This window comes from Cololabis saira, chromosome 12 (genome assembly GCF_033807715.1).
Source record: "Cololabis saira isolate AMF1-May2022 chromosome 12, fColSai1.1, whole genome shotgun sequence".
NCBI lineage: Eukaryota > Metazoa > Chordata > Actinopteri > Beloniformes > Belonidae > Cololabis > Cololabis saira.
In genome coordinates, this window is record NC_084598.1 from 11,039,220 (window position 1) to 11,179,781 (window position 140,562).

At 39.8% G+C, this 140,562-nt stretch overlaps 11 protein-coding genes across 19 annotated transcripts in view; 7 read left to right on the forward strand and 4 right to left on the reverse strand.

The window, feature by feature from the left end:
- Positions 1–16,800: 16,800 nt before the first annotated feature.
- On the reverse strand, positions 16,801–21,648 carry slc16a7 (solute carrier family 16 member 7). 2 transcript variants are annotated; one of them, XM_061734749.1, is made up of 5 exons: positions 21,605–21,648; positions 21,258–21,485; positions 20,925–21,068; positions 17,709–18,542; positions 16,801–17,605 (listed from the first exon to the last, which is right to left on the reverse strand). In XM_061734749.1, exons 2-5 carry the CDS (start codon positions 21,472–21,474, stop codon positions 17,382–17,384), a joined length of 1,419 nt encoding a protein of 472 aa, XP_061590733.1. In that variant the 5' UTR covers positions 21,475–21,485; positions 21,605–21,648; the 3' UTR covers positions 16,801–17,381. The 2 variants fall into 2 exon arrangements, with proteins under 2 accessions (XP_061590733.1, XP_061590734.1); XM_061734750.1 differs by lacking the exon at positions 21,605–21,648 and having other exon boundaries at positions 21,258–21,307; positions 21,406–21,485.
- A 2,946-nt stretch (positions 21,649–24,594) lies between these two features.
- Positions 24,595–27,985, forward strand: LOC133456286 (uncharacterized). Its single transcript, XM_061734751.1, has 3 exons — positions 24,595–24,814; positions 26,040–26,228; positions 26,316–27,985. The coding sequence occupies exons 1-3, from the start codon at positions 24,683–24,685 to the stop codon at positions 26,532–26,534; spliced, it is 540 nt and encodes a 179-aa protein (XP_061590735.1). The 5' UTR covers positions 24,595–24,682; the 3' UTR covers positions 26,535–27,985.
- Positions 27,986–28,139: 154 nt separating this feature from the next.
- Positions 28,140–35,184, forward strand: LOC133456843 (calcium-independent phospholipase A2-gamma-like). Its single transcript, XM_061735483.1, has 9 exons — positions 28,140–28,259; positions 28,941–30,412; positions 30,516–30,668; positions 30,751–30,908; positions 31,764–31,858; positions 31,935–32,106; positions 32,229–32,286; positions 32,392–32,586; positions 33,853–35,184. The coding sequence occupies exons 2-9, from the start codon at positions 29,015–29,017 to the stop codon at positions 34,309–34,311; spliced, it is 2,688 nt and encodes an 895-aa protein (XP_061591467.1). The 5' UTR covers positions 28,140–28,259; positions 28,941–29,014; the 3' UTR covers positions 34,312–35,184.
- Positions 35,185–35,374: 190 nt separating this feature from the next.
- Positions 35,375–50,791, forward strand: nfascb (neurofascin homolog (chicken) b). 3 transcript variants are annotated; one of them, XM_061735480.1, is made up of 28 exons: positions 35,375–35,565; positions 38,037–38,186; positions 38,788–38,917; positions 39,003–39,108; positions 39,208–39,398; positions 40,504–40,626; positions 40,721–40,939; positions 41,454–41,565; positions 41,730–41,917; positions 41,994–42,125; positions 42,215–42,358; positions 42,442–42,553; positions 42,652–42,815; positions 42,923–43,070; positions 43,193–43,317; positions 43,403–43,504; positions 43,612–43,809; positions 45,403–45,473; positions 45,574–45,796; positions 46,028–46,143; positions 46,826–47,036; positions 47,163–47,285; positions 47,563–47,736; positions 47,847–47,978; positions 48,284–48,353; positions 49,168–49,179; positions 49,391–49,426; positions 49,549–50,791. In XM_061735480.1, the coding sequence occupies exons 3-28, from the start codon at positions 38,842–38,844 to the stop codon at positions 49,778–49,780; spliced, it is 3,540 nt and encodes a 1,179-aa protein (XP_061591464.1). In that variant the 5' UTR covers positions 35,375–35,565; positions 38,037–38,186; positions 38,788–38,841; the 3' UTR covers positions 49,781–50,791. The 3 variants fall into 3 exon arrangements, with proteins under 3 accessions (XP_061591464.1, XP_061591465.1, XP_061591466.1); XM_061735481.1 differs by having other exon boundaries at positions 38,842–38,917; XM_061735482.1 differs by lacking the exon at positions 49,168–49,179.
- An 8,898-nt stretch (positions 50,792–59,689) lies between these two features.
- Positions 59,690–66,295, forward strand: LOC133456850 (acidic mammalian chitinase-like). The gene is made up of 11 exons (XM_061735502.1): positions 59,690–59,730; positions 59,804–59,830; positions 59,933–60,137; positions 60,208–60,264; positions 60,368–60,533; positions 60,620–60,744; positions 60,838–60,961; positions 61,360–61,542; positions 63,998–64,114; positions 64,248–64,380; positions 65,108–66,295. The coding sequence occupies exons 1-11, from the start codon at positions 59,706–59,708 to the stop codon at positions 65,371–65,373; spliced, it is 1,428 nt and encodes a 475-aa protein (XP_061591486.1). The 5' UTR covers positions 59,690–59,705; the 3' UTR covers positions 65,374–66,295.
- Positions 66,296–74,393: 8,098 nt separating this feature from the next.
- On the forward strand, positions 74,394–80,458 carry LOC133456844 (acidic mammalian chitinase-like). 2 transcript variants are annotated; one of them, XM_061735484.1, is made up of 12 exons: positions 74,394–74,435; positions 74,509–74,535; positions 74,635–74,839; positions 74,911–74,967; positions 75,071–75,236; positions 75,323–75,447; positions 75,536–75,659; positions 76,059–76,241; positions 77,569–77,685; positions 77,813–77,945; positions 78,698–78,983; positions 80,120–80,458. In XM_061735484.1, the coding sequence occupies exons 1-11, from the start codon at positions 74,411–74,413 to the stop codon at positions 78,961–78,963; spliced, it is 1,428 nt and encodes a 475-aa protein (XP_061591468.1). In that variant the 5' UTR covers positions 74,394–74,410; the 3' UTR covers positions 78,964–78,983; positions 80,120–80,458. The 2 variants fall into 2 exon arrangements, with proteins under 2 accessions (XP_061591468.1, XP_061591469.1); XM_061735485.1 differs by having other exon boundaries at positions 78,740–78,983.
- Positions 80,459–81,663: 1,205 nt separating this feature from the next.
- On the reverse strand, positions 81,664–92,541 carry pm20d1.2 (peptidase M20 domain containing 1, tandem duplicate 2). The gene is made up of 13 exons (XM_061735501.1): positions 92,297–92,541; positions 92,109–92,195; positions 87,680–87,915; positions 87,503–87,589; positions 86,421–86,554; positions 86,098–86,217; positions 85,880–85,955; positions 85,734–85,795; positions 83,694–83,772; positions 83,534–83,605; positions 83,287–83,452; positions 83,094–83,193; positions 81,664–82,807 (listed from the first exon to the last, which is right to left on the reverse strand). The coding sequence occupies exons 1-13, from the start codon at positions 92,496–92,498 to the stop codon at positions 82,678–82,680; spliced, it is 1,551 nt and encodes a 516-aa protein (XP_061591485.1). The 5' UTR covers positions 92,499–92,541; the 3' UTR covers positions 81,664–82,677.
- A 308-nt stretch (positions 92,542–92,849) lies between these two features.
- Positions 92,850–100,264, reverse strand: LOC133456851 (lamina-associated polypeptide 2, isoforms beta/gamma-like). Of its 2 annotated transcripts, XM_061735503.1 has the most exons (11): positions 99,994–100,264; positions 97,514–97,613; positions 97,235–97,387; positions 97,084–97,145; positions 96,778–96,843; positions 96,515–96,670; positions 96,280–96,366; positions 96,057–96,149; positions 95,823–95,921; positions 93,584–93,648; positions 92,850–93,392 (listed from the first exon to the last, which is right to left on the reverse strand). In XM_061735503.1, exons 1-11 carry the CDS (start codon positions 100,186–100,188, stop codon positions 93,083–93,085), a joined length of 1,386 nt encoding a protein of 461 aa, XP_061591487.1. In that variant the 5' UTR covers positions 100,189–100,264; the 3' UTR covers positions 92,850–93,082. The 2 variants fall into 2 exon arrangements, with proteins under 2 accessions (XP_061591487.1, XP_061591488.1); XM_061735504.1 differs by lacking the exon at positions 96,778–96,843.
- Positions 100,265–116,134: 15,870 nt separating this feature from the next.
- mfsd4ab (major facilitator superfamily domain containing 4Ab) lies at positions 116,135–119,680 on the forward strand. Its single transcript, XM_061734752.1, has 10 exons — positions 116,135–116,487; positions 116,592–116,790; positions 117,036–117,275; positions 117,361–117,523; positions 117,693–117,808; positions 117,954–118,127; positions 118,248–118,395; positions 118,486–118,556; positions 118,694–118,814; positions 118,936–119,680. Exons 1-10 carry the CDS (start codon positions 116,258–116,260, stop codon positions 119,028–119,030), a joined length of 1,557 nt encoding a protein of 518 aa, XP_061590736.1. The 5' UTR covers positions 116,135–116,257; the 3' UTR covers positions 119,031–119,680.
- An 8,681-nt stretch (positions 119,681–128,361) lies between these two features.
- LOC133456846 (cell division control protein 42 homolog) lies at positions 128,362–137,274 on the forward strand. Of its 2 annotated transcripts, none has more exons than XM_061735489.1 (6): positions 128,362–128,459; positions 130,111–130,251; positions 130,996–131,068; positions 132,024–132,133; positions 134,869–135,066; positions 135,927–137,274. In XM_061735489.1, the coding sequence occupies exons 2-6, from the start codon at positions 130,147–130,149 to the stop codon at positions 136,014–136,016; spliced, it is 576 nt and encodes a 191-aa protein (XP_061591473.1). In that variant the 5' UTR covers positions 128,362–128,459; positions 130,111–130,146; the 3' UTR covers positions 136,017–137,274. The 2 variants fall into 2 exon arrangements, with proteins under 2 accessions (XP_061591473.1, XP_061591474.1); XM_061735490.1 differs by lacking the exon at positions 135,927–137,274 and adding an exon at positions 135,242–135,919.
- Positions 137,181–140,562, reverse strand: part of LOC133456845 (F-box only protein 6-like) — a 3,728-nt gene continuing 346 nt past the window's right edge. For 2 of the 3 annotated variants that reach the window (XM_061735487.1, XM_061735486.1), the window contains 6 exons: positions 140,471–140,562; positions 139,464–139,713; positions 139,258–139,372; positions 139,062–139,157; positions 138,669–138,804; positions 137,181–138,586 (listed from right to left, as the gene is read on the reverse strand). The exon at positions 140,471–140,562 is cut by the window's right edge. In XM_061735487.1, the coding sequence (XP_061591471.1) occupies positions 138,440–138,586; positions 138,669–138,804; positions 139,062–139,157; positions 139,258–139,372; positions 139,464–139,713; positions 140,471–140,548 (822 nt within the window). In that variant the 5' untranslated portion in view covers positions 140,549–140,562 and the 3' untranslated portion in view covers positions 137,181–138,439. Of the gene's footprint in view, positions 138,587–138,668; positions 138,805–139,061; positions 139,158–139,257; positions 139,373–139,463; positions 139,714–140,099 lie in introns of all 3 variants that reach the window. The other variant, XM_061735488.1, reaches the window with a different exon arrangement.

The window sequence follows — 140,562 nt, forward strand, 5'->3', positions numbered from 1 at the left end:
TTTGGAGCAACCCCCAGTGGTCAGGAAAGGAACTGCAACTGAATCATCAATAGTGGTGATATCTCCTCTTATTTCCTCGTTCTCTTCAATAGAGGTCAACTGAAATGGAAAAAAGTAATGAAAACTTGTTATTATTTCTTTATTTATTATTACACCTACACATATATATTTTTAAATGAGACATTTTTTGATTATCACACAGTTCCAGGTGCTTTGAGAGAAACTTCCCTAATTGGGTTGTGCAGGACTAATGTGTCACATAGCAAAGAGCATCATATACAAGTGATTAACTGCGGTTTTCTTCTGTTAATGCATGCTGATAAATGGTTGCCATTAGCTACATAATCAGCGGTTACTGGGGAGTAATTAGATTGTCATGTTGTTAAAGGATAATTCCAATCAGCTAGCCTACTTCTAACAAAAGATGTCTTTCCTTGACTCTGCCCTTCACCTGGTCATGAACATGGCTGCTGCTGTTCACAGATAAAGAATATCTAGATCACTTTCATTTTTGCACGTATACATGCACCGAAATTGAAGGAGTTTGGAGAAATGCAGGGATACACACTCCTCAATTACAGAATACTGAACATGTTAATCAGTGATGTTTTATTTGGCACCTCCCACATATACTGCCTCTTACTTTCTCAAGCTCTCCTCATTGAAGGACCCTTCAGCAACAACCATCCTGTTTGGACAGCTAAGAGACCTGCTTTTCAGAAAAAAAAACATTGTGTAATGTTGTCTGTGTTTGCAATCATGCTCTTCACTCTGTAATGATGTCATTTCAAGTTTGTATGTGTATATTTAGCTTACTTGTATGTAAAGAAAAAGACTAACTTCATTTTCAATGTTGGCTTTAGACGTTCTACTGAAATTGTAAATTGACTTGTTGAAATTTGGTTTCATGCCCTTTGGTTGTGAATGTTTATGTACAAACTGACTTTTAGGGAGCTATTGGGTAGTCAAGTTTATAATGTTGTTCTCTGCGTCTGCTAAAATAGCTTCAGGAGGTTTTGTATTCAGAATTTCAGAACCTCTTTTCACTGAATTGCTTTGTTCTGTCTCTTAAGATGTATTAGGACCAAAACAGTTCTCAGTAATACCACTGTTGGTCGATTGTTGTGTGTTTGGTTTAGATTTTTAGGTGCTAATGTTTACACTTTTTTTTAAAAATATTTTTTATTTCTTCGTCTTTTATTTTATTTAATTTTGGTAATGGTGTACATCATCTGGACGGATCAGAGTTCAGTAAATATGTTTGCACCAGTCACTATACTTCTCAAATGACTCCAATTATTTTGGAAAAAGTTCCTACTCTGAAACTTAAAAGAAAAAAGATGACTCTGAAATAAGTAGATTTCTATGATGCTGACATGCACAAACAAAATCCTTCTTCTAGTCGTGTCTTCTGAAAATTATTTCGACTCCCCTACGGCAAGACAATATTAGTTGAATACCTAACAAGTAATCCATCAGATATTAACCAACAGATATTCTATAGCTCATCAGTCTGTGTCCCATAAAGTGTCAGTTCGTGTCAATAATTATGCTTCAAGCACAATCGAGATTAAAAGCTTGATTAGATGATTGAGATGAAGTGATCTTGTCAACCCTCTTAAAAACATCTTAATGATGGCAGACACTTAAAGTCAGACAAGCAACCCGTGACAGCAATCAACACGGACCAGGTGTGAAAAAAGACTGGAGGGAAAGTTAACAGGAAAATAGAAACAGCGCAAATAAGAAAACAAGCTCCAGAGGGAGCTAAGGTGAGTAAGGTGCAGAAGGAAAAAGTCTTCAGGTTAAAAAAGAAAAAAGAAAAAAATAAGAATAAGAAAGAGTAGTCTACAAAACTTGAAAATCCAAGAGAAAAGGTTTTAATCACACTTTTAATCACTTAGAAAAACCATCTTCTTCAGCTCAGCTTTATTTATAGAAAATGTGAACATAAATAAATTAACTTGCTTATTTAAGGCTGGCTTTCACAAAGATACTGAAGGAATACATCCAATTACCAATTATCTCGTAGGGGAAATTTCAACATATGTATCTTGTTATAAATATTATATTGTATGTGTGCCTGTTGAGGGGCCTTTATGTGACACATTGACGCAACAGAATAATGTTAGTTAGATATTTTGAAAGCTTTTTGTGCTGATGTTATTAAAGGCTTGTTACAAACCGTTTAGGTTAATTAGTATGCAACACAAAAACATATTGAAACTCATTAACTTTTTCTATTTTCACAACATAGAGACCGTTTTATTGCTTTTGCCTCACCATTCCTGCAAATACTCACATCATCACCGTTTATATCCGGCTAACGCACAAATATCTTTTACTTGATGAGGGTGCAATGCTGAAATAAAAGCCGGCTCAATGTTAGTTGCACTAAACAGTAGTGTAAACATTTAGACAAGGCAATATTCCATTAAAAGGAAGCTCGTCTCCTAAACCTTTGTTTTCAGACTCCTGGAGTGCATGGTGGCTCTTTTGTTTGCTCTTACGGCCAAACACATTGTGTGTTTTTTGCTCATGGGCTGAGACAGAGTTCGCAAAAGGATAAAGTGAGAAAATAATGGCGGCCCACGAGGCAGCTGTTCATTCTGTCTAGCCTTGTTGGAGGGCAAGTAACAGATGAAAAAGGTCGGACTGCAGGCGAGTTGTTTCTGGCAGTGTTTTCTGTGAGGGAGAATAACTACTTTCAGCGCCATTTTTGTAAGTTAGCCCCACTTTTACATACAACAATTTTCTGCAGCTTCATAACGGAAAAGGAATATTTGCTTTACTAGCGATTCTACAGTGAGAATAATCTGTAACTGGCATAGTTTAAACGGTATGCTGTGATACACCCTGAACTGCATGAGTGAAAGAAAATAAAGACTTTACAAATTTGTCAAACTTTCTGAAGCTCAGCCAATCCATCACTACTGCACAACCTCATGAATACATTACAATACATTAAGGCTGACTGGCTGCACAGGAGTCACTTTGTGAGTTCTGCCGTTTGTCATCTGTTCCTTTATCTCCCCTCAGGTGATGATACTTATTTGTCTTAATTTTAAGGACTACTGCTATTGCCAAAATCTCCCCAAATTTGTGCCGAGATCATTCTTATAAAAGACGTTTTATAGGTGAGAAAAGTAAAAGAATGATTTTAAATCCAAATCGTGAACATTGTTCGATGTATCACTCCTAAATTTGCATCCACCAAAGAAAGGCAACAACATAAATGAAAAGATGCACATGTTCCATCTTGTTTGAAGACAGATAATGATGAATATATTTTCACACTCGTGAAAATAGCAGACAGGGAGGAGGTACAATAAAGCTGCATTCATCACAAAGTATTACTGCAATAAGAGGTTTTAAAAACCTAATCTGTGACTGAAGCTGGGTTGCTCCTAAATGCAGACTATTGTGTTGCTAGAAAGTGCAATAATATGACAGCTTTTTATCGTTCCAACAAATATCAAACGGCTCACCATTTGACACCAATGAATATCATGACAAATGATTTGAAGAAAATAAGTAACTGATAACAAGTTTAGTGAGCAAAAATCGTTAGCATGTATCGGCTTACATCAACGAATAGAGACTATTTTCAGCACGAATCAGGTACGTCAGATCAAAGAAAGAAAACTACTTTAAAATCCACTGAATTTTTCTCTACTTTAGAGTTTATAATCATTAACTGACATTATAATGCCTCCTTTTTTTTAGAAGGTATAAAGAGAGTGAAGTATTAGATTAGATTACATAGTGAAGCACTATTATTACAGTGAAACCTTTTAAAATATAGTTTCCTTCAGAAAGAGCACTATAGGTTAGTTAGATGTTACTTCTGTATGGAGGTTTTCATTTCTGCCTTTTTAAGAGAGAGAAAGATCACATAACAGAAAAAAGTGTGACAACGTACCTCGTCCACACATACTGTGCTTTTTATAAATCTCCTGCAAGGTTTCCCGTGGCTTTATAGAATCTAACTGAACAATAAGGAAATTAAGTGGCCACTTTCTATGTAATCATAGTGTGATTTAAAGACATTATTCATATAATGTACCTGCTTTTCTGTCAATGGGAGACGGAAAAACTACAAAAAATCTTTTTGCAAACACTCATTTAGAGGTCAGTTATGGGCAAAGGAAGAATATACATGGTCTTCTAGCTGGGAATTGTTCTAAGTGGTAAATTAACACCAGTGCCAGTTTATACTTTATATTTTTACTTATACCATTTTTTACTTATACCTCTACAGTCACTCTGCTGTAGATTTTTTTTTGACATTCGTATATTTATATATTTTTTTGTACATAAGGAGACATGCCCTGTTCATTTTTATTCTACTTTATTTCTTGTTCTATTTGAGATTTCCAACGTCTTGCTGCTCAGTTGTCCTGCAATTGCCCCTCGGGGATGAATAAAGTTTTCTGAATCTGAATCTGAAAGTGCTGTCAAAGTTAACAAATATTGATAATGTGGTAACACAGTCTCATTTTAATGGCAATGAAAAAAATCTGAATGCAGGTGTGTGAATTTTTATATTGTATAATTACTGTATTTTCTGGACTATAAGCCGCACCTGTATATAAGCCGCATCCGCTCTATTTTTAAAAAAACAATAAAAAAAAGATATACAAGCCGCACCTGTATATAAGCCGCATCCATTTTATTTAAAAAAAAAGATATGCAAGCCGCAGATATTTATGTTGTTAGATTAGATATGTACTACATGTACAGAACCATTTTGAACTGTAAATGATGTACATGTTTGTACCTAAATAGATCCTTTCCTAAAAGTGTCTTTTAACACGGCAGCAACTTTACTGATTAAAACTGGACAGAACCAAGAGAAAATAACCGGTATTTATTTATCTATTTATAATCTGCTTCTACCTACTTCTATGTGCTAAAGAAGAAGTAGCGTATTCTTTGCATTTATTTTGTCTTAGTTTTTTTTATAATTCCGGTTAGCACTCCCCCTAGTGGTGGAAGAAAAATCCACAGAATAGCCGCACCTTTGTATAAGCTGCATGGTTCAAAACCTATGAAAAAAGTAGCGGCTTATAGTCCAGAAAATACTTAGATCCATAGTCCATTCTGGCTGCTGGTGTTGCTGAAACTCAGTATTGTTTGACAACCATCATGTGAATAGTGAGGAAGAAATTGTTCTATACTCCTTAAATATGTTTACCATACAATAAAATATGTAAACAAAGTGCAAACAACTATAAACAGCCTTATTTTTTGTAATGTGACAGGGCAAACCATTTTGCCAAGTTGGCACAAAATAACAGCAGCATTCCAGTTGTGTCATATTAAAAGGTTTATCCCGTCCTCTGACCAAAGCTTCTGGTCCTGCCTTGACACTTTATGGTTCCTTATGAATAACCTAATCATCTTTTATGGCATTTTTTTCTTAGCTGTAGCCAGATTTTACTCTGCTGTGTCTCTCCACCTCTTACTCAGTCTGTCAACATCACAACTTAGTTTACCTAACTTCTTGACTTAATTTCTTCAAGACAGAGTGAAGTTTTTAATTTGCTTAAAAATTCCAAAAAACTGAAAGATGCTTTTGCATTTGCTATTCAAAAGCATTTTTTTTTGTAGTTATGCGATAGATAGTGATACTTTTTTTTAATTGCATTACACTCCTAACACATGCAGATTGGCTGCTGAATTGGTTGTTTACCACAGAATATGGAATGTTGTATCAAATATTGTTGGGTTCTGGCAAAAAAGAAAATCCATCTATCTTTCATGTAAGAGGAGATTTTTTTCATGTTAGGATGGTATATAATGAGCACTTTTCTCACCTTTTCTCCCCTTCAGAAAAAGAAAAACCTTAGAAATGTAGGAAAAAAGGAAACTCGGTCTTGGTCCTACATACTGTATGCTGCTCACAAAGACATCCTATAATTTCCTCCTGAGAGAACCAATAAGGTCTCCTTTAAAGACATTTTATTGACTTGTCCATATGGTTTATAGGTTTCTAAATGGCTTCACTTCTCTTTAGAAAAAGAATGGGAGTTTAATCACACACCTTTGGCAGGGTACGGCAAAGCAGCTGTGACAGTCAACAACCTCATCAAGTCAGCCAGACTGTCCTTGAAGCACAAAGAACCTCTGAGAACACTGATTCACTTCAGTCAGAGCGCCACTCATTCACAGCTATGAAGGCCAGTGTCCTTAAACCTTTTCAGCAGACAGCATGAACAAAATGGCAATAAAAAAAATAAATAAGTAAAACTGATTATAAAATAAAATTCTTAAATCCTCAGAGAAAGCTGCCATCATCACCGTTCACTGCTCATCAGTAATTTCAGTTCAAGGCAATGACACGTTTCATTTATTTGGATCCCAGCCAGAAATGTGTTAATGACACCATTTGGTAACAGAATCCTGGTATAATCCCGTTCCTTATGCATAATTAGACAGATGCTTTGAATGAATCAGGTACTGTATACAGGTTTGGAGTTGATTTGTGCCATCATGTTTCATCCTGCTTTTCATTTCTGAGGCACGGACAAGTCGATACGCCTCACTTGCTCTTATAATTATTTCTGCTCCACTCTCTTTTCCAAGCCCAGTCTCTCTGTCATGCTTACAGTCTCAGCCCATTCCTGGGTGTCGATCCCTGAGGACACGGTACCAGAATGCTTATTATAGATGGGGATTGGGAACTACCTTAGATTCAATACAATTTTCTGAATCATGTCTAAGGAAGAAAATGAAATCTTACAATGTTATCTCTCAGTTCGAATAGGTCACTCGAGTGTATTGCCCTGATAGACTGATAACACAACCACTTATTTTTTTCATCCACGTGGCATAGATTACATCAGAGCGCTTATGTGCCCAATGTGTAAATGCTACAGTGCTCGCTTGTAGCTTGTATCTGTCCTTTCTTCAGTTCTTCAATCAAATGTGCTTATACAGCAGCGTAATACAGTGGGATAGTCAAAGGATAGATTATAATCCGCATGAAAATCCTTCTGTTCTTGCAGTAATATGCACAAAACAGTACCGCTGTCCCCAGACATACAGGCTTTAGTGGTTGTCTGTGTTCACCAGATAAAGAGGAACAATGGTGCTAATAAGCCGTGGAGAGTCTCCACAAGCAGTCTTTCGGCACGCACATTTGTTCTCACAAAGGCTAAATGTATTTTGAGTGGCAGATTAAGGATATTGGTCAGAGGCTCCGCATTGTCAACTCTGAAAAATGGCGTAAATGTGTGTTTGGATGATAATTCACACATTCTTAGGCTTGACGGCAGACAAAAAAAGCAGCTCTGTTCTAGGTTTTGGGAAATGTGTTTCAGAGATTGTTAATTATGGCTAACATAATCTCATTAAGTCCTGTTGCTTTGCGAATCAATTTCCTTTACAAGCATTAGCCATGATTGAGTAGTTTAGGGGTTTAAGTTCTTCTTTTGGATGAATGCAAAAAAAAAAAAAATGGCCATTTCATAAGAGCTGTGTTTTGTCTCATTTGTATTCCACGAGGCAACCTCATGTCGAGCAGCAGCAGCGGCTCAGCTTGTCTGGCTGATTGTCTGTAATATCAGTCTTTCAGACGTCCAGAAAAAGACATCTGCCAAAAAGTTTGCAAATGCTGGGATGCACATTTAAAGTATGAGATTAGTATTAATCCTTTTTTTTCCTTTCCTTTTTTTACAAGCAACCTTGTATACAAACTCAGCACAAGAGGTGTACTCACTTGATCTTGTAACAAATACCACTGCAAAAACACTGTGACAATGTGAAAGGGGTCACTTGTACTGACAAAACTATATAGAGGCTTATCCTCTGAATCTGGTGATCCCCTCGGCTGTACAGACCCTTATAACAAGTTTCAGCACATTGTGTTGTGGCCTGTCTTTCATCTGTATTGTTTTGTTTACTCTTACTGCATCCTCATGTACCACTTTGGGCCAAAGCAGCTGCTGTTTTTAGACAAAGGGTTATAACATCATCAAGCATCCGACAGGAATACAGACAACTAAACATTGCACAATACAATGATTGGTATTTCTTTGTTGTAATGATGCTTCTTGGCAATGAATCTTATATTGTTGGAAAGCCTGTTTATTTCCCTTTTAAATGGTGCCACATTTATAAGGAACATGCACTTGTGGGATGAGCAGCAGAGTTCAGTATGTGGGTTGCGACCATGAAACATTTGCCAAATCTTCACTGATACTAACAACTTATTTTGCCATTGACTCTTGTTTGGTTGTTGGTGGAATAGGATGATTGAAGTTTGAAGAAACAACACATATTAACGATTAAACAATTTAGAGATTAAACAAACAGGAGCCTCAGTAAAGCTTGGAGTGAAGTCTTGTGGAGTCTTGTGTCTTGAAGTCTTGTGGAGTGAAGATAGTGAAGAACTAAACACGGCCACAACAGCCTGGCACTTCCTGCTCACGCTGGTCACCAGCCTGGTCACACTGTTGGGGGATGGATCCCATTCTTCAACCAGCATTCATCGCACGTCAGTCGACGTGGTTGTGTTGGTCCCTCTGGTACAAACAGCACACCCAAGCTGATCCCACAAGTGTTCAATGGGGTTGAGGTCAGGACTGCTGGCGGGCCGTTCCATCCTCTCCACTCCCAAGTCTCTGATAAACCTGCTCTGTGAGGGCAAGCGTTTGTCATCTTGGAGGATAACGTTTGACTCCAGACTGTGGAGATATGAGATACCTACTGGCTGCAGAATCTCATTTTTCCAGTGAGGGAGATGCCGTCCCACACCATCACACTGCCTCCACCAAAAGATGTTACTCTATTGGTGCAGCAATCAGAATAGCGTTCTCCCCGTCTTCTCCACACTTTGACCCAACTGCCATAGGCAGAATCTGGACTCATCACTGAACATAATGTTCCTCCACAATCGGGTGGCAGCAACTGGGGGCACCAGAAGCTCAAAACAAGTCAATAGCAACAGCAGCTGTTTGGCATCGGCAGAGAAGATTTGGCAAATTCTTTCATGGGCACAACCCACATACTCAGCTCTGCTACTCATCCCACAAATGCATGTTACTTGCAGATGTGGCACAATTTCAAAAGGAAATAAACAGGATTTCCAAGGGTATAAAATTGATCGCCAAGAGGCGTTAAAACAAAGAAATAACCTACCAAACAGAATTTCCTTATTTTTACATGAGCAACCTGTATTGGGCCAGGCTGGCATAAATGCACAACTTGACCTGAAGAAAATTAATAAATAAATAAAAACTATAAAAGGGACATTAAATGCATTTGTTTTTAAGCTGACATCTCAGTCCTTTAGTTGTTGGTAATCAATCATTTTGAATAATGGCAAGAGTTTTATAAGTTTGGACAACTACTTAGTTATGGTTAGCAAAGGCAATAGCCTGGCATAAAGTACAGTTGAAATACACCCTCAAAATACATCTTTGTAACAATAACAGTTTATGTCCTCCTAAACTCTGATATCTTTGGTTCCTGTAAACATAAAAGAAACTGAAAAACCACAGAACCAGAAAACTGACCATAAACTGGGAAACAAACGGTACAGACCAGTAGGAAAGAATGGAAAGACAAGACATATGTACACTCACTGGGGCTGACGAAACACAGGTGAAAACAATGAGAACAGATGGGAACCAGGGAATTCAAACTCAAACTAAACATGCAGACACAGACTTTCAAAATAAAACCGGATATAATCAAAATCAAATCCCCAAACCATGACAAGCTCAGGACTTTCTTCTTGTTGTTGGCAACCACACCCCTCACGTGAGTGGCGTGCTGAATGATGTTACAGTCTTGTCTTGTTTGCTATGAATATGCTTCCCTTTGAGAACATAGTGATAGGTTATTAAGATACAAAAATGAAAATTATATTCAACTAATCATATAATGTATGTGTCAAACTGGACTCATTTCTATTTTTTACATTGTAGTAGAAATTTACAAAAGTTAGTTAATGATTTTATACAACTTATATGGTATTAAGGATTTGTCCTTTAAATCACACATTAAGCAAGTGTATAGAAATGTCTTCTTTCACATAAATAACATTGCAAAAATAAGGAAACTCTTTTAGAAGTGATGCAGAAGAACTAGCCCATGGATGTATTACTCCAGTATTGGATTTTTCCCATTCCTTATTAAAAGACTGTCCTAAAATTACTCTGAATGGCTTTCAGTTCATCCAAGTAGGGAGAGTTCTGATGAGGATTTGCAAGAGAGATCATATTTCTTGAATTGTTTTTGTCTTCATTGATTTTTTGTTAAATCTAAGATAGAATTTAAAAATATTCTATATGAACAGCCTAAAGGCCTAGATGCAGACACCCTCTCTACCTTTAGGATTAGGCTTAAAACCTTTCTTTTTGATAAAGTGTGAAGTTAGAGCGGCTCAGGTCCCCTGAAGGCCTGTGTGGACCAGCTATGTGGGATTCTGCAGCACTTCTTTAACCTTAGACTGACTCTGGAGAGAGTTCCTGTGATCTAGATGGCATCTGGTCTTGTTTCAGTATAAAAGAGATCTCATCCATCTGCCCCTAGCGACTATAGGTCTGTTTCCTTAACATCACGCATCGTGGAATTCCTATAGAGAATTTCATTGGACCACCTGAGTGAGCAAACAAGTACTATTCTGGGCCCACTGCAGTTTGCCTGTGGCCAGGGGGTTTGAGGTCAAGATGCTGTCATACACCTGCTTCAACAGTCCCTCTGTCTGGAAAAAAACAAACAATATGAGGATCCTATTCTTCAATTTTTCATTTAACACAATTCAATCTCCTTTACTATATCAGAAATTCCAGAAGACACAGGTGGATGTCTGCACAATCACCGTAATAACTGAATACCCGACAAACAGACCACAGGTTGTGAGACTGAATGGTTGTGTGTTGTGAAACAATCGTTTAATTTTTAATGTAAACAAGACAAAAGAGATGATTGTGGATTTTAGGAAGAGGAGTAACATGTCAAACACTATTTCCATTCCTCTTCCCAAAAAGAGGAGGAGATGATGGAGGACTAAAAATGCCTTGTGTTCACCCAGACAATAGACTGAACAAGAGATACAGTACAACATTGATGCTGGTAATAAGAAAGGAAAAAGCCAAGTATATTTCTTGAGAAAGCTTTGGTCCTTCCATCTTTGCAGTAAAATATTGCATATCTTGTATAAGTCTGCTGTAGAAAGTGCAATCACATCTGCAGTCATCTGTTAGGAACAGCATCTGCACTAGCGACTTGAAAAAACTGAACAAACTGATGAAGAAGACTGTCGCTGTTCCGGAGCCTCAAGAGCTGATTAGGCAAAAAACTTTGTAAAATGAAGTACAGAAAGGACAACCCTGCTCAGGGTTGCATAACCATAGGTTGTCCCTAAAGTTATGCTGCTGTAGGCCTATGCTGTGGGGGAACGCCCACAATGCACTCAGCTCTCTCCTCACTCTCTGCTCTCTTTGTTCTGAAAGATTGTTCTGTTTTGTGTCTTGTAGGGAGATATTCCTGGACTGATCTGTTTGCATTTGTTGGTTTCCTTTTCCTGTCACCTCAGACACCCTACTGGTTGAGGCTGATGTCCAGCCTCCCTGAGTCTGGTTCGACAGGAGTTTTTTTCTCTTTCTTTTCAACAACCCTGATAATTAGGTGTTCTCCTCTCTATGTTGCCCAATGTTTGTCCAGGGTGGATAATTACGCCAATGTGAAGATTTGATGCACTTTAATGCACTTTTGTTGGATTGCATTTGATTAACTGAATTATAAAAACTGGGCTGAATTGGTATGTGATTGATTGGACTATATTTGGTTTGTTTGCAGTATAAAGATGACAATGAGATGCCTTTTGTTTTGAATTTGCCCAACACAGATATAGGTAAATGTAAAAAAAAATGTTAAGAAAGAAAGCGTAATAACCATAACATAATTACTGACCGGGCATAGACTTCAAAGTAGGCTTTATAGTATTGGATATGTTCTTGTACCTTATTTGGCTGAGAAATACTGTATTGCTTAACTCAATCTGTTTGTTGCTCGAGATGGTAGTAAAATATCTCTTTTTTTAATTCATACCACCTAAACCACCACAACCACCTCCTTTCTAGTCTTCCCAGTCTCAGTCAAGTTCTTCTTGGGATATTTGTGATAACTTCACCAGCTTAGTCATGATCAATGGCTTCCTATTTTAGAGATTCACAGCACCCTCATGTCAGCATGAATCTCTGTGCTCTTCAGATCTGAGTGTGTTGGCTGATCCTTACTCAGGACTTGAAACTAAAGGAGAAGGTTCCTTTGAAGTTATGGTCTCTCCCTCTGGAGGATACTGTGAATACATATTTTAATCTAAATTTATCTCTGTGTGTTTATTATTTTTATACCGTGTGTCCATTTGCTTTGTTTTTTTATCCTCTGTAGCAAGGCGCTTTGTGGAACATTATCAACACACATTAGATGCTAGTGTATATGGTTTACTTAGTGGTTTTGTGTGCTCTCTGTTCTATATAGCTGAAAACAAAATCAATCTCAAAACGTGAACGTATCAGAAATTCCTACCTGTGTACATTACATGAGGATATGTACTGGGAAAAAAAGCTCGCTCTACGTATGTCTGTTTATATCCCCTTCAAGATGAACAGGTATAATCAGCTATCTGAGTGTTTTGTGGAACAGACTTCTTTCATCTGATGCAAGCTGCCCTCGGGGAGTTTGAAGGGTGAACCAAAAGCTAGACTTCCTCTGTTTTATCCTGCTTCTCTTTCTGGCTGCTTGTGTCAGAGAAAAAATACTGTGGAAAAACAGATTATTATTATTATCATTATTATTTTTCCATGTCAATATCAAGGTGACCAATTTTTAGTGTAGTGAGATGCAGTAGCTGTGTGCAGTGATATTGAGTTTGAGAGATGGGTACTCTGAGTTTTGTTTTCAACAAATATTCTCAGTAAATATTGTGTTCTGTCGGCGATGACAGGCACCAGGCATGGTGTCTGTTATCTGAGGAAGGGATGATTGAGTCCTAAAGGGCTCCTCAGCAATTGCTCCTCTGTCTGCTAGAACATATCCTGGCTATCAGTGTTTATTTTCACCCACTGATATGTCATTAATAGCTCCATCCAAAGGGCTTGTGAAAGTCTATAGTGTTCATATGACACTGCCATCCCTGCAAGAGTAAACACTGTGTAGACCGATTAGTTCTGCAGCTGTGGATAAAGAAGATTAGCAGAGATTATTGAGAAACATGTTGAATTAACTAGGCACTATCGTCTTTTTCCCCCAACAAACATCCCAGCTGTTTGGTTAAAAGAGAACATGGGCTGCGACTGCATTAACCAGCGGTGTGGTTTTAACGACATGCTTCAGTCTGGAAGCAACCATCACTGGGATTAGACAACAAGCTGTTTGGATTGAATTTTCTCACCCCAATTAAGGTCAGATGTGCTAACCTCAGTCAGTTCATCATAGTGATTATGCTCAAGCTGTTCAGTGATGAAAAGATACAGTTTATTGGAACCACCACTAAAAAGAGGTTCTCATTCTCCCCTCTCACTTCATGTCATCTTATTAACCTTTCTCTGCCTTTTTCTGCCTCGTCTACATAATCATATGTTTATTGAAAAAAGAAGTTCAAAATGATTAATTCAGGTGTCCACTGAAGTAGTAGTGGTATAATAAATTGTGGACTTCATTAACTCCAGCTTTTGTAAAATGATATAACCATTGATTGCATGTGTATCCTTTCAAAACAATTTTTGGTGTCTGTACAGAAACCAGTTCATGGTACATTATACATACTATGCATATTTTCAAGCAAAATATATTTTACCTTAATTGGGATTCAGTGTAATATATGTAGAAAAACAAAGCAGCATCTTAAGAAAAACGCAGGGCAAGACGACCATCAAATTAGAAACCCATACATCTGGAATACTACTTTGAATGTGTTTCCATCATTCATATAGGATTCAAGCTGCACAAATGTTCACCATCCAAGGCAACAGTCATAGTTTCAAACAAAAAAAATCTCAAACGTCATCAGGGTTTCCATGGCACCTCTGTTCAGTTTAAATGGCTTTTGTCCTGAGTGGACAATGGTGTTTTTACAGAATAGAGCATTAACCTGCATTTCTGAACTGTATTTTGAGGCAGTGATTTCTGGAAGTATTCCCGAGCTCATGCTGTTGACTTCTGTAAGAAGAATAAAGTGTTTTTTTGGTTTGTTTTTCAATGCAGCCAGAGCTAAGGACCTGGAGCTCGCAGGCATCCAGGACTGATTTTTGGCTTTGTCTGAAACAAACAGATCACTCCAGAACAGCAGAATCCGCTCGTGAAATTGTGGACTATAGATGATGAGATAGTCAAAGTCTCCATAATTTAAGCTGATTTTTTTGTTGTTGTGTTTTGTTTTTGTTGTTTGTACAATTTGTAGAAGCATTTTATTTTTTTTTTTTCAAAGAGCATCTCATGTATAACCATGTTTATTGTTTTGGTTGTGTTCCAGTATCTTTTTTATTTTGTTTAGACGTGTTGCTGCCATCAAAATTGAATTGAGCTACTTTTTTTTTCTGAAATAGGAAAATGTCTCATGTTTGATATTCAATGTGTTTTCTATTATTAAAAATGGGTTTGTGAGATTTGGAATTAATTGAATACTGTCTTTACTTACATTTCACAATGCATCACCCTATTCAATTATCGATAAGAATATATGCATTTTTTCCATTTTAATGACACCAAAATGTCTCTGGAATAATTAATTTAGTGTCATGTTTAGCACTGCATTGCATAACTTATTTCCCTAAACAACTTGCTACTAACACTTGAGTATTGCACTTGTAGTTTTGGAAGCTAAATTAACATGTTTCCAGCCATGATGGGTTCTCTCCCAACGCAAACACAGCAGATAGAAGTGTTGGTTTATTTAAATCTTTTTCAAGAGAACAAAAACAGTTGTTGACAAATGCGTTGGTTAGTTGCAGGTACTTCTTCTGTGGGTTTTGGCTCCCTACTGCATACATAGACATAGAAACTAACTAGAGCTCTGCTGCAGCTGTGTCAAAGGAGTTTATCCACTGTTTGCTGCTCTACATCTCCACGGACAGCTCAGCAGAAATCAAACACTAGCACAATAATGTTTTCAAATTCTTCCTTTACATTAAACTTTATTGTGTAATAGTTCAGGGTTTCCTTTGTTTCATAATGTTTCCAAATATTTACAGCGGGTGTCCTGAGGGAAGCCAGTGGAGCAACATGGCTTTGCAACTCTTTTATTGCAAAGCCATGTAACTGGTATCTGCAGCATGGAGTTTGGTGTTGTGGAAAAAAAAAAAAAAATTACTAAACAAAATTAAATTAAAACAAGTAATATCTTACCTGGCCTTTTTATAATGGCCTTTTTAAAATGTACTTTTGATACTTTGATTTTCATTTACACATTTGTATTGTTTATACAAATGTTAGTTTGTGAATTAAATGCATTCATCTTGATTTTAATGGAATAGAGTTTATGAAATTGTTTAGTACAGAAATTATAAATAGAGTTCCAGTAATTAAATATTTTATCATATTCCTCTTTAGGGAGAATATTTAATCTACAAATGAATTTGTGCATCATTTTTTTAATTATTAAAAAGAAGTATAACCCCTGTAAGGTAACACTTGAGCTTGCTCTGTAATACTGATTCGGACTAACAAATGCAGATAAATATTAAGAATATTCAAAAATAAAGCTTACATCAAAAAGCTTGTTCAAATGAATTTGTTGGGTTTCAACCTCTGTGCAAAGTGCCCTGAGATGCCTCTTTGTTGTAAGCTACTGTTATGTAAACAACATTAAATTTAATGGACTTAGAAGAAAAAAATATATTTACAAAAACTGCTATGCCAAGTCACCCCAAAGTGAATCAATTTTCTTTTCTCAGATGTGAGGTCAGTATCAAGAGAAAGGACGAATAATCCTTAAGACATGATGTTGTTTTGCGGGAGTCATTCATCTGAGGGAGTGAATAAACTACTGATGTGCTTGTATGACCAATTTTTCTCCATCTGAAAAGGAAGTTCATAAGAACCTTCCAGGGACATAATAAAAATGGTGTGTATCTGTAATAAAGGGATTATTGCTATTCAAAATGGCACATCTATGAGTGTTGTGCCGCAGCTGCTGGAGGATGGACACAAAGAGACTGCAATCACAGAGGGCTGTAAATGAAAAGGTTAACCTGTGACCACAGGATGTGACTTGGCTTAATTTCACAAATTGTATACGCTGTAAGGTATTTTCTGTAGATGAGTCAGAGTTTCAGCTTCTTCATAGGTCTCATAACAGCAATTACCTGCATGCATTAGGTGTCCATTAAAGATACACAAACCACTAAAATGCATTTGAAATGCCGTAATATCTGGAGGTCAGACCTGCAGCCTTAGTGAATATGAAATGTTCACAATTCGTTTTTTATGTCAGCAGAGTTAAGTAAAGCTTTTAAATGATTCAGCTTCATACGCAAACTTATTATCAAATGTGCATTGAGCCCTTTACACTTACTTGAAAGTTCATTTTTGAAAGAGTTCAATGTATTTATACTGAACTTGTATGACTTTACTGAGGCAAGCGCCAGTGAAACAACCTTTGCACATCCCCATGACACTGAAACTGTGTTTTACTGCAGACTGGAGCATGAAGAATGAATGATTTTTCCTCTCTAACAGCAAGATTTAAATTTATGAGCAGAATGATGTAGGACTGCAGGGGAGATATTTCAAAGTAGAAGGTTTGAAACTTCACTTTTTAAGGAAAAACAAAAGGAGAGACATCAGCTTCACACCAGATGCTTAATTTAATTGTTATTTGTGAAGCTGGGTTTTTTTTATCCTTGATTATGGAAAGCAATGCTGTAAAAACCAAATCCACCAATGAAAACACCAACTGTATAATTTAGTTTTTTTAATTAAAGAGATGCATTCTTTCACTTTAAGCTTTCACATGTCAGCATTCAACGCCATCTAGTGGTCAGAAGGTGATCATAAACGTTGGTTGCTGGATCCGGCGTTGTTCAGTCTTGCGTCTTTTATTTGACCCATTATGCTTTGGCGGTCATGCAGTTTCTTTTCCAGACTGTAGAAACTAAGCATAACCTAAACATGTTGTTAACAAATTACAATAACTGCTCTGGACTGTTCTGAATGAGTTATGAGCAAATGCCAGAGGATATTGCCATATACTGTTCTTTTGGTATACATACAATTAAACAGCATAATGTAAATATGAAGATAAATATTAAAAAAAAGTTTAATTGTTCCTACTTGTTAATTTAATTGATAATTTTTTATTAATACTAAAAGTTGTCTCTGTATTGTAAGCCTGTACGATGTAACGTTTCAGTTCGACTGAAAGAAGTTCATGCATCGGTTTCATTCACTGGTTCATCATCCTTGCTCATTTTCAGTTGCACTGCTTCTTCAGAATCCTTTATTTCCACCGCCAACCTCTGCCTGCGCTCCTCATCCAGTTTCTTATAGTTGTAGTAATGCATGATGAAGAAAAATATGCCAGGCACCACCATAAGCACACCACATGCATAGTACATGTATTTGTAGTCCCCATAAATATCAACCAGAGCTCCTGAAAGAGAAGAAGCACATTCCAATGTCTTAATATTCCCAACATTAATGATAGAGTTTACACCACAATCATAAGAAAAGTTTGTCTGCAAAATTTGACGAACCTGAAATTGGAGGTCCAAGAAGCACTGGGGCGCACTCGACAATGGTGACGAGTCCCACTGCACTGGAGAAGCGATGAGCTCCAACTAGGTCCATCAAGACTTCAAAAAGCAGCGCTGAGACCATCCCAAATGCCAAACCAAAGAAGACGGCATACACAACTAGACCCTTGTATCCAGATGCCAGCGGACACAAAAGGTGACACACGCCATTGTACAAAACTGCAAAGCTGAAAAAGTATTGTATTCTTGGTCGAATCCACTTGCTGTTGCCGACGAAGCCAGTTATTGGTCTGATGAACATGTCCACCAGAGCAAAGATGGAGAGCAAGAATGCTGCTGAATATTCATCAGTCCCTAGATGTTTGGCATATGGAGCCATAAAAACAACCGGAGCAAAAAAGCCAAAAAACATCACCACATTTCCGATGAGATAAATGAGAAAACCCCTGTGTCTGAAAAGCGAGAGGTCAACGAATTTAGGAGCAGGGCGCTGAGCTTTGACCGACTCCGGGATGGTGTCCTCAGCAGCAGCTGTTTCCCCTTTGGGCGGCCCGTTGCACGTCTGCAGGTCTTGGTTGGGCTTGAGCTGAGCCTGCTTATTGACCGGTCTCATCAGAGAACCAGCCACACAGCAGTTCAAAACAATTGACCCCAGAATGAGGAAACTCCCTCTCCAGCCAAAAGAGTCAAAGAGTAATTGGTTTAGAGGAGCCAGCGTGAAAAGAACAACTGGACTTCCTGTCATAGCAAGTCCATTTGCTACTGGCCTTTTGACATGGAAGTAAGTGCCTATGATCGTCAGGGATGGCTGCAGGTTGAAGGCAAGCCCAAACCCTGTTGACGTGAAAACACACTGTAAATAATTCATCTGACTTGATATATGGCAGCTTCATTTTAACTGATGGGGCAGGTTTCTGACCGATTGCCTTTGTTTGCTGCTGTTATGACATTGCAACAGAGAAACGTGAACTTTCCCTGTTTTGGCAGACAGGCATTGTTTATATCTGGAAGTATAAATTATAGTTGATGCCCGGAGCTGTGTATTGACACATAGAGTGGCTTTAAGGTCCCTCTGTGCTGTGGTCTGGTTCCAGGGTCGTTTGGGTTTGGGTCCCTCAATTACACATTGGGTGCCCCTTGGTGGTGGGGCGGGGCGGGGTCAGTGTTCTGGGTGGTCTGGGTGCTCTCAGGGTGGACTGTGCATGTGGGTGTGAATGTGTATCTGAATGTCGATTTACAGCATTAAAATTTACCATTAAAATAATATTAGTTTACTTTCTGTATTACTTTATATGTGCATAATTTTTTTTTTTTTTTCATGAATTCATAAAACTCAGAAAACAGATGGACATTGAGTGTAATTATGGAATATTGGAGAAGCGGAAGGATTAAATAAGATTTATTTCTTCCTAACCCTTTTCAGACATATTAACAGGATTTATGTATTGTTATGCGTGTGCATGTACTGTATATAGGTATGTTCTGTATATAGATAGGTGTGTGCACATTGGGTATAGATTTACTTTATAGATTTATTTATTTTGTGTACATTCAGTTACAATATATTCATTTACATTTATAAATGTATTTACAAATTGATTCTATATGTTCATGCATGTGTCTATATGTGTATGCATATGTATTAATATATAGATACATCAACTCATACTAGTGTTAACATTGTTATGCTCTTCAATGGTTTTGACATGTCTGGAATGAATCAATAAGTGAAATGAAGGTTACTTTTGCTGTGAATTGGCATTATAGAAATAAACTAAACTGAATTGAATTGGATTAAAATAAACGTTGCCATCCATGATGCTATGGTTGAAGATTTAAATGTTGGTTTTCACTCCTGATCCCATGCAGCATGATGGCTTTGTGGTTAGCACTGTTGCCTCACAGCAAGAAGGTCCCTGGTTCAAGCATGTTAGGTTGATTGATGACTCAAAAGTGCCTGTATGTGAATGTGTATGGTTACTTGTCTATATGTGGCTCTGTGATGGACCGGGGAGCCATCCGGGGTGAACCCCTGCCTTTCAACTGTAATGAAGTGGCTCAGGCTCCAGCCGACTGTTGTCACCCTATACATGATTGCAGGTATAGAAAATAAATGTGTGGATTGTATACACTATACCTTGATTTGTACTGCACCCTTTAGAAATTATTTGTATAATCTAAGTGAGAAATGGCAACTTGAAGTAAACAAAAGAGTAAGGGGATAAAAACACACTGCTGCCTTCTGATATTAACAATTTTCCCAAGATCATTCAGCCATGTGTGCACTACCACTCCAACAAAATCATTTTAGGTGCAACCTGGGAATGAAGCAGCTGATGTGACCGAGGAAATTAACCAAATAAGCAAGAGTTACAGAGGTTTATTCCATTACAAACGTCATATGATTTAAAAAGAAATATGTGTCTTCAAGCTTGTTATTTTTTCATTTTGGTTTGTCGGTCATGTGAAGAGTTCAGGTTTTAGGAATTTGTTACAGTCTTTCTTTTTTCTTTTAGTCTAAAGGGAATTTTTGGAATTAAATAAAGATGAATTTGAACAATAAAAGTTTGATACCGGATTAAAGAAAGATGAATTTAAGGGAAAATATTCATCAAGTGAAATAAAAGCTTTTTTTTCTGGCAGTGCTGGTTATTTTTCCTACAACATTCATGGATGTGGTAACACTTTTTTACCCAGAAAGGAAACTTGGCAGCTCTCCCCTGGACAGGTCTTTTCTGGTTTTCTGTGTGTGTGGCGCATCTCTGCTAGGTTGAACATCAGGTTTAAAGTCTGAACAGTTTGTTTGCCCTGTCGGTCATATGATCATCCAGTCAGGAATACACATGCATGTGTGTATAGTTTTCTTGAATATAAAAAGCAATTTAAATCTATGAACTGGATACTAGCAGGGGTACTTTATCAGTTCACACAAATATTAACACATTTAACTGAAAGTGCAACAATGACATCATACAGGGTGATAAACAATCCAAGATGGATGACCCTGATTTAAAAAAAAAAAAACTATGGATGAGTGTTGCAACACAACCTTGTTATTCCCCCACACAGTTAGTCAAAACTATAAAGCAATCTTTATATAAAATAACATCTTTCAATAATAAAACTGTATTTTATCAAAGTAAATTAACTTTTAGGGATAGCAAGATGACTCGAAGAAAAATAAAATTATTACAGCAAAAAATAGAAGATGTTTACCTCCAATTACTCCAACGCAGAGGTATAGATGGATGATATTAGTACCAAAGGAGGCAAGCACCATGGCAGCGCTCACCAGGACCCCCCCAAGCATAACCACTGGTCTGCTGCCGTAGCGGTTAACAAATATGCTGCTGATAGGACCTGCAGGGGGGAAGGAAATGTGCCATCACTTATTGATACTGCTGTGAGGATATAGTAACCTAAAATAAGTGAGTGCAGTATTTTATTGCTTACTCAGACAAGGAAAAGCTTGTGCTGGTGAGAATTTGACATTTTTTTTTAAACTGACTTGGTCAAATCTCTCAAAATTTGTACACATCTGTAACTGACCTCCTGCGTACATCGAAGCCAGCATGACTGAGGACACCCAGGCAATCTCACTGTAGGACACAGAGAAATATTCCTGAATCTCCTTGAAATAGATGGTCAGGGACTTGGGAAAGGCATAAGAGAATCCTATGGAGATGAAAGCACCGACCACGACAGCCCAGCCCCAGCCTCCATCTGGTGGCGTGTAGCCTAGATTGGTTCCTGCTGCAGGGGGCATGTTCAAATGCACTGGGAAGTGGAAACAGGTGAGAGGAGAGAATTACCAACTTCATATCTTCCAGTAATGAGAACTGCTGGTGTTATTTACACATTAATACACATACGGTCTGAGTATCGCAACAGCTCACCTCTGCAAAGTCGTTGAAACAGTATTGACTGGTCTGTGAATCTTTTTGCTCTGCTGCCAGACTTTGGCCGAGTTCCTCAGAAGCCCCGTGCTGCAAGGTCTTTGATCTCATCACGTGTGCTCGCATGAAAAAAAATTGAGCCGCCGTTAATAACAAACCAAAACCCTGTCCAAACCTGTGATCTCAGTGAATATTTCTTATTAGAACATGTCTTATCAGTGGCTGTCTAATTATTCAAATGTAGAAAATGTGTACCGTATGTTTTTATGTATGTGTCTCTGCTGAAGTGTTTGTATTCTGCATCTCTATACACATTACATGCTAGATATGTACACAACAGGGTGGGAATACACTTCAAGTCTTGTTTTACATCAAATAATTCAGTGTTTCTATATGTATTCATTTCAAACACAGAATAATTCAATTGAGAATCTGTTCACAAATAAGAATGCAAAACATTTATGCAAAACGCCAAGAAATTGTAGATGCAGGAACCCTTGCAGCTCACAAAAAACAACAACCTAATAAGAATGATTGGAACAGGCAGAAACCGGAGACAATCAGGAAAACCTTTTTCAGATTAAATTCTCTGAAATGGACTCAGAAATACTTCATTAGTATCTGTTACGCGACTACAGGTGGGGTAATCAGGAGTGGCACCACTCAGTATGAAAGGAATATATCAATACATCAAACAGCAGCAATAATAAAAAAAACTATAATAAAAAGTACAGTGGATTAGAAATCAAAATAAAGAAAAGAATATCTACCCAGTCTGAGTGTGAAGCAGAGAAACGAAAGTGTAAATATTATGCAGATGAAAATGAATAATGGTACATACATACACAGAGTCACATGGGTATAAAGGTTCATTAGCTTGGAGTTGACTGGTTTAATGTCGTCTGGCAGGACATATTTCCTGTGGTGCCTTGTGCCGCATTTTGTTGTAATGTGTTTTTGATGGAACGTGCTTCTGTGTCTGACCATCACATCATGGAGGGAGTGATAGACATTATCCAAGATGACCCCCAGCTTGGACAGCATCCTCCTTTTTGACACTGATGTCAGAGTCCAGCTCAGCTCCCCTGCAGTGTCACTGGCATCGCAGCGAGTTTGTTAAGCCTGTTAGCATCTACGACCCTCTGCTGTCCCAGCACACAGAAGCCTGCAGGATAGCACTTACTGTCACTTACAACATCCTGACTAAGGTCTTTCAGAGAAAACACACACGTTTGGCTCTTCTTGCAGTCCAGTCTTCATCCACTCAAACTCTCCATCATCCCTACATGCAGCTATGGCAGAATCATCTAAAAACTTCTGGAGGTGTCATCACTGTGAAATGTGACGGAAATCTGGATTATACTGAGTGAAATAATAGAGATAAAGCTGCATCTGGGAGCCCCCCTGTGTTGCTGACCACCCATGTCTGACACATAGTGTTACAGGCGCACATGCTCTAGTTTGATCTTTAAGTAATCAATATCCCAGGACACAGTCAACTTCTTACTAAGTAGAGCAGGACAAATGGGGTTTAAGCACACTGGAAAAGTCAAAAACATGTCCGTAATGGCTTGCCAGCTTGTCTGGGTGGGTGCAGACTCAGTTCACTGGTTGGATGATTGAATCTTCAGCTCTCATTCGGGGCTGGTAGTTGAACTGGAGAGGAGCCTGATGTGGTCTCACTATCCCCCTGAGTAGACCAGAACAATTCTCTCTATAGGGTCTTTAGTGAGATGTGGGAGGCCAGTGCCACCTCTTTACAGTCACAGCTTGCATTTTCACTTGGAGGCACACAGCAAGAGGTTGTGGTCTGATCTACCCGGTGGACAGCGTGAAAAGGAGCTGTTTATTTCTTATATGGGAAATCTTCCTTCCCACATGATCGAATAATCTTTAATAAAAAATAACGGTACAACCACTTCAAGTATATATATATAAAGGATACGTCTCTTGCATGGTTTGTTGGTTCTGTCTGTTGTTTCTATGTTCTTTTCTATACTTTGTTAATACCACTCGGTCTGCAAATATATTTTTTTCTTTTAATTTTCTCTTATTTATTGTGAGGTTTTGTGATAGTAAGTGATGGTTTTGGTATTTTGAGTTTGTTTGATTTTTTTTGTGGGAATGTTTGTATGAAATCTGGAAAATTTTGATAATAAAGTATACCAAAAAAAGAAAGAAAAGGAGCTGTTGACATCCAGCATACCTCTCCTTGGATTATATAAGCAACTGTACTAGTTCATACCACAACATCATTTTCAGATTGTGTTTCCATTCAGCCGCTGCATGTTGCTTCAGTATTTAACACACATCCCTGGCAAACCTTGTGAGCCATTTGGTTATTGAATGATGTATGAAAAGTTGTTGTCTTTGTCTTATCCATCTATTATATATACCCGCTTATTCCTATTCAAGGTCACAAGGATCTGCTGGAGCCTATTTTAGCTGCCTTCAGGCAAAAGGAAGGGGTAAACCAGTCAATCACAGGGCTTCATATACAAATAATCACATGCACTTTGCTCGTATCTCACCGTGCTGCACATCTTTAACTTATTTCATCACAATGACTGGAGCTTTGAAAATGGAATCATCTATTCATACTCATCCAGTCAACAACCTGGACACAAAATCCCAGTCTCATATTTTAGTTAAAAAAAAACATGTTTAAATACTGAAAATGCATGACATGGCCTTGGAGCTGGCGAATCTTAGACTTACATAATGGATGATGGGCTAGGGAAAATATTGCAGCTTATGCAAATACGTATGACATTGCTTTAAAAACACTACATACAATTTGTGAAAAATAAATCTGTGAAAAATAAATATAAACATATGTATTTTAAAAGTTGACTTGTAATTTGATAACGGAATCCATCCATTTTCTATTGTATTTTCTATATTTTTGTTTGTTTAATTGCATTCACACTCCATTCCAGATGGTGGCGCTAAAGCGCCGTGGTAATGTTTACATCAGAAAGAAGGAGACTTACATCATGTGCGTTTTGTAATCATCGGTTGGGAGTTGTAGACAGTGAGTTTTAGTAGGTTTAAAAGGGCTGTTTTTGTTCAACAGAGATGTTTTCCAAAGTGCGAGTGGCCGTGGGTTTGATCAGGGCTTCCAGCTGCGTAAACTCAAGGGCTTTAGTGGCTCCTTCTTTCTGCAAACAGCAGCATCAGACCTTCAGCTCCGGCTCTGCAGCTGTCAGGGTGAGACTAGTTCCTCCAGCTGCACCTACACTAAATACTTTCAAAGTTAAACTGCTTCATTGAGATCTTCTTTTTTTCCTTTCTTTTTTCCCGTAATTATACAAACATTAGATTAAATTAGTACCATCAGTTCACTTTAATAGTACTGCCCTGTCTGGCTTACATATGCAACACACTGTTTCTGCAACTCCACATTAATCAAGGTTGGCATGTTATGGTATCAACTTTTATTCTTTTTGTTAAATAATTATTCTTATTTTGACTATTATGTATTGCTGACAGCATGAACAGATAACTTTTCATGTTTTCTCTCATAAACTCAATTTAATTTATTGGTATACATCTATTTCATCCATGATTTGATGCAAGTGCATTATAACATTTTATAACTGCATAATATCAGTCAGCAAGTCAAGGACTCTGCAGGGGCACGAGCCTAAAGTGCAGATATAACCACGAAGGCAAACTTCCTTTGTTGAGCAATATAATAGAGACCTACACTCATAAATGCCATTTAAAATGTTTTGTGCAAAAAAGAAGCCTTGATATCAGCCTTGTCCAGAGGCGGTGTTGACTGCCTCCAGGTGAGCTCAGAGGCATCACAGATGCATCACAAATTCCTCTCAGCTCTTTTTTTTTCCTATTTATTTGTGATCAGATAAACGGGTAGCCCTGCTTTTTTTGGCACACATGAATGGCATGACAAGAACCATCCAGACTGTTATCAGCAAAAAGCCCAACAGCCAGGCTCTGTGATGGTGCGGATGTTGTATCAGCGCCCTTAGCAAAATGAATTTACATTTCCGTGATAACAGTATTAATGCACAAAAGTATCTTGGGATTTTAAAGCACCGACTGTTGCCACCCAGAGCACATCTTTTTCAGGGACGTCTATGTTTTAATCATCAAGATGATGCAAAACCATGTTCTGCACATACAGTATTAGACATGGATAACTTTAGTCTGGTCATTGTTTTAATGTGTTGCAGGCTTCAAATGCAGAACTAGATGTTTGTTGAGTAGATAAAACATGAGTGGTGGGGGGATCATACTGTCTCCAATGAAATTAAAATGTATGTGACTGTTAGAATCAGTGGATTTCCTGTACTGACCGATCTATTTGTTCAGCTCTTCCAGCTAATTTTGCTCCCGTGCTTTCAGATGCATTACATATCCTAAACAGAATTGTCCACACAGCTGTGTTGTCTCTGCTCCTCTGCTCCAGGTTTTGTACGATGGACTCTGTCCCGTATGTGTGACAGAGATCCGGTTCCTCCAGTTTCTGCAGAGAAACCGACCCGGGGAGGTACATTTTATCGATATCGCCAAGCCCGATTATGATGGAGCGCATTACAAGGATGTTACCTACGAGATGGCCATGGAGGAAATGCATGTGATCGATGAGAAAGATGAGGTAATCCGGTAATCCGCTTAGATGGTGTAAATCTGAATGTTAACATGCAGATTATCCCAAATCCATCTTCATGCCGTGTATTGTCAGGTTCACCGTGGCGTTCCGGCGTTTGCAGTCATGTACAGCGCAGTGGGCCTCAGCTGGCTGGGCCGCGTCATGATGTGGTCTCCTGTGAGGCCATTTATGGACAAATCATATGCCATCTTTGCGAGGAACCGCCTGAAGTGGACGGGACGCGAGGAGGAGTGCACCACAGGACGCTGTGAAAAGAAAACGCCTGGACCGTCAAGTGCAGAAAACAAGTGAATTGTCTCTATTTAGAAAAGAGATTAAAAAGAACAGTTTCAACCACACAGCTGTGCAGCTACATATTTATCATGAGCCCTGTTTGAGATGTTTAAGCTTCTTTGTGGAGGGAAATACTGTCAGACTGTGTGATTGGTGATGGGATGTGATTTTCTTACTTTTATTCTGTTTAACAGAGGAAAACAAACTGCTCTAAAAATGACAACAAATGTTAAAAAAAAAATCAAAAATAAACCTTCAGAGGTAAAGTCATAATTTCCTTAAACTAAGAAATATAATGGATGTACTGACAACCTTTGAAATCAACGCAGCTTAAAAAGCTCATTCTGCGTGAGAGCTCTGTTTTGTTTTGCTTCCTGGGTGCTTTGATCAGCAGTTCTGGCTCGTGTTGTCATCTAAAAATCCAAACAAAAGAAACTATAGACGCAGAATAGGACAGCGGATAACAAATAACTGTCAGAGAGAAAAAAAAAACTTGCATTGCACGGCTATTATATTTGGCAAATATAAAGTAGAGCGATAAGACTCAAAATCACTGGAGCAAAATACAATCAATTCCCTGTCATGCACACCATTTCAGATTGAGGTCCTTTCAAAAGCAGATAAAACAACCATATTGTCAGGGAGCTGCCACTAGATGTCATCGTAAGTCTGGAATAATATCAGCAGCTGGAAAGAAATTCTTCCTCAGGATTTGTTGCGAAATGTCAGCAGTGATTGTTTAGACGGCAAACAGTTGCTTTTTGCTTTTGAGACCCTCAGAAATGTGAGCAGGAATGATAAAGCAGAACAGAGATGTTCATTTTTTTGAACCTTTAGAAACCAAATCCAAGAAAGGCCTTTGTATTTTCCTTTTGAAATGAATTTTTGAAAGTGATTTGAACATTGACAACCACTCGAGGATATTTAGGAACACCAACAATGCATTGCGGTGCAGAACAGCACCCGCTTGTCAAAGGTTGCCTGCTATAGGACACTGATGTTTCCAAAACACCGGCTTCTGTAGATCAAAACAGGATCATGCCAGTTTATATGTCCGGTGTAAAGTACTTGTGTGGGAAATGATTAGACAGAAGTGTACTGTAAGTTATAAAGGTGTTAATATTGTTGTGTTTAAAAGTTCAGTCGGACTGTACACTCTCTTTGGACTGGATGTACTATCAAGTAGCTCCATTATAATCTTTTCACTGTAATGAGGACATGGTAACAGAACTGATTGAAGCTTAACTTCTTACATGTTGGTTAGGGTTAGGCCTCTTTGTAAAAATGTCACTACTTGATGACTGTGGATGGATAAAACTGTAATAAAATCAATCAAAAATGGAATGTTATGATAATCCTTCACGTGTGCTGTGTTCCTGTCAGATGATCATGGTCACACTTGCTGTATGTTTTTTTGTGTCACGTGTATCATGTTTTGGACGCACCTGTTGGTGACTCAGAGGCCGGTCTGGGTGGACGGAGGCGTGTGTTTTTCTGAGTCCCACTCTCTAATTATAGACTCGACCTTGCCTCTGTGTGGTCCAGCACAGCGCTCTCTACGCACACGCACTCCCACCCTCAGCCCAGACTGACCAATACGAGCAAAGCCCCACCATGTAGGTGTCCCACTTTAACATTAAAGGAGTATGTCAGACACTCTGTGAGCTATTTTGTTTTGGATTTCGGACATGAAAAAGTTCCTGGAAGAGGACTTGTGACGACAGAAGAGGTGTTGCATTCTAGGTAAATCTTTTCATATGCTTTCAACACACTTGTTGTAAAGTTTGGAAGACTTCATGCCACTTTTGATCACGACTTGGCACAAATACAGAGGGAAGCCAAGTGTTGATGTTTGAGGACTTCATAACAAAGATACTTGCTTATCTTTTATGCTAGAAATATGAAAATAACCAAGGTCATCCACAGACTTGGGCACGTGGGTGTGTATTTGTACTGTACTGTACCTCAAGTGGAACATTTCCAGCACGTGATGCTATGACACATGCACACACTATAAAAGCATGTGTTGCTTTGTTTATAGCAGACACAAAGCTCCCCGGTGTACGTGAGACATACTGCAGGTATGTTTTACACACTGAACTAGTCCCATGCTGGGTTTATTTTGACTTGTTAGTGCTGTAATTTCAGAGGAATTGAAATTTAAATTGTGATAGATTAAATGTGATTTCTGGCTGTAATCAGGTGTCATTTGTGGGAAATCTCTGTTGCTTAGGTGATGACAAGGTCAGCCTGGAGGTTCAGACCTTTTCTAGTTTGTCCTGCTAATCTGAGTTAAAATGGAAAGTAACCTTGCACAGCAACAACTTGACTTTTAATCTTTTCCTGCGTAGGTTGTGATTTTCCAGTACCGACTGATGATAGATTGGCCGTATTCTTATGAATTTATTTTGTGGGCTCTCCTAGGTTCCTGCTGAATTTGCTGTCACCGCCTAACGTCTGATCCACAGCTGAGCACTGCTCACCCCGTTACGTCAAACATGGGGCGCCTCCTTATCACCGCTCTATGTGCAAATCCAAGGAAAAGGACTTTGAAATCATATTGCAGAGTGAGATACACTGTCAGCCTCCTCAGAAGATACCGATCTCTGGCCAGAGCGCCGCTCTGCCGGGACTCATGCAGGCACTCACAGCTGCAGCCACCTCAACGTTTGAGATTTGCAAGCTCCTTGGACAATGCAAAGCACAATAATACAAGTTTTTTTTCTTCTTCCTGCTCCAGAGATTTCACCAAAGAAGCCACACATTTTCACACTGTGCGTTTCTCTTCATCGTCTAACAGAGATGCTTTCAAAGCTGAAGCTCCAGCGGGGATTTCTGATGAGGCTCTGAACATTTTTCAATGGAGGTCACTGGGAGGCCGACTTGGTCAATCGTTTACTCAACTGTCCAGGCACATTAACATGTACTTGAAGAGAAAGAATGTTGTTGGATTTGCTGAAAATGCCCCTTTTGTTGTTGCAGCTCCAGAGTATCTAGGCCAATCACAGGGACCTAGGCCAAGTCAACAGACAGCCACAGATCAAACGCTGTGTGAGAGCAAAGGGAAATCACAGGCCTTGAAATGCAAAGGCAAGCAGGAAACATCAGACATCAGTTCCTCCACCCAGGAAATGTCTGGTCTGCAACTATTTCACATCAGTGCTTTGGCCACCAGATTTGGCGAGAGCTACAGTTACGTTGCTAATAACATCAATTCGATGTTTTCTCAGGGTTATGCAACGGATCAACATCAGGACAATTTTGAAAACCTGTCTTCAGACAGAGGGACAGGCAGGAGGCTCAGAAGGAGAATAGCAAAAAACTCTGTTGAACTGTCAGATGTCAAATTGAATAACAAACAGTCAAGCGTGGAGCCCAAAAATATCCCCAGCAGCTGGGAGGAAGGATACCTTCAGATAGCAAGGCACATCAATAAATACTTTGGTGCCAAAGTCACAGATGAAGCTCAAAATAAGACAGAAGAACTTCCTAGGGAAGCACATAATACCTACGAGAGACACCTGTCAACACAATCTACTTCACAAGCTCACAGCGGCAGGTCACAACAACAGCAGGAAAAGCCTTTCATCCAGGGAAGCGTGGGGCTTTTCCACAGCAGCCCAAATACAACGAAGTTTGGGGAAAACTATTTCCAGACATCCAGTCATATTAATCAGTATTTCAAGAGTGAAAGCCAACTGGATGAGGACAATGATCTTCAAACAGGGATCGTACCCAAACATTTCTCCAATCCATCTCTCATGGACTGTCTTCGCCACCCAACAAGTGCCATTCCAGATCTGCTGGGATCCGTTCTAAGAATGGACTCTTCCTCATCCAGGACCACCAGACCGAAAAAGGCTGGCACCTCACCGCAGGCAATATTGAATAAAAAGGTGAGTTCAGGTTGTATGTTCACGAAGAACTCACTGGCATGAAAAGAATATGACAATTTCATGGATAGCTAAACGTCTAAATTGCTGTTTTTTGTGTTTTCAGCTCGTAATGGGTCGTAGGCAGGCAGAGGAAGCGACGCAGGGGCTGATCTTTGGTCTGGGACTTGCGTCTTCTGCAGAGGATGTGACTGCCTGTGTAAACGTGCTCAACGAACACCTTATCCGCTACCCTTCATGCAAAGCTTTAATCTGGCAGGTCTGTTGGGAAAAAAGTAACACACGTTTAACAAGCTGATTTATATACAAACAATTTTTTAAAGATTCGTTTCTGTCCTCAGGAGAAAGCTGTCGTCACATTGTTGAGACTGAGGCGAACTTACAGGTACGACCAGACTGTTCAGGCAGCACTGAGACAAGCCTTCGCTCTGGTCGGCTTCGTTGGCCCGGTCAAAGGTCAGGGCATAAGAGTGCTCTCAATAGATGGTGGTGGCACAAGGTAATGTACAAAAACGGATTAATGGCTAATAACTGTGTGTTCACAATCCATAGTAAACACTGTACACAAAACCATATTATTGAGTTTTATGTTTTGGAAACTAGATTTAAGAAAATAGTGTAATTTTTTCCCAAGTTCACAGCAGGGATATCTCAAATACTTGTTTCATCTGATACATCTGAGTGGAAACTGGAAGAAATATAGTTTATCAACGATAAGCAGCAAACCATCACACTTGAAGATTTATTTTTCAGAGTATAAAGGATTATTTGGGAGAAAATTGCTCCACCCATCAGTCCAGTAATGACCCATAATAACACTTTAAATGGCAAACGAAAAAGCATGACAACTAAATCAGTATTGTTTCTGTTATTTCTCTTATCCTGCTACAACAAAAATTAATACAATCCCCTCCACTTTGTCTGCAGCAGGTCTTCCTGCTTTCTTTTGTACAATCCGAAATGCAAAAACGTCAAGCATAGTTTAATTTTTTAGGTACATAAAGCACACCTCCCTGAAGATGTCAGATTTCATTCCATGTTCCCATCTATCTGTATAATCCTGCACATAATGGTATCAAACATCTGTTATCACAATCTGACTGTTAGAGGCAAAAACACATTATTGAACTTATTCCAAGCACCTTTGTCCGTCTGAGTCATTAAGACCCTGAAACATGGGAAAATAGAAAAATCAAATTGAATTTGACTCTAAAATTGTCTTTTTTATTGTATTTCTTTTATTGAAGCTTGAGAGACTGCCAAATCAAAATTTTTCATTTGGCTGCACAAAAACCTGGCGAATAAAGTTTATTTCGGATTCATTTTAAATTGTTTTCTGTCTTTTGTTCTCCAGAGGTGTTGTGCCTCTACAGTTGCTGAAGCTCCTGGAAGATGAGACCGGCAAAAAGATCCACCAGCTTTTTGATTACATCTGTGGAGTGAGCACAGGTAACCGACAAACAGCTTTTTGTGTCTGAATTGATCATTCAGCTGACCTTTCAGCCTTTGTTTTTGCTTTCTGAAGGTGCCGTTCTTGCCTTCATGTTGGGTCTGGCCCGTTTTTCCCTGGAGGAGTGTGCTGATATGTATCGTCAGTTCGGCTGTGAAGTCTTTCGGCAAAACCGATTAGTTGGCACTATGAAGATGGGTTGGAGTCACTCCTACTATAACACTGAAACCTGGGAGAAGATACTGCAGTACGCACAGAATTGATTCTAAATTTACAGACATGCTTTGGAGATAAGACTGCATTTAACAAAGTTATTGAAACAGGAAGAGCATCTTACCTGAACATGTATTCTGTTTTTATCTTATTTAGAGAGAAGCTGGGTAAAACAATACTGATTAAAACATCCAGAGATGTGTTGAGCCCGAAGGTAAGAATACTGCATTCTATCATGAAAGATTTGTTCTTCTTCTTTTTTGAAGCACCATCAGCTTGGTTGTGGAGGGTGCAACTAAAAATGTTGACGTCTCCTCAGGTTTCAGCTGTCAGTGCAGTGGTAAACTGGGGAACCAGTCCTAAGGCCTTCGTCTTCCGCAACTATAACCATAAACCCGGCGTCCTCAGCCGCTACGCAGGAGCCTCGGGCTGCCAGATGTGGGAGGCAGTGCGTGCGTCCTCAGCTGCCCCCGGATACTTCCAGGAGTTCCCCTTTCAAAGTGACATTCACCAGGTAGTTGTCAGTGGTTGACATTTCCCCCAGTTTGTGTTTCTGTTCTGCCCCGCCTGTCTTCCATCTGCCCTGATTGTTCACACCTGTGTCTCTTTACCCCCTTGTGTATATCTGGTCTTGTCTTTCCCTTGCTCCTTGTCGGTCCGTCCTGTTTCCTTCCTCCATGTGTCCTTCGGTTTTTGCTCAAGTGTTTTGGATAATCCTGGCCTGCAGCGTTTTTGGTTCTGGCTTTTTATGTTAAAGGAGCTTGAGGCTCCTTTTAAGAAATGAGACTCTCTAGCGCCACCCTTCACCACGACGGCCGTTGGGGGTACTGCAGCCAACAGTGAAGCCTGCACGGGAGAACGGGGAGAACACGCATGCAGCGTCATGTGACGTCGCATCCGCAGCCCAGCGCGGGAAATTCCGGTCACAATTGCAGCACACAGCCTGTTCAAGGCAAAGGAGAGATACACTAGAGGGCTCATTCTTTTTGGTTTGGAACGTTTCATCTGACATTATTACTAGAAAACTTAAAATGTATACGGATTTTTTTCATAAATCTTGCCACAATCCAGCCTCAAGCTCCTTTAATAAACCCTGTTTTTCGGAACTCCTGCCTCTTGCTCTCCTGCATCTGGGTCCTCAACTACACCAGCCAGACAGTAGTGAGCCAGAGTTTTTCCTGAGTCTTTTAGTGAAACAATCCAAATCATACTGAGAAAGCTTTTTTGTTTTGTTTTGAACTTTAAAGCTACTCGATTCACCAAATCAGGTTCCAGCTCATTGATCAGCTATCTGGCCTATGATGCCACTGTAATAGTTCACTGTCAGTTCGATTCAGGAAAGAAAAGATCTAATTCATAAATGCAACAACATGTTCCATTACATGATTAAAGGTGTCAAGGCTGACGGAAACATTTGACAAACTGCTAAAGGAGTTCCTATACAAGAGATCAATGTCTTCTTTTCCTGTCTAGACATATTGTGATTTAGCACCATTTAGATGAGATTAAACTAAAGTGAGCATTTACAGCAGTTGGTAAGCTTTTTTTTTATTCTTATAACCAGTAAAAGAAATCAAGAGAGGGTTTTGACATGCAATTCACCTATAAAATTGTCAACCTGAGTTTAAGTGTTTCAAAACATTTGAGAGAGGATGTTGAAAGGGCTTTTTACTTTTTGGCTGTGGCAAACTCTGTGGTGGGTTGAAGCGGAAGTAGACTGTGGGTGAACTCTGTGGGTTAAAATCCATCTAAATGTTTTGTTTCTGCTGTGTCCCTGTAGGATGGAGGAATTATACTGAACAATCCCTGCGCCTTAGCTGTCCACGAGAGTCGTTTGTTATGGCCCAAGCAGCCCTTCCAGTGTGTGCTGTCGCTTGGCACAGGTCGCTATGACAACGCTAGGCGGGGACCCGCCACCTCCACCAGCCTGAGAGCCAAAATCAGCAATCTGATCAGCAGCGCCACCGACACCGAAGGGGTGCACACCCTCTTGGATGAACTTCTGGCCTCAGACGTCTACTTCCGCTTCAACCCCATGCTGAGCGCCGAGGTTCCACTGGACGAGAACCGACCGGAGGTCCTGGATCAGCTGCAGAGAGACACCCAGAACTACCTGGAGAGAAACCGGCCCAAATTAGCCAAGCTGTGTTTGGTGCTGGGGGCAGAGCGCTCATCTGCGGGGAGAGCAAAGGACTGGATGAGTGAGAAGGTCTGGGAGATGAGGCAGAGACTGACATGAGCCAGTGAGAGTGTTGACACATGGATGCAAATCCCGTGCACAGATGCACACACTTACACACGTGCAGGAAAAAAATATCAGAAAATTGTCAAACAACTTAAATGCAAAAGGGAAAAAAAAGGTTTGGCATCTGCTGATATAATTTTAGAAACCTGTCAGCCTTTCACAGCACCTCATTTTTCTCATCATACTCAGATGAGAGAAAACAATCTTTACCACTTCTCATTGAAGTCATTAAAAAAAGCACCTTCCAAAGAAGCTAACCAGCTGCTGAAGCAGCTGCTCTTCCCTGCAGAGATTAAAGCTGCCAGATATACGATGTTTATGTCACATTGTCCCCTCATTTTTTCATGTTTTGCTTTGACGTCTTGACAAAGATTCACAAGAAAAGCACGTTAATGAAATAGCTTAAGCACTTTATGGGAAAAGCTTCTTTTTTTTTCTAAATACTGTCACACAATTTGATAATAGCTATATATTTTGCTTTTATGAGACATTACAGTTAACATAGTTATATGTACTGCATTATATGAGTAATTGTTCTAAATGAATTATTATTTATTCTATTTTATTTTATTATTTATTCTTCTGTTTGTCTTTCTCTGAAGATACTATTTATTAATAAATCCCTGCAGCTTTTATAAGCTATTGAGTCACTTGAATGTGATGGGTTAACCCCCCCCTACCCACACACCCCCATGTGTCTGGAAGCCGTGCCCTCCCCGTCCACAACAGCTGACTTTGTCACTGACAGAAACACTTTGTGTGGAAGAGTGTGTGCTTGTGCCAGCCAGAGTGAAGCTACAAGGTCGCTGACCCGCCCCCTTTTCCAACACACTGAAAACACAACCAGCAGGCATGAATGAATTAAAAGAATAAACAAATAAATATGTTTTTTTCTTTCAAAATGATATTTGACTCCTTGAAAAAAGGCCTCATTTGGTTTTGCTAGATCCCATGACTCTTGCAACCCTTGCACCCGTCACAACGGAGATGACGTTATGCTTGTGTGTGGATTTCACAATGGGTTCAGTGTCTGGGGCCTCTGTTTGCCAAGCGTGTGTCCCGGGACTGGGACAGTCATGGGACTCTTTTAACCCGCTGTGTCACATGTTTTGAGATGACGGACAGGTAAAGGTGAAGCTCAGTGTGGAGATGCTGCTTTGAAACTTCTGAGGCGGAGGATGAGAGGGAAGTAGGCGTCGACGTTCAGTGCAACGAGTAGGCTATAAAAAGGGAGCGAGGAGTAAAAAGGTGGGATCCCACACATTCATCAACTCTGTCTTGTTTAGAAAATATTTTGTGAATGAAGTCTACTGCATTAGAGCATATAACTTGTAAAGTCTGGTGAGTGAAACTTTGGTCATATGATGGAGTGCTTTACTCACGTCGCGTACATGGAGGATGGTGATTTGATGATGTCATAGTTAGAGAGAAGTGGGACCAATCATCAACGGCATCTGATATGAATAAACAGAATATTTTGCTGCTCCCACAGCTGTTTGATGACTGAACTAAATTAACATTTTCTGTGACGGGACAATATTCACTGTCAGATGATATGTCATTTAACTTTGTATAAACGAGTTATTACAATGTTAATATAGTGTAAACTTGTCAATTTGACTTTACTGTAAGGCTGGGCTTTCATAATGCAAGATATTTCTGGCTCTTAATTTCACCGACGTTCAGGAGATGGCACTTGATATCAGCAAAAAAGTACTTTTTCTGTCCTGTTGCACCACACTTTCTATCAAGAACACTTAAAGTGTTTGAGAATTGAGGTAATCATTAGCTGCAGCTATGAACACTAAAGGTTTTACCTTTGTTGCCTTGGACATTTTCAGATATTGGCATGTTTGGATTTCAGGCAGGGCAGTTAAGCATTACGTATCCGTAGATTTCCAGTGATGTAAATGATGTAGTGATACCTCAGGTGTTAAAATCATCAAATGGGTTCAAGTTTTAAAAAAGGAAAAACAAAATCCTTTATTTCAACATTTGTTAAATCCAATATAGGTTTTGAAAGATTGGAATATCATCACATTTTGTTTTTATTCACGCTTTACATCACATTCAAAGTTTTGGTCGATCTGAGCAAATACCTCAACATCTACATGACAGATTGGCACTAAGACTTTGTAACAGATGAAAAGAGTTCCCAGTTGAAACCTTGACATTTCCTAGACAGCATATCCCACACACTCATAATAACTGTATCGATCGCTTCTGGCTCCATCATAACATTTGCGTTTTATCTTTCTACAGAAGGATTTATATTCTCAAGCAATATTTGTTAAAGGAGCTAATATTTGTACATATGTTCCCATTGTTTTCACAATCCTTTTGAGACAGGCCTTCTTGTGAGACAAATCTTATGAGACAATATTGCTGTGGTTGTGCAGGGGTGATGATGTCATTTAGCCCAGTTCCTCTCCATCCACTTCTCGTGCTCTCCCTGGTGCAGTGACGTCAAAGTGTGAATGAAAGGTGGTGTGGGCCTGAACGAGGAGCTTGTTTGGCTGAACACTCCCTCTCACATGCCATCTGCTCAGACCCGAGCCCATGGGCTCTCGTGCCAGAGGAGACCCACAAACATAGAGAGCTTTTTGTCGTCACTGAGCTGGATCCATCCGCCTCTGCGCCTCTTCACCGTGCAATCTGGTGCATGGCACTGCTCCCTCTCAGGTCTGCCACAGTTCGATGTATGGGCAGAAAATCCCATTCTGAGAGCCAAGAAGCTCAGCATATCCCTTCTGCTTTTGTGTTCAACACGCATCAGCTCAAGTTGTGCTTCACAGGCTGACAGGAACGACAGGATCAGGACCAGTGCGCCGAGAGTGTCAGCTGCAAAACTCATAATTTCAAAGCAGCTGTAAAAAGCTTTTACTTTAAGAATCTCTCATCATACGTTCAATTTCAGCAGTAGGTTGACATGCCTTCTCATTTCACCCTTCCTTCCTACCCAGCCATTGTTTAGCCCAGTAAGTGGCTGTGTGTATCAGCACCATGTGAATGCCTGAAGGCCCACACAGGTCAGGACTCTGTCGACAGCCGTCAGATGGCTTTTGTCCTCCACAAGTACAGCTTCTCCTGAATCTTTGGCGCCGCTTCTAGAAAGAAAGCTGCCTCCTCCCATTAGATTTCCTCAAATGAATGCTAATGACCCCTTTCTCCTCTTTTCCTGTGAATCTGAATGACTGTGCTAAAAAAAAAAAAAAAAAACATCTGCCTCACAAAAGATAGAAAACTCTGATTGTTTTCTTTTTTGTAACTCTGGGAAATTAAAATAACAAAAAAAAGTTATAATATCTGAAAGTTTCCAGCCTTTGTTAAGATTTCACTTGAGATATGCGGCATGTAAAATTCATATGACGGAAACAAACATTGCTTTCATGCAGTGTCCCCAAGATCTCCCCGGCCCACATCTTGATGTCATCAAACCCATCATGTATGCAAACAGAACAGAACGGAGGTTGTTTTGAGCTTTCGTTCGGCCCAAACCCACATATCAAACGGATTCTGCTCAAAAATAACTCATTCAGATCAAACGTCTGAATTTTTACTGGAAATGTTCAGAATGATGAGAGCCTGGACAGCAGGGGGAAGTGGGTGAAGTGTAGGTGGTGTATGGAGCTCATTCATTATTCATGAGATGGGTGGGCAGAGGGTAAGTGGCAGTGACAGACGGAAACTCAATTACTAATGTGTATCAACTCGTCCAGGGTTCTTGACCTGATATTTGAAGGACTGAGGCATTAATTGCTATACTGCACAAACAAGAATAATTTCCTGAGGAGTGATTGGATTATTGACGAACTGACGAGGCCACAGAGATGGGGAGGAGAGCCATGATCTGACTGAACACGAGAGAGGTAGGATCTTGCAGCTTTTAGTTTTTATCAACCGACTTGATGCATGATTCATTACACATTTTGTGCCAGAAATCTTTGAGAGAGGCCTCTAATGAAATCCTTTGTTTAACAAGGTCAATCAAATCTTTTGAAATAATCAAAACACCCTGCTGTATCGGATCCAGCTGGGATATTAATATACAAAGTTCAGTACCCACATGTATCTAAATCCAGCAGTGAAGCCTATGCAGTTTTTATTTGATGCCATTATAAATCCCACACCTCTCCCTCTTACATTTAAATTGGAAACTTCTTTCACTTCCAACTTTTGCAAGGATGTGAAAAACTTTCAACTTTACTGTTAGGTTAACATCTGAGGTTTTTCATTAACTTTATGTTGACCTTTCAGACAGTTAATTTAGCACACAAAGGTGTCAAACTATTTCATAATTTGCCAAAGGAAAGAAAAGGGAGACATGAATTATTTGTTCATTTTTTCCTTTCTAAGTGGATGTTTGTTACACGTCAGTGAATTTCAAACTTCCTTCATCAGTGGTGTGTTCTGAATTTATGACTAAAATAAATTATTAACAAAGTGTATATTTTTGTCACTCTGTTTAAGAGTTGTTTATTTTCTCTGGGGCCAAATTCTTGCTGGACTAAATGACCTGTAAAGATGAGGACACTGGTTGGACCAGAGCTGCTGTTACTGCTGTGGCAGAGTGTTTGGGCTTTGGATGTTCCTCTGGAAAGTGAGTCGGCGACATCAGATCCACGCTTACATTAATGTTTCATCTTGAACATGTTTTACGCTGATTTTACTTTTCCTGTCTGCAGCCAGACAACCCCCGACGATAATAAAGCAGTCCATGCAGGAGCATATAGTGGACCCCAAAGAAACAATGGTGATAGAATGTGAAGCCATAGGGACCCCTCATCCTATGTAAGACCTGCAGCAGCACCGTGATGACATTTATCAAATCTAACATCCATATTGGCATTCTCTTCACTCTTATTTTCTGTCTTTTGTGCCACTGTAAAGTTTCTCATGGAGGCGTAACGGGAAATACTTCAATGTGGCACGTGACTCCCATGTATCGATGCGCAGGCGCTCAGGAACTCTTGATATCTATGCCCCAAACAATCCAGAAAAATATGAAGCGGAATATCAGTGCATTGCCTCCAATGAGTATGGATCTGCTTACACCCACAAGATCAGACTTCAACTGTATAGTAAGTCCAGCACCGGGATTATTGAAAACGTTTGTGAAAAGAGATGCATATGGGAGCAGTGTTTCCAGTGTTCTCATCAACTTGATCTCATTTGTTATCATATATCTGTACTTTCACGTCAGGCCTGCAACACATTCAAAAAAAAGAAAGTGTCAGTAATTCTTTTTTCATGTGGTTATATAAGCAGTTGATGAATGCTGGTTCTTGTTGCAGTGTTGTGTGAGGGACTGGAGCTCACAGGCGACAGGCCGCAGCTTGGGCCTTTGGCCTCATGAAATCCCCCTGGATTCCATAAATTCATTATCATTATACCCCGCAGAAGGAAATATCTAAATCTTTCTTTATGTGATGAATATCTTTTTTTGTAATATTTCAATGACTTTTTATTCTCTCATTTGTTGAGAGACCCTCTGCCCATCATTCCTCAAAAAGCCTTTGATAGAAGCTGATTTTGTATCAAATCATCACAATCATCTGTTTGAAATTAAATCTGGATTTTTTTCCCCTTCTTTTAACTCATTACTTGCACTATGTGGCCCCTCTTCTTCTGTTCTTTCTTTCTTTCTTTCTTTCTTTCTTTCTTTCTTTTTTTCTTTCTTTCTTTCTTTCTTTCTTTCTTTCTTTCTTTCTTTCTTTCTTTCTTTCTTTCTTTTTGAATCTCCTACTGGCAAAATTGAAATATATTAACAAGTAAAATTAAGTAAAACAGCCCATGCTCATGCAATCTGTAGAGAGATAAAAATGGAAGTAAAAATAAAATATTGATTTTCTCTGCTTTCTCTGATTTCTCTCTCTCACATGGCAGAGAAAGGTATGCGCCCTATAAATATCACAAAAGGGGATTTCTAACATTTCTGATTTCTGCCAACATAGTACTTTAATATCACTCACTTCAATATCATGGAAATAACATGTAAAATGCAAGAAGGTAAATTCAGTAAAGGTTTTGGAGCTAACTAGGTATTCATGTAGCCAAACCTGTGGGCCCCAATAACAACAACTCTGTTATTGTTTCAATATTCAATGAATTCAATAAATACTGCAATCAAAGAGAAAAACCTGACTTTGCTGTTCAGAGGAGACATTCAATCCTTTATTTTTGCAGGAGCGCCCGTGTGGCCACGGGAGATTCTGGAGCCTGTGGTGGTCAGTGCTGGCTTGCCTCTGGTCCTGCCCTGTGACCCTCCACGTGGTCCACCTAAACCTGAAACCCACTGGATGTCCAGCTGTAAGTGTCTATTACTGAAGTATGGGGTTAAATCTGAACCAACATACTTGGATGGAGAATATAACCTTGACATTTCAGTTTTGGTTCATTTCAGGTTCATATGCGAGACCTTTCAACTGGCCCATTCAGACAGCGTTCCCCACCATGCAGCCTGTGCGGCTGGACCGCAGGGTTTCCATGGGAATCAACGGAGATCTGTATTTCTCTAATGTGCTGTTTAATGACTCCGCCGTTGATTACTGCTGCAACGCTCGCTTCCCCTACAAGAATGCCATTCAGCAGAAGATGCCTGTGGTTGTGAAGGTACTTACAAGTGAGTAAAACAGTAATCATTGTAAACTGTTATAGTCATCTTTGCGAACAGATGTATTAACATGTCTGGTTCGATCTGGTTCAAACCTCTGTGTGTCACTGTGTCCTTGGGACAAGACACTGAATCCTAGTGCTCATCAGTGTGTGGCTGTAGACAAAGAGCTGCATATACTCGCTATTATGAGGAGTGTTTTTTTCTAAATAGTGTTTCTGTGAATGGGTGGAAGGAAAAAAAATATTGTTAAACAGTTGGTAGCATCCAGAATATAACAGTGCTATTCTTAACGTTTTGGGGCTTCCCAGTTGAACAACTGCTTTGGTTTGGTTTGGTCATACCCTAAAAACCATCAATACAGTTTTGCTCCAAATAAATTTGCAGTCCATGAGATGTTTTTGTCTATTTCACAACTCCTCTCCTGGCTGCTGGACTACTGTTATTTGATGAGCTATCAGGTTTTGTGAGTAGATGAGTGAGTTATGTGTAGCTGATCTTCTCTGACTGACTTCCCCTGCAGCTCGCACCGTGGCTGAGGCTGCCCCCACCTGGTTGTCTCCCAAAGGCTCATCCAGCACTAAACTGGTTCTAATAGGGGAGGAGTTGCTCCTGGAGTGTATAGCTGCCGGAGTGTGAGTGTGAAATAAAAACAAGCTATAACTTTATGACTCCTGTGTAATATATATTCCTTTCCTACCGAAGACATTCAGTATGTATTTATTTTCTTATCAGTAACAACATTAACTTTAATTTTGTGGAAGTCATTCAGTGTAAAGTCTTGTTTATCATCATCAAGGCCAACTCCTTATATCACCTGGAGCAAGGATGGAGAGGACCTGCCGGTAACATCCCGTGTGAAGGTGAAGAACTTCAACAAATTGATTCAAATCCAAAAGGCGTCTTTTGAAGATGCAGGAGAATTCGTCTGCACTGCCACCAACAGGATCAACTACATTACACACACGATAAATGTCAGGGTGAAAGGTGAGATATTAAAAAACATACGGTATTAGTTTTTTTTAATGCTTTCTCAACAACTAACATACTCTGCATCGGACAGCGGCTCCTTTCTGGTTGGAAAAGCCCACGAATCTGATCTTGGCCCCTGAAGAAAATGGTCAGATGGTGTGCCGTTCTGATGGCGCTCCTCGTCCCACGATCAGCTGGTTCATTAACGGGGAACCAGTTGAAGGTGGGTTTTTGAAGAGCAGTCTGGCAGGCATAAATATAAATAATATTCATTCTTAAACTGTCTTTTCTTTCTCCGTGCGATACTGGCAGATGCTACACCACAGCCGAACAGGCAAGTGTCTGGGGATACAATAACCTTCCGCGGTGTGACGGCTGCAAACAACGCTGTCTACCAGTGCAACGCCTCTAATCAGTATGGATACCTACTGGCCAATGCATTTGTCAATGTGTTACGTAAGTTGTTGTTCTGCCAATTTAAATGTCATTCTGTACCATTTTTCTGAGCTGACTGATAACTGTGCTATCTATTTCCCTAGATGCAACTCCGCGCATTCTTGGAACCAGAAATGAATTCTTTAAGGTGATAGAGGGAAGTCGTACCTTCTTAGACTGCCGCTTCTTTGGTTCCCCGGTGCCTGAATTGCGTTGGTAAGATCCAAGTTTAAGGCACTTGAATATACAACGCAAGTACAGACAGCTACTCTCGAGTGTGTGTATCTATATGTCTTCATGGGTTTCTAACACAGGTCCAAATATGGGCAAGGCAATCTAGAGGGAAACCGTTTCAAGACCCACAGAAATGGTACTCTGGAGATCAAACGTATACAGATAGAAGACCAGGGAACCTACCTCTGCGTGATCAGCAACATCGCAGGAAGAGATGAGAATCAAGTCAGAGTGGAGGTCAAAGGTTATGATCAAAGTCATCCATATGGAAAATCTTAAAAGTCGACAACTTTTTCACAAATCGTTTTGTATTTCTGATATTGCAATTCTTTTGTCACCAATTCTTCTCAGAACCCATAGTAATTGTCACCAGACCACAGAGTATGAAAGTCATGCGTGGAAGGGATGTGCGCCTTGATTGCGGCGTAACAGCCGATTCCACCACTCCTGTCACAACCACGTGGATGAAGAACAAAAAGCAAGTCTCTTTCAGCTGGAGGTAGGCATTTTTGTAAAAATACTGATGATTTAAGAAGTATGTCAATCAAATCCCCCGTCTTTGTGTACAACAGCATTTACAAGATGTGGCTGATTAAACCTTTTTTTTTTTTACTTCCTCAGACTTTCTTTGGATGAATCAAATTTGGTCATTACTAACGTAAACAGAGACGATGAGGGCAATTACACATGCATTATTAAGAATGAGCTGGAACAGAAATCTGCTTCTGCACACCTAATGGTGATAGGTAAGGCCAGGTTCAAGTAAAAGATGTTTCATTAGTCATTACGGTGCTTAAGGGTTGAATCATTTGTGTGTTTTTTGGTTGATAGACCGTCCAAGTCCCCCAACTGACTTGGAGCTGTCCGATCCATATGAACGTAATGTGCGATTAAGCTGGGCTCCTGGAGATAGCAATCACAGCCCCATCACAGGTGCAAACCGCACAACTAAATAACCTCACACAAACAAATACTCACATTCTGTTGATTACGGTTTTGGAGTTATTTTCTTCTTGTCTACATGCACTGCTCCCTGACAGAGTATTTAGTCCAGTATGACGATGATGACTGGCTGCCTGGAAAGTGGAGAAACCTATCAACATACCCGGGGAACTTCAATTCAGTCGTTTTGTATCTCTCACCTTTCACCTACTACGAGTTCAGGGTAATCGCTATTAATGAAGTTGGAGCCAGTCGTCCCAGCCGTCCATCCACGCGCTTCCAGACCAGCGGAGCACGTGAGTTTGATGCTAATAAAAATCGATATTTCTTCAAGTCAAGGCCACGGCCTTTATCTGCTACTTATGGCACCAGACGTGTACGGGAGACAGCCAGAGGCAGCTTCACCGTCAGACTAATGCTGAACCATACATTTTTAGTTTACTTCAATGACACCAGCCTGCTAAGCCAAGAAGCAGTTAATCCCTTAACTCCCTGCAAAACTCTGATTTCAGAGTAATATTTAATGGCATTCCAAGATCAAGGAAAACGCATGTCTTCTGGATCAAGCTGCACATTAATTCACTCAAACCATAGCCTCTATAAAAAGATTTGTACAAACCCCTTGTGATGTCAGCCAGAGGTTTGTGGAGTACTTTTGAAGCTTTTTTTTTCTTCCTTGATACTGCATGGTGTCATGATGGCAGTAACGAATGTTTCTTATTCTCAATGAATCCAAATATTAACAAATATGCAGAACCATGAGGCCTGGAAGTTATCACAGTTATCACATTCATGTCTGGCTTGATATAATCTAACCTGATGAGGTACATAGGCAGTACTCGAGTTGAGGGGGGATGAGGGGGGATGGCATCCCCCCTGAAATAAAAACGGTCCAAATCATCCCCCCTGTAAAACTGCCATCCCCCCTTTCCATCCCTTGTGTCATTTCATCAATGAATGTGGTTTTACTGCTATTTCAACATTTAGAGTCATCACCAGAAAAATAACACCAGAAAAATAACTTATTTGACAATTTTCACCTGTTTCAAGTAAATTTTCACTTGAAATAAGTAGAAAAATCTGCCAGTGGGACAAGATTTATCTTCTCATTACAAGCAAAGAAATCTTGTTCCACTGGCAGATTTTTCTACTTATTTTAAGTGAGACTACTTGAAACAAGTGGAAATTGTGGTTTTTTCCAGTGATTGAGTCTTGTTTTAAGTGTAATGAGATTTTTTTTACTAAAATGAGACATTTTAACTAGAAATAAGACAAATATTCTTGTTAAGATTTTGAGTTTTTGCAGTGATCCATTTGACTTATCCTGTGAAGGACAGAGTCATATTGATAATTTCAGAAAACTGTTTTTTATTGTTGTGTTTTGATGTATTTGATGTAAGCCCAGTGGATATTTAAAGCTTACAGAAGGCTGCATTTAACTGCTGCTATGTCATTCCTGCAGTATTTCTGCAGGTGTTTTGGTCAGTGCTAGTATTTTTAATATATTATATTATTTGTAATCAGCACAAATTATCTGTCCCCATATGATAAAATCCACCATCCCCCTGATTTTTTTTTACAACTCGAGTACATAGGTACCTCATTACAGTTGTCATCTCTCTGAACTCTAGCTATGGATTCCAGCCCTTTTTTTCCCTACCTGGCTGTAAATATGTTTATTTTCTGCTGCAGAGCTTGATAATTTAACGTAGGGGTCAACAGAGACTGATTTGCTTTTGGAGCCAGCGCCTAGTATTCAGTCAAAGACCTGCAACTTTGTAGACTGAATCATACGAGCAAGCCTGATGTAGACCCTTTGGCACAAACTACATTTATTTTCCAAAATCAGTATTAAAAAAAAATCTTACCACAGTTTGTTTCCTCAACAGCTCCTGATATCATCCCAAAGAATGTGAAAGGTGTGGGTACATGGAGAAATAACATGGAAATCAGCTGGGAGGTAATTAGGATGTGAATAGAGCCAGACAACTATTTCCTTTTCAGTATCTGCATGGTTGAGAACTTTCTGAATGTGTGATTGGGGACTGCTGTGCTGTCAGCCTCTCACCTACAGACAGTGGAATGGACCACACTTGAAGTATCTGGTGTGGTGGAGAAGGAGAGAGTCCAGAGAAGAGTGGAAGAATGCAACCACAAAGTGGCTGAAATACTACATCTACGATGCAGATACCTTCACCCCTTATGAGATCAAGGTTCAGGCTGTCAATGACTTTGGACTGGGACCAGAATCACCTGTGGTGATCGGTTATTCTGGTGAAGACCGTAAGTATGATGATTCACTTGCTAAAGATTCTCTGCAGACCCATCGTGAGAGTTAAAACTCAATTTTCCACAAACATTTTGCTTCAGTTGTTGTTTTGATGCTAGTGTACAGTACAATATGACTCTGGATAAGACACACATCTAACCTCAACTAAGGAACAAGTTTCCACCACACATGCTTCGTTTCGCTGTCAGTACTATGTATTGGACCTTTCTGTTTTCCCCCCAAAGGTCCAATAGTTGCGCCCCTGAACCTGAGAGTGTCCGACATCGAGAGCACTCAGGTTACTGTACACTGGGACTCGGTGACAAGAGAGTCCATTATGGGAACACTGAAAGAGTACAAGGTGTGTTTACTATGAATTCAGCACATTGATCATATTTATTGACGGACAGTTAAAACTGGTTATAATAAATAACTAGTTTCAGAAACAAAGTTTCATTGGATTTAATGCTGAGAAAAGTGTATAAATGAAAAAATGTCTTCATCTATAGTGTTACTACATTAGACAGTTTGCTTGATCAGCCCATTATTGTTTTTATTACAATTTTTTATTACTATATCGTTTTGACCAGATTGGGTGGAGCTTTAGAAGTATCTGTCCATCCATCCCTTCATTTGTTTGCCACTGATATGATATCTATAGATTATTATCATCAATGTATTTTAACATCATTTTAAAATCATTTATCAGGCGGGAACTTTTAAGTTTTTAATAATATTTATTTCATATAATACTTCTAAAATATTTCTAAGTTGTCCAATATATTTTTCCTGCCAATTAGATTCATATTTATTTAGTTAATTCCCAGTTATGTTTAGTTTATTTTCTATTATGGTCTAACTGCATACCCTTTCTTTTTAAGAAAAATGTCCATCTTTTATTTCATACAACAGTTTCTATAGATTGTTTTGATAAATGTGTCTCAGCTCAGGAGTCACAAAGTGCCGAAGTGCTTCATAGCAGAACAGCCGCTCTGGAAAGATGATTCACTCGGTGATTCGGTGATTCTCTTCTCCTCTCTCAGGTGTACTACTGGAGGGACAGCAGCCAGCTGAGGTGGCTATGGGTCAACAGAGGAATGAAGTCCGAAGTGTTTCCAAACAATGATCCAGAGCCTTCTGGCGTCCTCGAGGGGCTCAGCCCCTACAGCAACTACAAGATGTACATAGTGGTGGCAAACAATCGATATGAAGGGCCGCCCAGTAATAACATACATTTCTCAACACCTGAAGGAGGTAACAAAAGAAGAAGCAAAACATTTTAGAAAAAAAACCTACAATTAACACTTAGCAAGGCACAGATGGATGTTGTATTTCGATCAAGCTTACGTGGAGGGCCTCCTACTGTGTTTTTGTCTGTAGTACCATCTGTACCCAAATCCTTCAGAATTCAACAACGACATCTGGACAGTATTTATGTTGACTGGGACCTGCCAGCAGAGCCCAACGGTATCATCAGTGGGTATACCCTGAAGTACCAGACAGGTAAGCCAACCCACTTTCCTATACACTCTCAAATGAACTCTTGAAGACACAGAATATAACACTAAACTTGTTAAAGGGCCACATCTCAGTAAGAACATAATAGCACCCTTGGACACACACTCAAAGACCAGAAAACCACTGAGAGAGTAATAAACACTCATGTAGCCACTCTCTCAGCAAGTGAGGCCCTTCACAAGTGAGGCACTTAACAGTTCAGTCTACCAGCACGGGCATCAAGAGGTCTCCCACTGATCTGACATTTTCTCTCTCCCCACAGTAAATGCGACCAAAGGAGAGGAGCTGAGAGTAGAGGAGTTCCCACCTAATGTGACAAGCTTCTCAGTCCGCCGTTACGACCGCTACACTCGTTACAGGTTCTCTGTAGCTGCACGAACGCAGATAGGAATAGGGGAGTGGTACACGGAGGAATCGCCCCACTACACCACAGAAAGTAATTTACTATTCCTCAATGCATCAATGCAAACAATGCAACTGGTGCGTGGTGCACCGCATGAATACTTTGAGGTGCTCGGCTGATTGTGTCTGATCCCTGTGCCTCAGCATATGCTCAGGACCAGGTGGACATCTCCACTAAGGGTTGGTTCATTGGGATCATGTGTGCCGTGGCTCTCCTCGTGCTCATCCTTCTCGTGGTCTGCTTCATCAAGAGGAGTCGAGGGGGGAAATACCCAGGTACAAAGCTGCAGAGCAATAACCTGCAACAATTCTGACAACCGCCTAATCACTTTGTTGAAGTTGAGCGTTTTAAATGTTGGATTTGAGCTTAGACAAAAACAAGATAACTAATGCATTATTGAAACTTTTTTGGTTGTAATGTTTTGCTATTTTGTTCTGTTTCATAAGTCAAATGACCAATAAGTCCAAGTAATTGGTGATTAAAAAGAATAACATTTGTTTGCAATCACTATCCAAACGTTAAATCTGCTCTATAATATCCTCCACCTATGATCTAACGAATAAGCTTGTTTCAATTGTAGTACGGGAGAAAAAGGACATTTCATTGGAGCTAGTGGATGACAAAGATCAGGAGGGGTCGTTCGATTACAGGTAAGGTTTACAAGTAGCAGCTGGGGAAAAAATTAACAAATAAAAAGGACAAAATGCAAAAAAAGGTTTGCTGCTACTTTCTGAACTAATAAGTGGTTTTAAAACAGGTTTCATAATCAATTAGCATGTTTCACATTTTATAAATGAAAGTATTTTATGTAAAAATGTTCTATATATAAGTACAGCAAATAAGTGATAATGTCATCCTGTAACACTATAAATTTAGATGATATTTTAATAAAAACATCCATGTGCTTTTGCTTTGTATCCATGCATTCTCATTGTGTTTAAGCCCCCCTGTGGAGTTTTAAAGCCACCGTCCATCCTTATGAAACATTTCAAAATGTAAAATCGGGTAAATAACAACTACAAACCGCATCAATAACTGAATCATGTCACCACGGCTACTAGTTCACAACGTCAAACGAGCGATTGAGACCATGAACTCATTCACTGTGGTGAAAACTCAATTGAAGAGAATAATCTTAGATTTCTAACACATTTATTTGCCAAGTAAAGCACTTATTTACAAAGTAAAGGCAGAAAATGCACAGGAAACTAAGACCTGCTGATAGATTCATTTACTCATATATCAATGGTCTTAAACATTCCACAGGGTATATTTAATGATGATACAACTTTAAGCCACTGCTGCACGGATACAAATCAAATCATTTATGTATTTATTTATGTTTTACCCATTTTAATAACTTTTTGATCAAACTTTAATTAATTGAAGTTTTTTACTCTACTTTTTCTACCCTTTCCCCCTTGAAAACCTCAACTCTGTTCTTTTATCACTGAACCACTCAAGGTCCCTTGAAAGGTATGACAAGACTAAACACTGACACATTGACACTACTGATATACAGTATAAGTTTTATAGTCTAGAACAAGCGCTCCAGATTTTGGAGCTACAAAAAGCTGTTTAGTTAATTACTGGTATCATCATAAACTTGTCGTGGATGGATGATCAATAGAATTTGATGAATTCTGGTACTAAACTCTACCATTATTGTTTTTTTTTTGTATTGTAGAATAGCACGTGTCTCCACTATGCCTTATTCTCGCAGGTATGTACATGTATACTAGACATACGGCAGATGTTCTCTGACCAATGAGAAGCAATAAAATCATCACCTATTTGATATTCTAGCTGTGACATTATACAGTCTTTTTTGATTCATTTGTGCAGAGAGGAAGAACGAGGCATTCAAAGAGCCCAGCCATCTGTGGAAGCCATTATGAAGCGAACAGACAGCGATGACTCTCTGGTGGAATATGGAGAAGGAGGGGAAATACCCTTCAATGAGGACGGCTCATTCATCGGCCAGTACACGGGAACCAGGAGAGACGTCAGGGAGTTGGACTTCGGTCCGAGTCTGGAGCTCCACTCACCTATGAACACTATCTACTCCCTGGCATGAAGCTCACATTTAGAACATCCTCCCTTCTGTGCATCTCAGCTACTTGTTAGGTGACTTCACTGTGCTTGTACCCTCCACGCTGATGATGAAGATCTGTGTGTGTTTGCGAGGGTGAACGGCCGGAGACGGAGCTGCTATTAAACCCCTCCTCCTGCTTGAAGACTCATCAGCTTGAGGAGGAAGACATGGAAGAGTTGGCATCATTTTTCTGCAGACGCGTATGGAAATGCCGATCTAACGAAAATGAAGACTTATCTTTTGTCCTGTAAATCATGTCTGTCGTCACATACATCTAATTGTCATGCCACTGGAGAGACACTGGCTGAGGATCAGTTTATCATGTTGATAAAAGTAGCTGCAAGGCAAACTCGTCAATTTATGGTTGCATTTTTTTTTTCTTTCCCCTAATTCAGTGCCTTGTTTAACACGTTCTGTGGATCCTCATAAGAATTCAACGGGCCTCTCTATTAAGTTGAGCAAAAGGCAGTTCGGCAATTTAAATTTAATCTTGCTGACAAATGACTCCGTTCCCTGCCTTGGTGAGGGAACAACAACCCAAACAATGTTGGGAGTCAGCAAGATGGCACAAAATCAGCTGAGAAATTAGAAAAAGCACATGAACTGGTCTCCAAATGTTGCTCAAGGTGAGGATTATTAATCGTTCTGTAACAGCGTTTATTTGACTCCTAACATCCACTGTCTATTAAGACAACTGTGTCTTCATTTGAATAAAGTCAAAGCATTTATATCCAGATTGCACCATGACTCTGAGAGTTTAATCCAGCTCCTCCGTTTGCTTGAAATCGGTGATGATACCCTCAAACTACCAAACAGGAAATGTGTAACATGTGTGCTTGTGTTTTTGAGCGTGGATGGTCTACTATCAACTGTCATTTGGATTCAGTTCACAAATTAACCACACTGATTTCACATACGAAGTTCTGAATGCATTACTTGGCAGATTGTGCAGCTAAATGTTTCTCCTCAGCTCCTCAAAGGAACTGTCAACATAAAAGGTGGAGTGAGGATGTTTATAAATCTGTCAATGATCTCAAGAAAAATTGAGCTGTTCCCTGATTAATATTAGCCATTGCTTTGGTTTAATAAATACACTTAGGAAACATTCTTGTTGATAGTTATGTTGTGTATTTAGTTCATAGTGCAGACTACATTTTTCCGAGATTTGTCCAGATTATGAAGATGTTTCTTAAGAATTAGGAAGCTGTACACACAAGATACTTATGTTCCAACAAAATGCCCCAAATTAAAATCCAATCTATGAAAAACATGGAAAAGGTTTGATAATTAACACAAAACAGAGATAGTTAAAACAGTTACATTTGTTGTAGGATTAACTGAATACACAACAATAACACTGACAATTACCTTCCCAAATGTACTGTAGGAACTGCTGGCTGCCTTTGAAAAGGAGGCTGCATAGACCAAAAAGCCACGGCTGCTGCTCACAGCTGCAGTGGCAGCTGGGAAGGGAAACGTTAGCAATGGTTATGAGATCGCTGGTGTGTCTAAGTAAGTTGATGGGATGTAGAGGTTTTACTTCACTCCTTTTCTCAGTGGGGAACACGGAGATTCAACTATGTTCAAGGAAGGCTCAGTTTAATAGCAGAGGTCTGAGATTGCCTGAGGCAAAAAAAAAAAAAAAAAACACTCCTTGAGCAGAAGCAGGGTAAACAGTGGATCAATTTGTAGTGTCGATAACAGACCCTTCCGTATTATGCTTAGAGCAAACAGGCAGTAATTCGATGCTGCACACGTATGGGCTCAAATTAATGCCATAAATATTTTGTATCTGTAAATAAACTTTGTACTTGTAGAAATATTTTGTGCGTGTGCAAAAAATATTTGTACTTGCAAAAAATATTTGTACTTGTAGAAATATTTTGTGCGTGTGAAAAAAATATTTGTACTTGTAGAAATATTTTGTGCGTGTGTAAAAAATATTTGTACCTGCAAAAAATATTTGCACTTGCAAAAAAAATTTGTACTTGTAGATACAAAGCTACAAACTTTTTTTACAAAAGCTACAAACGTTTTACAAAGCTACAAACTTTTTTTACAAAAGCTACAAACTTTACAAAGCTACAAACTTTTTTTACAAAGCTACAAACTTTTTTTACAAAGCTACAAACTTTTTTTACAACTACGAGTTTTGGCAGTGTTTTGACGTGCCAAAACTAAGAGCCAATCAGAGATCTTTAGCACGGGTTTCAAAGGGTTTCTGGAGAGCCAATCAGATCATTGCATCGCCTACTTACGTCGCCGCCATATTGGATGTGGCAAGACTGGGCTGCAAAGTAATACAAGTAAATGGACTTATTTTCATAAAGCACCTTTCTACAAAGAAATTTACGTTTTCTCATTTATTCATTCACACATGCACTAATATACTTGGGAAACAATTAGGCACCAAATATAATATATTTAATTTTCTCAGACGGCAAAAATTAAGAACTTTATTGATCCCACATAGGAGTAATTCATGTTATATCAGCTATAGAGAACAAGGTAGTGCCGAAAAACAATATATATCCCCCCTCACAAAAATAAGAAAAATACAGAAACATATTCTCTCATTAACAAAGCATATTTTAGATATTTACACATTACATTACATTTTATGTTATTGTTATTTTATTGTCTGAAAAATGGTTCAAACATGTTATTTTGTTATTTTAATTTTTTTTTATTCGTTTTGTTGATAAAAAAATATGTCTCTATTTTTGTGAGGGGGGATATATATTGTTTTTCGGCACTACCTTGTTCTCTATAGCTGATATAACATGAATTACTCCTGTGTGGGATAAATAAAGTTCTTATTTTTGCCGTCTGAGAAAATTAAATATATTATATTTGGTGCCTAACTGTTTCCCAAGTATATTAGTGCATGTGTAAATGAGACGTAAAACGTAAATTTATTTGTAGAAAGATGCTTTATGAAAATAAGTCCATTTACTTGTATTAGTTTGCAGCCCAGTCTTGCCACATCCAATATGGCGGCCACGTCAGTAGGCGATGCAATGATCTGATTGGCTCTCCAGAAACCCCTTGAAACCCGTGCCAAAGATCGCTGATTGGCTGTTAGTTTTGGCACGTCAAAACACTGCCAAAACTCGTAGTTGTAAAAAAAGTTTGTAGCTTTTGAAAAAAGGTTTGTAGCTTTTGAAAAAAAGTTTGTCGCTTTCGTAAAAAAAGTTTGTAGCTTTGTAAAAAAAGTTTGTAGCTTTGTAAAAAGTTTGTAGCTTTGTATCTAGAAGTACAAATATGTTTTGCAAGTACAAATACTTTTTGCACATGCACAAAATATTTCTACAAGTACAAATATTTTTTTCACACGCACAAAATATTTTTACAAGTACAAATATTTTTTGCAAGTACAAATATTTTTTGCACACGCGCAAAATATTTCTACAAGTACAAAGTTTATTTACAGATACAAAATACTTATGGCATTAATTTGAGCCCATACACACGGTGCAAGTTCTAAATAACCAAGTTGGTTTGCTTGCTAAAAAGTTGGCAAAGTGGAGTGTGATGTCTGCAACTCTCAGGTCAAGAACACCAGACACAAATCCGAAGCCCTTTTTCACAGGAAACAGTAAATGAAGAGGATGATGTCAATAAAATGAAAAAGTATAAACGGTATCCTTGGATCATGTAGTTACTTGAGAAGGTCATGCTCTTATGTAGGCTATTTGAATCCAACTGGAAACAATAACAAAAAAAACTTGGTTGGAAGTCAAACCCTCATAAGTAGCATTTTTTCAATAGACCATTTTTGACAAGGCTTCATACAAGACTTTATTGTACTTGTGTCATACAATGTCTAACTGGTTTTTAGACTTTCTAAACGTCATGACCTATGACCTTCATGGATCCAGCAGACACAACAGACAGACTGCAGCTCCTTTAATCAGGGCGACAACATTTAATCTGGTTAGTGAAATCCTCAACAGTACTCAGTCTTTTTTTTTGTTATGGCACTTTGCATTGAAATATTGCAGAAATCAAGGAGCTCCTCTGGATAAACCTTTGATGGGTTTTCCCACATATGTGCACACAGCTCGCATGTCAACAGCTGTCAGTGGTCTAGGACCCCCGAACCGCAGACCAGCTTCTGCTGGACTGAGAAGCTGCAGTCTTGTCCTACTATGCGGTCACTCAGGACAAAAGCAACACGTGCATAATTTACATCACTGAATCAAACTAAAAGGCTAAATTACGATGAGACATATATCACAAATCACGGTGAGGATGTTTGAGCACGATGTTATTCCACTTCAACAGATCTGCGATTTCCTCCACGGAGGCAATTTATGCTGGATTGATTAACAAAAGGCAACAAGCAGAGCTGTGGAATCAAGGTGACACATGTCATTCTTCACATTTATGTTTAAGAAAATAATAGAAAAAACTAAAACTTGCACATCACTGTAACTACTTTCGTTTGTTTATTTTCAGCCATCAAATAATAGCCTTATTCATAGTAATGCCACTCCCCGGTTAAATTCTTACAGACCCTGGGTCTAGTTGATGTTACATTGCAGACTCGGTACCGTGCAGCTTTTAATAACCTACACTGAGCTGAAGATGGCACTCTTGTTATAACATTTGTGCCTCTGTTCTCTGCTGATTTTTCTTTTTCTCTTTAATAGCGGTTGACTGGATTATAAGTTTTATCAAGCATGGAAATTTAATTTGGCTTAAGTTGTGCTGCAGTTACAATAAAATTAGATTAGATTTTAATCATCAGCAGGGATCCAAATCTCTTACAGTTGTCACCCAGACCCAGACTGAAGATTTTAATAACTTAAGTACAAATATAACTCAAAGATGGAAATGTGTTTAAAAACTTTGGGTGAAGACTTCAACAACATGTATAAATCTGAAGGGACTAAAACGAGTTAGAAAAAGATTAAAACATGTCTTACATATCCTCTTCTGTATTTATTATGACTTGTATGTATTTTAAAATGACCAATCTTACTTTTTAAAATGTAGCATCTGTAGCAAACTTAGGGAAGTGTTTATGTGAACTTTGGATCGGGATGATTTTTACGGACAGTTCTGTGGTCAGGGAAAGTATCCCCTCATCTGTTATCTTCGCTCTCTGCTGGATTCAGGTAAACATCATTCATCATAGTCATCATCTTCACTTTAGAAAAAACTTCCTCCCATTGTCCTTTGAACTTCACAGTACTTAATGAGCTGTGCTGCTAGATTTTCCACCTCCTGTAACTACACTTCCACCAGCCACCACGACCAGCCGTCCGGTCCTCCTGCCACCTACCACCACAACATCTGCTGCACTCCCACTGCCAAAACCACCACAACTGGTGTTTCTGGAAACATTTTCTAGTATTATGTAAAATTAAAGACTTTTTTAGTAGTGGGTTGAGCAATAACCTGTAATCGCTTCATGGTTTTTGAAATTTCATTCTCGATGAAAGATGAATGAATGTGTCAATATTTATGAAGCCAAAAGGCTTTGCGTGTTATGGATGTTTTTCTTGAAAAGGCATATAATTTCGGTTTTATTTCCAATAGTTTTGTGAGCACTAACTATGTAGTTTACATTTCTACATCACATACAGAGTCAACATATATATTCATGCATGCATCTACACGTACATGCAATGTACACACATACACTTCAAACCTAAAATGTAAATTTTCTGTGCTCATAAGCTGCTTTCTGTCATGGTTGAGGAACAACATTTTATTGTATTCATTCATTTTACTGGATTTGATATTTTAAAATTCAATATTTTGCTAAATCTGTTTTAATATTGGAAGCCTACCAGGGACATGGGTTGCACATTATCTTCTGCTAGAAACCTGTATGCATGTCATCTACTTTATATTTTATGAGGCCCCCTGATCAATCAGTCAGCCCTCCTCCATCCCAATTAAGTATATCTAATTTCTAAGTGTTTATTTTGGAATGTGTGCGTCTGAGTCCATTAAAAAAAGAACGATTTGGCGTTCAGGGTGGAAAGTCCCAGCATCCCCAGCTTTCCCTGTAGCTGAAATATGTATTTAGTTTGTTTGTGCTCATTTGATATGTACAGTATGTGTGTGATTCCCCTAAAAGAGAAAGATGTGGCATGCAGGGTGGAAGGTCCCAGCATCCCCAGCTTTCCCTGGAGCTGAATTTATTTATTTTTTATTTTATTTTATTTATTTATTTTATTTGGGATGGACGAGGGAGTCAGGTTAGCGAGGGATGTGCTGGACCCCCACCAGACAGACACCACCCCGGTAGAGGAGAACACAGCCGCCCTGGTGCAATGCTGCCCCCCGGCACCGGTCACCCCCTCCCACCCGGCGCTGCCACCGCCCTGCACACAGGCAGCAGAGAGAAAGCAGCAACAGCCCCAACACCCCAGCACTGGTCGGTGGAAGGCGGTAGGAGTTACCTAAAAAAAATATGTTCAAACAGCTAGTTTTTCCAGAGAGATAAATGTATGATTTCAAGTTCATGAAGATATTTTTCATGGCGATAGTTAGGGCTATGAGGAGAAATTGATTCTCAGTTGTGTCCAGATTGAATTCTGACAAATCTGATTAATCTCCTAATAGTCAAAGCAAGGGAGTTAATGGGATGAGGCAGCCCATGAAATGAGATCAAGTTTCAGTGACTTCTGCCCAAAACTGTTTAATAGCTGTGCAGTTCCAGGTGGCGTGGATATATGTCAGGACAGTTTTGTGAGCAATATGGACAGGTCTCCGATGCAAATCCCATCTTAAATATTCTTTGTCTTGCGAAATGAGTTCTGTAGAGAGTTTTGGACAGTTTTTTTTATACATTAAATAATTTTTTTTACATATTTGAGTCCAGAGGTAAATTTACCTCACATCAAAGGTCATCATCACCCACTGTTTTTAAAAGTGGGATAAGGTTCAGTCCAATTAAATGGACGGCCCCATTGCATTTAGTTTTGTGCAACTGAAGACTGGAGGACTTACAAATGTATTAGTTTTCCTACTTCTGGTAAGGATCTGGTAAGGATTGAGGTTTTTGTAAACACAGTAAAATGTCATCAGCTGGTCTTTTGATGCACTTGAGATGTATAGATTCCTGTGATATGGAGGTTCTGATGGATAGCTGCTGCTAAGGGTTCAATAAATATAATGAATAAAGAAGAGAGTGAAGTAAAGCGGGTTTAGCAATGTAAAGCTTTGTGACGTAAATCCATCGGTGGTCACCCTGGCTGAAGGTGCATTGTATAGGGTCTTGATCCAATTAATAAATGACTCCCCAAAGCTGAATTTTTGCAGTGTAGTGAAAAGAAAATTCCAATCGAATCTACGGAAAACTTTTCTGAATCTAAAGTGGCTATGACAGTATTTTCCTGTTGTAGAGATGAATAATGAACTAAATCAAATAGTCTCTAATTATTGCCAATTGTTACGGGATTGTTGTTAATAGATACGTTTAAGATAATGAAGCATCCTGCAGGCTCAGTGATAATTTTATCGGATTCTTGTGTGTGTGTGTGTGTGTGTGTGTGTGTGTGTGTGTGTGTGTGTGTGTGTGTGTGTGTGTGTGTGTGTGTGTGTGTGTGTGTGTGTGTGTGTGTGTGTGTGTGTGTGTGTGTGTGAGAGAGAAAGAGGGTGTGTCTATATAAGACTATGAGACTTTATTTCTAGAGCACCTTTCATGAATAAAATGCAGCACAAAGTGCTTTACATAAAACAAATACACAAACAGAAACATATCCTGTTTCAGAAACATACTATAATGCCTATGAGGGGTGAGTGAGACAACGGTGCATCGATATAGCAGAGGTGTTAGAAATGAGTTATTTTGACATTGAAATCCATACGTCCATATATTACTGTTGAAGGAAAGTCAGAAAATCCAAGGGGTGATATCCTAATTTTTAAACAGTTGTCCATCAAAGTGTAACTTATCTACCATCTATCATTGGAGCTTTGGAGCAGGGTGGTGTGTGGACTTGTTGCTAGCTGGTGCATCCTGGTATGTGGGCGGATGCCATGTGGCTGTCCTGGTGTTGTCTCTTTTTACAGGTTGTGCCCTCTAGTTTGTCGCCGCCGCTGTGTTGGGGACGGGTGGTGGGTGGCAGGCGGGGGCAACTTGGCCCTTCTGGTGTCGGTCATGTTGCCCCTGTTCTTCCTTTCATCCCCTCCCTGCTGTTTTCTTCTCCTTTCATCTGCTGGCATCTGCCAGGTGGCAGGAGTGGTGCTGCCACTGGGCTGTGTGGGTCAGTTGCTCTTGGCAATGCCAGTCCCGTGCTGGGGAGGCCTGGGGTGGGGCTGCCGGGTCGTGGCCCCAGGCCTTTTGGTTCTGGCCCAGGCCTCCTGTCAGTGCTCAGTGGCCTTCGTGGGAGTGGCTGCCCAGGGGCTGCAGGGGCTACTTCACACAAACTGTGAAGTAGTGAAGAACTGTAAATACTTGTTGTATGAAATATTTGTTGTGGTGTTCTGTTTTTTTTTTATATATATATTACATGTTGCTTATATATTTCACATTTCATTTTTTTAGTAATTGTAACAGGTCTCACTGCTACGGGGGTCACAGACAGAACAGCGGATACCGGGATCGTGCAGAAACGTCTTTATTTTTAACGTTCTTTTATGGTGTTTAGGAGGCAACACGTGCACCAGCACTTCCAGCAGAGCTTTGCTCCCGCTCTGCTCTGCTCTGCTCCGTCCTTCTCCGTCTCCAGGGCCCGCACACCTACTGAAATACACAGAGAGTGATTAGATCCACCTGTGTACCATCAGCTGTTCCAGCCGCGTCACCTGTGCGCCACTCCCCCGCACTCCCTCTCTCCCCTGCCGACCACGCCCCAATCCTGCACCCTGCCACAGTAATATACTGTAGCACTCCAGTTGGAGTCAAACAAAATTTATATATGTGTAAACAATTTCAAAATAAGTCAAAAACACTTGTATTTGGATGGAATGATATATTGATACATCAGTCAAAGATAAATAGTTTTCCAGTCTGGTACCTGAGAAAGATCAAATTGCACATACGGTGCCAAAAAGTGCCCTAATGGCACATTTTGTGGTCCCGTCTGGACATACTTTTTGTTAAAACATCTTTAAACCTGCCCAGTTTCCCTTTTTGAGCATATAGTTTTGCATATTTACTCATCAGATATTAATTTACTAATTGGGAGATCAAATTTCCTACTATTGTATGATTCAAAGGTGGGTTTCCCTCAAAGTAACGTGGGGGTTTTTTTAAGCGGGAGATGAAAAATGTAACTTTTCTACTGAGTTCCAAATGAACTTACTTGTAACAAACATCTGGATTCTGACAAATATGTAGTAATCTTGAATGTGTTAGTTGTTAGTAATGTGTTATTGAGACCAAGATTATACATACAACCCTTTCATTTGTGATGATGTACTCCATCTATTTTAGGTAAGTCATTTCATACAAACAAGAGAATAATCAACAACAAATAACAAAAAAAGAGAGCTGCCTGAAATCCATTGTTTTTTAACTGTCCAGCCCAGATGACCCACCACAGCACACTGGGTCTTTTTTTCTTTCTATTTGTGTATGTGTTTTGCGTGGGAGTAAGAAAAGGGAGATAAAACAGGATGCTTTCAGACATAATTTTAGCAAAAGCTGCTCCAGAAATGTGCACTAAATAGGGCATAGCAATGTGCATACATTTTGCATAACGCATGTCTTTAGTGTTTTAATAGCAAACTTAAGGGTTTGATTTATTTATTTTTATTCACTGTGATGTTGGAGTGAAACTTTTTTTGTGAGGTCTTTTTGACTGACATGGATGATGCAACATTGACATATCCAACACTTTAGGACTTACAATTTGTTCTGAGTTAATGATTATGGTGGTTCGTATATATTTACCCAATACTCGATTTTGTTACTGCAAGAACTTATTCAAGCACCTTTGCAATGAACAAGCTAATTCCGATAGCAGGTAAGGCACAACTAAAATCAAGCATTTGTCTCCACAGCAATAGCATTAAATTCCTAAATCTCGAACTTTACAGGTCTCTTTCTTTCCTTAAGTATTTTGGGTGAGTCTATATTTTACAGCAAGCATGCATTTTGGACATTAATTCCCTTTATAAAAAGCACAGCAATGATTTATAACGACCAACTTTTCTTTAATGTTTTAGCCTCATCCTCCAGACTTGTGTGCTACTTTACTAACTGGGCCCAGTATAGGCCAGGCAATGGGAAGGCTCTACCATCAAATATTGACCCAAACCTCTGCACCCATCTGATCTATGCCTTCTCCGGTATTAATGAGCAAAATGAGCTGGCCACGATAGAATGGAACGACGAGGAACTCTATAAATCTTTTAACGGACTCAAACAGAGGTTTGTAGATTTCTTTCAGGCTTCATCATTGTTAAATTTTACTGCCAACTCAATGTATGTGTTTCTACAGGAATCCAGATCTAAAAACACTGCTGGCAGTTGGAGGCTGGAATTTTGGAACACAAAAGTGAGACATTGTCCATGAAGAATCAGTAACAACTACCGTATCGTACTAAAGTCACCTGCATACCTTCTGTATTGTACCTTTCTTTTATTGAACTACTACCCAGATTCACTAAGATCGTCTCAACACAAGCAAACAGAAACACGTTCATTCAGTCTTCCATCAAATTCCTGAGAAAACATGGCTTTGATGGACTGGACTTGGACTGGGAGTACCCTGCAGCAAGAGGAAGTCCTTTGGAGGATAAGCAGAGATTCACAGTATTATGCAAGGTCACATCCAGAAATATTATTCTTTTTCTCAACTAATGTTTAACAAGAAGCATGAGGTGACTCATACTTATTTCTGTGGTTTATAGGAACTCCTTGAGGCTTATGAAGCTGAGGGACGTTCAACTGGGCAGCCCAGGTTAATGATCTCTGCTAAAGTGTCTGCTGGCAAAGGAACCATTGATGCTGGTTATGAAATCGCAGAGATTGCAAAGTACATTGATGTTTTCATTTCAACATTGTGCATCCACTTGTATGACGGGCTGTATTTGATCTTTTTTTTTTTTTTTCATTTGTGTTTGATCAGGTATCTAGATTTTATTAATGTAATGACATATGACTTCCATGGCACCTGGGAAAGAGTCACAGGACATAACAGCCCCTTATACAAAGGATCCCATGAGACCGGTGACAATGTTTACCTAAACACAGTGAGTACAATAGTTCTCTTTTTTTTCTAAACATATTTTTATTCACCTGGTTTTATTATTAGCATAAAAAAACAAAAAAAAAGCAAAATATGTAAAACTGGAATGAGGTGGACAACTTTGGATATTATATATTACAAACACAGAAGTGGGCCAGAACTAAATATGTTAATCTTAAGGACAAGCTTGTGAGATCCAGTTGGCTGCTTAACATTCAGGCAGAAAACCAAGGCTCAAACACATGATATATAGGAAGCAAAGGAAGATCCAATGATTTAAATACACCGATAACATCATATTATAGTCATTATATAAAAGTTTTTCTTGAAATTTGCATTTTTTTTTTCTATAAAAGATCCATAGTGCATTGATATAATTACACCTGCTAATTTACATTTCAGGACTTTGCTATGAGGTACTGGAAAGACAAAGGTACACCCGTAGAAAAGCTGAATATGGGCTTTGCTACGTACGGACGAACATTTCGACTCTCCACTCAGTCCCACCAAGTTGGAGCACCAGCCAGTGGTCCCGCTGCTGCTGGTGTTTTTACAAGGGAGGCAGGGTTCTGGTCCTTTTATGAGGTAAGAGATAACTTTTTCAACTCCTTATACTTCTACACTGACTCTAAAAAGTATGAAAACGCCTGTTGAAAAGCTAGTTGGTTGTGATGTAAAGAAAAAAAAGGTATCAGATAGAAGAAGGATACAACAATTCCCATCATTCCATTGACACGCTAAGGACGGTCATCACAAAGAGGAACAAATAGGAGAATAGTGACATTACAGAGAATTGGACATGTGGCAGGGTGGAGGGGCTGCAGCCAGTCAGGCTGACGGGACACAGGTGTGGCCCGTCAACCTCTCCACCCTGCCAGCCTTATAAGGGAGAGACAGAGAAGCTGCAAGTCGGACTGAGAAGCTGCTGATGTCGGCTGGTGCTGTGCTTGTGCACGTGTGGCGGTGTGTGTGGTTCAATAAAAGGGTTCTGCACTAAACTCCGTGTCCTTTCTATCCTGTCGGTCGGGCCCCGTAGCACTCGCCGTGCTACACTGGCACCCAACATGGGGCCCGACGGGATGGAGAAGGGAGGCACGGAGCGGGCCCTGGACGCGCTCGCCCATGCCATGGCGGACCTGGCCACCCTGCTCCGTGACCAGGGCGAGCAGCAGCTGGTGAGGCTGGAAGCGCTCGTGGCCACGGAGCGACCCACCCCTGCGCCACGCTGGAGGTTCGCCGCAGCAGCGCGGGAGGGGCTGGCGGCGCCGCAGCTGAGAGGTGGGGAGGCAGAAGCTGCGGGCCGCCAAGCGACTGCTCCCGAGACGCAGGGACCCCCGGAGCGGCCCACCCCAGCACCACGCCTGAGGTTCGCCGCGGCAGCGCTGGCAGGGCTGCAGCCGACCGGCAGGGAGGCAGTGGCTGCAGGTCGCCAGGCGACGGCGTCGGAGGTGGAGTCGGGGGGGCGGAGTCGGAGGGGGCTGCGGAGGTGGAGGCGGACCAGCAGCCGGAGCAGGGCGGCGTTACGGAGGAGGCGGTCCTGGACACACCAGCTCCAGAGCAGGGCTGAGCCGTGGAGGAGGCGGTCCTGGAGGCGGACCAGCGGCCGGCGCGGGGCCGCATCACGGAGGAGGGGATGGTCCTGGACGCACCGCTGGTCAGCCCGGCGCCGAGGGCGGCCTCCCGACAGGTCCCGGCAGCCGTCCGGGCCAGGAAGGCCCGGGGCGCAGCCGCGGTTCCGGGCTCCCTCTCCCGCTCCGAGGGGGCGGGGGGGGGAGTAGGCTCGGCCGGACGGACCCCGGCGCAAGTTTGGCGTTGGGGGTGTGTGGCAGGGTGGAGGAGCTGCAGCCACTCAGGCTGAAAGGACACAGGTGTGGCCCGTCAACCTCTCCACCCTGCCAGCCTTATAAGGGAGAGACAGAGAAGATGCAAGTCGGACTGAGAAGCTGCTGATGTCGGCTGGTGCTGTGCTTGTGCACGTGTGGCGGTGTGTGTGGTTCAATAAAAGGGTTCTGCACTAAACTCCGTGTCCTCTCTATCCTGTTGGTCGGGCCCCGTAGCACTCGTCGTGCTACAGGACATCTCTCAGAATCAGATTTTTTTTTTTAAAGATGGAAATGGAAAGATGTAAATTGGTTGTGGAGGCTGTTGAGGCCCACAGGAACACTGAAGGAATTTCTGCCAAGTACCGGTTGTGTACTGGATGTAACATCAATCTCCAGCCTCCTCTGTTGGTCTGGAGTATAGGGTAGCATTGCAACATGTAATCCTTTTCATACAAAGAAAAACATCCAAGCCCAGATAAACTTTGAAAAGAAAAAAAAAAACATCAAGTCTCCACGCAGCATTTGGAAAAATGTGTTCTGGTCTGATCACATGAAGGCAGATCAAAAACTGCTTTGTGCATGAGCAAAAGAACATCATATCCTCTGAAGCATGGATGCAATGTGATTTGTTGCTTTTCTGTAATTAGAACTGGAGCTTTAGTAAAGGTGGAGGAAATTATGAACATTTCCAAATACAATTTTTTTACTCAAATGATTCCTTTGCAAATGCAAACCCCTCAAACCTTGTCAGCTAAAAGGCTGAAGATGAAGAGGAAGTGCACATTTCAGTATGACAATGGGCCGAAGTATACATCCAAATACGCAAGAAACAATGTCTTCACCAGAAGAACATTAAAGTTTGGGAATGGCACTGCCAGAGCCTACATTTCAATCTAACTGAATATCTGTGGGACAACATGGAGAGGGTTGTGCATAGTAGCTCCCCAGGGAATCTGACAGATTTGGTATGGTTTTCCACTGAGGAGTGGGCAAATGTTGGTGAGTCAAGACGTGTGTGTGTGTGTGTGTGTGTGTGTGTGTGTGTGTGTGTGTGTGTGTGTGGTCTCAATTCTTTATATATATATATATATATATATATATATATATATATATACATATATATATAATGTGTATGTATAAATTAGTGCAAAGTCAATGATACATTGTTAACATAATGCTTTTAAAGGCTTTCTCTTTTCTTTTGATATAATTTTCAGATTTGCACGTTCCTTCAAGGGGCCGTTGTTCAGCTGATTGAAGCTCAAAAAGTTCCTTATGCCATCAAACAAAATGAGTGGGTTGGATACGACAACAAGGAAAGTTTCAATACTAAGGTAATTTTATATTTCTATGAAGGTGTTTAGTAACTGTTATTGAATAAAATGCCTTAACTGTAATTACCAAAGTGTATAATGTTAAAGCGCATACAGTTTTTTTTTTGTTTTTTTTTTATCCTTCCTTATTTAGGTCCGTTACCTAAAAGATAATCGATTTGGAGGAGCCTTTGTTTGGGCTCTGGATCTTGATGACTTTAACGGGGAGTTCTGCGGACAAGGAAACTACCCCCTCATCAGCTACCTTCGCTCTCTGCTGGCGTCAGGTCAGGAGAATAGTACAGATAAAGAAAAAAAATGGTCAGCTTCAATTGTAAGGTTTTATGCATTCAGGGCTGATGAAATAAATAATCCAGTTCTTACTAGGCTTTAAAATGAGCTCCATGTAAACATGGCGCACAGTATTATAGCCAGGGGCTGCAAATGTACTTTTGATCAGTTGGTGTGATCACCTCTATGGAAGCAAATATTTTTGGCAGTTGTCCATCATTCAACAAGGGGAAAGAATATTCACACAGGTGGTTAACAGCCAGAACAGTTTCCAATCTTTAGGAGAGAACATGGCAGGAAGTGCTTCGTAGAAACGCTCAAAAAAATTACAAAGAACATTTTTAGAAATTCATTTCAGACTGTACAGGTCTCAGTTAGCATCTTAAATCTGTTAAATATGCTTCATGACGATGCAATAAGAAAAAGACCGACCAAGTGCTTATTAGTGCTGTGAGGAAAAAGAAGATGGCAGCAGAGTTTACATTTGCTTGCATCGTTGTAGTTGCAGTTTTCATCTATCCATCCCTGCCTAGCCCTACTTAGGCCCTCATGGATCTGCTGGAGCCAATACCAGCATGCCTCAGGCAAAAGCTCTCCAGTCCATCACAGTGGTTCCCGTTTTGTTTTGTTAAATAAAACTATTCATATTCTTTAAATCCTGTTTATTTTAACCGTACTTCATTAATAAATTATATTAATAAAAATTGAATATTACTTCTCCAGATCTTCCTCCACTTCCTACTTCTGAAACCATTCAACCTAAAGTGATTCCAACTCCAAAAGAAGACCCAGTGCCCACCCAACCTCCACCCAGACCGACGGAGGCCGCTTCATCTGGAAACATATGTGCTACGAAGATCGATGGGCTTTATGTCAAGCCTGATGCCCCTGGGTCGTTTTACATTTGTGCCAATGGCATGACCTGGATTCTAAAGTGCCCAGATAATTTAGTCTTTCGAGACAGTTGTAAATGCTGTGGTTGGCCCTAAATGTACATTTGTGGTATATACTTTAAGTAGTCTACATGAATTTCAACTAAACAGGAGTTTTTTACTTTATAGTTCACAATGTAATTGTATTCCGTATTATACTGACAATTGCAAAGACTCATGAAACTGTATGTTTAGTTCAGGTCATTAACACATGTAATTTGATCCCTTTTTGAAAATGATGTCTCATGTTTCTAGAATTTGTGCAATCATTAACAGCTTTAAGGACCATCATCCTCCTATAACTAAAATGACTGACTTTTAGTGAGTTCTACCCGAAGAGTTGAGGTTTCTGTCTTCTGAAAGTCTTATTCATGCAAGCAAACAATATAAAAATGGACAGAATTCAAGAAATTAGTTTCTTTTTTACATACTTATAATAAGGTTTTTTTTAGGGTTTTTTGTATTAGCACATGAGAGTAGTGACCACTTTCACTTCTAAACTTTACAAAATATAAAAATATCTCCAAATTTCAGCATCTTTTTGTTGAAACTACGATCATCTTATATCCACATGTGGCTATTTTTTACACATGGATATAAGATAATTGTATCTTTTTAAAATGACTCTGGCAAAAGTCAAAGTTTTCCCTGCGGGTAAGAAAAAGGTTTTAAATTTTCTCTGCTACAAATGTGTTAGTTTTACTACTTCTGGTAAGGATGATTGAGGTTTTTGTAAACACAGTAAAATGTCATCAGCATATCAGCTGGTCTTTTGATGCACTTGAGATGTATAGATTCCTGTGATATGGAGGTTCTGATAGATAGCTGCTGCTAAGGGTTCAATAAATATAATGAATAAAGAAGAGAGTGATGTCAAGCGGGTTTAGCAATGTAAAGCTTTGTGACGTAAATCCATCGGTGGTCACCATGGCTGAAGGTGCATTGTATAGGGTCTTGATCCAATTAATAAATGACTCCCCAAAGCTGAATTTTTGCAGTTTAGTGAAAAGAAAATTCCAATCGAATCTATGGAAAACTTTTCCGCATCTAAAGTGGCTAGGGCTAAGTATTAAGCTAAATACTTAGCCCTTGCAAAGATCATACAACCGCAACCCCACGGCAGGCGCCCGGTGCACAGATCGGCTCCGGGGCGCATCCTCTGCGCATCGTTGGTTACCGGGGATCAAACCGACAGATTTGGCTGAAAATCTCGGAGGGTGAAGCTGATCCGACCTGGGATGGACCCCCGAGGACCCAGCTCCCAAACCACCCGGGAACCTGGATGATTTAACCCGGATCCGCTCCGCCGCGGCGCCGCGTCCGACTGGCTCAAGGAAGGACAGCTCCAGCCGGCGTAGAGAGCTGGTTGTGGGCGTGGTTTCAGCAGCGGAGGCCAAACCTCTGCGCCTCGGGTGACATCACCCTAGGCGCAGATTTTCATCGGCTCAAAAAAAATCACGTGACACTGGGGGATTCTGTAAGGCGGGGGTCAAAGACCTTGCAGAAATTCATGGTATTTTGTCTCCCCTGTGCTGGCAGGGTGAGGGGAGACCACTTTATATATGTTAAAACAAGAAAAAACGTGTTTTTCATAATATGTCCCCTTTAAGATAATTGTATCGGATTCTTTTGTTTATCAAAATACTGTGCGTGTGTGTGTGTGTGTGTGTGTGTGTGTGTGTGTGTGTGTGTGTGTGTGTGTGTGTGTGTGTGTGTGTGTGTGTGTGTGTGTGTGTGTGTGTGTGTGTGTGAGAGAGAGAGAGAGAAAGAGGGTGTGTCTATATAAGACTATGAGAATGTGTGTGTGTACCTGTAAGAAACAAAAAACAATGAAAGACCAACAAGTCCAAAATCAACAGAACAACACATAAAACAAAGTGAGAAAACAGAAACATAGTATAATGCCTATGAGGGGTGAGTGAGACAACGGTGCATTGATACAGCAGAGGTGTTAGAAATTAGTTATTTGACATTGCGTCCATACTGTTGAAGGAAAGTCAGAAAATCCAAGGGGTGATATCCTAATTTTTAAACAGTTGTCCTTTTTTTTCTCTCCTTTTCCGGCTCTCAACTCAAGGCGGACGCTTTTCTGCTCTCTCCCTTATCTGCCTGCCCTGCTACTGCTTTGTTTTTTCTCGTCTTCAGAGTCTCTTCTTTTCACTCCTCCGAAAACTCTACAACTCTACAATCATGGAAATAATTAACTGGTCTCTCAGCACAATTGACCAAATTTTTGCGACCAGAAGACAGGGGGTAAGGGAGCCCTCTTGCACCGATGGGACATTTTTTTTCTGGATATACAATGGATTCCTACAAATATTGGAAGCCTTTGTGTCTCAAAATTCTGTCCGTCGAGGATGTTGAAGACACCTTCATAATTGGATTTATGATAGCAGGATTTCTCCTGATCATCCTCCTGATAGGAGGAGGGGGATTACTTGTCTACCGACAAACGCGTAAGACGTCGACAGCTGTTTTGGCTCTTTCAGAGCTGCCGGACGTGGCTGAAGGGTCAAGCAAGGCGACCAATGCTCAGACTCTAACGTTGGGGGAGCAGGGCCGTAAGCTGGATGCGATTCTCGAACAGAATCGCAGGCTAGCGGCGGTCTTTGAGCTCATTGGCAAGATTGATAACACCCTGGAGAAGTTGGAAGCTCGGCTTGGTGGGAAGTGATCACAAATTCGTCTGATTGAAGTTGCCATTGCTGAACCAGAAGACTGAAGGCAGACGGAAAATTACTGGGCTGCCTGTTTTCAATATAATTGTTGATTCTATATCTGCCCTTGACAGAGCGGTCTTAGGCCGATCGCTCCTGGTCACAATCTTCCTGGTGGAATGTAAACAAGATGACTCTGCCCCCTCTAACCCTCCCCCTCTCCCACGAACACCTGCGGATCCCTGTTGCAGAACTGTACCGAGCCGCCTGATAACATCAAGGACATTTGGCTGAGAGCAGCTCTGGGCGAAGGTTCACGGACTTATCGCGTCACAGACACTTACTCAGGGTTGGCGTCATGGGGGGTCATCCGCGGGCCATGCCCCCCCAAATGAGTTATTGTGCCCCCCCCACTCGCCCACAAGCAGGCCAAGCCTTTGTGCCAAACTTTGTATTTTAATTATTTATTATTTAATTTTTTTGATTACTTATCTTATTGAACGTGAAATCATCCTTCGTAAATTACATTAAAAAAATACATTTACAAAAAAAAACAATTTTTTTAGTTATATTTGCGTCACATGATGTGGGGATGTATGCTCATTGGTCCGGTTCTTGACGTGACCTACTGGTTTGAATGAGAAAGCCAGAAAGCGCGGCCAGTGAGCACTACGGCGCTAGCATTTTTCACAGTGAGGCTGAGCCCAAGCTATTATCACATTGAAATAACATTTCGAAAAGACAATGGATATAAGAAAGGGCTACACGGTGCTGCGTCTTCTAGGCCTCCTCCAGCTCCATCTACGGAAGAGGGAGCAAATACACCCGGCCCCAGCACCGCTGCCCCTGAAAAGCACGAATCAGAGCCTCCTTGTGTGAGCAGCCATGATGCACCTGCTAGTGCTACCTGTGGAAGAGCAGCAGCCATAGATGACCTCGGGACCGACCAGCCCAACCAAGTTGTTTTACAGCAGTACCATGCCAGCATTTTGAGCGGTAGGAAGCGTTCATTTGTCGCTGCTTGGTATCACAACCGAGACGCTTGAATACAGCATCAAAGCCAATGCAACATTTTGTTTTTGTTGACGACATTTTAGTGGCCATTGCAAGTCTCAGGCAGTGGATGCTTTTGTGAGTGTGGGTTTCCGTAACTGGAAAATTGCAACCGAGGGAAGATAGACGCTTTTGACAACATGTCGAAGGGAGGGAGCGGCCTTTTTCTCTCCTTACTGGACTATACAATTAAAAAGGACCCAGATTTGGCAGCTGTTGTGAAAACAATCCCACGCAACGCCACATACACCTGTCACGACATGCAAAACGAACTCATAAGCACACTGAGCAGTGTGGTGACTGAGGCTATAGTGGAGGAGTTGGGGGACTCCTTTTACACTTTGAAAGTAGATGGAACCCGGGACCCCACAGGATGTGAGAATATATTGATAGTCATCAGATTTGTAAATGAGTCGTATGAAGTCACAGAGCATCTACTAACCATAGCAACTGCTGATAAGGGTGACGCACAGACATTAACAGACACCGTTTTGGCCGAGCTAAATGGAGCCGGACTGAACACATCAAAGATTCTTAGCCAGGTATTTGATGGAGCTGCGCTGATGTCTGGGAAACACGGTGGCGTCCAGAAGCTACTACAACAGAAGCTCGGTTCAGACATACCTTATGTACACTGTCTGAACCACCAGCTACACTTGGTGGTAGTACACGCAATGTCAGCAGAGACAGCTGTAGTGGATTTTTTTCATGTGTGTAATGCCCTTTACAAATTCTGCAAAAAGCCGACCGTTGCTGTGCACTACAAGGGTGTGCACCTTAAACGTCTTCTGGAGCAGAGATGGACAGGACATCTCGCCACTGTGTCAGTCATCCTAAAATCCTTCAATGACCTGACATCCCTATTGACTGAGATTGATACTGAACCAGCCTGTGGAGCAGAGGTACGGATGGAGGCGGTGGGCTTGCTGCGTGAAATGACCGAGGCCAGCTTCTTGTTCATTGCTAAGCTGGTGCACACAGTTCTTGCCCTACTGGATCCACCAAACAAGCTTCTTCAGAGAGAGGACGCAGACTTGATGACGGGTTTAAGTATTGTGGCTAGTGCAACAGTTTGTGTGTGCAAACTCCGCTGTGACGAGGAGTTTAATAAGGTGTGGGATGCGGCTGCGGCTGCGCGCGCTCCACTGAGACCCACGACCCCCAAACGGAGACGCAAAGCGCCCGCCAGTATGGATGAGTATGTCGTTGAGGGAACCACAGGACACAGGGATGGCGATGACAAAACAGAACTGAAGAGACTGTACTACAGCATTATTGATTCAGTACTTGGAGAAATGGACCACAGATTCAGCGAGCGCAACTCGGAGTTGGCCCGGGCGCTTGTTGCACTGAACCCAGAAAGAGACACATTTCTGGACGTGACGGCTGTGAAGCACATTTTGGATTTGTCACAATCGCCTATTGTTGAGACAGAGTACGAGGTTGCTAAACAGTTTTTCAGCTTGCAAAAACAATCGCAGCAAATCGAGGGGGACTGGACCGTACAGCACATCATCTCCAAGTACCGCACGCATCTCACCGCAATGCCCAGTGTACTGACTGCTTTCAAACCTGCTTTGACATTTGGAGCCTCCACAGCCATGTGTGACAACTCATTCTCCACCCTGAGAAACGTATTTTCGGACCACAGACGCGTCATGCTCCACAGAAGAAAGGCCCAGTTGGTTCAGCTGGCGTTTGAAAGGGACTTAACCAGAAAGTGTACAACTGAGTGGAAGGACACTGTTCTCAGGAGGTTCAGCAACAACAGTCGCCGCTTGCAACTCTTCTAAAGGTGAGACATGCATTTAATTGACTTAATGGCGCCAGCCTTGGCGTTTATTATTACGCAAATGTGGAAGGTTTGGGTCTGTCTAATTTCGTCAAATTAGATTTGGAGATTCACCGTTCACGTTTTTATGTGTATGCGTTGTATGAGAGAGAGATGGAGAGGGCGAGGGAGGGAGGGAGGGAGGGAGGGAGGGAGGGAGGGAGGGAGAGACGTGGCCTCTATGTCGTTGTTTTTTGTTTTTTTGCAGTTTGGGTGCACAATACACTTGTGTGTGTGTGTATTAAAAAGAGATTTTGCAGTATGTTGTGTAATTGAAACTGGTTTGCTGTGATCGTTGATGGCAAACTCATATTAAGCATTAACATCATATTGCGTTCTTGAACGGCAGTTTGTGCCCCCCTGCTGGTTATTATGTGCCCCCCTATTAGATCTGTTCTGCCGCCGACTCTGCACTTACTGACAAACACACACACTTCCCTCAACTTCAACGCCTTCCTCGGCTCCTCCCTCATATCAGCCCCCACCAACAGTCTCCGGGTTCGAGCGCCACGACGGCGATCACTTGGATGTACTGTGCGGGGAACCCCCCCCCCAACAGTTTCCGGGTTTGAGCGCCACAACGGCGATCACTTGGATGTACTGTGCGGGGACACCCCCCCCACACACACACACACACACACACCCACACACCCACACACCCACATGCAAGTCTTGTGATGTCTGTTGCTCTGTGTGTGCTGCTGAGGTGTTTTTTGCTCCTTGATACTGTGTAATATACTCAGTGTGAAGAAGAGACCCCCCCCTCCCCACCCGCCCCCTATCCCAGTGTTACCCTTTGGAAAGTAGGCGCACAATACCATCGTGCCGCCGCCAGTGTGTCCGAAGTCAAAAACAGTTTTCTAAGCTGACCTAATAAACCTGATTCTGATTCTGGTCAAAGTGTAACTTATCTACCAATATAACATATCTCTCTCTCTTCTGTCTCATTGGAGCTTTGGAGCAGGGTGGTGTGTGGACTTGTTGCTAGATGGTGCATCCTGGTATGTGGGCGGATGCCATGTGGCTGTCCTGGTGTTGTCTCTTTTTACAGGTTGTGCCCTCTAGTTTGTCTCCGCCGCTGTGTTGGGGACGGGTGGTGGGTGGCAGGCGGGGCAACTTGGCCCTTCTGGTGTCGGTCATGTTGCCCCTGTTCTTCCTTTCATCCCCTCTCTGCTGTTTTATTCTCCTTTCATCTGGCATCTGCCAGGTGGCAGGAGTGGTGCTGCCACTGGGCTGTGTGGGTCAGTTGCTCTTGGCAATGCCAGTCCCGTGCTGGGGAGGCCTGGGGTGGGGCTGCCAGGTCGTGGCCCCAGGCCTTTTGGTTCTGGCCCAGGCCTCCTGTCAGTGCTCAGTGGCCTTCGTGGGAGTTGCCGCCCAGGGGCTGCAGGGGCTACTTCACACAAACTGTGAAGTAGTGAAGAACTGTAAATAGTTCTCAGAAATATTATTTGTGGTCCATCCATCCATCCATCCATCCATTGTCCACCGCATTATCCGAGTCCGGGTCGCGGGGGCAGCAGTCGGAGCAGGGATCCCCAGACTTCCCTCTCCCCGGACACTTCCTCCAGCTCTTCCGAGGGGACCCCAAGGCGTTCCCAGGCCAGCCGAGTGACGAAGTCACTCCAGCGTGTCCTGGGTCTTCCTCGGGGCCTCCTCCCGGTGGGACATGCCCGGAACACCTCACGAGGGAGGCGTCCAGGGGGCATCCTATACAGGTGCCCGAGCCACCTCAGCTGACTCCTCTCGATGTGGAGGAGCAGCGGCTCTACTCCGAGCTCCTCCCGGGTGACAGAGCTCCTCACCCTATCTCTAAGGGAGCGCCCCACCACCCTGCGGAGGAAACTCATTTCGGCCGCTTGTATCCGGGATCCCGTTCTTTCGGTCATGACCCAGAGTTCATGACCATAGGTGAGGGTGGGAACGTAGATCGACCGGTAAATCGAGAGCTTTGCCTTTCGGCTCAGCTCCTTCTTCACCACGACGGACCGATACAATGACCGCATTACTGCGGCCGCCGCACCGATCCACCTGTCGATCTCGCGCTCCGTTCTCCCCTCACTCGTGAACAAGACCCCAAGATACTTAAACTCCTCCACCTGAGGCAGGAACTCTCCCCCGACCTGGAGGGTGCAAGCCACCTTTTTCCGGTCGAGAACCATGGCCTCAGACTTAGAGGTGCTGATTCTCATCCCAGCTGCTTCACACTCGGCTGCAAACCGCCCCAGTGCATGCTGAAGGTCCTGGCTCGAGGGAGCCAACAAGACCACATCATCTGCAAAAAGCAGAGATGAAATCAAGTGGCTCCCGAACCGTACCCCCTCCGGCACTTGGCTGCGCCTAGAAATTCTGTCCATAAAAATATTTTTTTTGTGGTGTTCCGTTTTTTTTTTACCGTATATTACATGTTGCTTATATATTTCACATTTCATTTTTTTAGTAATATACTGTAGCACTCCAGTTGGAGTCAAACTTAATTTTGTTGTGAGGTCTCAATTGAACGGGAAAATCTATTAGGAAAATGTATATATGTGTAAACAATTTCAAAATAAGTCAAAAACACTTGTATTTGGATGGAATGATATATTGATACATCAGTCAAAGATAAATAGTTTTCCAGTCTGGTACCTGAGAAAGATCAAATTGCACATACAGTGCCAAAAAGTGCCCTAATGGCACATTTTGTGGTCTTGTCTGGACATACTTTTTGTTAAAACATCTTTAAACCTGCCCAGTTTCCCTTTTTGAGCATATAGTTTTGCATATTTACTCATCAGATATTAATTTACTAATTCGGAAATCAAATTTCCTACTATTGTATGATTCAAAGGTGGGTTTTGCTCAAAGTAACGTGGGGGTTTTTTAAGCGGGAGATGAAAAATATAACTTTTCTACTGAGTTCCAAATGAACTTACTTGTAACAAACATCTGGATTCTGACAAATATGTAGTAATCTTGAATGTGTTAATTTACTATTGAGACCAAGATTATACATACAACCCTTTCATTTGTGATGATGTACTCCATCTATTTTAGGTAAGTCATTTCATACAAACAAGAGAATAATCAATAATAAACAACAAATAACAAAAAAAGAGAGCTGCCTGAAATCCATTGTTTTTTAACTGTCCAGCCCAGATGACCCACCACAGCACACTGGGTCTTTTTTTCTTTCTGTTTGTGTGTGTGTTTTGCATGGGAGTAAGAAAAGGGAGATAAAACAGGATGCTTTCAGACATAATTTTAGCAAAAGCTGCTCCAGAAATGTGCACTAAATAGGGCATAGCAATGTGCATACATTTTGCATAACGCATGTCTTTAGTGTTTTAATAGCAAACTTTAGGGTTTGATTTATTTATTTTTATTCACTGTGATGTTGGAGTGAAACTTCATTTTTTTGTGAGGTCTTTTTGACTGACATGGATGATGCAACATTGACATATCCAACACTTTAGGACTTACAATTTGTTCTGAGTTAATGATTATCGTGGTTCGTATATATATTTACCCAGTACTCGATTTTGTTACTGCAAGAACTTATTCAAGCACCTTTGCAATGAACAAGCTAATTCCGATAGCAGGTAAGGCACAACTAAAATCAATCATTTGTCTTCACAGCAATAGCATTAAATTCCTAAATCTCGAACTTTACAGGTCTCTTTCTTTCCTTAAGTATTTTGGGTGAGTCTATATTTTACAGCAAGCATGCATTTTGGACATTAATTCCCTTTATAAAAAGCACAGCAATGATTAGCGACCAACTTTTCTTTAATGTTTTAGCGTCATCCTCCAGACTTGTGTGCTACTTTACTAACTGGGCCCAGTATAGGCCAGGCAATGGGAAGGCTCTACCATCAAATATTGACCCAAACCTCTGCACCCATCTGATCTACGCCTTCTCCGGTATTAATGAGCAAAATGAGCTGGCCACGATAGAATGGAACGACGAGGAACTCTATAAATCTTTTAACGGACTCAAACAGAGGTTTGTAGATTTTCTTTCAGGCTTCATCATTGTTAAATTTTACTGCCAACTCAATCTATGTGTTTCTACAGGAATCCAGATCTAAAAACACTGCTGGCAGTTGGAGGCTGGAATTTTGGAACACAAAAGTGAGACATTGTCCATGAAGAATCAGTAACAACTACCGTATTGTACTAAAGTCACCTGCATACCTTCTGTATTGTACCTTTCTTTTATTGAACTACTACCCAGATTCACTAAGATCGTCTCAACACAAGCAAACAGAAACACGTTCATTCAGTCTTCCATCAAATTCCTGAGAAAACATGGCTTTGATGGACTGGACTTGGACTGGGAGTACCCTGCAGCAAGAGGAAGTCCTTTGGAGGATAAGCAGAGATTCACAGTATTATGCAAGGTCACATCCAGAAATATTATTCTTTTTCTCAACTAATGTTTAACAAGAAGCATGAGGTGACTCATACTTATTTCTGTGGTTTATAGGAACTCCTTGAGGCTTATGAAGCTGAGGGACGTTCAACTGGGCAGCCCAGGTTAATTATCTCTGCTGCAGTGTCTGCTGGCAAAGGAACTATTGATGCTGGTTATGAAATCGCAGAGATTGCAAAGTACATTGATGTTTTCATTTCAACATTGTGCATCCACTTGTATGACGGGCTGTATTTGGTCAATTTTTTTTCATTTGTGTTTGATCAGGTATCTAGATTTTATTAATGTAATGACATATGACTTCCATGGCACCTGGGAAAGAGTCACAGGACATAACAGCCCCTTATACAAAGGATCCCATGAGACCGGTGACAATGTTTACCTAAACACAGTGAGTACAATAGTTCCCTTTTTTTTCTAAACATATTTTTATTCACCTGGTTTTATTATTAGCATAAAAAACATTAATGGAAAAGCAAAATATGTAAAACTGGAATGAGGTGGACAACTTTGGATATTAATATATTACAAACACAGAAGTGGGCCAGAACTAAATACATTAATCTTAAGGACAAGCTTGTGAGATCCAGTTGGCTGCTTAACATTCAGGCAGAAAACCAAGGCTCAAACACATGATATATAGGAAGCAAAGCAAGATGCAATGATTTAAATACACAGATAACATCATATTATAGTCATTATATAAAAGTTTTTCTTGAAATTTGCATTTTTTTTCTATAAAAGATCCATAGTGCATTGATATAATTACACCTGTTAATTTACATTGCAGGACTTTGCTATGAGGTACTGGAAGGACAAAGGTACACCCGTAGAAAAGCTGAATATGGGCTTTGCTACGTACGGACGAACATTTCGACTCTCCACTCAGTCCCATCAAGTTGGAGCTCCAGCCAGTGGTCCCGCTGCTGCTGGTGTTTTTACAAGGGAGGCAGGGTTCTGGTCCTATTATGAGGTAAGAGATAACTTTTTCAACTCCTTATACTTCTACACTGGATCTAAAAAGTATGAAGACGCCTGTTGAAAAGCTAGTTGGTTGTGATGTAAAGAAAAAAAAGGTATCAGATAGAAGAAGGATACAACAATTCCCATCATGGCATTGACACGCTAAGGACAGTCATCACAAAGAGGAACAAATAGGAGAATAGTGACATTACAGAGAATTGGACATCTCTCAGAATCTGATTTTTTTTTTTAAAGATGGAAATGGAAAGATGTAAATTGGTTGTGGAGGCTGTTGAGGCCCACAGGAACACTGAAGGAATTTCTGCCAAGTACCGGTTGTGTACTGGATGTAACATCAATCTCCAGCCTCCTCTGTTGGTCTGGAGTATAGGGTAGCATTGCAACATGTAATCCTTTTCATACAAAGAAAAACATCCAAGCCCAGATAAACTTTGAAAAGAAAAAAAAAAACATCAAGTCTCCACGCAGCATTTGGAAAAATGTGTTCTGGTCTGATCACATGAAGGCAGATCAAAAACTGCTTTGTGCATGAGCAAAAGAACATCATATCCTCTGAAGCATGGATGCAATGTGATTTGTTGCTTTTCTGTAATTGGAACTGGAGCTTTAGTAAAGGTGGAGGAAATTATGAACATTTCCAAATACAATTTTTTTACTCAAATGATTCCTTTGCAAATGCAAACCCCTCAAACCTTGTCAGCTAAAAGGCTGAAGATGAAGAGGAAGTGCACATTTCAGTATAACAATGGGCCGAAGTATACATCCAAATACGCAAGAAACAATGTCTTCACCAGAAGAACATTAAAGTTTGGGAATGGCACTGCCAGAGCCTACATTTCAATCTAACTGAATATCTGTGGGACAACATGGAGAGGGTTGTGCATAGTAGCTCCCCAGGGAATCTGACAGATTTGGTATGGTTTTCCACTGAGGAGTGGGCAAATGTTGTTGAGTCAAGACGTAGCAGCTGATAGACTTTTACAATGACTGAATACAGTGAATCAAGCAAAATGTGCTATGCACATTGTGCCATCACTTTATTGTATTTTTGTTTGTTTGTGTGCGTGTGTGTGGTCTCAATTTTTATATATATATATATATGGATTTTTATTTTTTTTTTATAATTGCATCACAACAACCTGGCATTTAAAAGTGGGATACATTTTCATATTTCCACTCTAATTTATTGATCTATATATCTATCATTTATATATACACATATATAATGTGTATGTATAAATTAGTGCAAAGTCAATTATATATTGTTAACATAATGCTTTTAAAGGCTTTCTCTTTTCTTTTTATATAATTTTCAGATTTGCACGTTCCTTCAAGGGGCCGTTGTTCATCTGATTGAAGATCAAAAAGTTCCTTATGCCATCAAACAAAATGAGTGGGTTGGATACGACAACAAGGAAAGTTTCAATACTAAGGTAATTGTATATTTCTATGAAGGTGTTTAGTAACTGTTCTTAAATAAAATGCCTTAACTGTAATTACCAAAGTGTATAATGTTAAAGCGCATACAGTTTTTTTTTTTTTTTATCCTTCCTTATTTAGGTCCGTTACCTAAAAGATAATCGATTTGGAGGAGCCTTTGTTTGGGCTCTGGATCTTGATGACTTTAACGGGGAGTTCTGCGGACAAGGAAACTACCCCCTCATCAGCTACCTTCGCTCTCTGCTGGCGTCAGGTCAGAAAATAAAGAAAAAAAATGGTCACCTTCAATTGTAAGGTTTTATGCATTCAGCATTCAGGGCTGATGAAATAAATAATCCAGTTCTTACTAGGCTTTAAAATGAGCTCCATATAAACAAGACATGGTGCACAGTGTTATAGCCAGGGGCTGCAAATGTGCTTTGAGTGAATTATCAGTTGGTGTGATCACCCCTATGGAAGTAGATATTTTTGGCAGTTGTCCATCATTCAACAAGGGGAAAGAATATTCACACAGGTGGTTAACAGCCAGAACAGTTTCCAATCTTTAGGAGAGAACGTGCCAGGAAGTGCTTCGTAGAAACGCTCAGAAAAATTACAAAGAAAATTTTTAGAAATTCATTTCAGACTGTACAGGTCTCAGTTAGCATCTTAAATCTGTTAAATATGCTTCATGACGATGCGATAAGAAAAAGATCGAACAAGTGCTTATTAGTGCTGTGAGGAGAAAGTCTCTTCTCTAAAAAGAAGATGGCAGCAGAGTTTACATTTGTTTGCATCGTTGTAGTTGCAGTTTTCATCTATCCATCCCTGCCTAGCCCTACTTAGGCCCTCACTGATCTGCTGGAGCCAATACCAGCACGCCTCAGGCATAAGCTCTCCAGTCCATCGCAGTGGTTCCCGTTTTGTTTTGTTAAATAAAACTATTCATATTCTTTAAATCCTGTTTATTTTAACCGTACTTCATTAATAAATTATATTAATAAAAATCGAATATTAATTCTCCAGATCTTCCTCCACTTCCTACTTCTGAAACCATTCAACCCACAGTGATTCCAAATCCAAAAGAAGACCCAGTGCCCACCCAACCTCCACCCAGACCGACGGAGGCCGCTTCATCTGGAAACTTCTGTGCTACGAAGATCGGTGGGCTTTATGTCAAGCCTGATGCCCCTGGGTCGTTTTACAGCTGTGCCAATGGAATGACCTGGATTCAAAATTGCCCATATAATTTAGTCTTTCGAGACAGTTGTAAATGCTGTGGTTGGCCCTAAATGTAAATTTGTGGTATATACTTTAAAGGTATTGTGACATCATTTTTAACATGCTTTTAACACTATTAAAAGTCTTGGCCAACATCCCTCAAATGTGTCTAAAAGAGTGTAACAAGAAAAACTTCACTCTAGTTCTCTTTTCCTGGCTTTTTATTACAGTGTTTTTTTGCGCGGTGAAAAACGGGTCCTTTTTCCCCTTTCCTGTCAATCATTGCTCCGCTCCTCCTCCAAACCTCCTCCAACCAACCGCTACACACTTCTGCCGTCTTCACACACACGCGCGCACACCGACCACAAACACCGACACACAGCCCAGACAGGGCGACTACAGCCCGGGGATGAAGTCCAACCGGGACCAGAGGACCGGGACCGCAGCTCCCCGCGAGCAATACGCTCACAGCGGCGTCGGAGAGTTATGCCGCGTTCCATTTGTCCTCGGAAGTCGGAATTTCCCAGTTCCCAGTCGGAATTTTCAACTGGAACGCCCCTTGAAGTGGGATCTCCTACTGGTAAAGTGGGAGAATCTTCACCACCCCCGAGTTCCCAGTTCCCAGTTCCGATTTCCGAGGTAAATGGAACGCGGCATTAAGCCGGGAGCGACAGGCGAAGCATGCACGGAAAAGCAGCACGGCGAAGCAGACAGTCCACAGCAAACAATCATAAAAATAAAGGCATGCAAGCAGCAGTGTCTCCTTATCTTAAGTCCAGTCAGTGGCCACGGGTCTTCTTAGCAGTTCTCCTCCGGTGATTAGAACAGAAGAGGCTCTAAACTGCTCCGTGTTAAGCCTGATTTATGGTTCCGCGTTAAATCGACGCAGATCCTACGCCGTAGGGTTCAGCGTACGGTGCGCGTCGCCGCGTAACCCTACGCCGTAGGCTCTGCGTCGGTGTAACGCGGAACCATAAATCCGCCTTTATGGTGCGCTGGAGAGGAGAGGCAGGGAGCTGGGTGGAGGGGGCGGTGATTTAGCGGGCCCTGACGTCACGGCCCGCCACCAAACCAGGTGCGCCGTTTTTGCACAGTTATGCGGAAAATCCCAGAAAGCACACAATACACTGAATGTTAAAAGTTTGTTGTTTTTTGGGTGTAATTGATGTCAAGACACCCAACAAAACACAAAAAATCAAGAAAAATTTGTTTTTCATGTCACAATACCTTTAAGTACTTAAAGTCTACATGAATTTCAACTAAACAGTTTTTTTGACTTTATAGTTCACAATGTAATTGTATTCCGTATTATACTGGCAATTGCAAAGACTCATGAAACTGTATGTTTAGTTCAGGTCATTAACACATGTAATTTGATCCCTTTTTGAAAATGATGTCTCATGTTTCTAGAATTTGTGCAATCATTAACAGCTTTAAGGAGCATCATCCTCCTCTAACTAAAATGACTGACTTTTAGTGAGTTCTACCCGAAGAGTTGAGGTTTCTGTCTTCTGAAAGTCTTATTCATGCAAGCAAACAAAATAAAAATGAACAGAATTCAAGAAATTAGTTTCTTTTTTACATACTTATAATAACGTTTTTTTTAGGTTTTTTTTTTTATTAGCGCATGGGAGTAGTGACCACTTTCACTTCTAAACTTTATAAAATATAAAAATATCTCCAAATTTCAGCATCTTTTTGTTGAAACTACAATCATCTTATATCCACATGTGGCTATTTTTTACACATGGATATAAGATAATTGTATCTTTTTAAAATGACTGGCAAGTTTTCCCTGTGGGTAAGAAAAAAGTTTTAAATGCTCTCTGCTTTCTTTCATCATGTCTTATGGGGTGACTGTCTAAAAAGAAAGGTGATTTCTATTCACTTAAAGTGTCAGTTGTTTGCATCATTATAATTAAAAATGTGGTCACAGCCACACCAGAGTCTCTCTGAAAGACCTCCGAGGCAATAAGGCACACCTGAGGTTTCTTCAAAGGGAAGAGTAAATTGCCGTGCCAAACAGCTATTGGATTTTGTAGACATAATAAAACCATAACATTGAACAATGTTGTAGTCAGTATAAATGGATATTGTACAGGAAGTGCTCATATTTTGCCAGAAAACAAATGCAGTTTTGATGACACTGATGAATTAATGTATTTTCAGATTACTAAATATGGGGGACAAAAATGTAAGTAAATGAATCTGCTTTCAATTGCTGGGGCTTTAATATTCACTGGCATCAAGAGAGTGCCACTAAAATAAATACAGGTTAAAGGTACATCCCCTTCCTTTGCAAAGGTCAAAGGTCTCCAACTCAGCACTGCTTTTTAACTTGCACAGATGATGCAACAGTTTTGTGGTCTAAACTTCAGGACATGCAACTTAGTTAATAATTATCAAGATTTATTTTCTTTTTCCCCAAAATGAACAACTCAAGCCAAACAACCATGAAGAAGTTCATTTTTACAGCAGATATGACTCAATGAAAGCAAAAGACTCCCGTCTTCAGAAAAATCTATGAATACTGATCATATCTCCAACTTTACAGGTCCCTGTTTTCGCAGTGTGGGAGAGTCTATAAATGACAAAATAACCAGCAGCATTGGACAACCATTAAGACCTTTTTATCAACTTTTCTATTATTACAATAGTTTGTAGTGAATTATGTCAGAAATGTAATTAAAGGTTAACTTCTGCCTCCTGTCAAAGGACAGGGTGCAAAATCAACTCGCACCGACAAATATGGATTCCTTTTAATGAGACAGTTAGAAATAAAACTTTTTTTTTTATTAAAAAAACTCTTTATCAACCACAATAATCACATTTTTATCCACCACAATAATCACATTTTTATCCATCTCCATGGATGGCAGCATATGTTTCTCTCATCATCTCAGCTGTTCACACCACAGTCATTACAGCAAATAGTACAGCATTTACAGAAGCTCCCAAAATATTTAGCCAGATCATTAAATTGTACCATCGCATATGTTGGTTAAATGATAACAGAAGTTCACCGCAAGTGATCCACGATTATTTCATTGCAATAAGGTCAGTGCATCAACACGTACTGTACTAATTTGAGTCATTGTTTCCAGTTAGTACAGTGAGAAATCGTAGCCAGCCATGATAATTCATTTCCTCTGGCTCCTCTGTATTTTACTTTCCAGGTCAAATACACTTGCCAAGGGGCAGTAACAACTGATGTAAAAGAAGCTGCCTCTTGAAACTATTAAAAAAAGTGCACAACCAATCAGAGAAAGAAAGGCAAAACAACAGCCAAGCTAATCTGGCTAAATGGCACACCCCATTTAATGAATGCTGTTAGTTTTGCAGTAAAAACTTGCTGATACAAGGTGTTATTAGCAATTTTTGCAATTCTTGGCTCTTTTAAATACTTGGCCTTGGACAGTCCTGCGTTAGTTGACACATAAAGCTGGCTCTCGCCCACTGTGATTGGCTCAGTTAGTTCTGTACCAGTGGAAACAGCTGCAAATGGCATTTCACAAGAGAAAACTAACACTAAATGAATGGTGTATGCCCGGCCAGGCAAAAGAACTTGTACCATCTGGCTCAAAACTGCAAAAATCACATGATTTTGAAGCTGAAATGTCACTATAAATTTGAACAAAGTTAAGTGATGAACTTATGTGGAGTTGGTGAAATTGATCAAAATAACAACAAGAAGCTTTTGAATCCACTGCAAATAATTCAAGTGAAGCCAGCACCAAATCTCAACATACATCTCATCAAAGCACCTTTCAGTGCTGGAGGGTTCCTTAGAGCTCATGTACCAAGCTGTGCGGCTCAGGGAGCTTCGCAATATCACAGTTTTGAATCAGATTGAAGTAAAATACAACAAGCTCCTCGTAGTTCTTTTTGGAAATCCTTTCATTGATCCCATGGAATCTGAAAAGAAAGTTAAATACCAAAATAAAAGAGAGAAGAAATGTTTCTTTCATGATTTCCAGCAGGTGTTTCAATGCTAAGGTTTAGAAGTAAAAGCTATACAAAATTATTCTTACTGTATTTGAAAAAAACAAGAACTTGAAAGACTTAAAAAGTGCAAAAGATCACAGTTATACATAAAAGAGATTAGTTTTGTTCTAAAAACAGCTTTCTAACGCTCCACACCATCAGATGACTGCAGTAAACTTGTTCCAACAGTTTAGTGTTACAAATCCTAGGTCCTTACCTCTTAGGATCACCTGGTTTAAACCAAACAGGAGCAAAACGATAAATATTGCTGGTCAAATCCTTGAAGTGTCGACTGTCTGTGTTTCCAATACAGATGCCTGCATATTCAAAAATGATATCAAATCTCTTTTGGATACACTTTTTTTTTTTTAATTGTGAATATGCCAAATGTAAAACAATTAAATGCATACCTGGAGCAACTGTAACCATTGGAAACATGTCTAACACAGTTTTTTTAATGATCTGAAAGCCAAAGGAGCTCTCATCAGAAGAGCTGATAGGCAGAGGGTCAAATCCTTCAACGAACTCAATCTTCACTCGCTCATCCCCCACTATGTAATGGATAGAGTCCAGGACCTGTACCAGACAACAAACACCCCATTCAACTCTGAGCAGTCACAGTGAAGCAAAAAAGGAAAATAATACGTCTGACTTTACCTCTTTTAATGAATGTGCTGAGTGGATTCGTAGATTTACATAAGCTTCAGCAAGTGATGGCATGACATTCAGCTGAAGAAGGCAGAGAATATTTAGTTGTGATAAAGAAAATAAATACTGGATATGTGAAATAAATACTCTTTCAGATTAATTACCGCACCTTAACTCCTGAATTAAACATGGTGACTGCCGTGGTTGTCCTTACAAAAGCATTTGTGTCTGGTTTTCTTTCAAGAACTCTGTAAAATAAAACAAGTCTGGAGAAGACGTCCTGGCTGCATCATTGTATGTGGACCACAAGGCTTGGTACTTGGGCCCCTTCTCTTTGCCATATACACCACTTTTTTATTCATTCACAGCTTCTTACACCACTGTTGTGTATGGAGCCAAATCAAGGCCAAAAGTTTTGCTAATTTGAAAATAAAATTTGAACCTGAAAATTCTTTTTTACAGTTTCAATTTAATTTTTTTCAGTATCAGATCTTTTTTTCAGTTTCAAATCTCTTTATTTAGGTTTCAAATCTTTTTTTCAGTTTCACACCTTTTTTTTTTTCAGTTTCACGTCTTTTTTTTCAGTTTAAAATTTTTTTTCAGGTTCAGACTTTTGGCCCCGATCTGGCGTGGGGGGCGTGGCATCAACTGAGAGGGGCGTGGCATCAACTGAGAGGGGCGTGGCATCATGAGTGACAGCATAAGAGAGAAGGCGGGGGACGTTCCTCAGTCATGTTGCCTTCAGGAAATGTAGGTTGCAGAAGTTATCAGTAGAATTATGATTCTACACTGAAAGCAATAAACTATGCCAGACTGTACAGTTCAACAGCCACACTTTAAAGTTTGACATTTCCCACTTCCACATACTACCAAGTATGGTCTAAAACAGCTTTTTAAACAGAAATGTGTCACTAATATCAGTTTTTTCCACTGCCAATCACGTGAATATGGTGTATATACAGTGTTGAATCATACTTCTACTGATAACTTCTGCAACCTACGTTTCCTGAAGGCAACATGACTGAGGAACGTCCCCCGTGTTCTCTGTTCTGCTGTCACTCATGATGCCACGCCCCTCTCAGTTGATGCCACGCCCCCCACGCCAGATCGGGGCCAAAAGTCTGAACCTGAAAAAAAAATTTGAAACTGAAAAAAAAAAATTTTGAAACTGAAAAAAAAAAAAGTGAAACTGAAAAAAAAAAAGATTTGAAACTGAAATAAAAAGATTTGAAACTGAAATAAAAAGATTTGAAACTGAAAAAAAGATCTGATACTGAAAAAAATAAAATTGAAACTGTAAAAAAGAATTTTCAGGTTCACATTTTATTTTCAAATTAGCAAAACTTTTGGCCTTGATTTGGCTCCATAGTTGTGCAGATGATGCAAAACTCTACCTCTCAGTCCCACCGGACGACCCCACAATCTCTGCATGAATCTTATCTTGCCTCTCTGACCTGTCTGCATGTATGAAGGACCGGGGCCTTCAATGTAGGGCCATCTAATCCTTAAGTCCTGGTTATCCTTGCCCATCATTTGTTCAGCCTCAATATCGACTCTGCTACTGTCACTCCCACATAAATGTTACAAAGGACCTGGGTGTCACGTTGGATGACCAGCTATCTTTCATTGACCATGTTGCCTTGGTGTTCCAGCCGCGCCGCTTTGCTCTCTACAACGTTCAAAAAAATAAGACCATATCTGACTCAATATGCAACTCAACTCCTGGTACAGGCCATGGATATATCCCACCTCAGTTACTGTAATTCCCTCCTAGCCGGCCTTCCAGCTTGAGCGACCAAACTGCTATAAAAAAAGGTCCAGAATGTGGCTTTTATGTGACATAAAAGTCTCTTCACTTGCCTACGAGGTCATCTTGGGGGCCACACCTGCCTATATGGCCTCCATATGGTGGAATAAGTTACCTGTGGCCACAAGAGCAGAGTCGTCCCTTTTATATGTTGATGAAGGTGAAAACTTGAAAACTATTCTCTTCCAAAAACACCTTCTGTCATGAACTGCGCTCCCCCTTTAACATGCCGAGCACTTGAAAGTCATCTACTGGGAATTAGCTGCACATCTTTAAATACTTTTTTTTTTTATCTACACCTATTTTATGATTTCCTACATTCCTGTAGCTTTATTGTATTCCTCTGTTGTAAGTCGCTTTGGATACAAGCATCTGCTAAATGTAATGTAGTGTAATGTTTACCTGCTGAGAAGCGAGGAGAACAACCATAAATTTGACATCACAAACTTAAGTGGGAGCGGAAACTGGAGACAAAGAAATGAGAAGTTGTGTAAAACAGGGGAGGGGTCTTGGATGCTGATAGCGATAAATAACTTGGCTATCCCTACCTTGTGAGCCAGATGCTCAAAAGTCTCACGTTCAGGCCCATAGCCAAAAAATCTTGGCATGGGGTTTTCCTCAAGTCTGAGGAAACACCATTACGAAGTCAGAGTCTTTGTCAAAAATGTACAAAGATACCAATCACACACATGATCAAAGAGATTAATAAGATTTATTCAACTGACTATAATGAATCTGTTTGGGGGGAAAAAAAACTACCTCTCACCTTTTAACTGCTGCAGCTAAAATCCCAATACTGGACTCCCTTGGAGGCATGGAGGAGTGGCCCGGGGCCGTAGACACAGTCAGCTTCACAGTGGCTGAGCCTTTCTCACTTATTCCAATTCTGCAAAATGTATTCACACAATGTGAACATTGATAAATCACCCATGGTTTTCCTCCACTCTCTTCAATACAATTTAACAATCTTGTGAAGCACTTCTGACAGGCTCAGCCGAAAGATTGATTTTTTTTTGTTTTAAAACAGACAAAAGCTGTAAACTAACTATTGTGCTGAGGTGTTGCAGATAGAATGTGGCAGTTTCTTACAGAGCTGCAGGTCCTTCAAGACCACTGATGATTCCGTCTAGCACAGCCAGGCCCTCGTCTAGGACAAATGACAGCTGCACGCCACGCTGCTTCAACGCGCGCACAATGTTCATTGCCCCATTGTAACCACTGACCTTCAAAATAAAATATTTAAGAGCTCTTACATTCAAATCTAAGATTTTAAATCTCAGTTCATTAAACATTTAGGAAACATTGATGAATGCTTAAGGAAAAAGCATGTAAAAATTACAAGGATCTAATCAAAGATTGCATTGCAGACCAAATTCATTATACTATTAAAAATCATGGTTGCAGAATAAATTAAATCGTGTTTTATTGTGAAAAAATTAACCATTTATATGTAAATGTGAAGTGGGTTCTTCTATGGAACGAGTTGCATGCAAAAACTGTGAGACATGCACAGACCTTTGTACATTACTGTTAGCCATTCAGAAGTAGTTTTCTAGTATAGACACGGATTTGGTTTATTTGCACATTAGCTCCTTCAGCTGACACCAGAGAGTCCTCCGGAGAGCCAATCAATGCGGTGCATTTACTCAAATTATCATTCAAGTATTTTTTGCAGTTAAAAGACTTAAATCCATGTTGTTCAAATTGACAAGTATATTGAAACTGTATTTGTTATAAAACATTCTCAAAAACCGCTTTTTTGTACAGCCAGGAGCAGAATTACAGGAAAAAGCCCCCCCGTAACCAACTGATCCGTGTGCTCTTAAGCTTTAAGAGTTTGATGTTACCTGTCTCTACCAAGGTGCCAGCAATAAAACATGGCCTTGGAAACATTTTATCCCCTCACCGGCTGGAGCTTGCAGCTGATTACGGCCAGTTCTCTGTCAGATCTGCCAGCTCAAAGTTTTCCTCGCTGTACTACGACTTATTTGAGGATCTAAAAGCTTCTTTCGGTTTGTGGCTCCTTTCTTCCCCCCTTTAAACCTGGTTGTTTGTTACCATCAAAAGCTACAGCAACACTAGATAGTGGGTTTAAGGCACTGAAAATGGCTGCTATCTCAAAACTTGACCACAAATATCAGCAATTATTGCACACAGTTCCTCTAACATACCTCTTCATCATGACCAAGGCCAATGTAAAAGCCCCTGCGCGGAGTGTAGCCTTTAATCAGCAAGTACTCCAGCGCTTGAAGTATTCCCTAGAAGAAACAAGAGCATCAGTTAAGAGAGCTATGCAAGTGAACGATGATAAATAATAAGCTCACGCACCATATCACTTGTCCTCTTACCATTACAGGGCCCTTATCGTCTATGGTTCCTCTGCCATAGATAAAGCCATCTATCTCTTTGGCAGAAAACGGAGGAGCCTCCCAGCCATCTGACTCTGTGGCAGGTACTACATCAATGTGCGCCAGCAGCATGTACGGCACCAAACCGGGCTGCGATCCTTGCACCCGAAACAGGTGGCTATAATTAGCCACCAACTCATGATGGACCAGGCTCGAAGAGAAAACTGTGGGGAAGGCTGACAGAGAAAAATTAGGGCACAATTAAAGAGGGGAACCTCTCAGTTCCTACTGTGAAGATAATTCCTGAGTTATTTTGTTGTTAACGGATCTATAAAGGCTAAAATATGCCTCTTGTCAGCCTGACTGATTTTGTTATGATTAAGATAAAATATTGCTGGTAATTTGTCCTCCCACTGGAAATTTTACAGAAAATGAAGGAATATCCAATTTAAGAGGTAGGGTAAGCGATTTCTAACCCCTAACACTTTTCGTCACAATCAGTGAATATTTCCTCCTAACCACCCACAAGCTGTTCATCATGTGACTACACTGTTTAAAAAAAATGTTTTCATACAGAAGCAAGGCTCTGGAAAAAGAGTGGAGACAGCTTGCTTCCCAAACCACAACAAACATTGCTCCAGCCAATTACCAAAAGAGGGATGGTTTGTGCGTGTTCGTGTGAACATGGGGGTGCGAGTGGGAGAACTCATGCTGGTGTGTCTGGGAGAGGAAACAGCTACAGCTCTCTGAGTTTTGTTTCAAATTTTAACAGATGGGGCTGGGCGGTATACAGCATATCTGTGTTCTTTAATTATACTGATTTATTTTTGCAAGGGGTTAGGATTATACAATGCCATTAATACCATGCTCACATTTAGGAAGCGGAGTGTCTCTTATCACACACACACACACACACACACACACACACACACACACACACACACACACACACACACACTGGTGGCTGCTCAATTCAAGCGCATGGACAGATTACAACCTCTGGTTGACACAAATGACAACGAAGATTTGGTTGGTAAAAAGAACCATTTTCAATAGTTTTGAGTGGATTGGATTCAGAAGGGCTTAACACCTCCACTGCTTCACTTCAAATCTATAGCATTGGTGTACAGAAGAAAAACTGCACCACGAGTCTGTCTCAAGTTGAGATATAGTTAGAGATATAGTTAAATAATTGTATTACCAACTTATTATTTTATATATGCCAGGCACTTTTATCCAAAGCTACTTACAACACATGAAAACAATCGAGGCACAGTGAACAAAGTAAATTGCAGCATCAGTGCAGTTAAGAGAGCACTCAGGTGTGGGTTAACAACTTAGAGAGGCAAAGCAGTTCAGGATAGGAAGCACTCTTGAACGATGAGCGTTTTCAAGAGCTTCTTGAATGCGGGGAGGGACGCCCTGCTCTTGTAGCAACTTGTACGTTTGAGACTTAATACTCAAGAGCAAATAAGCAGGAATATTGGACTTTAAAGATCTTATAAATGATTTTTGCTACAAGAAGAGATGCCCGTGGTTAGGGTTTAAAGCAGTGATTCTTAACCATAGGGCCGCGGCCCACACTTGGGCCGCGAGCGCCATCTAGTGGGCCGCCAAAAAAAATTCAGTTTTGTACGTGTGGGCCGCGAGGGCCGCGGGACTGCATAGCAACTCCCGACCAAATGAGGAGAAGAAGACACTCAGCTAGCTGTACGTGTAATAGTAAGAGAAATGGTGTGTCTTTACAGAGAAAATCATTCATTTTGCACAGAGTAGGTTTAGATCCGCCAGGATTAGGGATCGATTAATTGGGTCTGCGCCCAGAGCGAGCGAGCGCGGCGTGCTCATTTATCCCGGCGCGTCCCCGCGGCCGGGGAGGTCGGCTGAGGCTGCCGCTCGGGCGGTGGGCTCCGTCGTTACTGCTGAAGGATGGTAGATGTAGATGCGTGGGCTGTCGTGTCTGCTGGACTGGACTGTTCGGGCTTTCGAAAAAGCATCAGAAAGTAACTGCTGCAGCGCGACCAGAGAGCTGCGGTGCGGGCTGTGCCCGTCGCAGCTGATCAGGCTCGGATGAACCCGACACACTGAGTCCTGACAACTTATTAATGTAAATAACTTAAAGTAAAATCAAACTAAGTTTTGTCCTCGCTGTATTTTTAAATATGCAACCCGGAATGGACAAATTCATCCTGTTAAGTCTTCCCACTGGGACAAAACCAGTGTCTCATACGTTCAGAGACCGTGGCGTTCAAAGTGCGAAAGTGAAAGGCCACTGAAACAAAACACAAAGTTTATCATCAAACATATCCACTCAAGTCTGAACTGAAGTCACAGAAAAATAAGCTGAGCATCTTAAAACACCCATGTTTGGGTCCAGATACAGCTGTGAAGCAGCCTTCTCCACAGTGAACATAATTAAAACTAAATATCGTTTCAGGCTCATCAATGAGCACATTCACATGTGTATGAGAACCTGAACCTGAACCTTAAATTGTTAAGATGTGTTTATATTAATTTAGTATAAAAATGTGTTGAGACAATTAACAAAGAAAAGGGGAAATTCAAACTGCTGGTAGAGAAATAAAATAAGATAGCATTTGAAAAATAAAATAAAATCGACTTTATTTTTAAGAGAAAAAAATAAAAAATTGGCAAATATGTACTTTTTTTAATATAACAGTCAGATGCAGATGTTGATACAACTATGAGGCTACTTGAATATATATACACACACACACACACACACACATATATATATATATATATATATATATATATATATATATATATATATATTATGATGTTCTGGACCTTCGCTTGAGTAAATTTTCTCTAAATGGACCTCTTAAAGTTGAATACCCCTGCTATACAGTGTTTATATTTAATGGGCCCCGGGCCACTCTGTACTGAAAAAATTGGGCCCCAAGGTCAGAAAGGTTAAGAACCCCTGGTTTAAAGGACGTACAGTACTTATTCTGTTAATTGTTGTTTCAAAATATATTTCAATGTCAGTCAATGTCATAACTGTCTTTGCATATAGATATTACATTCCATTAATACATTATATGTTAAAAATGTTTAAGTAATTATGACCGTGGCTTTTTTTCCAGTGGAAATATTTGGTATTACAGTAATACAAAAGTCTTACCGCCTCAGCCATCCAAATTCAAATAAATACGAGAAACTTTTGGTCCACAATTTTACAAGAAAAAAAGGTTTTGGGGAAAACTGTAGTTCTGAAGTAGTATGAATTTGGTGTATTTCACATATAAAACTGCAATCCCAGCTCTCCGCCACCACATCGATTAATTGTCCAGGAACAAAAGTATGATACGGCCACAAAGTTCCCGTGAAGGGTTAGCATTGCCCCCCACTCCCACTGCCACCCCACACTGCAGTTTTTGCAAGTTTATTATGAATATATGAATTGTTTTTAAATTTGGAAAATAAAAAAAAAAGAACATAAACCCTACTAGCTTCATTGTGTAAAACAGAGAAACACAGACACACACCCCAACCAATGACAACCAACACTTTTGGCACAGAAAAACCGGGCATCATATTAACTGTGATTATTTAAGCTAAATGTATTATATAAAAAAATAATTATCACACACAGACACTTATAATATATACATACATACATACATACATACATACATACATACACACATACATACACAATTTGAATTATTATTATCATTTGCATTCTCTCTTTTTTTTTTTTGCTGCTGTAATTTGTGAATTTTGTGAGACAAATAAAGTCTTATCTTATCTTATGTGGAAACTCCTGCTTTTAAACTACAATGACAAATGAAAGACTAGAAATACTTGTGTCTTTAGTGGGAACTCCAGATTTACTCCTTGAGTATGGGGAAATTAAGGTTTGCATGAAGAAAAAAATGGCATTCCCCTTTTATTGGCTGACATATAAAATACTTTTTTCTTTACTTGAAGTATTTACTACACAATGAAATAAAAAAATCTCTTTCTTTCTTTAAATGTCGTCTTGTGAATACATTATCGATATAATTTTATTTCTCTGAAATCCAAACATCAGATATGATCCATCGGGCATTAAAGGGTTAAGTTGTAATAAAGCCTGACATGAGCACGTGCTAATGTGTCCGCTTAGCACAGGGAAGTTAAATAAACACGGACTAATGTCTCAAATTGAGACATTGAGACTCAATGAAAGGTACACATAAAACCTGGACGGTGTCAACACAGTTATGGCGTAAACTGAATCTTGCATGATTAATTTGGGTTTTATTCGTGCCATAGTGATGTGAGACGTGCACCGCTGATATCAGTGATAAAGGAGCGTGTGTCATGTAAACAGGTAGTTCATGTTAGCACGGCTTAGCAGCGAGGTGTTAGCAGGAACAAGACTCTTTACCACGTGTTTAGAGCCAGCTTTTATCATTACCTGTCCGGAGGAGCCTGTCAAACTGCAGCAGAGCGCTGGTATTGATCTCCGTCTGGGAGACAGACACCGTGGGGATCCTGATCGCCTCTGGATCAATGACACAAACTGTTACTGCAGCTCCACATACCTCAACCCCGGTAACCAGAAAGCAGCTTAGGTTAACTATTGGGCTTTTAACTTTTCCTTACCCTTAAAATGTCTTATAAGTTGCTCTCTCTGGTGTTGATCAATGACAAGGGAGATATTATTCGTCTTTTCCCACTTTGCAAGCTGAAGCCCGACATTGACGTCCAGTGAAAGCGTCCTGATGGACGCTATGGTGAATAGCACCAATGTTATAATAAACAAGGTGGCGAAAATAATCTTTACGAATTTAAATATCCTGATCATTATAGTGGTCGCTGTGCAGGCTGGTCTGCAGACTGGTTCCGTGTGCGCATGCGCAGCTGTCTACAAACATGCGCCCCCTGCTGGTTAAACAGAAAATCTACTCTCTTTAGTCGGAAGTTGCTTCTTTGCTCCGTTAACTTTATTCATTAATTTGTAAATCAGCTAAAACAGTATTTTACAATGGAAAATTTGATTTAAGATAGCTAAAGATACATTTAAAATTCAAATAATCAAATATATTGAATTGATTAAACTTAAATATTTAAAATGTTAAAGCTAAATAGCTTATTTTCATGCCAAGTGATTCAATTCTATTTATTTACATTTTTAAGAAAAATGACAGAGTCCGAAAGAAAATACTTTATTGACAGTTTAAATATTAAAAACATACAAGTACATACACAAATTCAAAGTACAAACAATGACAATATTCGGGGTAGGAAATTGTTCACTTCCATTTTGAGTAAGCTCTCCCCATCACGATACACACGTTAGCCACTTTTAAAGTGATAAAAGCACAATGGCATCCCGTTTCATCAACAAAGCAGCACTTCAGTCAATATAGAAGGTTAATTGAAATCAAGTTATTCCTCTCCAATTGCTCGCCGGTCCTGCGCCTCATCATGAAACAAAAACCCCAACCAATCCACGCTGTCTGACCACTGAGTTAGAGTGGCCAGCAAGGTCAGAACAATGTTGCTGTCCTCAACATGAATGTAAATTAGGTAAAGGATGCATGCCACAATAAAGAAGACCAAAATCTGTAACTTGATGGGAACAAGACGACGCTCCAACTCTCGTCTCTCCAAGGTCACAGGACTGACAGGAGTGTCCGGGTACAAATACTTAATGGGTCTCTGTGCTGCACCCTTGATGGGTCTCCGACAAGTGGCACTGAAATGCAACAAATTAAAAAGTGAGGAAATACAGTTACTATACTTTTGCAACAGCTGTTCTTGCAGCACCAAACAGTTCAAATTTCCTCACTTTCTTGTTCTTACAAAACTGATATAAAAACAGCACAGATGTGAAAACAGGTTTTCAATACGTGCTCTGAACTGTCTTGGTGTTGGTGCAAGACTTACTAGATCCCTGTTGGTGTAGTTTTGGTATCTGGGAAGATATCCTTTAAAATATCATTTGATGGGTCCTGAGGATAGAAGAAGAAAAAGCCAATAATTACTAGCAAATCAAAAAACAAATTATTTTCAGAAAGGTGGGCCCAGGAAAGGATGAAATCAGGTGATAGGTGTTCAAGATATCCAACTCCTCTTCAAGGATTACTGTTAAGAAAGCTCACCGTTGTGAGAAAGGCTACTTACACCATCAGTGACAGAAGAACCACCCACCTCTTCCAATTTAGTACATTTAAAACGAAAACCAAAGATCTGTAATCTCAAAACTATTACATCTAAAAGAAAAATGTAAATGGTGTTAAAAAAGTACATTTACCTCTGGGAATTATCTACAAGAAGTTGCTTCAATTGCAAACTCACCCTTGTCAAAGTACCTTAAATTTATTGTTAGTGTTTTTTATGGGGAATATGCAGAGTTAGGTTTCTTTAAGTTTCTAAGTCACTAGCTCTGATGCTGCTCGCCCAACAGATGGAATTGCAAACACAACATGCCACAAAACCGTCCACCAGTTCTCTGCACTCAGTCTCTTGTCCATCACTGATACACCCCACAACTGTATAGTCATGCAAGTATTTCTGCAGATGACATGGCAGGAAGGCAGTCTGAGGTGTGCAGCGTGAGGACGAATGGTGAGGGTACATTCTCCTGTGGTACTCTGTGCTGCTGAACACCTGCTCAGACACACAACCAGTCAGTCTCAGAAACTGTGTTCTGCTCGTCAGGTGGTTAGTAATCCACGTGATTGTGGAGGCATCCGCCTGTGTCTCCTGGAGTTTCTTACATAGTAATGCAGGCGGGATGTTGTTAAGATGCACTGGAGAAAAATCAAACATGATGATTCTGACAGAACTGCCTGCTTTGTCCAGATGACTGAGTTTGTTGAAGCAGGTGTATGATGACAGCTTCAAATCCAACCCCAGGATGATATAACTGCAGTGGGTCCTGGAGGGTTCTGTTTGCTTATTCAAAAATGTAATGTTTGAAAAGCTTATCGCATAAGGGCAAACAGAGGGGCTAAAACAACAACAAGAATGAGCCAAATTTATCTGAGGCAATCAGGCAACTGGAGAACTAACCTCATTCTCATTATGACCAGAGACTGATGAAGACACGTGCCCATGTTTTTACAGGTCAATCGTGCCAGTGCTGAAATGTTTTGTCATGTGAACTGGCCACTTTATCTTCCCCATCAAAGAACTCTTGTTGATAAGGGGGTGAAATACTTTTCATGGACAGGGAAAAGTGTGATGAGGACAGAGCCATCTGATGGGCATTTTTATTAACAAAATGTCAGTAAATTAAAATAAATAAATACAAATTCCATGTGATCTAACTTTTATCTTTGAAAGGGGAGATTCCATTTCCATGAGAAATTTCAGTAAAAGATTTCCTTGTTAACAGTTACTTACGGACTACCTGAGTTACATAACTACGAAAGAATATCTGGAATGTCAGCCTATTACACTGACAAAAACTTTGATCGTCATATTAGAGGTGTAATCTGGAGATTTTATTTAAAGATTTAGAGCCCTACCATGACTTGATTACTCCCCACCGTCTTATCTGTTCCCTCTCTTTGTAGTTCTTTTTTTTACATTTTAAGAAACCAACTCTGAGTTCCTAAATGCAACTTCGTTTTGGTTTACAATTATAATATGCTCACTATTTTTTGGTTGTATATTTTCAAACTCGGTTTTATAAAGTAAATCCTTACTTGAAAGTTGACGATGTAGAAGGAATCGTTTTTAAGGAATCCAGTCTTGAAAGAGTTTTGTTCTTTTTTAATTGCTGAAAAGTTGGTGGTGTTAAAGCTTCAAAGCTTACAGCTCCAATTTTCATATTATACACAAACATTTAGTATGTTCTTTGTGGGTGTGATTTGCTTTTTAAATGTATCCATCCAATATATTTAATTTAAATTCAAAACAAGTTTAATCCCCAAAGGGAAATTCAATTTTAATCAATCATTTTCTTTTAAGAAAAAAAAGAAATTAATTTTTTTCCCCTTCCTCACTTAAAGTACTTTTTGAACAGCATTTAAAATTCCCACACACGAGATTACTAGAAATAGCTAATCCACCACCACTTTGTGATCAGCTTTATGAACCACAAAACTTGTAAAAGAACACCGCCGACTCCCATGAAGTGACACTGACAGACAGATTCAAGAGTCAAGGAGGGACATACAGCAGTTGCCTTCACTTCCAGTGCATGAGCGGAAACTTTGGGAGTGTAGTACAGTGACTGGTCCATGGGTCTGTACTGTTCAACAATTTGTGTATCCAACTAAAAAAAAAAAGGAGATAAGAATAACTCAATAGATCTTTAGTGTGACTCATCTTTCATTTCACGTGTGAAGCTGACACTTTAACCAGCACCGGGTTAAGCTCAGTGTGACTGAACAATCTGAGCACTACTGACCCTGTTAGACCGTGAAGCACGTTCCACTGCGTCGGTGCTGATCAGCTCACACTCGTCATTTATGCAAGTGGAGGGTGAGCTCTGACTCTCCATCTGTTGTTTATAGCAAAAACGTACTGAGTAACCACTCCAGCTGAGATTATACACAACAACAATTTTAAATATATATTTTAAAAAAACCCATGTGTGATGTGGGTTCAAAGATCATTTAAGATTAACTTTCCTCCTCAACCATTTGAGTGATGCTGAAGGCCTGAGTGGAAAGTGACGTGCAGTCACTTGGCCCAAATGACTGTGATCCAGATGGCACCTGCAAGGTTAAAGTTCACACCACTTATCACCCAGGCTACACCAGTGAAATACCAATGTTCTGCACTTAAAAAAAAAAAAAAAAGTATACTCAACGAAAGGAAAGCAGAGAACTGAAAAATCCACAAGAGAAGTGAAGGCCAACCTACCCCTGATCCTAATCCTTGTCGTTGACTTATGGAGAAAACTCGACTAATCCCTGCAGGAATCTGGGAGCACTGAGACCAAGTCTGCTCCGATGATTTTAACACATTCCTTGAATTCCACTTGGAACTCGGTTCCTTGTTTCTTGAAGGACAAGCACGCTAAACAAGCCCAAGTACATTATTAAAAAAAAAAAAAAAAAAAAAGTGCCACTTGACATCAATTTGAATTTTGTCCAGAATGTAAGTAGAAAAGCTACAGGATTTACCAGCCTTGTTGACAGTGAAAAGCACTGCGGGTAAGTAATATCACCCCTCTGAAAATGAAGCTCTGCCTGTGAAAAGTTGCACATTTCACAACATAACGCCTCATTCATTTCACAAGGCAGAACCCCTACAGTTGCAAGCTGTAACCATTAGGTGCCACTATGGGGAGGACTCACTCATGCTGGGTTAGTGTTTAAAGAGCAGAGGACGGGAAAAATAGGGCAGTGCAAAGTCAGTTTGGACCAAAAAATAAATAAAGGCATTATTAAGATGGAAACTCGGTGTGTATCCATATATGTGAAACTCACCTCTCTGCTCCGTTTCTGGGACTGGTTGGACTCAACTATTTCTTGCTGTTCTTGTTCTGCACCTGTGCAAGAAAGAAAAAGAAACACAAAGACATCATTATCTGAGAACAACCAGGTCTGTACTGATTACCGAAAACTATTCTGGTCATACCCGATTCGTTCTCTCCTTCCTCCTCATTTGCACCGTTACCCTCTTCTTCACTGTCTGAGTACAGTGCTGTTTTCTCTGCTCCATTTAACCTGTCATGTCCACCTGACTGAAGCAGTTTCCTGAGCTTCCTTTCATACAGGGCCCTGGTGGAGGCTGACAGACAAATTTATTCAACAACATTTTTATTCGTGAGGCCTTAAGAAAACTAGTTATTTCTTAACATGATAAGCTGCAATACTGATAAGATTCCTATTTCTATAATACTTATAGCAATCTCACCTACTATGGGCCCAGCTTTAACCCCATATTTGAGTAGTGAGGCCCTGAGGTCATCATCCGTCAAACTATGTGGGCCAGGCAACCCTGCATCTTTTCGATCCTTGTTGTGAAAAAGAAAAAATGAATAACAGTGCTACAGAAGAGGTAAAAACTGCAGCTTGAAAGAGCCATTTCAAGATGTGGTACAGGCCTACATAAGGAGAGAGAGGAAAAAAAAAAAAAGCAGCTAAAAGATGAACTTGAAGATCCATTCAATATTCAACAAATGTTTGTGCAAACATTCTGCTTTCACAGAGTGTAAATGCAAATCAAAAGGGGAAACACTACTGGTGTGCATACACCTGTAACTATGATGTGTGGACGATAAAAACGCGGCAATCAAAATAAAAAAATCTGGATGGAAATCCAATCAGAACCTATAGCGTACAAAAAACCAGACCAGCGATGATGCGACTGACGTTCAAATATACCGATGGTTTATTTCCAACACATGGTGTTTAGCAACATCTAGACGAGAGCTCAAGTGCTGCATGAATGGCTGGCTTCCATGAGACAGGCAGCATGTCTGATTTTGAGAAAACGGTTGTATAGACAACAAATCATGTCTAACTGGTGCCACATAATGATACGCAAAAGCACAGACATTATGAAGACAGTTCTGTCAACAAATGATGGAAAGACATTTCAGTAAAACTAAGCTCAAGTCTTATCTTTGTTGCAGCTCCTAGAGTGTAAATGAGAGGATTTTGTTTTTACTCAAGTATCAACTAGGTATGACAAGCAAGTAATGTATATCACTGGTCCCTGGTCACCCCACCCCCCCCATATAGATCTATGTCTACATCTACAGGTAATATTGGAAGATGAGGGCAATTTAGGGTTACTAATATACGCATCTCTTTATCTTCCTGACACCGAGTCGAGTGTTTTCAACAGGTGATTGTAATCATGTGATCCCACAAAAGCAGTATTCATGAAAGGCTGAGTCTTTCAAGAGGCTGTAATGGGCAGATCACTCATTTGCCAAAAAAATAAGAGGGAAAAAAACTACAATTTTTAGAGAGACACACACTTCAGAGAAATACTGGAAAGGACTGAACTTTTTCTTCTTTTACATTAACAATTGAATTAATCTGGAGGAATTTCAGAGCCAGGATCTGAGCCTCAACTGAACATCCAAGAACAACATTATGTTAGAAAACACTTCAAACTTGGCTGTGCAAAACAAAAACAAAAAGACGCTTTATAACGTTTCAAGGCAGTGACAACTCTTGCATCTGAAGCATTGTAGGGACCATCACACAGACTACAAAATTGCAGTCACTTTTTTTCCCCTCTTTTTGGAAGAAATAGATGCTGTTTGCTCCGGACCAAAATATGAGACCATCCACACTTAGCAGCAGCATCAGTGCCCTTAGCAGTGGTCATTTACACTTCTGTGACAGTACAGCAACACACTCCATACACACCATTTTTTTTTCAACAAAGCAGAAGGCAAAACACAAAGGCATGGCTGCAAATAAAAATAGTAACTGGATTAGTCTGCCTTCAATCCTGACCTCTCTCTCCAACAGAATATGGAGGAGAAATGTTTAAACAAACAAAATAATATGCCCAAAATAATCCCACACTGTTGTACCCAGTAAGATTTGTCTGCAGGAAGAATGGAGCAAAATAAAAACCTTACTGCATCACTTAGTACAGAATGCCTTTCAGGTGTAGTAAAAAGGGATGGCAACATAAATTGTTAAAAGCTTTACTGTCAAAACTATTTTAGAAAGTGTTGCAAGACTGGAATGAAAATGAATAAAGTCAACGTGACATTTCATACCTTCATTAAATCACAAAAAAATAAAACAAAGTTAAATGTTTTTTTAATTTGTATATTTCTATTTTGACTTTTTTCTAATGCAGTTTCTTGACAGATCAGTTTTAGCGAAGTACTTTTAAATATCAGAACCCAAATACCCATTTACTACCGTTTGCGTCAACAGACACGTGAGAGAAACCAGCTCCACACTTGAAGCACAAGTGTGTCTCCTGTTACTGGCAGGAATAACTGCGGGTGACAGGTGTGCACGCGTCTATACCGACAGGCGTCATGTAAACCTACTGATGCAGCTACAGCTGCTGCTCTGGTGCTGGAGACGCACTGCAAGTGTCTGCTGCAGCGGGACTGTCTGCAAGCACTCACCCACAACTCTACTCCAAACGCGTGCTTCAATCAAAAACCATATATTGGAGAGTTAGAATTGTGGATCTTTTGATGTACAGTATTTTATTTCATGTTTTTCTTCCAGGCTATGTATCGTACCAGAGAATATATGGCATTAATAAGTATGTGGAGGGAGGTGAATTTCGGGTCTGAAAGCTTCTTGTTTCATCCACACAAAGAAAAAGGAAAAAGAAAAGAAAAAAAAGCAGACCGATGTTTAAATTTGAAGAAAATAAAAAGGCCCATATTTTCTTGAGCAACTCACTGTCACGTCTTGTACTTCTTGATCGTCGTCATCGCTGGAAAAATCCGCAGCGTATTTGTGGTCGATATGTTTCAGGTGCAGCTCCAGGTAGGCGCGCTTGCTGCTGCCTGCGGGCGGCAGCTGCACATGGTGGGCCACCAGGTCCGACTTCAGCCGACTCTTGGACAGATGAGCGGGGTCTTCGACGAATGGCATGGCACGAGGAGACGGCGTGAGCACGGTGTGTGCTCGGCGTGGTGGTGGTGGGGGTTTCTGAGGTGTGGCGGGTCTGAGGCTGAACCTGAACTCAGGCTGGATTGAGAACAGCTGCGAGGGCCGCTTGATTGACAGGAGGTAAGCCATAGCTTCCTTTAACAGAGACCACGTTTACAGGGTCTTGGGATTGTCTTGTTGAGTTCTATTTAAATATCAGATTTACTAAAACTTATAATAACCCTAATAAAGAAATTGCAAGATTTTTTTTCACCCAATATTTATCCAACCATTGGCTAATGTTAATGTTGCTAATTGTCAAGCTGAATTTATATATGTTAATGTTAGAATTAATTAAAAAAAAGCATGCCTGTGCATATATTAGGGCTGCGATTAATTTTTTTAATCGCGATTAATCGCATGTTGTCCACTTAACTCACGATTAATCGCAGATTTATTCACACATTTTTTTGCTGTTCTAAATTACCTTAAGGTATTTTTTAAATGTTTTTAATACTCTTAACAACATGAGAAAGGGCAAATATGCTTGCTTTATGTCAATGTTTATTCCACAAAAAAGCTTTTCACCTCGACAGTACATGCAAAGAACTTTAGTCCAACGAACCATCTGGGCATCTTTTTGAAAGTGAACTAGCCGTTCAAAAGTCCCTTTTCATTCTCCATATTTCAGTTCACCACACTTTTCCTCCGTCAAAGGCCAGAACTTATATAATGCGCTTTTTTTTTCATCCTGCGTGTTAATCGCGCGTTAAAAAAGTTGTCGGTGTTAAGAGGACGTACAGCCCTAATATATATATATATATATATATATATGTATGTATGCATTGTGTGTGTGTGTGTGTGTGTGTGTGTGTGTGTGTGTGTGTGTGTGTGTGTGTGTGTGTGTGTGTGTGTGTGTGTGTGTTTACAGGGTTAACATTATGGACATAACAGAACCAGTGCAAACATCACATAACACCAGTAACAGCACCACAAGAAGGATGAGAGTGTCTAAGCAATGGCAGTTTTTCTGTCACAGTGCATCCAGATGAGTATTTGAACAGGCCCTCTTCTAGTGTGCTACATCACGACAAAGTTGAGCTAAACCCTTGCAAATTCAAGTTGAGAAGAACCGGCTCCAAAGATGCTTTTGAATTAGTGTGGTGCTGGAATCGAGGTCAGGATGTGCTCCCAGACAGAGAAGACAGTCTGCATCCAGAGCTTTTTGCTTTGCCTTTCGGCTCATGCTGCAGAGCTCGTCACACATTTGTTTAATCACCACTTTGCTCTCTCTGCAATCAACAGTTACTTTGTTGGAATTTTGAAGTTCTGAATTGTTCCGTCACCCAGGCCTTCAGTGTGGTGCCGATGCATACAGTGCATGTTTTACTCAGGAATCTGATCATTCTTGAAACCACAAATCGCATTATTAGTTGTTTCACCTGGATCCAGTTACCCAAGTGGGATCTTAATAAAGACCGACTTCTTGCACAAACTGACTTAAATCACTAAGATGTTCCAACAGAATCAAATTATCTGAATGCCAATAATACCAGTCAAATTATCTCCACATGAAAGAAAACTGATCCTTTAAACCAAAGATGGGTTGTTTAATTCCTCTTCATAAATGATACAGAACAACTCAAACTATTCACTACCATTGTTCTCTGTGACAGCAAACAGAAAATAACAAAACAGCAGGTGTTTGCATCACATAGCAGCAAAATTTGAGTTTTATTCGAACAGATTTCATCCCCTGCTGAGTTGTTTACTTCCTTGAACTTGCACCAGTTTGGATCAGTAATTTGTGACGTGAGAAAAACAACATTTGCTGTCAGCAGGGATTAAATAACTTGTAAGGAATTGATCTGCTGTGAGCACATTTTATTAGTTAGAAAATAACATCGGCCTATGTGGTTTTCCTATTGATCCACGCGGTAGAACTTGATGAAGTGCTTTTGTGACTGATACAAAGCAGGGAGCAGCTTCTTGGTTTATAGGAGTTCTCCAGCAAATCAGTCATCAAAAATGTGTGATATACTGTTTATTGTTAATGATGATGATTTCTTTGTTTAAAGGATCACTGTAGTTTTAAAGACATCCAGCCAAAATATTGAATACATTTAAAAAGAAAAATCTGTAAAAACACTTTTTCTGCAGAGGATTCAAGTGGCCTGTTACGAGTACATCTTAGTTCAAAGTCGAGAGGTAATCAGCAGGGAGTTTTGACAGTTGAAAGGATAATTCTCCTTGAATTCTTTTGAAATCTAGTCAACAGTGGCCGAGAGTGAGACCTCACTCTGAAGCACTTTGTATGAGTGATGTAGCAGCTCGGTTGTCTTCGTTTGGGGAATGTTCTAACCAGTGACATTGTAGTTAGGAAAATCTCAGTGTTAATACTATTAGAAACAGACAAAAACTACTGCTATTAAAGAAAATCATCTCTAAACTAAGGTGAAAATAATAAAATGATTGTATCAATTTAAATTCCAATTTCTGAATTAAACATTACTATCTATTTTACTGTTGAAAAGAGTCAAGAAAAAAAGCAAAAAAATGTCTTCTTTTTTCAGTCGCTATGAGCTGAATAAAATTCAAGGTTCAGGGCTTTTATTTGCCAAAACTACAGTCCAGGCTTCTTGTGCAGAGTTTTCTGCACCAATTAGAAGGCCACTCATCGTGCAAGTCTACGTGCCAGCTAAGTTATGAAGAGGAGTTCTTTGTTTGAGCAGCTGAGAGCCAAGTTGATGAAAACCATCTTTTTTTTTTAACTTGTAAGTATGACTTTTATCCTATCATCACTACATCCAGTGCAATGGGAGCTTTTCATGCTCTTTAACCCCCCCTTGTGTGTTGTAACACCAAATTACGATGTACAGTTGATCCATGTAATTTTGTTGACTAACTTTTTGTATCAAAAGCAAGTTTAATCAAGTAGAACTAAATGGGTTTTATTTTCTGAGGAGGCGTTCTGAAAAACAGTCTAATGAGGTCACATTTCACACTGTAAAACAGAAGGTGGCAAAGAAAACCCCACAGTCACTAAACGAAACACGTCTGTCATGAGTCATGACTTCTGTTGTTCCCTTCGACTGGCTCTGCAGTATACATGCTCTGGGCTACAGCTTTTGCTCATGATCTCAGGTGTGACAAATGTCTGCACAAAGGAAAAAAAGCTAATATAAATGAGACCAAATCGTTAATATTTGGATTCTGCTACTCATTCACTTTTTTGTCAATGTTTAAATTGACATGTGCAAATGGGTTAAAAAACAAAAAGACATCATAATACAGAAACCTTTTAAACCAAACAAATCCTTCAAACTGTTTCTCAGTTGATTGTCCACTGTGTATCCAATGGCTTTAAACCCTACATGATGTGTTAGAAGGAACTCACATAGGAATAGAAAGCCATAAGATGCATGTGTGGTTATATACGGAGGGGAAAAAATGTCAAAATTGTGGACTCAAATGTGGTTAGAGAAATTGTGCATTTAAGGCTGAGAGCTTGAAAACAAAAAGGAAAAACAGGGGCTGGTTGCAGACAGCATTCAGGATTTAGAACTCACATAAATAATTAACCAAAGGAACTGGAAGTATTCACTGGAAGCCCAGGGGAGTAAAGTGAAACTGCGTTGTGAGTCTTTCAACAGTGAAGATTGTATTTATTTCACAGTACAGGCTTCGCATGCATTGACCTTTTCTCTCCGCTTGAGTCTTATAGCAACATCCCTCAAGCTGTTGACTTCCTGAGGAGTTTGTGGATTAAATCTTTGATTAAAAAGGCTGTTTTAAATCAATGCCTACAGGGAAAAGGTGCAATGGTAATCAAAGGGATTTTTTTACTGAGTTCAAAACACATTACGTAAACTCTTTCTATATTCTGCAGCAACCCCCTGCTTGACTTCCTCAAGCACAAAGAAGATCATTACTCCAGCATTTCAATTCAACCACTGGGAACAGAAAGCCAAGCAGTTTTTTTTGTTGTTTTTTTTTAATCCCCAAAACATTTTCTCAGATACAAAATGAACATTTCCATGCAGCTGCAATTGTTTTCTCTTAGATAAAACCTATCATGCCAGAAATTTCGGCATGATCAATTCACAGAAATGTGACTAATTTACTTGGCAGATTTCACATGATTCATTTGCTACTCATTAATATGCTCCTAATTAATTCATTTTTAAAAGGCAAATAAAAGTTTAAACTTGAATCCATTCAGAATATTTCTTTTCTTTCACAGAACATGAAGAACACTGTCATGTTTTTAAGTGCTTGTAACTGTTAAAGGTGCTTTGGGCCATGTTTTAATCCCTCTGTGAGAAGAGACTCAGCATTCAAGCTATGCAGGCCAAATCTGCTCACCCAGATGTCTGCTCTGAAAACAGTAGCCTTTATAAAAACATGAAGAAAAAAAAGAATCTTGTGGATAGAGAGGAAGCGGGCTAGTATGGAGGACAGAGGAGGCATTTGTTGACATTGTATCAAGTGCAATGCTGAGGTATTTGAGGCTCAGAGAGGCCAGGTATTTGTCAGTCAGTTTTTCTTGTGCTTTTGCTGTCTCCAACTCAAACAACAAAAGCCCCATTGAGAGCCTTCTTTTTTCTTTTTTTTCCCTCTGAACAAGCACACAAAGCTTCCTGTACTAGGCTGCAACTGTCCAATACTGAGAGGGCCCCGTCTCATGGTGTGGTCATGCACCTGTTTCAAGTTCTATGAGCAGTGCAAGGATGAGAAATACTTTGTTAGATATTTAAATCTTAACTTTTACACAGTATACCTACTGTACATGTAGCTTTTTTTTTATTTCCAAACCACACATAGTTTAGACGTGAAACGTCCATCATGAGACATAAATGAGACAAGTGCAGCATTGTTTAAAGCACTTAGATCAATATCTCATTGGCTTTCATATGCTGGATATTCTCATGACCTTTGACACAGTGCGTTGCCTGTTTATTTACTCAGTCAGCCGATTCCAGGTTCAAAGGAGACCACTACCACTGAGCTTCACAGGGTCTGTGCTCATGCATGTCTCAGCATAAATTAGTAAAGCCCCTGTATCAGACGCTGTCCAGACAAGAAGGTGAATCTCAGCCACAGGCAGGATCAGCTTTAATCCCTAAACATCGTACATGGTTCCTCACAGCTGGGAGCCAATTCAAGCAATCATCAGTGGCCAGATGTTTTTAAAGGCTTTAGATTAGAGCCACAATTCAATACTGAATACATTCCATTGTTCTTTTTGTAGCTGGATATGAAGATTGTGCACATTTTTCTCAAAAAAAGAAAGAAAAAGAAAAATGTGTAGCAGTACAGCAACTGACTGCAAATTCCCTTTTAGACACTGATTTTGACTTGCAGATTAAAGACTGGGGTGGAACCCATTTTTTCCTTTTTTTTTAAATCCTAGACAGAACTCTACATAAATTAATCAAAAACATTCCTAAGCAATCCTTGAATGGCACATCAGAAAACTAAAAGATATATAAATACTGCAGAGAACACACAAAAGCTACAGAGCATCATTGAAGCTGCTTCTTTGCCTCACTGTCAGTCTCGATTTAAAAAAAAGACAAAAAAAAACAACAATTTTGACCAACACGGTCTCCACCAGACAAAGTGATGGTGCCATGCATTAAATGCTGGGTGCATTCCTCTGCTACAAATATGACTCTTACCTATTTCTCCCCTCCTGCGTCCCTCGCTGGACCGATTATGGCATCCCCTCAGCCCAATACTGTATGGAGAGACAATGGGCAGAGAGGGGGAGGAGTTACTATGTGAGCGGGATTGAGAGTGGGGAGACGGAGAGAGCAGAGGCAGAATGAAAACTGGAAGAAAAAAAGAGAGAGTGTGAGAGGGAGAAGGGGCTCAGGAGTGAGATCTCTCACTCACAATACTCTCAAAACACGGCTCTGACGAAACGTTACATGAATTGCAATTCCAGTCCCCCTCCTGAGATGCAGTGTCAGAGAAAACGGCGACCAGAAAATCCTCTTCACGTGGGAAATGTAAGGAAAAACAAGAGTCTGTAAGAGAATGGGTCCTGGTTTTAGCAAGTCTCTTTCTTTGGTTTTCTTTGAGTAAGTTCTTAAGATTCCAAGTTGGCAGAGTGCCCATGGGTCCTGGATGGAAAAGGATAAAAGAGGGGCTGAGTTAGGGGGGCTGTCTATTGTGCTTGTTCCCTTCCTTTCAGTCTTGGCACTCTGGTTGGTCTTTGCAGCCAGTTGCTGAATATTCCAGTCATTTGTCCCTCAGTGTTATACAGAAGTACTCATTTTTATCAGGATGTTCTTCTTTTCTCCCAGTGACTGAAGCTCAAAGCAAACTCTGACCTGAGCATATTTGCATCTTTAGTTTCCTGCTCTGTGTTTGTTTGTTTTTTCCAAATTATATTGGCCCATAGCTTTTCATTTCAGACGGAGAATGTTATTTTGCTTGCTGAGTGTGAGTTGAGGACAGCAGGTGTTGCGGTCCCTCTCTGAGCTACATTCACTCACAGCATTCTTCCTATCCATCCATTTCCCCCACTAATAAACCCTCCTCCTCCTTACTATTTGAGGCATGGGGGTGAGGAGGTTGTAATGGGGAGAATAAGCCACTGTACTATGAATCACAAGAACCACACCCAGAAAAAAAGATACTGCTTGTCTCAGAGTGCCGTCACATTGGTTTCTGAAGAGATGTGCGAGAGAAACAGTGAAAATATGAATGCAACTGTATATGTGGTCCGTCACTTCTTTGCTCGCTTGTGCTGCATCAGTGCTGCAAAGAAGACCAGTTTTCACTCACATTCAACCCCCTCCTCCTCCTCCTGCTTCCATCCACAAACCCTTCCCATACCCTCTCTGTCTTCCTTTTGCGTTCTCTCAAATAGGCACACAGGCTCGGTTCATTACTATTCACCAGGTTTCACTAAGGCACGCATCATTGCTTTGCACTCTACAACTGTGTCGGCGGAGGTGGGGGAGAGGAGGGCAGGCAGAAGGAGAAGAAGGGAAACAAAAAAAAATGTTGTACGATAGGAAAAAGATAAATCACCATTGTGTGTTTTCTTTTTATTTCCAGATGAGTGTGCAAACATAAATTGCCAAACAACTGCATGAATAAGTTCTTCTTTCTTTAGGAAAGAGACTGAAAATCAAGGGGGGTTCAGTCCTTCATACAGGAACCTCTTACTCTTTATGCATACTTTAAATCAGTCACCGACCTTTCATTAAACTCATTAAGGTGTACATTGAACTGCAGCATTAAAATTACTATCTGCTCTGATATAGTAACAAAGCATGCCATCATGGGCTCAATGCTGTATGTCCTGCTCCTGTATCAGCTCAATCTCAGCCTTGTACGCTCTAAATCACTCTTTCATATCCATTTCTGCAAGATCCCTTCACTAAAACAGTCATCCTTTGTTGTGTTGCTTTGATTTTTTTTCTCTTTAGTCTGCTGCTCTTAGTAGATTGCAACTATACCCACAACCACAAAAAACCTATGCTTTGTTAAGTTAAAAAGAACAGCTGCCACAATTACCCCATGGAAACAGAAGCTGCTGCAATTTTGAAAATCATTTGAGTCATATCAAGATGAAAATGACAGAAAATGGAGTGCGTCAAGCTTATAACATATTTAGATATATTTTTAATTCTCTATTGTAAAGTTAAATAAGTAGAGCTAAACTAAATGTCTTCATAATGTTAAATAATCAAATATATTAGTAGTTGAATCATTGTCACTTGAAACCTTACTGTGCCATAAATAATGTAATAATTTACTAATGTAAAATTCAGTATTGAAATAAAAATATTATTATTATTTTCAAAATAAAAGGTTGAGTGAACAGCATAATTATTTTTAAGATGATCAATTATCAATCTATCATCAGCCAAATAAAAGCCTTGAATGTGGCATCCCTCCGTGCAGAGACGGGTGCATAAAAAATTAATCTTCTCAAAATTAGTCCTCTTTTGTACATGAACATGGAGATCATACTAGTGTCTCTTAAACAACGTGCATCATTGCAACAAGCTGCAAAGTCTGTTCCAGTTCAACATCAGTCCATGAACTTTGTTTTAAGTTTTATTTTCACTCTCTGGTCAGGTTTTAGTACTTAAACTACTTAGTTTCAATCAAGAAAAGGTCATGGTTTCAGTGTAAAATACATTCTTCGATAACCTTTATGGATTATCAGAACAAAACATTTTCCGGGCTATCTCTATGAGGCATCCGCTGATTATTTCACACAGACTTAATCAAACAAAGTTTTAATAGCAGCTTTTGTGTTGTTTCACAGTTGAAGCGCAATCTTCTTCATAGGGATTCAGATGCGATGAGCAGCTGTGCTTCAGAAGTTATCCGTAGGAAATCCTGATTGAAGTCTTTGGATGAGCATAAATGCTCCACTGAACTTAAACATAATATTAGAAGCTGGCAAAAGTGAAAGAAGGAAAGCGTTTGTACTCAGTCCAGGACACTACAAAGCCCAACTGGTCCTCTGAAGAAAACAGAAACATTTGAGAATCATCCACAAGAAAAGCCTTCCCTGGAGAATCAAGATATACTGCATTCATGTGAAAAGAAACCTCTCACTTCTGGTGTAATCATTCAGTATTTTAATATCTGCCATCCAGATCCCCACCGTACATTCAGACTGAGACCTTGATCTAGATACAATGCATGAAAAAGAATCGCTGGAGCTAAAAATAGACATATTAATGAGTTGTCCTTCAGTAACTTAGTCCAATGTATATATCTTTTATTTTGTTCAGGAATTACACTGTTAAAAAAAAAGAAAACAAGTCTTTAAACATTGTACTGGACACAGCTGTTTATTTTTTGCACCCAAATGGAGCCATCATTTTTAACTGAGTCAATCACTCTTATTTAATTCTGGTATGTGCTAGTTTATAACTAGTCTTAAATGGAAATAACACTGCCAGTAAACATCATCCAGGCAGCAATTGGGTTTGCTATGCAACTGTCAATGTAGCAAAAATAGATCAATAAATAAATGAGCAGAAGTCTTATGGCGCTTTTGCACTAGTCCCGCCTCCGCCCGGCTCGTCTTGCGCTTTTGCACTAGGGGCTGAGACGGGTAGAGCCGCTCCAAGCCGATACTATTTCTGTAACCATTCTGGCGAGGTTCTATCCGGGCTGAGCCGGGACTATTTCTGAGGTCATCACCCTCCGTGCCACTGATTGGTCGGGGGGCGGGGCCGTCAGATGTTTGAATCAGGAAGCGGGAGTCAGCGCGAGGCGACTCGCGGCGGCGCGAGGCGACTCGCGACTCGCAGCGATTTTATTATACAGCACAAACGTCTGTTTGGTGATCCATCTCTGAGGTGCAGATGTTCATAAACCTGGTGGCTGACGATAGAATTAAAAAAGGGATGTAGACGGGCTGTTTTTTTCTCAGCCGCTAGTGGCTCCAGCTGATTTCTCATCTGCGCCGACACAAACAAAGGTGTTGCGCAATCGAGTACGTCACAGCAGCTTCACCCCAACCCCCCCACTTCTCACCTGGGGGTGGAAAAACTAACGGGGACAAAACGGGTGGAGCCGCGACGAGCCGGGCGGAGGCGGGACTAGTGCAAAAGCGCCATAAGTGTACCTTCTAGGGTACAGTGTCAACCTGTCCTAAACAGAGGTGGACAGAGTACTCGACCCCAGTACTTGAGTAAGAGTACAAATACTACTGGTCAAAATTTACTCCGTTACAAGTAAAAGTAGCTCAGTCAAAATATTACTCGAGTAAGAGTAGAAAAGTACTTGCTTTTAAAGGTACTTAAGTATCCAAAAGTAAATGCTTTTAAATTTACTTTAAGTAAAAGTAAGTAAGAGTAAGAGTAAATTTCCTATTTTCCACATCAGTAAATTACTATATTTTTTCTAAATTAATTTAAGGATCTTTTAACTCTTGTTTCGGAGAATTAACTCTTTGAAGTTAGCTACGAGTCCGGCTCATTATCCGACTCAGACGACTCAGCGGATTGTCTTTCTTCTCCTGACGCAGGCGTAGCCGTTGTTGCGGCTATGTCTTGACTTGTTGCGGCTCTGTCTTGACAAACGCAGGCTACTTTGGCGGTATCGTTTTGAGGAGGCTTGACGTATTTCCGCTTTACGTACATCCCAGTGGAGAGCGTGCACTGTGATAGGTCTCCTCCTTTGACAAAAACAGCTTGTGTCCAATAGGATTTTAGGGAAGAAGAAAAAAAGAGCAGACCTGAAAGTAACGAGTACTTTTCAGCCTTCCTAGAAATTTACTCGAGTAAAAGTAAAAATATTTGTCTTGGAAATGTATTCAAGTAAGAGTAATAAGTACCAAAGAAATCTAATACTCAAGTAAAGTACAAATCCCCTGGATATGTACTTAAGTACAGTACTCAAGTAAATTTACTCCGATACTGTCCACCACTGGTCCTAAATAATAATGTACTTTCAAGATCATGTTCATACCTGCTTTTAGCATCCTCTGTTTGAACTCCTTCTTACGTGACAAATAGTTTTGTCCAAATCAAGCTTTCCTTCATCAGATTTACAGTATGGACATGTCTCTGTTGAAAGTCGCACTGTCATTTTCTTTGAATAGCTTTTGTAGTCAAAGATGTTTTGCTATATTCATGATCTGCAGTTACCTTCGGTTTTACCTGCCACTCCAGCAGCTGGTTTAAGCTCACAGAGCTTCAATAGCACTGTTTTGCCCTGCAGACATGTCTTTGCGTACCTCATATCTCTGTCTCTATTTTGGGCCTGAGGGACTGTGAAGGGGGTGCTCTGTTGGGCCATTTTCATCCAGAGCTTCAGGGACTGACTTAAGGTTTAGCTGACAGAAACCTCTCTTATTGTTCTACAAGAATGCTGTGTCATGTCTGCTTTGGCTAATCCCTTCACTTGTGTTACTAATAGTTGAACTGGCTGAGTTAAATAGCATGAAAACTCCTTTTGATTTTCTCCTTCTTGTTGAAAATATTCAGATATTCACAAATGCAAGGGTAATCTTGGAGTCAATATAATTAATTCAAGGGTTTTATCTTGAATCCCAATATGAGTTTGGCTTTCCGAGTTCGATGGGGCCTAAAGGAAACAAGGATAAGAAAGGCAGCATCGTTTTGGATCATTTATGTGTCTATCAGTGAACTGAAACATGCCCACTGTTGTTCTTGTCAACACTGAGAGGTCAGTATAATCATTAATAGTTAACAAAGTTTCAGCATCCTGTATTTATCCAAGTTATCCCCTCTTAAGAGCTGCTGACACATTTTGAGACTGATGTTATGAAGGCAATGCTTTTACACCATCTAGTGTTGAAGAAAAAAATCCACAATTAGGAGCTACTCTTATCAACAATTCTCCTGTCAGTCACATGAACGTTTGACTATCAGTGTGAAGAGTAATGCAGAGTTTGACACTACAAGCCTGTGTTTCACATTCATTATGCAGAAAAAATTAGCACAGCATCTATTTTAAATCAACTAACTAGTTAAGATGCTAGTTATTGCCCGATATGCAATTTAAATTTGGGCAATATTTAGTACCTTGAGGACAAAGTTGACTTATTCCTAGGGTTGCTTGAAATACGGAATTGTTACGTAATTGGTAATTAAAAGTTGCATTCCATATTGAACAAATACGGACATATCTTATGCTCTTATTTATTGATGTCATAATATACAGGTGAAGGTCGAAAAATTTGAATATATTGCAAAACTTCATTCGTAGTAAATTCAACTAAAGGTGAAACAAATATATTATTTCCCACTACATTCAAAGTGAGATATTTCAAGCATTTATTTGTTATAATTTTGGTGATTATGGCTCACAGTTTATGAAAGCCCCAAATAAAAACAATCTCAAAAAATGTGAATGTTTTATGAAATCAATAAACAATTCAATCATCAAAATTGTAACAAATAAAGGTTTAACATATCTTGCTTTGCATGTAAAACTGTGAGACTATGTAATATATTAGTTTCACCTTTTAAGTTGAATTATTGAAATAAATTAACTTTTACACCATATTCTAATTTTCCGACCTTCACCTGTAGGTTATATTTATATTTACCATAGGAGCAAAGGCTATTTCAGTTGCTACATGGTTGGCTGTCTGTACAGTCATGCAAGTTAAATTCTATTAAAGCACTTTAAACTTTAAATCAAAGCATTTGGTTTTTTCATAAAAAAATAAATAGATTTCTATGCAGTTCAGAAGTTTTGGGGATGTCCCTTTTTTTTAGCGCGTACGCTGCTGAAATCGGGGCGTCCCTTATTTCTATTTCTGAAAGGTGGCAACCCTACTTATTCCAGCGCTACACACAAGCATATTGTATTTAGACAGCACTTAGTCTGTTATTCATCAACACTTTTAAAACAAATGTACTCTTCAAACAGCTTATTTTATGACTAATAATAAAAGGTGATATATGAATATATCTTATAAACAAAAATATAATAAACTAATGTATTTTATCAGTCATTTCAAAAACAGAATTGAATAAACAGTGTGGAAAATTGTTCAATTCGGAGAAAAACTGAAATGCATAAGCAGTCTGTAGGCCTACCTGTCAAATTACAGAAAAATACATAGACCACTTGAGCAAATATGAATGGAAGAATAAAATGACACTTCAGAGTCAGGATTGTTAATTACTTTGCCTTTCATCTCATTATCCAGATAGCTGATTGTAGCTCCTCCAGCATCTGTGCTGTTGAACCAGTTCTTATTGTGAAGATGACTCATTTATCTGAATTATTGTATCCAGGATTAGAGGCATTTCTGTGATGAAAGCAGAACACATGGTCAACAAGATGACCGGCTACATGGTTGGTTGGCTCATCTTAAGCTAAATACATGCAGGAGGCTTAATTACAGAGTTACAGTGTAAGGGACCCGGTTAGTTAGAAACCTTCTCCACTAAATTGTGAAATCATGATTTAAAACCCTCTAAATGTCCTGAAAAGCTTTTGTCTAAAATTTAAAAAAAAAACATTGTTCTCAGGCTTTTCACATTTTTTAAAGACATCTATGTTGAATAAATTTAAAACTCAGTAACACGGTTTGATGAGAATAGATTATCACAGAGCGTCTGAGTCTTCCAGGGGAAAAAAACAACATGGTGAAGGACTTACAACACTTTCTCAGTTTTGACATTTGAAGGATTTTGTGATTTTTGTCATCCATTTAACTTAATGTCATTAAAAGATTAAAAAAGACATCTACAGTATACACTCTTGGATCGTGTAACAAGCAAGAATGGAAGAGCAGCTTCTTAACTACGGTCAGCTGCTAATCTCAGCTCTGTAACACAGAGGGGGTGGTGCCCTAGTGGGCATGCCCTTGTCCCTATATTTTAAAAATATTGCTGGAATTCAGTTTAAAATTAGCACATCATTTTATGGGGTTTTAATATCAGCAAATTGTAGAAGAAATCAGTTAAGAATGTGTTGTAATATGTGTTGATTCAGAAATAGATGTCCTACTTCAATAACTAGAAATGACTGATTATTTCTTACACTTCCTTCACTACATGTGTGTAAGATAATGCTGGTTGACAATTACCCGAAGGAGTCATCTTGTGCTGCTATATTGCTAGAAAAGGAAGTGGATGTTAATGAATGCCTTTTATATAAACACACATATTTCCCAGAGTTTAGAACATAACCAGCATGTGTAGGTGTTAGCAAATCAGTAGCACAGCAGGTCTTTGAATGTCTGAGTTTCAAAGATATTGGCGTGCAGAGATACAATCGCAGGAAAACATGGCAAATTTTACACAATGCTGAAATCGGTTCAGAGACAAAGGTTGTTGTTGCTGTTGTTGTTGTTTTTTTCAAATACATCTGACACCTGTAGATAGGCATCCTATTTCTGTGTTTGGGGGCAAATCAAATCACTGCGGAAGCGAGATAAGAACCGAGCAAACATCATGGATGCAAGAAGATTTACTGGCAGCATAATACAGCACATAAAAAGATAGTACTATAAATAAATCAGACAAGATTTGTGTCATCAACTTACTCATATATAATACGTAAACCTGCCTTTGGATTTTATTGTGCCACGGTTTGGCATAAATTGCGTTTTTAAAGATGACAAAATTCACAATCCTAATAGAAGAGCCTGTATTGTGATTTCTTTGTTTTCATCTGTTTAAGATCATGCCAGAATCCCATATTTGATTACAACCAACAGAGCAATCCTCCTTTATGCAGTCATCATTACTAACAATCCAGTAATCTGATTCAGGACTTAATGAGTCATTAATCTCTATGGAATTTATACTGTTAAATCCAAAATAAAGTTATATGTGAGTCTTGAGACAGAGCACCTGTATGATGACATCCATTCTAAAATACTGATTGTTGCATGTATAAATACATTTATGCATGATATTGCATCGTTATAGTCGACTATAAATCACTGATTCACATAAATGCAAACCAACTTTTGCTCAGATGTAGTTTCAGATTTTAAGGTGCAATAAAAATGATCTACCCATGTAGGGAACTGAAGGTGAAGTTTTCCTGCTGCAAAGGGCCTATAATAAAGTTAGCTTGTTGATCTTTAGTATATCATACTAAAGAACACAAAGGGCTGCAGTGGCACAGGTGGTAGAGCAGGTCGCCCAATGGTCGAAGCATTGCTGTTGGGTCCTTGGGTGAGACACCTCACCCTCCTTGTCTCCAGTGAGGGCATCGCTGGTGTGTGAGTGTATGAATGTCCCGGTGGAGGTTGGAGAGGCCGCTGGCACGGATTGGCTGCCACATTTCTGTCAGTCTGCCCCAGGGCAGCTGTGGCTACTCATATAGTTTACCATCACCAAGTATGAATGAGGAGTGAATAAATAATAGTGAGCACTTTGAGTGTTGAGAAAATCACGATATAAATCTAATCCATTATTAGTAAAGAAAAACATACTGATTGTAACACTAACATGATAGCTTAATCTGTGTGAAAAGGCATTTTAGCCCAGCAACAACCAGAGCCGGCAAAATGCCAAAACATGTAGTTCATTGATCAGCGCTAGCTCTCAGTGTCCCCATAGACATCCGTGCACACACGATGTGTTGAAGTAGCCCATTTATCACAGGATTAAAAACAGCTGTAGCAGGTAAAGTCTCTGACTTTTCCATTCCTATACACTCACTCGATTAAAAAGCATAAGGGCATAAGTAATTGCTGGACAGTGGGTTGTCAGTCAAATTATTCCAGACACTTTTAACTTCAAATATCTAGTAAAACAGTCCCCAAATGACATAAATCAATGTACAGTAGACATTATCATGACCAGTTTATCTGCAGACTATGATTTCAGTGAGATGTTGACGAGAACAAGTCTGGGTATTGCTTAAATTATTGCAGTTCATCCTCTGAGAGGCATGAATCTCTGTGCTTTTCATGTCAAAATCTTGGGTAAATGTTTGCATTTTCTTGGGATCAGTGAAAGTTGGTAATGTTTAATGACGAGAGGGAGAACAAAGGTTGCCAACATCTGTTCCCTGGGAACCATGGATGTCTGAGAATATATCCAAAGTGTGTCAAAACTAAAAACAGTAAGTAAAGTCAGTAAATCTCTTTCTCTGTGAACAGAGGGCTGACAATAGTGCAATAATAGTGTTCAGAAGTTGTACAGAAACATGGGTAGTTTTTACATAAAAGGTTGCTGTGAGTTGTCCAGGTGTAAGAGAGAAGACAACCTGTGCATGAGACATCTGTGTGTCGTTGCTTTCCAAATGACACGCTGCGCTTTAAAATGACTCATCGTGCCGTGACATACAAATGCAAAATTTCATGTAGCATTTCAACTTCTTCATTGCTAATCATTGACACAATTCAAAAAGGGATATTATTGTTGGAAGGATCTCACTTCACCCATTAACTCAAGAGGACATCCTTTTCAGTTGAGCAATGCAATAAGGAGAGCACTAAAAGCTTTAAAAGAGATCCAGTAACTCGACATCAAGCATCCCAAGAACATTGCAGAGCTGCTTTCGTATTTTGCACTAGTACTGTTTAATAGTGAAAAGGGTCCTGAGCAGTCTTTTATACTGAAGTGCTTTTTCTTTTGTGCCAAAGATGTTTGTAGAGGAGCGAATTGTTACTTTGTTCAAAAGGAATGCCCATCACACGGTGACTTACTGGAGTGTTTTCTTCAGCTTTGGACTCTGCATTGCTTTCCTCGGCCCTACAATTTTGGACCTGCAATGTCAAACGAACTCCACGCTCAGTCAGATTACCTGGGTATTCTTTGCCCAGCAGTTCTGCCTGTTGATTGGCAGCTCTATTGGTGGCGTTTTCAAGAAAACGTGAGTATCACAGAGTCCCCCTCTGCAGTTGTTTTAAGTGCATAATTGTTGAGAAAGAGATCATCCATCGTTGTAACTGTATTTGCTTCTGTGCTTCATTAAAGGTTGTTCAGCGCGCTAGCTGCCTTATTTGTCTCTGCTCTTATCATCTCTGTGATTTTTGCCATCATCCCTGTGTGCAACAATGTCCTTGTGCTGGCCATTGCCATGGCGGTGTCCGGTTTCGCCATGGGTATTATTGATACCATTGCAAACATTCAACTGGTGACCATTTATCAGAAGGACTCTGCTGTTTTCTTACAGGTGAACATTTCTGTATTATTTTCACCTTATCTGTAAAAGTATTGTCATTAGAGCATTTGAAGCATTTGTTTAATTACTTCATTTGGACAAATCAAGCTTTCATGTCCACAGATACAGAAGCACATAACATCAATGCTTCTTTTTCAATAAACATTTGAAATACGAGTACATGTCATGTTAAGAGCTAATGATTAAGTGTAAGTTCTTGAAAAAGTGTAATGAGATGCTTTTCTACATTTCCGCAGGCTCTGCATTTCTTCATTGGGTTTGGCGCCCTAGTGAGCCCGCTGATCGCGGATCCTTTCCTCTCAGAAAGTGGCTGTGGGAATCACACAGAAAATGGGACTGAGATCATGCATCATTTCAGGAACATGCTGAGACACAGTCCAATTGCAGCGCACAACATAACTCAGAGCAGTCTGCCTCATGAAGAAGCAGAAGAGTCCAATGTCCACTATGCTTTCTGGATCATGGCACTTATCAATGTAAGACGCCTCCGATGGCTATGGAGTTTGTTTCTTTTATTATGGCAAAAGTAAAAAAAACTTTTGTATATTTGTGCAATCTCAGCTGCCAGTTCCTCTTGCGGTCCTGTTTCTGATGTATCGGGAGCAGCTGATCCCTTGCTGCCCCAGTGGTACTCCCCGTCTTTTGGACAAGGATGAACTAGCAATGGAGAACCAGCAGGGGGCCGGGGGCCCAGACACAGAGCCGAAGGAAAACCAAGCTGGAGGTGAAGATTTGAAGTGATTTTCTTTTCTTTAATGGGCCTTATAAATATATTTTTTGCATGAATAATGCATACTTTCCTTGGACTTTCAGTCAGCTAGGTTGAAGACAAAACAATAAATGCCATTTTGCACACACCAATCTGTCATCTGTGACTTTTCTCTCTGTTACAGGCCATGGAAGTATCTTCAGCTGCTGTCAGGGTGACAACCTGCGTGAACTGCCAGTATCATTCTTCATGATTCATATCCTTGGAGGGATGGTGCTCTTTATGACCGATGGCATTGTGGTGAGTGAGGGGTGCAGATAAATCACGAGATATTCATAGCACTCAGATTATATTCCACATAACCTTTTATGAGCATAAACATGATCTGCATCACAAAAACCAGAGAAAGTAGGTTGGATGAAAGAACCTGGCTTTTTCTTCTCAGGGCGCTTATGCTGGCTTCGTGTATACTTATGCTGTGACACCACCAATGTCACTTCCTCACAAGACAGCTGGCTACTTGGCCAGTATCTTTTGGGCGACAATCACTGCTGGTCGTCTCTTATCCATACCTCTCTCATATCGTTTCCAGCCTGTGAGACTGCTCATGTTCAACTTGGTAAGGTCTATAAATCACTCACCAAGTGCTAACATCATATTATAGATCCAACATACGAAATATAAATCAAATGTGACACCAGGAAACCAACTCTGAATATGACACACTTTGTTTTTACAGGCAGGAGCAATTGTTACTGTGCTGATGCTGCTTATTTTCTACACCAGCAATACATTTCTGTTTGTTGGAACCGGCTTATGTGGGCTTTTTCTGAGCAGTATATTTCCCTGCATGCTTGCCTATACCGAAGACATCCTTGATTACCAGGGTATGACAAAGAATTCGTTGTATGAAAATAACGTATTGCTGAAATAAAAGCAAGAAAGGATTAAGTAAGCCATGCTGTCTCATTTTGCAGGATGTGCAACCTCAGTCCTGGTGACAAGCGCAGGGATGGGAGAAATGGTGATGCAGGTTCTGGTTGGTTCGGTAAGTCTCATGAGTATCTTCATTATTAGAAAGCCTGCAGAGAGAACTGTGCCTGCAATTGCAAAAAAATAAATAAATAAGACCCATGTTGATTTATATTCATGTTCAGGAGTTTCATGTTGCTGTCTTATCCCCAGATTATTCAGACTGAAGGCAGCTACAGCTTCCTGCTGTGTGGCATGATAACAGCCTGCCTTGGTTTTATCGTCTTCATCGGTCTCCTGCTGTCTGATCGAATGCACAGAAATTATCTCACAGGTATATTATCAGCCAGGATCCTCATACAGTGCTTACAGATCAGGACTCATAGGTGTGCTGAAGGCTTGATAGATTTCATTTCTGATCACCCCCCTCCACACATCTCCTTGTATGTCCTCAGGAACGTCCAGAAGGTCAGCAATGGTGGAGGAGCCAGCAGCAGAGCAGACTGGTACAGTCAAAACCGAACAAATAGAGGATAAAGAAAGCAGCTGAGAAAGTTAGGTATTTAATGCCTGCTGTAAGAGTAGAAATGTTGCATCATCAAAGACTGTCATTGCACCACTGTACTTTTTGTTCTAATGAATTTGTACTTGCAAAGAAGATAGTGTAGCACTGTTAGAGATTGTAGATCATAGTTTTCAGTTCCTCTTGTCATTTGCCAATCATGGACTATATTCTTCAAATCGTGGATTAATGTTTTATTTATAAGGCATGAGAGTTGAAAAATGACTGTACAAGAAGTGATTGACACATTTTCATGTGAAATTAAAGCATATTTTGGCATGTGTGTATATAATATGTATAACAAAATGTCATTATGTTGCAATTCTACCATTCAAATGGTTGTATCCTGTATGCTGTCTAAATTAACTATTCAAGGGGGAAGCCTCAGGCTTTCCACCAATCCAGCATGTGGAGGAAGGAACTTTGTACTTAGTGAAGTTAGCCCAGAAAAAAAATTAAGTACAAATGTCAAACAGAGTCATCCAGCCTTTAAATGGTTAACCCATCAATGTATAACACCAGTTTGAATATTTTTCACGACAAAAATGGCAACCGTCCATTTACTACATGATTCTTTCATAAACAGGTTTCTCATCAGTTATAAAGGTTTCACAGACTCTAGCACGCTTGTTCCTGAATAAAACCCCTTTTTTCAACATTTGGTGCTCATGCAGTCATTCATATCAATGCTCCCCTTATTGACAGCTTTAAAGTTATTGTTTGCCAACCTGTCTAAATAAAAAAAAAGGAATAAATAGAACATGACCAATAGGGAGCGCTGTGCCGTTGACAGCGTTTCACTTGTGGTTACAAATTTAACCACTCATAACTGCAGCATAGCATCACACACAACACAAAAGGACATAAAATGCTGAAAAGACTGAAACATTTGTGGCTTTTGGTTTCCCTGCTGTAGCGCAGATGGAAAATCGTCATACTTTAAATGCTTAATTCCCCTGTCACAGGTTAGAGGGGCAATTTAATTTGCAAAACAAGTATTCTTTGGCTTTTTATTGCCCTGAACTGAAAGCAATTGTTGTTGAAATAGTCTAAACTGTGATTTACTGTGCAGGCATATCCACTGGCCTGATCCCAAACATCAATATCTATTCATAAAAATCTCTAAGTCACTGTATTAATGACAGCCTTGAATTGCTTTAATTATTTCAGCTAAGTATATCAATAAACTGATCTATTACATTAATGTGCACACTATTGACCTACACTAAACTATCCCCAATATTCAAACTTCCTTATTTGCATCAACAAGAAAGAAAATCTAAATAATGTTCTGGCTCACAAGACCAGATTTGTTTGAGTATAACCTCATTCTGGCATATCGCAGGTTTTATATAGAGTAATTGTAATATACAGTTCTTCTCTCAATAGCAGTTGTGTTGTATTGGTGTGATTAATGCTTGGAGACGTAAACTAGCAGAAGGAATCTTGTGTATTCTTATTATAAGGTCTTTATTGGTTAAAATATTCAGACGCTTACCACGGTGAAATAGATGAGGCCACTCTGTTGCTCGGGGCATCTGAACATGGCACTGTGCTCACCAGTCACAGGGTCCCAAAAGCCATGAAAAGTCACATGTCAAGAACTGATTGTTTTCTGCTCCCTGGGTAAAGAAAACAAGAGCAAAAGAGATTAACATGGTGACCTTAACAAGATGACATTCATGATTTTAGATTGAAAGTGAAACCTCATTATGTTGCTGTTTATGTTTGAACGCACCCCTGAAATTGCTTTAAATACTTGCAGGCCTAGCCTGAGAGTGTGATAAGCAGAATCAATGGTGTCCTTTTCAGCCGACACATCACAAGACGAGCCTCGTTGCTCTGCTTGGCCTTCTTCTCAAAGGCAGCTCTCATCTTCTGTTGAATGTCACCAGACATAAAATATTTAATACTGAACTTCAGATTTTGTAATCCATCATTTGTTATATGTCAAGGGTTTGCGTTGGACACCCCACGGGGATTTACTAAGGCTCTGTGTCACATTTGCCGTCAGCATCAAAATAATTCAAAACCTTACTGAGAAAAGGTAAACGTGCAAAAGAAAAGAAGAAAAAAACTTTACCAGGAACACAATGAATTATTTGTTGATCGTCTGAAAATTGTTGGGTCTTGACACCATTCGTGAGATGCTAATCTGGGGATAGAGAAGCAGAAAAGGGAATTTTAGGTTGCACTTTCTGCCAAGGAAGCAGATATCTTTATACCAAAGTGAAAAATAAATCAGTCCAACATGTGTGTTTTTTCCTTAGGTGTATTAGAACAGGGTTCCTTCTATTATAAAGATTTATGATAAAAGTTACTCTGGCTGTTAAACGTTGCATTTATCCGCATATAAGGGGCCAATTGATTTTCTTTAAAGGAAACCTGAAGAAATTAGTACAGAGGTGTTTTGCTAATGTAAATGGCACATAAATGGAGGCAGTCTGACGTGTGCCTACCTCCACAGCACGGATGAAGACCCTTTACAGATAAGAAAAGCATTTTTAGATACCAAACAAGTGATGCAATACAATTTCTTATGATAAGAACAAAGATAATCATGCAGCTTGTTTCTCCTATTTATAAATTGTTTACCAAGCAAGAGCAAGCAAAGATTTTACAAGATGAAAGCTGCATGGTAATCTTGAAGCAAAAAGACATTTCAACAAGGAAATTCCAATATCCTGTTGCCCATGAATGTCCTACATTTCAAAAGGATTTAATCTATCTTTTTTCTTCACTTTTATATGAACCCAATTCACTGGCAAAGAAGATGGGACATTTTTCTTTTATTTACAAAATTTAGTTTCAGAGAAACTGCATTGTTTTGTGGAATGACATTTTCATACCTTATTCAAAAGCTCATTTACTGACAAGATTGGAACAGTCATAACTGTTGCACGACTGCAGCAAAACAAAATGAGAGATATGCTTAGGATTTGCCAGAAGTGCGTGAATCTATTGTATGAAATACGTCTTTTGTGTCATCCGGTAAATTTACTGTAGAGCTGCGACACTAAGCATTAGCAGTCAACTCAAACAACTAACAGGCAAATTGCCTTTGAAAACCTGTTTAGACTCCAGATATGTGAAGATAAATATGTTTGACATCTCTAATCATGCTGAAAGGAGGATCGTGATGAGCCATAAACAATCATTTGCATTCAAATCCCATTCAAGTCCCCCAGTCACAGGGTAAATAAACCCACCTAATCGTGACGCTTCTATTATCTTGTGGCCTTAGCTGTTTGTGAAATATTTTAAGAAACATATGCTTGTGTCAGTGGAAGGCACCTTGGTTCTGACGAAGCCTGGGAGAAATAATCATCTTCAGCTTACCAGTGTCTTTCTGAAGAAGCCAAAGCCAAAGTTGAGAGGTTGCATGCTTCCTCTGGTTTTCTCTGACACAACAGTTCAACGTAAGTGTCACCAAAGTTACAAACCGTTTAAGCAGAAGTCACTCAGAAGCCTTTTAGGGAATTCTCTCTTTTTCACAGATTGAAGGCTGTTTGTCATGAATTAGATACATATTTAAATTATACATGTGGATGTGGTGGGAAAAGGGAACACAACAAGTCATAGTTACCAATAAGGATTTCATCATCAAATTTGTATCTATTGGTGTTGCTACTGTGTCGCTTGCTCAATTCCCGCAAACAAGCGTCATAGGCATGGTTTGGTTTTTCCATGTGAACCGAAGTCTCCAAGCGTCAGGCCACAAATAGCATGCACTGTTGATAAATACATTGAGCTTTCTCCTCTACTAACTCTACATGATATTGTTTTTAATAATATTCGAATAAATCGTGTAATATCTGACTTTGGACAACAGCTGAAAATTAACCACTGAGCTAATGTTGGCACTTTTACGTAGATAATGATTCATTTTACTATAGTTTTAGTATATGTTTTCATACCATAAGACTGAGACATTTGAATGTAAAATACTTGATGTAGTTCCGAAGTGGATTTTGACAACTAGAACCTTCCTTTACTTCCTATAATCCACACTGACTGGGAACTCACTGTGGCCTGATGATCATGTGAAATCCTGTCCTTAGTCCTACTTAATTATGGACTTGAATCACTCTTCGTGTTAAACTGGTAGTTAAACACTAGTTAGCTATATCCCTCCTGCTGAAACGTTACCAAACTGTTTGTCGTTCCAACTAAGATGCACCAGTAAAGATCAGTGGAGAAAGCTGACAAACTGCAGCACGCACTGTGAAATAACCCATTTGAAGTCCACCCAAGTTTGAGCTGATCCTTCACAAGCAGAAAAGTCACACGGTGAATGTGGACATGAAAAATGAACCCTAAGAAAAAAACTGAAAGCTTAATTTTTCATCATAATATCACACTCAATTACATCATTATCAAGTCATTAGAGTGTACAGTGATGCAAAATGGCAAAAATTCAAATCAGCAGAATGAAAGCCTGATTTAATAGTCAGAGGGATCTGATAGTTGTGAAGCAATGAGGCAAACGACAATATTGTTTATTACACAGAAAATTTCATCTGCCAAACATTTTCAAACATTTTCCAAAATCTGATTAAATTGTGCAACAGAGAGTTGGTAAACTGGAGGGAAAAGTAGAATAGGTAGAGGTGTGTGTTACGTAGGCTGACGTACTGTTCTGTGGTGCCACCTACTGCTGGAGTACAGTGAATAGTTTATTAGTGTAAAGTAAACTTCCTACAGTAGTTGTCACTGCCAGACCAAGCCAAAGGCGCTCAGGATATTCTCAGGAGGTTCTCTGAACCTTTTTTAAGGGTTGAAAGCGTGCTCTAAAATTTTAAGTCTGCTGCCCAAATAAAAGTTATTTGGGCAGCAGACTTGACACTGAAATGCAGTTCTCTTTCAATGTGACGAATAAGGAAGAAACTGGTGGTGGGCTTGTAGTTGACGTAACCAAATTCTGAAGTGATAAAAATCCATAAAAAATTTAAATTAAAAAAATAAAATAAAGCAAGTTAAGAATCCAGGAAACAGAAAAACATTTTTCTTGCCGAACAATGGTAAAATGACTTTGCATTGAAAATAGCCTACAAGATAATTAGTCCCAACATTCAAAGCCTTAAAAGACCTGATACTGTAGCTGCTTGGAGGTTCTGTAACCCAGTAGGATATACATATAAACAAAGGCTTATGCAAACTATGTTTGCTAATAGGATTTGTCATAATATTTTTTTTACTGCAAAACCACAAGGGAAAAGAGGAAACTCCTTAATGCTGCACATGTTGCTTCTGCTTCACATTGTTCTCTTCAGCCACATCATGAGGACTTCGCGGATATTTCTCAATCTATGTAATGTTGACTTTTAAAAATATTTAATGTAACTCTATAATAGAAGATGAAATAATATGTGAAATGTTTTTGTTTTTTGTTGGTTTTTTGTTTTGTTTTTTTTGGGGGGGGTCATTTTACAGGTCTTTTGCTCCTTCAATTGACGATAACAGAAGAGACAATGGACTCATCAGCACTGTCGGCTCCAAAGGAGGTAACAGCAACACACGGTGGATCTGCGAAAGTCTTGTGTCACTACGACCTTCAATTCAAAGAAAATAGAAAGTACTGGTGCAAAGGACCAGAATATATCTTCTGTAGAAAAGTGGTAGAAACACCAAGTAACCAACCTAACAACAGAAACTTCATTGATGATGACAAGGAAGCAGGAGTCTTCACCGTAACCATGACATTGCTCACAGAAGAGGATGAAGATCTGTACTGGTGTGTCATTTCCAGATCTGGACTAAACATATTCAAAAGTGTAAACCTCCTCATCTCCAAGACAGGTATGCTTCAGCTTGATCAGAGCAGATGCAACATCACACATAGATCAGTGTCTCTTAATTATTTTTGCTTTGATTCTGCTATATATAATAGAATATATAGAAAAGTAAGTATAATTAACAATGAACATATGACCCGATACAGAAAGGACAAGCTCAAGCTGACTCTGAGACTACTTCGGCTTATTGGGGATATCGTCTGACATAGTACCTAATTTTCAGCATTTCAAAACAAATCGGATGGCATTTGTGTAAGATAGGCAGTCACCATTTCTTTTCTAATTAAACCGCCGCATATCAATTAAATAAGTGACAGTTAAGTAGCCACTAATTTTTAGATTTAGATTTAGATCAATCACGAATCGTTTCAGTTTTTTTCCAGAGTTTATTCTGGGCTCTCGTCTAAAGTGTCCTCTGGCATTTTATAGTTGTACTGGGGATAAAGCTTACAAAAAATTTATGTAAATTTAGATTAAAACTTTAACATTTAAAACAAATTGCCAACTGTGGCCTCAGACTCATAAACTGTGCCGAGTGATTTGTAAACCATGCACACAGATTTGGTTATTGCACTGGGGATTGTACTCCTGTCATCCGGCCCTTCCCAGATATTGTCATATTAGATAAATTGGAGTTGATAAATCTTCATTTTCATTTGGCCTTGCATACAAGGGCATTCTACATGTTTGGAGCGTGAGACAGATGACCGTGCTCAGCCCGCCATCCCTGAAATCCTGGATAGAAACAGGCTGTTTCATCAGAAACTGAGCACGCAGTTGTGGAAAACTTGTGAGCTCAGATTATAAAATGGTGTGCAGAGTTTAAACACAGTTTAATAAACTGAAGGCACAGGCTATGAATCAGAATGTACAGTTTAAGCACTGATGTTAGGGGCTTCTTATAAAACCAAGTGTGCTGATTATAGCCTAATAGGCTGATACTTAAATTAAACCTGTACACTTAATCACTCAAGTTATTCAACATATTACCTCCATTATTTGCATTAAATGTTTTCTTTAAAGTATCTAAACCCAGCATCCCAACAAATAATTGGACTTTTGTAGATCTATTTCCATGATATCCTCTGAGAAAATAAAGCCTTGTTTAGTATGCTGTCCTTCCCCATGACTGTTTCTTATTGTTCTTATTACAGGGGATGTCTGTTGTTTTATTCCTGACGTAATGTCTTGATTTTTAATGTGGACTGTGGTTTTCCACAGCTGTGAACCCAACCATGGCTACAGGGGAGCTTTCTGTGCATAAAATAAGGTGACTCAGAAGATGTTACTATTAAATAGTTTTATCATGGAACAAACAAAAGTCAATAACATTAAACATTTAACAACAGGCATAACAATAACTGATTTCAGTACAATTTCATTTCCTTTCTCTGTTTTAGTTGGTGGGTAGTTCTTCGTTGGATCTTCTTTGCCGCAATGTTGGGATGTTTGGCATTGGCACATATAACTGCATGGAGGATAAAGGCTGCAAGGAATATATTGTCAGAAAATTCACCTGCTTGAGTTATCCATGTTTTGTTTTGTTTGTTTGTTTTTGGTTTTGTTGTTTTCAGCACAGGTGAATAATAAATACACTGTATAAATACACAATGGAGGCACCATTTTCATTCAGCATGTTAGCCAAAAGTATTGGATTAACTTTCAAATTATTATTATTAATAGTAGTAGTAGTGGTAGTGGTAGTGGTAGTGGTAGTAGTAAGAGTAGTAGTCGTAACTTTCATGTTGATTGACTTACATGTTGCAGATCTTTTATAAACAGCCATCGTGGTTGTTATTCTTGCAATTGACACTTGGTGGCTGAGGTTACACTCAAGGGCTGTCAATGTCTAAAATGATGTGAAAATCGTGCAGGACAAAAAAATCCTTCATGTGTAAATGATATTTTAAAAAGCCTCATAACACTGTCCATACTATAATAAGGTTAGGAATGGGTTTTGCAACTCCTTATAATCTTGTCACTCTCAGGAAAAATCTCCAAGCTACATTTTTTTCTTCACATTAGTGTAGTTTCACACTTGCTCATAGGCTTCTGCTTTTTCCCCTTAATAATATTGGATAGCCTTACAGGATATGCAGATGAAATAAAACTTCTATCCAAAGTAAATTATACATGTTGGTGACATCAAGTCACGATCAAAGGACTATTATTTTCCAGTTCCTCGGAGAAGCCTACATATGAAAATGTGTAAGAAAAGCTGATGATTAGCGAGCCCTGTCAAGCAGACTTTATTACCATGTTAAACCCAGCTGTGAGAAGTTGAATAACTGTAACCTACCTGCTGGCCTGGTTGGAAAATGACCACAGGATAGCATTTATCATGACTTTGTCATCATATTCCTGTAAAATGTAATTTATTATTCTAGACTTTAATCTTACTTTAGAGAAGCATTTATTGTTTGTTTCATGTATGACTGAAAGGTACTGAAATATTTGTTCTAGTCAGTACTGTTTAATAAATATGATTAAAGATTGCTTTTTATATTGCATCTCCTGTCCATGTACACAACTGTGGATATAAAGGTGTTTTTACAGCAGACAGGGGGGCATGGTGGCGCAGCTGGTAGTGCAGTCGTCTCACAGCAGGAAGGTCCTGGGTTCAATTCCCGGGGACGCTGTGGGCACTGAAGTGCGTGTTAGTTCCCCCATGACTTCAGCACCCACACCCTGGGTGGGGTTGGCGAAAGGGCGGAGTTTGCATGTTCTCCCCTTGGTAACTAATGTGAACTACCCTCACAAAAACATGCAGCAGTCCTGGGCTATACATGCCCCCTCTGGCCAGCCGGGGTGCTAGATGGGGTGGGGGGTCTGGCCGGAATAACGTGATCCTTCCAGGCGCTACGTCCAGCCAGAGAAGCCCCACCCTGTCTGGGGAAAAGTCCTCAGGTTCAGAAGGAGACCTGAGCTCAGTGCAGGGCCTCCCGGGGTTGGTAAAGGATGGCAATGCCCAGGACTGACTCAGGTAGGAGCACAGGGTGGTAAAAATGGGAAAAAAATCGGGGATACAAATATTTAAAAAGAAAACAGGACAAATACGGTAAATGTTACCATTTTTTAAATGCTGTATTTTCATATACAGTATACACTTTTCCCTGTTATATGTCAAAACATTATACTACATTGTAGCTTTAACTGAGTTAAATTGATCAACTTGATCAACCTCCTGATCTTCTTATTTACATACTGTAAAAGAGGTAACCATCTGTGGAGGTGATGAGCTCTCAGATGTAGAGGAGGATGGGGAAGATGCAAGGTGAGGGGTGTTAAGGTGGTGACATCATCTCTGCTGCATGAGCTATTTGCAGAAAATGTGTCAAGGCGGCCAACATAATCAGAGGAAATTCGTTTATAAAGTAAAAGCACAAGAAGAGTCCTTTGAAGAGTTTTATATATTGTAAGAAAAGTCCACGCAATGACTGATAGCTAGTATTTAGACCATTATGCCCTATTTCACTCCAACTTACACAAACGTGTTAGTTTTAAGGTGTGATCGTGAAGCCGGGGGTTTTACTGTGAAAGGGGTTTCCGGTGCGAGCTGCAGTGTTTGGTTTCCTGGAGCAAGTTTGTGCTGGTGGAGCAGCTGGACGACGCGGGGACACGGGTACGTGGCGAAAACAGGGCTCAACTTATCCCGGGGACGTGGTTAGACAAAGATGAGATGGGTTCAGACTTAGCTGCGTTGACAGGAGCCGGGTTATTTCTCTAACATTAGCTGATGCTCGGCTAGCTATCCAGTTAGCGTTGAGACGACAGCGAGCATGTAGCTTAGCTCGGTACTGGCACACAAACACGCTCTCACTTCAATACCTACGAGCTGAGGGCGATAACACCAACGATGTACCACTGATTCATAGATGTACCGTCGAATACCCATCTCACCGTAGTCATTGAGAGGATAAATAGTTGTTAATCGTCCTTAGCCGTCGCTAGCCTGGGACAGTGCTGGGGAAACGGGGTGTGACTGCTCTGGTGGGTTCAGGAAACCCGGTGTTTCCCCCGGACCTGCCGCTTCTGAGGAGTGTTTACGAGGACACGACACTAATATAGTAATAATAGTCCATGTTCCAGACCAGATATCAGCACCACTCAAGGTGACAAAACTTGCTTATAATTTCTGAAAAGATCCATGTCTGTAGATGATATTCTGGTATGATAACCTTCCTGAGTGGCAGCTGTATCATAGTTATCAGCTCATGAAGTTCAGAAAATTACATTTTAGATGCTGGTGCATATCCTGGTTTAGACTCATGTACAGGATATCTGTCAATGTTTCACAATATTGTCTTTGGTAACATTTTAAGCATTCATTCAAGCTAAGATGTGAATCTTTCTGACCAACACCGAGGTCACTGCAGCTCTTTAAACTATAAACAACACACATTTTTACACAATTTTCTGCCTAAATGATATACTATATTTTAGCCCTGTGTCATCTAGGAACAACAGAGACACAAAATACAAAAACTGGAATACTCACAGGACCATAAGGATTCAGGAAATGTATCACATCTTAGCTTGAGTGAATGCTTTAAAGATCCCCTTTAAAATGATACCAAAGACAATATTGTGAAATATTGACAGATATCATGAGTCTAAACCAGGATATGCAGCAGCATCTAAAAAATAATTTTCTGAACTTCATGAGCTGATAACTATGATCCAGCTGCCACTCAGGAAGGGTTATCATACCAAAATATCATCTACAGACATGGATCTTTTCAAAAATTATAAGCAAGTTTGGTCCCCTTGAGTGGTGCTGACAAGTGAAATTTTGGGCTCTGGCCCATGGACTACTAAGGATTTATTTGGGATACTCGTACAATGTGACTATATGAAATGGGCTACTCCGAGAGATGCAGATATATACATATTTATATGGGCATGTGTGTACAAATATATAGAAATATTCAACTATGTGTATGCATGTATAAGTATGTGTGTGAGTATAATTACAGATAATAATAATAATAATAATAATAATACTGTTATTTAGCAGTGTGTAGTGAGTACAGTGTGTGAATATTTATAAATACAGGTTAAATGATCAGTGAATGGGGGTAGGACTAAATAAGTTTACACTTCTTCCTACTCCTTTTTTGGCACACGTAAATCAAGATAGCAAGTTTTAAAGGATGAAATTCCTTGTTTTGTTTTCTTAAACTTCTCATGAAGTGTTTTTTTTTTTTTTTTTACATGTACAAAAATAAAATAAATCAAATCAAATCAATGCATCTGCTCCCCTTGTCTTGCAGCTGAAACACTCCAGCAGGAAGAAGCTCAGCTCAGAGATGCAGACCATCAAGTGTGTGGTGGTGGGCGATGGAGCAGTGGGAAAAACCTGCTTACTGATCTCATACACCACCAACAAGTTCCCCTCTGAATATGTGCCAACAGTAAGTGTTGTCCAAGGCTTGTTTCCCGCTTTCTGGTGACCACCGTCAAATTATTTGTATTTTATTCTTAAAGGAAAAGAACCAGGGACAGTACATATTAATAATAACATTTTCATGTAAATATGCTAGAATATAGCCAGTGGCTAATTTGCATCTTTAGTCCCTGGGGCAGGTTGATGTAAAAGAAGGTTCCAGACACACATACATTACATACAGTCCAAGAAATGATGACACACAGCAATAAAATACACTAATAAATACACAATAGAAGAAAATACAATAAATACACTCAGATATACGATAAAACATACAATAAAATACACTAAGATGTAATATGAGTGCAGACTTGATTCTCTAGAAGCTTGTTCTTAAGTGTTTAATGAAGGAGGTGAGGGTGGGTTTGTCTCGTATGACATTTGGTACTGTGTTCCATGTTTGAGATGCTCGGTATGAAAACTCTGACTGCCCAAAAGCACTTTTTCTGAATGGGACAATACAGTCACCTCTAGATCCTGCTCTGGTTAACCTGTTCATGTTTTTCTTTATAAATATATTTAATGGAGGTAGAGCCAGACCATGGATGATTTTATATACAAGGATGCAATCTGAGTATTTAATTATATTGTCCCAGCTCAAAAGTTCATATTTCTTCAAGATTGCACAATGGTGGTACGTGTTGGACTTTTCATCTAGAATTTTCAAAGTTATACTGACTGTGACGTTCATTTCAATTTATGATCACAGGTGTTTGACAACTATGCAGTAACTGTAATGATCGGGGGGGAACCATACACCCTCGGATTATTTGACACCGCAGGTAAGATTTGGTCTTCACTCAACCATGATTTAATTCTCAGCCATTTTTATTCCCCTCCCTTGAAATGAATTTGACCACAGCATTGGTCAGCTGTTTATGTATAGTAGTGGTAACACAGTATACCAGCTTGCTTCAAGATGGCTTGTCTTTAACCAGAAATGCTAATTGGCTCTAGTTGTTTCTGACTTCATAAAAAATATATATATATATATCAGTAGTGAGTATTCATTTAGCTGTGTTTCTTGTTCTTATTGTTATTCCTTGTGTATTGTTTCATACAATCTCCCTCATTATTCAAATTTTTGTAATAACCCTTTTGGGTTGCTTCAATTTACTGTCATTCGAGGGCAGAAAAGTTTTTTTTGTTTTTGGGGTTATTTTTTGTGGGGGTTTTTTGTTTGTTTTTTGAATAGCAGTTTCTGGATGAGGACTTTTTTGTCCTCTAATGACCTGTAAAGATAGTACATTTTTCCCCAGTGTATTGTTGACTTATAAGAAAAATCGAAAAGGAAAAAAAAACTTCTTTACCAAAAACATACCATGTGGAATAACGTGAACAAAATGGTGGTCAGTTGAAGGAAAAATTACCCTAAAGGAAATAAAAATTCCCAATGCCGTACAAGGGTAAATATGGTACTAATTTCAATAATATATTATATCAATGGTCAAAATTTCAGAATATTGTTGTTTTTATGAAAGTGAATTTAGATTTAGGGCAAAAATCTAATTGCTGGAAACAATGTTACTGTTTCCAGTTAACATTGTTTGACTTTGTAACTGCAAAGCAAAAGAGACTTCATTGCATCATCATAAGTCTTCACAAAAGCATTGCTTATTTGTAAACTGCTCTTGTCTCTGTGAAGCATCAGTCCATGTTTCTAAAACAAATATAAATTCAGCACAGCAGTCATTGCACCATTGTAAATAATTTTTTATAACTCTTCTATCTCCCCAGGTCAGGAGGATTATGACAGGTTGCGACCACTAAGCTACCCTCAGACCGATGTCTTCCTAGTCTGTTTCTCAGTTGTTTCACCTTCTTCATTTGAGAATGTTAAAGAAAAGGTGGGTAAAGTAAATTGCATAACAGTGAATATGTTTATTTGAAAGTCTAAAGCAAATGAAACTGTCTTTTCTTTCTAGCCTCAAACCTTTCTAATATGAATAGTATACTCTATATCACAATCTCTGTATAAGTGAAGTGACTTCTGTCGTGTTTAGCCAACCTGTCATCAGAATTTATTGGTTAAGTTATGCAATCCCAGCTTGCTGTGGTAGGAGACCATTATTTCAGCCCTTGACATTTCCTGATGCCAGTGACCAAGGGCGGTCATGGTGTGTGCTGTATGAGAGGAGGAATACGTGCACTATGAGTGCTAAGTCAAGTGCTCCATGTGTCATATAAGGCAAGTTTCCCTTAGCGGTCGTCCAGGGGGATTCCAGGCATTAAACGTGTCATGTGTCTCCATTACTAGGAATTGCCCCACAAATAACATTTTTGAGAACACAAATCGCCATCTTAGGCCAGGGCTTTCACCCTGGCCCAGAAAAACTGCCGGGTGGAGGTTGGCGTTGACTCAGTGCTGATTTGATGTGCTGGATAATAAGAGGTGGTGAGGTCTAGTTGCATCTGATGTCAATTTGAGTACAAGTCGTCTCTTCTCGTTAATCACCTCTATCGAAGTGCATGCTAACAAAGTCTCAGCAGCTATGTCAGCTCTTTTACTGATTATCTCATCTTTCCATTTTTTCCTCTCTTTCCCCTTGTTTGCTATCATCTTATTTTATTTATTGGCAGTTGGCAAATGGCAAAAGTTGAAGACTGCTGCCAGCAAGTAGTATGGTGCAGTAGTTTGCTAAAGCCGGATTTATACTTCTTCCTCAAAACTACGGCATAGGCTACAGCCTAACCTGACGTGCAGCTCTCTACAAATGTAACTTCGTGTCCCATCAACGCAGACCTCAAAAAACGAGTTGGTAGATTTTGATTTTTTTTTTAATTTCCTGTCACTATTCTTTGTCATTTTCAAGTCGGATAGAACTATAGTTTGCCTCATTGTCTGGAACAACAGCTGATGCTAAACATTTATCAGCTCCAACTTGCATAAAATGTACTTTGTTTGCTCCACTGCTATGCCTGAGCTACATACAGGAAGTAAACAAAAGGGAACTCGGCACTGCAAGCTACGGTGCTCCAGAAAAAGAACATACACCGCCTCCTAGCGATTGGTGGTGTAATTACAGAGCGACATAAACAAACGACAGAGAAGCATAAACAACCACAGACAGCGTAGGTGCCCTGCGTAGCCTACATGCATAGATGCTACACAGAAGTATAAATCAGGCTTCTGTCAGTGGATCCTTCTGGGTTCATCACTGTCATGGAGATACAATAGCTGAACATAATGAGGTCGTCAGCCCTGTTGCCATTCCAGACTCCTGACAATGGAAACCCCCTGTAATTTCTTGTAGTTCAATCATCTTCCTCTTTCTCAACACAGTGTTGTAGTTCAGTCGCCAGACTTCGAGTACAATTCCAGTCTCAAGTCCTCAGTGTTTGAGTCCAAGTAAAGTCCAAGTCAATGAATAAAAATCAGTCAAGTCCAAGTCTGAGTCTAGTCCAGATGCTACAGCTGTTGGCTTTTTTAAACATATTAAGACATGTTGTTGTTACTCAGAGTAACCGTTTTTTGTTTTTTTTGTCCCTATCGTCACAGTGAAATTTAAAAAATGTTTCAACTTTCAAATAAACAGTTTAACTGCAAGGCCATCTGCACCACTTGCCTCATTTTAACATAAATAGTCTATGACAACAGCTGCAGCTCAGCGCTGGGCTGCTTTTAAGGTAGTTTTCAACATTCTAAAATCTAAATATCTTTCTGTGTCAAAATGTCTAATTTCTTGTCCTTTTACTTGTATATATGAATGTCAAAGCATTGCCTAAATTAAATGTTTTTACAGTTTAAACACACTTTTTCTTACTACGCAGACTGTAAAGTCCCATTACATTTGGTACATTTTGTGTCACCATTCTGTTTGAAACTACCAACATATTTGTTTTGCGCTGTAACCCATCCCTACTGAAATGATCATGCTTTACCCTCACAGCGCACTAAGGTCCACAAAGACACTGCCAGTGCGCTGAGGGTTAATCAATGGATCCTTTTAAATGAAAATGGAACAGGATGCATCTTTATTGATTCATTTTCAACTTACTGAGGAGAGAAAAAAAACATTGAGACTGATTCTGAATGATAAATGTTGTGCTCTTCAGCTGTTCTGCCCCTTGATATTTCTTTCATAAAACCCTGAGAGAGATGTAAAGGCCATTTGTGCTGGAAAGACACATGATTCAATGATTACAGATAAGGACCCAAATGAATTTTTAATTGAGGAGTATTGGAGAAAAATGTAATCTTGAAAATAGAAGTTTATGAAGTGAAAAGAGTTTTTGTTGAGGTATAATTCATTCATGCATGCTGTTATTAAAACAACTGAAAATATTTTCAGAGGAATGGTTGAAATGCAAGGATAGATTTGTTATTGGGTCTCTTTGTTATAGGAAGGTGTTTTGTTTGTTCCGTGTGTTACATGCATACGGTACATATCTTGCACAAGATTATATATTCAATTGAAAAATACTTTAATCCTGGAAGGGAAATTAATTGTTGCAGTAGTCAGGATTTAAATCTCTTCAAGGAAATTTTGCAGAGGTTTATGGCTGACATGTAGCCTAATCTTTGACTTCTTGTATCAGGCTGATAATGGTGAGATTTTGTCTGCATTTCTTTTTCCTCCAGTGGGTTCCTGAGATAACTCACCACTGTCCTAAGACCCCGTTCCTACTGGTAGGCACTCAGATCGACCTGCGTGACGACCCGTCCACAGTGGAAAAGTTAGCGAAGAACAAACAGAAGCCAATCACCCCTGAGACGGCAGAAAAGCTGGCCCGTGATCTCAAGGCGGTCAAATACGTTGAGTGTTCAGCCCTAACTCAGGTAAGTTCTCACTTTAAACAACACCATGTGATGTTGTGACGGACGTGTGTTTAACATTTTAATAACAACTACGCTGCAAGTGCTTTGCTGTCCGTCTTTCGCTAACAACATCTGGCTTGGAAATCTAACTCTGTGTGTGCACCTGTGTTTCTCCCTTCTTTTCCTTTTTCTGTAGAGGGGATTGAAGAACGTATTTGATGAGGCTATCCTAGCCGCTTTAGAGCCCCCTGAAACTCAGAGAAAGAGAAAATGCTGTTTGTTCTGATGTCTTCTTGCATCATGCTATGCCTCTCAATCGTTTGCTGCTTATTCATTGTAAAGGAATATCTGTCACTTGAGTAACCACATGCTCTTTTAACCTTGGTGCCCAATAACGTTCTGTTCATGTGTGCTTTCTTTTCAACATGGCCTAATCACAGTTACCCATGCTGCCTGAGATGAGTGCCAATGTTACATTCTTTTGTCTGCACCTAGTTGTGCATGTTGGTGTGACTGGACATGAGTGAGAATTTGTTTTTGTTTTTTGGGTTTTGGGTTGTTTTTTTTTTTTTAAGGACATTTTGTCATTATGTCAGTATCGAGCTAACCTGATGTATCCTATTAAAGCATTTGGGCTACATGATATCCTAGACAATAGTAACATTTTTTTTTTCTACTGCTGAATCAACATTTTTGGATGTGTGTCTTTACTCACACAACTTGATCATAAAGAGAGTCTTGTATAATGTTATTTGAATAAAGGAAAATTTTGACCGCTCTGCTCCATTTCTACTCAGATTTATTTTAGACTGGGTTCTAGTTGATGTTCAGATGTATTTGGAATGATTTGTGTTTTGAATAACAACATTGTGTTTCCACAGAAAGGATTAAAGAATGTGTTTGATGAGGCAATACTGGCAGCCCTGGAGCCTCCCGAACCTAAGAAAAGACGTAAATGCGTTCTGCTCTAAGTTTCTTCAGCGTTCCTCACACCACTTTCCAAATCTAAGTTATCAGTATTGAAGAGGTTTTCTGCACAAGCACATTCCATCACAAGTTGATATATCATTAAATAGCTTTAATTAGCCTTCTCACTGACTTAATCTGGATTTGTTTTTAATGTGTTAAATGATTTTAAGATTTTGTAAGCTGTGTTGTGTGGGATAATTTGATGCCACTCAAATGGTCGCACAAGATATGAAGTTTGATGACTGAAACCATTCACAAATTGGAGAGGACACTTTGAGATAATGCTTTAATCCAAAAGAACTGACATGGTGTGTGTTATTATCAGAGCTGTTGTTTTAAGTGTTCTGTAAAACAAAAGCTGGTAGTAAGAGTTTATTTAAATGCTTGAATTACACAAAAAGCTATTATTTTGCAGTTGGAACATGAAACAAAATTTTGTTGAAACTGCATCATTCTTCCAACTCAAGTTTTTACAATAGCAGTATAAATACTGCTTAGCTCAAAGAATTCCAGTATTTTGTTTTCCAGAACAATTTTAGGACTTCCGTCTCTCTTCCTATCTTACCAGGAGTTAATAGGAATATTTAACTAATTCCAACATAGAAATGCTCTGTTTGATATTGCTACATAGCACTCTACCTTGGGTACAGTTTGCCAAAAAAAAAAAGAAAACCTGTCAGAATAATACCTGATGACTGAGGTAGAAAGTGTATGCATATTAGACTAAGCCCAAAGATCTTATGTACACTTTCAAAAGCTTTGAACTTTTATGAATTTGCAGATACTGATTTGGCTGTCTGTTACTATGGAGGCTTTCAAAAAGTTCAGGTCAGCCCTATGAAAGACAGTTTTACTATGAAGTAACTTGAGCACATGATCGTACGTATATGCTCTTTCTGACTGCTGATTTAGCCTGGAGGTGATACAAGTGTGAAATGGGTTTGAAGGTTTAACTTAGTAAAAGTCTGTTATGTCAGGCTACTTAACAAAAACAGTTGCATGTGCATAATTAGTCTTAGGTCTTGTAAAATTCTTAAATGACTGACCAACAAAACTTTTATCAGTTACTACTGAGAGAGTGAGAATAAGTTGTTTACCAAATGAAATCTGCAGCACTAACAGAGGTTTGGGGAAGTTGAGATGACACAAGTCAGTCTAAGCAGGAACATGTTTGAGTTTTTTATTTTTATTTAATTTGACAGTGATGTACTGTACTTTACTTGTAATGAAGCACCACAATAAACCAGTATTAAGATTAAATCTTTCAATGCAGTGTGTTTTGTGTTCTGATAGGTATGTGGATTCAGTGTCGTTATACATTTTTATGATGTAATAAATGAGTATCAATGAGGATCAGTGGTATAAAAAAAAGATTGGAAAAGTATCAGTAAACAACTCACGGTACTTGGATTACTTTCATGCTTAAGGTATGCCAAGCAAATTCTTTGAATTACATTTACTTTACCTCTTTTATATGTTTTTATGGGGACTTTACTTTGACATTTTGCATTATTTTGTTAGGCTCCACTCTTAAACTCAGGTTCCTTATTACTCTTGTCATAATAGAAAATCTACATTCACTTCCTCATATCTCTCAAATTACAGGATTTATTTATTCATTTGTACAATTTTAAAGAAAATGTTACTTTTTTTAAAGCATTTCTGAATATACATTCATTTAACGTGAATTGGTGGATCCCTGTATAAGGCCACTTATGAGCAAGACGATAATGTGGGACAGCAGACCGAGGCAGGACGGAAGTTGGAAAGGAAACAGCAAAGATGGTGCTCACAGGACCACTGACATGGAGTACATGTTTAAACCAGGCATTAAAAACATTCTTAACACTTATTTCCAACATTCTAATTGGACAGGGAAGATGATTAAATAAATGACTTCTCTCTAAACATGTAAAGGTTCATCATTAACAAATTATCACAAAACAAAATGTTAATGGTAAAACTAATTGATTTGAGTAAATGACATTTCCTTCACATCAATAGTGCCTCTGGTGCCATGGCAATTTCAGGGTATTACAGGTAGGGACACAATTCTACATAGTATACATTTTATATACATTATGTCATGGCACTTGAATTGCCTTGTTTGTTTATTTATATTCTCTTTATTTTTTTGTATTTGAAACTGATCCTTTAGGTCACATTCATGCCAAAAAAACAAACAAAAAAAAGATTCCAAAGACTTTTCCCCACACCACAAATGATCAAAACAAGATTAACATATTTGACAAGGTGCTTTGTTACATAGTTGATTCTCTAGTAAACTGTGACTGTTAGCTTTGGGCAGGACGGTTTTGCTGAATAAAGGTTTTTGCAGAGCAAATGGGTGAGGTGGTTTCCAATCAGCTAAAGCTAAGCTATTTGAAACCTGTGATCTAATACAGGTGTAGGATAACTGGATAAGCTACGCATCTATCGCTGGACACACCTCAACGCAGCTGTCCGTAACACGAATGCCATACCATCCTGCCCAGAACTGCGTATCTTTGCCACCGTGTACAAAATAGACATATCTCACTCCTGGTCCATAGTCCTTGAAGACGTGGGTCATCTGTAAAGAAATAAAGAGGTATGTCATTCCGAGATGTCTTTGTGCTTTGCTGCTCCACTTTACTTTTCTTCCCACTCCGTACCTGATGCCACTGATGATCATTCCACTGCTGGAAGTACACAGTCTCAGGAGCAAATTCCTGAATCACCTCCTTCTTGTGATTCAACAGCTGCACCAAGATTGTATATTCAGAGCCACAATCCCATCGAGGTGAGTACCTAACATGACATACACGCACAAGCACACATCAGAAACCCATTTCTCTATCTTTTTTTGTCATTTTGTTTTGTATGGCATGTGAGTGCAAAATAATGATTTCATTTTTTATAATGCCCCTCTGCTTTGGTCGAACAGGTGTATTTAATAAATGATGTAATATTTCTGAATTGTGATGCTGTGTGTGTATGGGTGTTTTTATTAATGTGTTGTCACCATCAACTATGGAATTACATGACATATGGGGTATTATTCTCACCAATCAGATATTTGGATGTGTGGCTGGAACTTATCCATAAAAGATGGACTGTAACCTTCCTTCGCCAAATTTATCTTCTGTGACTTTTTGCACATTCTGTCGCCAAAAGAAAAAGTCATAGCGTGTTAAAGGGTAATTGTGAGATCAAAAGAGTAAGTGGTATATATTTTTTGTAAAACAGCTGATGGATACTCACCCGTAAGAAGTCACAAAGTTTGTCTGGACTGCATCATTTGGATGTGGTTCCATTAGTGCTTCTATCTTCCAGTGATCCCCACCATCGTCCTCAACGACCCAACCCCTCAATTTATCTAAAAGCAAACGTTGAGAGACAATTTATTTTTGTTAGAGTTCATTTGCTGCTCAACAGGAAAATATTGGTGCAAAGTTGTAGTTTCTCACCGTCCCCTCTGGGGTTCTTGAGAAGATTTCTCCTGTTCTTGCAACAGAAATAAAACAACCTCCAGTCTTTGGGTGTTTTGGAAGCATCTCTGAGGCGATATCCTTCTCTTCTACACCTTTCTCTCCAGAAAGACTCGCTGTCTGCCACATCTTTCCATTGATGGCACACTAAACGGCACACACAAACCACCTGGTGAGGAGGAAGATTTAGGAAGATTTCCTCCCAGATGTCCAGAGGCAAGGGAAACGCCTGATGAGAAAGTAAACAGATGATATACAGCTTTAAAAACACGCGTTTCTCATAAATCTATAGGTGCTTTATTCTGCCTATACAATCACAATCCATTTGAACAATATCTGTTGGTATAATTTAAACAGGACTGACACAAATCGTGATAAAATAACTTTGAGTCATCTGAAAAACTATTAGTTTTCTGTTAAGGACTAGTGTTGGACAGGTCCAACTGGAGGGGGGTGTGACCATTCAAATATTCAGATTTGACATTCATAAAGACAATAAACCAACATTTCACTGTAAATGTTTTAAATATAAACATGTTAATACGAATACCAGAAATCAAAGCTACTTCTATATACGAGGTAATGGGTTTTGATGAGTGTAAAGTCCGCACGCACCTCTCTGTGATTTGGCTCCATGGTTTCTTCCACTTACAGATTATTGTGGGATGATAACAATTCCCGGAAATGTCTATGAATCGCCTTTATGTCCGCCCAAATCGCAATTTACTTTTCGTACACTTAGTGCGCACTTCCCTGATTCTGAGTTTGTCTATGTCTGAGGCAGAATGGGTTAATAGTTGTCCAAATGCGAGGACAGGATTACTAATAACACTGGAAGATGTCTCAGGAAATACAGATACTGCAGATAAGAATCAGGGCAGATCGAGGAATAATTTGATGAACCTTCACTGTGTGTGTGAGGTATAGCAGGTAAATCTGTCTTGTGTGCAGGTAAATCTCAGGTGTGTGGTCTAACAGGAGCTTACAGGTCCGCTGGAGAGCACCGGCCGCTCACATGGAGACTGACTGTGAGTTAAACCCATAGTTGTAGATTTCCTCTTCATGCCGGGGACAAATC

Coding starts and splice junctions, on each gene's coding strand:
- slc16a7 (XM_061734749.1), bottom strand. CDS start 21,474: ATGCCCCCTGCAGCAGGAACCAATCTAGGCTACACGCCACCAGATGGA. Junction 21,069..21,257: donor GGCTTCGATGTACGCAGGAG/GTCAGTTACAGA, acceptor TCCCCCCTGCAG/GTCCTATCAGCAGCATATTT. Junction 18,543..20,924: donor CTGCGTTGGAGTAATTGGAG/GTAAACATCTTC, acceptor TCACGTCAACAG/GGTTTGGGCTTGCCTTCAAC.
- LOC133456286 (XM_061734751.1), top strand. CDS start 24,683: ATGTTTTCCAAAGTGCGAGTGGCCGTGGGTTTGATCAGGGCTTCCAGC. Junction 24,815..26,039: donor CCGGCTCTGCAGCTGTCAGG/GTGAGACTAGTT, acceptor CCTCTGCTCCAG/GTTTTGTACGATGGACTCTG. Junction 26,229..26,315: donor TGATCGATGAGAAAGATGAG/GTAATCCGGTAA, acceptor GTGTATTGTCAG/GTTCACCGTGGCGTTCCGGC.
- LOC133456843 (XM_061735483.1), top strand. CDS start 29,015: ATGGGGCGCCTCCTTATCACCGCTCTATGTGCAAATCCAAGGAAAAGG. Junction 30,909..31,763: donor ATAGATGGTGGTGGCACAAG/GTAATGTACAAA, acceptor TTTGTTCTCCAG/AGGTGTTGTGCCTCTACAGT. Junction 31,859..31,934: donor CATCTGTGGAGTGAGCACAG/GTAACCGACAAA, acceptor TGCTTTCTGAAG/GTGCCGTTCTTGCCTTCATG.
- nfascb (XM_061735480.1), top strand. CDS start 38,842: ATGAGGACACTGGTTGGACCAGAGCTGCTGTTACTGCTGTGGCAGAGT. Junction 43,505..43,611: donor CAATCACAGCCCCATCACAG/GTGCAAACCGCA, acceptor GCTCCCTGACAG/AGTATTTAGTCCAGTATGAC. Junction 45,474..45,573: donor ACATGGAAATCAGCTGGGAG/GTAATTAGGATG, acceptor CTGTGCTGTCAG/CCTCTCACCTACAGACAGTG.
- LOC133456850 (XM_061735502.1), top strand. CDS start 59,706: ATGAACAAGCTAATTCCGATAGCAG. Junction 60,534..60,619: donor GATTCACAGTATTATGCAAG/GTCACATCCAGA, acceptor TGTGGTTTATAG/GAACTCCTTGAGGCTTATGA. Junction 61,543..63,997: donor GGTTCTGGTCCTTTTATGAG/GTAAGAGATAAC, acceptor TATAATTTTCAG/ATTTGCACGTTCCTTCAAGG.
- LOC133456844 (XM_061735484.1), top strand. CDS start 74,411: ATGAACAAGCTAATTCCGATAGCAG. Junction 74,968..75,070: donor TGGAATTTTGGAACACAAAA/GTGAGACATTGT, acceptor ACTACTACCCAG/ATTCACTAAGATCGTCTCAA. Junction 75,660..76,058: donor ACAATGTTTACCTAAACACA/GTGAGTACAATA, acceptor TTTACATTGCAG/GACTTTGCTATGAGGTACTG.
- pm20d1.2 (XM_061735501.1), bottom strand. CDS start 92,498: ATGATCAGGATATTTAAATTCGTAAAGATTATTTTCGCCACCTTGTTT. Junction 85,956..86,097: donor TTAGCTGCAGCAGTTAAAAG/GTGAGAGGTAGT, acceptor GTGTTTCCTCAG/ACTTGAGGAAAACCCCATGC. Junction 83,194..83,286: donor AATGGTTACAGTTGCTCCAG/GTATGCATTTAA, acceptor TTGAATATGCAG/GCATCTGTATTGGAAACACA.
- LOC133456851 (XM_061735503.1), bottom strand. CDS start 100,188: ATGCCATTCGTCGAAGACCCCGCTCATCTGTCCAAGAGTCGGCTGAAG. Junction 95,922..96,056: donor GTGCTTCACGGTCTAACAGG/GTCAGTAGTGCT, acceptor TTTTTTTTTTAG/TTGGATACACAAATTGTTGA. Junction 93,649..95,822: donor TGGAAGTGAAGGCAACTGCT/GTATGTCCCTCC, acceptor TTCTATCCTCAG/GACCCATCAAATGATATTTT.
- mfsd4ab (XM_061734752.1), top strand. CDS start 116,258: ATGTTTGTAGAGGAGCGAATTGTTACTTTGTTCAAAAGGAATGCCCAT. Junction 117,276..117,360: donor GGATCATGGCACTTATCAAT/GTAAGACGCCTC, acceptor GTGCAATCTCAG/CTGCCAGTTCCTCTTGCGGT. Junction 118,815..118,935: donor GCACAGAAATTATCTCACAG/GTATATTATCAG, acceptor GTATGTCCTCAG/GAACGTCCAGAAGGTCAGCA.
- LOC133456846 (XM_061735489.1), top strand. CDS start 130,147: ATGCAGACCATCAAGTGTGTGGTGGTGGGCGATGGAGCAGTGGGAAAA. Junction 131,069..132,023: donor CGGATTATTTGACACCGCAG/GTAAGATTTGGT, acceptor CTATCTCCCCAG/GTCAGGAGGATTATGACAGG. Junction 135,067..135,926: donor AGTGTTCAGCCCTAACTCAG/GTAAGTTCTCAC, acceptor GTGTTTCCACAG/AAAGGATTAAAGAATGTGTT.